The sequence below is a fragment of the Scatophagus argus genome, chromosome 11 (genome assembly GCF_020382885.2).
Source record: "Scatophagus argus isolate fScaArg1 chromosome 11, fScaArg1.pri, whole genome shotgun sequence".
Lineage (NCBI taxonomy): Eukaryota > Metazoa > Chordata > Actinopteri > Scatophagidae > Scatophagus > Scatophagus argus.
Genome location: NC_058503.1, coordinates 7,220,012 through 7,343,214, shown reverse-complemented (window position 1 = coordinate 7,343,214; position 123,203 = coordinate 7,220,012). Strand labels below are relative to the sequence as shown.

Below are 123,203 nucleotides of genomic sequence, written 5' to 3'. Positions count from 1 at the left end.
TCACAACAGAGACAGTCAATGGCTGCTGCGAAAACAGGCTGTCCAAGTATATCTCAAAGAAAGTAGTGAGGTGACGAGATGGTGTGGAAGGGTTAGGGAAAAAAATAGTACAGAGATTTAGGGGAAAAACCTGTTCAAAAGCAGCGTTAGTTAAAAGAGACACATTTCTCCCAAACATTTGCTGGTGTTTTGAGTGCTCTGATGTTGAGAAAAATACCCTTATCGTGTTGGCAGAACAATCCACTTACTGTGTCTAAAAGAAGAGAGAGTTTTGTTCCAAGTCAAGCCAAGTCTTTGTCTGTGTGTGCCAACTATTTAGAAAATATTCCACTTTGTGTCTTTTTTATCCACGAGAGCCACACACAGATATGAGCTTTTGCACAAGCACACACACACACACACACACACACACACACACAGAGCAGTGTGGCTGCAAGGTCACTCCAAGTATTGATAAATCACCCAGCTGTGATTCCCTCCTGACAGCTCAAACTAACATCAAGCTGGATGGGGGAGAACAAAAGACCATCAAGCGGCCCTTTTCCTGACACTTTTATTCAATCACGGCCAGATTGCTTACGACAGCACCAGCAGCTGTTTCGTCTTCATCTTTCCCCATTTGATAAAGCGTGTCAAGTCATATTTCTGTAAGTACTTCACCTCACCCCATACTGTGCAGATCCGCAGCAATTCGGCATATGCACATTCCACATGACGGGATCGTCAAATGGGTCAGGGAGTAATGACACCCCTCTGAAGGTCGCAGCACACTGGCGTGGGGGTGGGTGCAGGTAGGTGGGTGGGAGGGGGGTGACGACAAAGCAACAAGCTGAAGGTCAAAGATAAGAACAGCCGCAGAGATATCTAAGATAGCCAGCAGAAATTAAACAATGAGGGAAAGGCAGTGGGGCTTTGATTGTGTTGTTTAAGAGAGAAGTGGGGGGTGGGGAGGGTATTGGTGCTCTGGATTGTTATTTTGGGATCACCATCCCATTCAGAGCCCTTCTGGTGACCTTGTTCCTCAAGGGATGGAGCTCTGCGATAGGACAGAGAAATATTGCAGATGTCTATTGTTTGTTTGTGATCAGACATCAGCCTGGACAGAAATGAGCTTTCCATTTCGCAACTGCCTTTTAATGTTTGCATTTAGATTGCATTTACAGGCCCTGCTTTCCTGTACAAGTGTCTGATAACAATTACAGGTGTTTGAGTTTATTGTAGAGGGGATGACTGCCATATCTGAATCTAATGATAGCATCCAAGGAAGAAGTGCTCAGAACTGGTTTGCTCTGCTTATTATTTTTTATGCAATTATTTGAGGTCATTAAGTAAATGTAAATGTTGTAGCTACAGTAAAGTACCTACTTTTTAACTAGCGATAACTTGCAGAAAGTTTTCACTTACACAAACATTCTGAAAATAGTGGATAAAAATATTGGTCTTAATAAAAAAACACAGATACAGCATTTATGTCAAACAGAAATAGCTTTACGTGACTGGACAATCTGACATACATCATTAGAACAACAGTCACACCACTAGAACCATGAAAACTGTGTCACTGGAAAGATAGAGCAACACACCTGTTCCAAGTCACACGCCTTATTGCACTTCATCTGAGATATGTCTCAGGATCACCTCTTCAGCATCTTTAATCTGGAAAAAAAAGACAAGATCTTCTAAGTCAGGTGCTATTTTAACCACAGAGAATGAACACTAAATCTGTGCAAAAAGAGACATGTAAATCAGGTGGAATGTAGGAGATGCTTGTTTCAAAAATGGGACAGCTCACTCCACTCAGACTTGGCCTGGCTCCCAGGAATGCAGTTAGCTAGCACACAATCACTGCCTATTCATGGTGGCACAGCTGCTGTGGACATATGTTCCCCACCAAAGGAGGAGGACATCAACCAGGCACACCTTGAACAGGTTAACAGATGAATGGCGTTCAGTCCTTTGACAGTCTGCCCTCGTCTCGTTGGATTTTCCCTTGCTCAACAAATAAGTTCTTCTGCAGTGTGGCCTAAACTTTTTCCCATCCGTGACAAACTGCGGCCATGGCAGCAACAATATTGTTTTGTGTAACGCAAGTCAGTACTACCTTCACTTATGTAAATAAATGTCTAAAATCAGTGACATTGCCCAATCAAAAGGACAATGAACCTCAAGGAACAGTAATAAGGAATATTAATAGTGAAAGCGCATACAAAGACTTTTTTCCTGGCCCTCAGCAAATGACCATATGTGTGAGAAAAGATTACATTTATTCATGGCTGTCTTTCATCAAGAAGCTTAAAACCCAAACTTTGAATGTAACCCCAAATTATATGCATATTGAGCTGACCTCTTTCACCCTTTTTCTTAAAGCCATAGAGGAGGTGCGATATGCAAAAACCTGCAGATCCTTCAGCTCATCATTTAGACGATTTCAGCACTTTTGGTTTTCTAGCCGTGCAAGGGTGATCACGTTGGTCACTAATAGATAAAGAAGAGGCTCCTACATTAGCATGGAGGTCATACATGTAATGTAAAAACTCCCAAACCTTGCTGTCAGTGCAGTCAGAGAAAAAAACAATATGACTTACACTTGAAATTCACTCGACGTGATGTCAAACACTTTGAATTGTCAGGCAGGAAAGCGTGAGATAACTGCAATCCATTCTCACATTATCCATTGTTAACACTCATGCTTTTGTCACCCATCTCTGCAGCTATGACCTATTAGCTTTAGGGAAGTGCTCTTAGGCCATGGAGCCATGTGAAGGTTGTTCACCCATCCAACAGGGCCATTTACAAGAGAGAGACCCCAGAGCCGAGCCGCAGCAGCTCTCTAATGACTCTATCAGCTACACTGATGGGAGCAAATGGCACCCAGAGATTTCAACACATTCCCTGAGCATGCATTACATTTGCTCTCCTTATTTTCTTTATTGTGTTGTAATGGTAATGCGTAAGTATGCATGTAAGGACATTGTAAAACAACACAATTACATCATAGCGATATCAGATTTTTTTCTTTTGTTGAGATATTCAGCAACGCACACAGCAGGTTTACTTTAAAGTTAATACAGTATGATGCCACAGCCACCTTCTGTTGCTAACACATCTTCAAACAATCTTTTAGCTCTTTAACCTAAATACAACCTCGATATAATTATTGTGATTTCCAAGGGAAGCAGCGCTGCTCTTGCACCTCAATCCAACAATTACAGGATACTATGTGTAAGATAAAAACAGAATATGTGTCTTCCCTTTGTGAGAGATGGTGTGAAGTCACAGGAGTATTCATTAAGGCCTTTGTGTCCTGTTTGAAATAGTGCTGTTAAAGGCTTTAGCTGTGGGCATCTCTCTGGAAGAGATATAATGATCCTCCAATTAGAGACAGAATCATGAGACCTGTTTATTAGTCCTAATTCATCTCCTCATTGTGCTGAGCATATCAAATACCATAGAGAAAAAAAAAATCAACAATTTACCCACCATAATTACAAATCTATTAATAGTTTCACAACAATGACAAGCAAAGCTATTCACATAATTTTCTATAGTCAAGAACAATAGTGCACCACTGTCAATGTATCCATTAAAGCCTGCATTTATACCAGCTCGGTGACATCTTGCATTTCAAAGACGACTCTGAGCCTCTTCAAATAAATTACACTTTTTCATTAACCAGAATGGTTTTGGTATTATTAATTCTAAATGGATTTTCAGACACCTCTCTACATTTGTAGCTTATCATACAAAAACAGGCTTTTGTAGCTGTAAAGGTATGTTCCATTAAGAACAAGAAGATGGAATGCAATGCATTGTTGAGGCTTCTGTTTCAGGAGCCTAAAGGTAAAAGAACAGTACAACAAAGTAAAATAACAAATGGGAATCCTGATACCTAACAATGAAATACCCAAGTTAGGATTACATAAAGCTCAAGACACATAAACATGGGCACTGTTGTCCTCCTCAGATAACCCTAATCCTTAACATTGTCATGGTTTCATTAATTCTAAAAGGTGAACCTAAAATTTTTGACAAGTGGTTGAACCTTTTACATACAATCAGGTGATCTACAAACGATCACCTTTTTTTAAGCGAAGTATTCTAGCTTTGCATGAAAGTAATATTCTTGAGTCTTGAAAGGTATGTACTGCATCCTCTATAATGACTTCAATTAAGCACAGGCTCTAAGCTCTATGGTTTATAGCTTAGGGAAGACGCAGTTGTAAATCTTTGCAAAATACTAATTAAATAAATGTTGTGTATGCAGACAATGATTAAACTAACTTAGTGAACTGATTCCCAAGTTTAAACATTTTTTGCCTGCAGTCCATCAGCTGTAAAGGTCTAACAATACAAATTTGTACAAATCCCTCATTACTTTTATTGCCACTATCAAGTGAACAATTTCATATAGTTTCTGTTTACTCAACACTTCCTTAGAAAAACGTATGATAATACTGTAACAGTTGGATGGAATTTTCTTTTCTACCTTCTTTTGCTAGACTATGTCCAAGTACACTATGTAGACAAAAGTATTCAGACACACCTCTCTCTATTTCAGGAGTTGGGCTGGGTCCCTTACCAGTGAAGGGAAATCTTATTGCTTCAGCATACCAAGACATTTTGGACAATGCTGTGCTTCAAACTTTGTGGCAACACTTTGGGGAAGGCTCTTTTCTATTCCAGCATGACTGTGTCCCAGTGCACGAAGCAAAGTTCATAAAGACTTGGTTGGATGAGTTTGCAGTGGAAGACCCTGACTGGTCCACACAGACCCCTGACCTCAACCCCATCCAACACCTTTGGGATCAGCTGGAATGGAGATTGTGAGCCAGGCCTTTTGGTCCAACACCAGTGCCCGACCTCACAAATGAGCTACTGCATGAATGGGAAAATTTCCCACAGAAACACTCAAATCTTGCAGAAAGCCTTGCCAGTAGAGTGGAAGCTATTATAGCTGCAAAGCTGCTTATGTGTTTAGAATGTGATGTCATGTCTTTGTTGGTACAATGGTCAGGTGTCCCAATACTTTTGCATATATAGTGTATGTATCATGATATTGGCTGTAGTAAACAATAGCCTATAGCACAGGCCAGAGGACTAATCATGGTGCTGCTGTTATTTGGTAATAGCCAAAGTGCAAACACTCAACATATTATTATTACTATCATGGTATTATGCATCCATATGCAGTAGTCAACAATTTGGCACAGTAGCTCATAGTCTGGTGGTTTGTGCATAATACAATGATAATCACATACATAGATATAGTCTATGTTACATGTGTGCCCATAACTAAAGCATCACACTAATGTTAGGGAACGGGAGAACTTATTCCATATTGAATCTACTAGTTTTGCTCAAACTTTGGTCAGCATGATAAGATGCAAAAATTATGTGATAAAATGTTGGCCAAAATTCAAATACATACATTTTACTGTCCAAATATTTTAGTGAGTGAGCAGAAAATATATCCCTTCTACTATGTAATACACCCAGCACAAGAGCCCAGCCATAAATCTTAACTCTGTGAAACTTAAAATACAGCCATTTTGTTGAGGCTGTGTCAGATAGGTGTTGATTCACCTTTATGGCTCATGATACTTTATTGGCTATTTCATTGTGAGGTGACACAACTTTACCATCAACTACTTCACAACATCACAGGTACTCTTTTGCTGCGGGGAAAGTACCTGATTTCAGGGTTTAGAAAAGTTTGTCAGAACCAAAGTTATTGAGAGTGACAATTGCCAACACTCTTTGGCAATGTGTTAATATTAATGGTAAAGGGCCATAGTGTTGCTGAACTATGGAAAGACAGTGACATTGTAATGGCACTGATAAAATTCAGTGTTGTACTATCCCATCATGGTAGTTACCATAATGCCATGATGCCATTTCAGAACTCTATTGTGGAGATTAGGATTAGGATTTTGATGCAAAAATTAAGATGATCCTGATTCTTCTGGAAGGCTGGATCCAGCTTGGATTCAAGATTCCTCTAGAAATATGTAGGAGAAATAACACAGTCATTCCAGACAGAGACATCAAACAATTAACCAGTGTAGTCAGCAGTGTTTATGATCCAGCTGAGCCACAATACAGTATGACCCTCCTGAGTCTGTAGTCTGTAGTCTGTAGTTGTAACACATCACACATCTGCACTTTCAGTTTTCTTACAGTTTATAAGAAACAAGGGGAGCGAGCATCATACTGCCTTTCTTTTCCTGCCTTGTCACTCTTATACTTCAACTCTGGTCTAAATAATTGAAGATGAATGATATGCAAACTGATTTACACTTCCCAACATTTTCAAATGTCTGATAGTCATTTAAACGTGGTATTACCTTGACCAACAAATGGAGGCCTGTTCGAAAAAGGCAAATCTAGATTCTGTAATCCTGATCTGGTAGTAACTGGATCATAATGATCCTGTCTGAAAATTCTTTGAAAAATCAGGGCAAAAGCGAGAAGACCAACTTTACCTGGGATAGCATGAAAGGCATTACAAAATCTAGTTAATTCTCATCTAGATTAAAGGTTATTAACTGCTGGGCCCATGCGACTTGTTTTACCATAGATTTTCAACCCTAATTAAATTGTTGTAACATATTGTGCAAAGTGGATTTTATAAATTAAAAAAAACTGTAGCTGTCAACTCAGTTCTAGCTTTGTGAAATAGTCACTCATGACTGGTCAGAAACTAAATATTGAAAGTGTGCTACTGTTGTTGCTGAACTTCATTCATTCAATCATTCATTGAAGGGTGACCATTTTTCCTCATGTCTAACTGTCTGCTAATAATGCACATGTTTGTACGTATGATCTGTTTACACTGATTCACTTAAAATGCTTAAAGAGGAGACTTCACTCCTGCAAAGGGGAAGAAAATACAGCTAACACCACGTGTATGTGCATTGCAGTTTACTGTGTGATATAATGGGTAATTCTAACAACCTAATTTGACAGCCTGCTTTAAATTTGCAGAGTTTATCTGAACAAACTGGCTGCCATGCCTTGTCAGTGTATTCCATCCACTCTCCCTGGCTCAAGAATGTTTGCAAGCAGCCCCGATCCCCCAAAATGGTGTGACAAGTTGAACTCATATCAAGGTAACACGGGATAGAATAAGTTCATAGGTATTACCTTTAAAGAACAACAAACACCAGAATAGCAGAATTGATGCTGCTTTCGTTACAGCTATCAAAGCCCAACCCTAATGTCATATGTGGTTAACATTTCCTTAAGAAGAATCCTATTGGTGGTGCTTCCTTCTGAGCTCCCATCATATTATCAGCCAGAAGGAGGAAAGGTTTTTGGCAAAGTGGAGAAAATTTGAGTCTTAAAAGCTTTAAAGCTGAACCTGGCCCAGCTCTTACCACAGTGCAAAGCAACAATATCTGAACTGGGTTATTCCAAATTTACCTTTGTGATTGAATTGTAAAATCTAGTGTCATAATTTGTCAAACTCATCGATTTCTTACCCAGACTGGGTTTCCTAGATTGTGTTTCTCTTCCACTTGCGTTTTGTAAAAACAGTGCTGTTTACAAGTGCTTTTTTCAGCTAATCTGATTACCAAATTACACAAAAAAATACAAAAATATAATCTTTGTGTGCATTGTAATGCTATACAATATAAGCAGCTTGTGACACAAACTGAACCATGAAGAACGTGATGATAGCTCTTTAACTTTTCCATAAGTTTAGGGAAACAACATCAGATATTGCAGATCACGTCATCTGTATTAATTTTATAAATATTGTTTTAGCAAGAACACACTCAGCCTTTTCATTTGTTCCGTTCTTGTTAGTTTTTCCTGGCATTTCGTGGTTCCTACATTCATCTCCTTTAATACATGGGATGCCTAAAATAACCAGCTATAGGCCTACAGGATTTTACAAAGCAGCTGAACTTTAAAGTAGTCTTGTAGTGGTATTTTATACATTCATAATGTGGTTTGGTAATAAAAGTAAATCATTAATTGGTAAGGTTAATTATTCTCACTCACTCTCACAATGTGCCCACTATAAATGTGTTCGGGTAAATAAGGATAAACAAATGCTGATAAAGAGAAACCGTGTGTTCACCAGACATCTAAATGAGACAGACTGAAGCAGTGCTGTCTGTTGGGACAGGGAAGCTCTACTTTGGACAAATTAATCTCCACTAAAGATGACTTAGATCAACTTTGAAAAACACTAAGATGAAAACCCATAAAATGATTACGAACCGCAGCCAGAATGACAAGTATTATCAACAAAAATTAATCAGGTGCATCTTTTCATGAACTCAATTAATAATGTGCAACAACGGGGTCTTTTTTCCCTGGAATGAAAATTAATTAGCAGGGGAAGGTCACTCGGAGATGCTGACATCACTCATCAGGCCGCTGTGGCAGTTCTAATTATTTGTCTTCCAGGCTTGGCTGATCAAAAATTATTGCCATACCTGAGCAACATTTAGAAAAAAAGCTTTGTTTAAAGCGCTTTTAATTAGACCTGCTATTTGATTAATGCCGTGTAAGCGCTCAGGATCGGCCCTCTTATCAGCATTTCTGACAAGTTTGCTGGGTATTGTTGTGTGAAAGACGTTTTACTGACACTAACCGACTGTTTAGAATCTAATTCGTTCACTTTAGTTGCAATTAAAAAGCTATTTACTGTGAGAACACTTGTTGATATTAATATAGATGTTGTAAACTTTGACAAAGCACTTTGTATTTTACTTAAAATAAATGCGGCATTAAGTGATAATAAGTAAATAAGGTTGTATTATGGGTGTTAGATCTAATAAAGAGTGTAGTTAATAATAACTTGCAATATCACACAGTGTTCCTGTGAATTGTGCAATGGTCACACAAGTTGCTCCCTGCACATTCTTGGAGAGAACAACTGTCGCTCTAAGTTCCCATAATTTATTGTGTTTTTGTCAGCCATAATTAATAACACAAGACAAAGGTCAATTCAAGCCAACATGATTACCCAACCTCTCCCTGATAACATATCTACCTACTATTGGGCACCTTGGTTACACACATTATAGAGAAGACTTGTCACAGAGCAGTATTACAATCAAGGTTTTACCAGGCTCTTGTGTTTTTCCCCAGAGTTATTGTGTTGACTCGTTGCCTGAACTATCTTCAACCCTTACTACATCAATTCACATTACCTGCAAATTAGCAAAGTTCTACTTTCAAGCTCGCACTACATTTGATCCAAATAGACTCTAAATGCCATTTCTGTTCCTATTAACCCACGGATCGGTGTGGCAGATATTTTCATGAGGTTGCTTGGGAAAAAACACGAGGCTAATGGCTTGGTTGTGACAGCGCTATTCATGATGATTTATGATTCTGTGTTTAAGTTGATTACTCCACTGCTGACTCGGAATACTATTTCAATTAGTGCACTGAAGGTCACTCCACGAAATCCCTCCATAATCTATTCCTATTAACACTAATGCGCCGAGTATCCATATCTGTTCACCCTTGTTGATTCAAATCATCCCCACTCCTAACGGCCGGCTTGTTTACCAGTTTACTGGTTCGGACGTATCCTAGATGGTAATTTTCTCTCCTCTGTGTATCATTAATGTCTTCAGTCTTGACACGTGGCTTGGAGGGACATCTCAATAGAGCTTGGGTGTGTTCTTATTGCCTTTATTTTTTTCTAATTTGTTTTACAGATCAAGTGATATTTATGCTGAATGAACGTGATCCTGAAAGCCCTATAGGCAGACGTGTTAATATTGTGAGGTTAGAAAGCAACAACCTCCTATTACTTGTCATCATGAGAACCAAAATAGCCTCGGCGTGATCAAAATTTTAGAGGTCTAAATTAATTTTACATCACTTTCATTCATACTCCCACTCACCCATGCAGAGGAGGAAATTAGCTACCTGTATTTAATCTAATATGTTCCCACTGTAAGCGCTGGTGGACATGATAGACTTAATCAGTTCACAGTGAAGCAAAAAGCTCACCAGACAGTGCTTAGCGATGAACAATACATTAAGTTTCAAAGACAGGGTCTCCGAGTTTACCGCTAAGAATGGAGGCCTACTTTATTTTACAGAATACATTAATCTAACAATACAGTTTTCCTAGCCATCTGATAGTTGTTCTGATTGCACCTGAGGCAAGATATAAATCAGAAATAGACAACATTTGCCAATTAAACTTTATAGTTGTTCGGATTAGCAAGAAAAACATTTCATTGCATTTTAAACAAGTGGACAGAAATCAGTGAAAAAAGGTTTAAACTAACAGCTAACGGCTCTTATCAGCCACAACAGGCCTCTACGCCCCAGGACAGGAAACATCCTTTTCTTGAGAGAAGGGTAAAAGTGCTGACATTGTCACCAGTTGATGGGACTCTATCCAAGGGATAGGTGAAAACACTTGGGCACAGTGACATCAATTTTCAAGATGATTTAACTCCATGCTCCTGTGTTGGAGGAAAGAAACTTCAGACCCCTGATTTACCTCCGATGACAGCAACGCGGCCCCCGAAACAATGTTTCCAAGGCTACTAGCGAATGACGAGTGGTCACGTCTGTTCAGCCGTCCCCATTGGTTTGATTTATGTGACCGGGATCCAATAAAAATGGCAATCAAATCAACCCAGCCACTTTACAGGTAGAGGGCTGTCTGATTGAGTTGTCGAAGGCATGGCTGAGGCTCAGAATGATTATGCTAGGAAACGGAGAGGGGTCCATCTCTCCGCACCCAACAAGGACACCATACATCTCCCCATGCAGCTTTCCTACTCCACTGTGAAATGTATCCAAAATAACTGCACACCTACTGCTTGCCTGCCTCCCCTCTCTGAAGGTTATTTGTCGTCTGAAGGACTCTCCCTGTCAGCGCATGATGAATACCATGTACACAGACAAGAGCAGCGTCAGGTCCAGGATTAGCCGGAAAACTCACTGATCTGTGAATAACCTAAAAAAGAGGAGCTGAAGATTAGCAATGATGCTTTTAGGAATGATCCATCAAACTCAACTACCTCAGTCACTCAAATGAATCATCTCACTTGATTCTTTAACCCAGGAGAAGTACGAGTGACTGCCGCGCTACCTGCAGGTCACAGGGATCATTTTGAGGATGTTTATTAAATAAGTGCTATCAATTTTCTTACTGATCATCTTTTATCTGTCCTGTCCTTGGGGATGAGTCAAGCGCACAATGATGTTAAAGGTTGCGGTATTCAACTTATGGCTTTTCTATTCAACCTCCAGAGTTCCACTGGCAATATTGAATTACAGCCATTACCGATGACTTACAAATTGATGCCTGAAATACACCTCACGTTAAGAGGGCCTGTCACTAAAGTTAACTTACTTCTGTTAACAGAGCTACTGTACAAAGCAGAACCAAAAAAATCAGCAAACAATAATCATGTGAACTATTTGCCTTGGCTCTGAACTAATGACAACTTAGGCAAGCCTGTTTACTGTGCATGAGGAAGCACACATTCAGGAAGTAAATTGGATCAAAGTACAAGCAGCTGCTTAAGTACTTACTCGCTTCGATAAGCAGAGTGAAATCACCATCATTGTTGCATTAGAGTGACTTGCTTCAGTCACCGCCAGGAAAGCAGACAGGAAGAGGAGAGGGGAGCTGATAGTGTACGAGCTCCATGTGTCATGAAGGACCCACTGGCTAACAGCCAGCCTGAGAGAGAACAATTGAACATCGCTGTAGAGTCTTTTTGTGTTGGAAACACAATCACCTTGTTAGAGAACAGAATGCTCTGTACATCAGGTACAAACACATCCTCTTGAATGATAGTCAGGCTGTGGAATTTAAACAAACCCTTCCACACATTTCAAAACATACATTTATAAGAAAGGTTTTGCTTTCTTTTCCCTTTGGATCTACTAGTTACCTCAGCATTATTTCACAGAAGAGTAGGCCATTGCAGAAGTCAACAGAAAACAAATTTAAGATATGGGATAATTTTGTCAGTTATTAGCGATAATTTGTCGGTTTATAAGCAAACAATAGTATAGATTTGAACCTAGTGCCCTTTTATAATCTTTTTTAAGAGTCAACGGAGAGTGTGAAAACAAAAATTCTCTGAACCAAAGGATCTGAAATGACATCATCTTAAGTTTCCACTGAACTCTGAAGACCTTTCCTCTCTAGCAGCGAGGACACAAGGAAAGTTCAAGGATTGAGCAAGTCAGTTGGACTAACATGCCATGGAACAGGAAATAGCCATTCATTGATTTTGTGTGTGTCCAGAAAGATCAATTTTATTCTTCCTTTGTTTTCAGACTACAATGCACTAAAGCCTCTGCAGCAGCAGGATGTGTTTCGTACAAACGTGGTCCAAATGAAGCTATAAATCAAGTGTCGGAGCTGAAACACATAATGTCATCCCCCATAGGCCGCATAGTGTACAGCACTGCACCTCGAGCTCCTCCATTCTCCTTTCATCCTGTCTGTACAAGCAGCTCTACAATGTCAAACAATCTAATTAATATCACTGTCAAAATATTTAAAAAGAGTTTATTAAACTTCTCAGAAATCATAGAAATGACACATATTTATTTCATGGGATTATTTATTTGAAACTCTCCATGAAGAAGTTGGTTAATGGTTAGATAATGTTGCATTGCTTTCACTTCTTTATGACTGTTATCTGGTTCTGCATCGCTCTGTTGTTATGCAGTTTGCTGATTAAGTGTGTGCGTGTGCACGCGCACGTATGCGGATGTGCATAAACTGACACTTCTTTAATTGTATTGCACTTGTGATATCTGGTGCTGGAGTTAACTCGTAAAAGTGAAGTCTCAAGCAGATTCCCAGCGTCTGCCTATTTAAGATTCATAGAAAAGACCATCCACCCCAATCAATATCTACTTGAGATTTAAGTTGCATTATGTGTCCCCTTCACAGGCATGATTTAAAACATCAGCACAAAGTATTCTTAATTTTATTGCCTGCCGTAAATTAAAATTAATGATGCTGACATCCACAATTAACAATGAAAAATGCAGATTCTTATAATTACTTTAGCAGTAATATTGTTTTCAGCCCAGGCTCAAGGTGCTCCTCATATGCTCCTCAACATTCAGTAAAACACAAAAAGACAGCTTCATTACATTTTATTTGCTATAGGAAACAAAAAAAGGGTCTAACAAAAATCCACAGCTCATTTGGGAATATCTCGCCATGCATAATTAAGCAAATTTGATTGGAATTAAGCATGACTTCTTTTGGTTGGGTTTTAATGAATGCAAATCAGGCATCTACATCCCTAAGATTAATTTCAGCCAATTAAAAAACAAAGCTTGTTGGAAAGTGTAAAAGTGTTCAAAGCAGGGCGGCAAAGCAGTTTCTCTCTCTCTCCCTCTCCCATTCCCCCTCTCTCCTCATCTCATCTTCATAACTTGCACTCAGGAGATCCCCCCCCCCAACTTTGATCATTAGCATGAAGTTGCAGGCAAACAGTATGAATTCAAATGTGGCAGAAATGCACTGCCAAGATCCTTATGCCTTTTTCATCTCAAAGTTGCAGCAATAGCTCCTTTACACAAGTATTGTTTGAGTACCTCTGTTGTGACGCTGACAGATTAGTTAAGGTATACATTTGTCAAGAGGTATACAAGAACATAAATCCAAATATACTCCAATATCGATATTATGATGTACTAATTTCTTGCTTGTGATGCAAAGGCAAACTTTAGGCTGTTAAAGATGTCATTGTCTTGGTTTTGACAGGACAAAATATGACAATTATTCTGCATTAGTTTGCCCACAATAATGTTGGCACAACCTGAAATCAACCTTTATCAGTGTTCAAGAGCGTTCAATCCATCTGACTTAAGCACTCAGGAGATCTCATCGTGGTATTTTCCATGTGAAGGCACCATTGCACACCAGACCAGTGACAAATAACGCAGCTCACACCAATAACAAATGTCAGTGTCAGGCAGTGTCTATGGCTTATGTAGGTGTTAGTCTCATTATGACAGCCTTACATTAAACTCCATCTTAAATGTTATGTTTTGCAATGTTTTTTTGTTTTTTTTTTCACCCATCAGTGCAGTGTACAACAGCTCTAAGTAAAACCTGATTATTTGGAGAGTCACACGTAAACGCTAATGATTGAGGGCAGACAGGCACCTTCGGGCTAATGCTAATCTGCCTGCACATTGCTCGGAGAACGGCGTGTACATTGATTTGATCTCTCACATCAAAAGACAAACAGTGGTGCAAGTCAGCACATCCCCAGTCAATGTCATTCCTTGAAGTGATTCCCCCACACGTGCATCTTCATGGGCCCAGGGAGGGAGGGAGGAATAGAGAATTAGGCAATCAGATCTATTGGCATTTCTTTAAAGGAGATTCATGGTGGGAGGACAGAGGAAACGTGAGGAAAAGTGGTTCCCCATTCACTGCTAGCCAGAGCCAGTTCTGAGAGGCTTGCTGTGTTTAGATTGCATTAATCCCTCTGTCTCTACCTGTTACAGAGCTTTCATTAATGTTGTCTTTTAACATCAAGTCTCCTGCAGAGTGGGGAATAAGTGGAGAGTACTCAGAACTCTGCAGAAAGTTCAAAGCGCCATGAGAAACCCTTTATGTGTTCGCTTAATCATTCAAAAACCCATCCTAGTATGCCACTTGCGTAGCTCCTCCATATGACGAGAAGAATTAATATTTGGCCTCTGATGCATTCTTTTTGAAAGAATAAAGGAATGTGAAGGAAAAGCATTATCTATTCAAGGAGCGCAGGGAATACTGACTGTGTCTCAGTTCTGTTGTAGCTGCTGCGTCTCATTTTGTCTGTCGCAGATCACAGGGCTGCAGACTGGTATCTTTCTGAGGGAGGAAGAGAGAGTGGGAAATTGTACTGTTTTATTATAATCTGGTGGGAGAGTTTTGTAGAGGCAAGCATGCCGTTGAGCCTATTTGCATCATGCTAGCAATGAATGGTTATGATAATATTTTGATACTTTGGAATCACTCCCACAAAAGTGGTTTATGTGATGATTTTTAGGTGGTACAAGACTCTGGTAGAACCCGTCATCATATCAGAGAGAGGAGTCCATACTGCTTTTTTGTATTAATTTATTTTTCCCTTAAGCAATAAGGAGCTCCACCTTTAGACTATAACTTACAATCGTCACTTCAGTGTGAAAGACTTGTCAAGATATAAGGCACCATAATTATTATTTCAGTACTATTCCCTATCATTTGTTCTATTCCACTTCTTAGTGTTTTTGTCTGTTAGTCCTCCACTGTGTTAATGTATTAACTCTGATGCCTTAGGCCTTTCATTTCATTCAGTAAGGCCTCATTGCTATAGAGTTGGCCTTATGCTTACTTTATGCACCAAGGACCACATATTCAAGTTCACTAGAGCAGACCTACGCGCCTTTTGAAGCATTTGGACCGCGTTATTATGGAAGTATAGTGTTCATACATTTGTAATCGCAATTGCAACTCAGCCATCAGTGTAAAATTTGCTATTCGAAGTTTCCTGAATGCACCGAGACAGAGAGAGAGAGGAAAAATGTGTGTACCCTTTATTTTCACACATAATAACACAACAGAGATTATTATTCAGTGGGTAAAACCAGTGAAAGGCCATTCAGTGCATTTGTTTCACACTGTCATACTAAAAAACTGATGTAATTTGCACAAATCCTTTAAACATTCTATGCATTTAGCAGTGGCTTTCAAAGGCCTTTTAATTAATTTTCATTAAATTGTATTCAACTATTTAAAAAGAGGGTACTGTGGAAAAAAATCTGTCTGCTAGGTGTAGGGCTAAATTGTGTGGAGTGAAGAGATGTTACTGAGAGACGGAAGCCCAAGGGACAAGCAGGAGGACAATGCTGTCTCTTGGGAGAATTTTATGCTGCTGAAGTGAATTTGAATACATAAAGGAGAACTTGGGTAAAAAGGAAAGGGGGGTACAACATAGCCTGTGTTCTCCTGGTCCCTTGTGTGGGAAAAGAGGCAGATTACTCTCCCTTTTTTTCATTCTGGCCCTATTCTCAATTACTAATTTTGCATTTTAAGGTCTGCAGTTGTGCCATGCGTACATTAGCTCAAGAATAGCATATTTTTTGCCTCCAAGCATCACACTTTTATGTGTCAAATGTTGTTCTTCAGTGGTAGCTAATTTATTTCTAATGAAAGCTTCCATTATGACTTCACAGATCTGCTACGGATACACTACTCTGCACAAGTGTTACACAGATTTAGAAAAAAGTTACATGTTTCTTTTAGTTATTTCATTTTTCTGCCTCTCTGTCAACTTGATATCTTCAAACCGTAACAGATTTGCACAAAATTTGGTGGACAGGTGGTCCTTGTGCCAAGGAGCCAAAGAATAGAATGTCTTGGGTATATGATTGCCTGATACAAGACTGTTTGATGTTAGCTAAAACTAGCAGAGATCTGATCTAAAACCTTAAAAGATTTGTATAGAGTGTCATAAAATTATTTAGCATCACAGCATTGGAAGAGGTTTGCACTGTCAATGCATCTCATAGATCTAATTATGCTCTGATTGTTCATGAAGGGTTAATTTGTAAAAACATATTTTTATTTATTTTCTTGTTTTGGGGGTGCAGTCTAGGGAATATTAGTCAAACTGGCGATATTTTATTCATTTTAAAAATGGCCGTTTGCGATCTCCATATGTATAAAGTGAGCCCAGATGTTTTCTGTGATTACTTCTTCAGTAAAAAGAAAAAAAAAACACATACACAAAAAACCACAAAACAAAACAAAAAAGAACATATTCATATCAGGACATTTTCCTGCTCAGGCAGGCAACGCCCTGCACATTCTTCCCTCTTAGTTTTCCTGTTTGGTCTGCCCTCTTTACTTTGTCCCTTATCTAAGCATCATTCATTCCTCCTCCATGATCCTGCACTTGGCTGAGGTCTGCGTGGCTTGGCACCCTGTCATTCCTCCTCTATCCCACTGAAGACACTGCTCTGCACTGTTCTTTGTCTACAGCTAAAGGCAGAGCAGTTGTGTGTATGTGTGTGTGTTGGGGGGGGGGCTGATATGCAGCAGCCTCACCTGTTTGCAGTACACCTTGTCATAATATCTTTCTGCATTTTGATCTGCTGATTTTTGCAGCTAATAGTAAAACTACATTAACAATACATTGTTAAAATTTTCTAAACAAAATTTGTTTTGCTATTTTTCAAATAATTCAGTGTTTCAGTGTGTCGGTGTATTTAAGTATTTCTCAAAAAGCAGTCAAAGACACCAAGTTGATTCTTTCTGAACCAATATCCAAAAAGATCCCATAGTATTTGTGGAATCTTACATAATTATGTCATACACTGCAGTATATACAGTCAAAGCATGCATGAAGTACGTTTCATTTGATGTGTTGTGTGTTCCTGTAGAGGTCACTGTTGTGTGGTGCCTTGGTGTCAGATTGGGATACTATCAGCAGCCCTAATGCCTTCTTCATGAAGTCTGCAGAGAGTACTGTGACATTGAAAAAGAAAGAGAGTGTGAGAAAAGAATTACAAAGTTAATTTTGTTTGCAAAGCCATAACGTCTAATACAAACAACAGCGTTTAAAAAGGAAAAGTTTGTTGATGCTTAATCTGTACAGTGATGAACAGTAATTATTTTTTGTGCCAGTGTTAATCATGCTGTTCCAGCAGTAAGTTTATTTGGACCAAATAAAGAATCTTATGTACATATGTCTGAAGACGTCTTACAATTGTAGGATTATTTCCTTTCTGGAAGAAACACATTATGTTAATCACAAAATCCCCATATTTGTGTATCTGGGAGATGATTATGAGTGGGCTTTATTACCAAGAACACAAATTAGATAATATGAATGAGTTCATCCCAAGCATTTGTATGTGCCATTTAACTCCAAAATCCTTGTTTATTAAACTCCAATTGCACATATGAATCAACTCTTTGGCATTAATCATGAGGTACAAGGGCCCAGATGGTACAGTCTTAGCCAAGCCTGAATTAATATGAAAGGGTGAATTGCTGCTGCATCAAGATCCTCTCAAGGACCTTTGAAGAATGACATGAATAATCATTGTTGTTAGATGCGTAGTTTATTAAGTCAGCAGAGCATAGTGACCTACTGCAAAATGAGACATTTTATTATAGCACGTGGTGCTGCCCTGCCTAGACTTTTTGATGTATTACTGCTTGGATACTAAAATGAAGAATGAATTCTTGTACTAACTCATAATCTAAAATTTTAGTATTGTATCTTGCACCATAATATCAATATCATATGGTGATTATGATAACTAAACATAAACATGACCAATATGACACATTGATATTTACACATCACAGATTCCTTCCACTGTTAAAGCCTGTTGATGCTGTTGGATTGGTGAGCAACTTCTACTCTGACTGGCTCGCAAAACAGAGGCGTTGTTTGAAGGTCGTCTTTTGGTGTTGACGTTAATGACACAATAATCCAACATGTTATCAGTGCTGACAATGACTTTGACATTGTTTTTTGCCAATGTCATTTTAAAACTGTAATTCAATCAATCTTACAATCTTACAACAATCTTAGCCTGTAGTAGCTGAAGTGTAGTTACAGCTTCATGCTACCTCATGCGAAAGAATCGATCAGTCAGTTCCAGAATACATATTTTGAACTGAAAATGGAAAAGGAAACACTAGTGTTGAATCAGTGTGAATACCCTCATTGGAATCAGTATCAGGAGATAATCAGGAGAGTTGATGGTTCCTTAGTTCATAAAGTAGCACAAGATTGCCTGCGCTAATTCATAGATCTTGATATGTGGTCGTTTAGCAATCAGTGATAATTAAGATAACAGATTAATGTCTGAAAATACAATCAACAAAAGGTCAACCTGACACTATTAATATTTATTTTTAATTGTAATCACTGTTTTTATCTGTAGCCTTGCCATGAATAACTCCATATATCTTACATCAACATCACTTAATAATAGAAGAGGAAATGGGAAGTAGAGAAGAAACAGTAGAGAAGCAAAACTGGCATGTGCACAACTTAATTGCAATTAAATTACACCCAAACATATAAAAACCTTTGTGGAAGTTAATACATGAACATCTATATCCTGTCTCTGTCTTTTGTTCTTGACCAAAACAGTCCTCCTCCACTTCGCCTGAGTCGCACACTTAATGCAATCCAGCTTAACCGATTTCCTGATTCTAAAGGACATTGCATCTCATTTCTTGTCACTTGTCTCCTAAATTCCTAAAGGTACAATTAGCATTTTGTTTGATGAAATGCTGAAAGGTTCATAGATTGATATTTGCAAAAATGTAGCCGAGTGTTTTTTTTCCAAATGCAAATTCTGACATTTATTAACTTTTATTACAGATACTCTGTTTATGGATTGTAAAACTCTGCATAGTTTTAATGTGAATAAAGTAAAATTACAATGTTTAAACACAATCAGTGTGGCAAACCAGCAAGTGTGTAATTTAGTGTGGTGTGGCAATGAAATGTTTTACGGGCCTTGATTTATGTCCTGTGCATGGCATTTCTAATGAGAGAGACCAACATTGCAGTGCGCCTGTGTTCCAGGAAACTACATTTACAGCAGATCTTTTTTCTCAAGAGTGTTTTTCCCCTGTGAAATAATGTCAGCACTTTCCCACCTTCAAAGTCCTTTTGTTTCCAGATCTATTAACAATTCTAATTGTACAGGAACACTTGTTAAGTAAGGCTGGTAAATAAAGCAGGAAACGCATTATTTCCTTTTAGTGCAGATTAAAGGTACAGCTATGCTGGGTTGAAACACATTAATGAGGTTTTAAATAAAAATGCTGGCAGGGAATTTACACCGCTGACTGGTTTAACTGCAGTAAGCAGTTGATTTTCCTTGATGTTAAAGGGGAACATTATTTCACCCACTAATGAAAAATACATCTTTCCACCCTCCTATCTGTTAATTAACATGTTTGTGTTAAGGGATTTTCAAAAAGGGATACAGTTGCTTTCGATCTGATTAAAGTAAGTGATACATAATAGGGAGGTTGTTTTCCTTGGGTCTTTCTGTTAATTGAATAGCTTTGTATGACTTGGAATGTTTTTCCTAGTCACAACAGTTTCCCTGGACCTGGCTGCTCGGGATGCCCCTATCTTAATTACGGATCATACTCCAAATGTGGTTCAATTTCCTCAGCAGGACAGTTTCTGTTAACTGCTATTTTTAAGGCCAATAACAACGTCAAAGCTAGGGATGATTAAAGCAATTAAAGTTTCCCTTTGTTTTCTAAGCACAGCAAGATAGGCCTGCCTGTTTGTACAGCATTTATTAAACATTTACTAAATGGAATTGAATCTGTCATCGATGAAGTTTTCTGAGACAATTACCTTTTAGCATGGCAAACACAGTTTCACTCTGCTAACGTCTCACAGCTTACGGCTGTGATTAGCCATTTGATTTCATCAGACCCAACTAAAATCCTCCAGCAGAGAGAGAGAGAGAGAGAGAGAGAGAGAGAGAGAGAGAGAGAAGGTTTAAATATAATTTTACCATTGGAATTTCTCAATTAGCATACCACATTTTCTCCATTAGATAAACTGCCTTTAGAGAGCTGGCTGGTTTAATCTGTTTAATGTCCGTGTAAACTATAATCTCTTGATTCTAAAAAGAAATCCCTTAAGGACATCGTTCGCATACACTCTTCATAAGACAGTTTTTGAAAGACATGATCAAGTGCAGCTTTTAAAGAGGGATTGAACAGTGGTGGGTTGCTATGCCTATCATGCTTTTCTTCTCCATGGCACATGCATTGTGCAACTTGCAGTTCCACTTGCTTGAGTTTTGCTAATCATTAGTAATTACGTTTTTACAAGCTTGTCCTTGCTTGACTATCACTAGAACATATGCAGCTGCATTTTAGATTGTTCCAATAGTATATAGGTTTATGTGGGTACTCTGTGTTATGGGAGAGCCTCTTGTCTCTGAAGTCGTATGTTACATTAAGTCACTCCCTCTTGAAAGATGGCAGTTGCATTCTCTCTCTCCGAAAGATTATTTGGAAGAGATATCACCGTGTGACATGATACATGAATCAAACCTTGATCTCAGATTGAATCAGAAGAGTATCTGCCTGTGTGTACATGCACATCCCTGCCAAGTATAGCTGCGCTGGGCTGTTAGTCTGAATGGATATAGAAATCAGGATTTGTTGTTAGCCTATTGAACGATGAGCAGAGAGAAATCAGTGTGTTTACATGCATATCATTGCCTTCCATCATACACTGCAGGCTGTATGAATTAGGGCCTGCAAACACAGCCTCATTCTCCTTGCATCACGCCAAGAGTCACTCCATTGATTACCCTTCCCCGCTCCCAGGAAATGGCTCATGCATCTCGTGTACATTATAACAAATGTTCTCTTTGCATTACAATTGAATTGTGATTGTTATGTTCAATCAATGGGGAAAGGTCACGGGATCGCTCCTGCCAGCGCTTTAATGGAGAAGTCGATGAGGATTCATTTTAATCACTGCGGCTGTGGCAGAATGAGCACAACACTGAGAGACTGTCAATGGCCCGGTAATTACCGCTGTTTATACAGGTTTCTGCTTTAGCAATTTAGATATCCACAAATCTCTCTGTTTCTTGCACTACAGTTATATTGGACGCCGCGTGGCATCAAATGAAGCCCTGTGCTGTAGTATGCGGGCCGTGACTACTCTAATTGTGGGACTGTGAGTCTGTCTCTTTGAAAATGAAGTGAGCTTCATCTCCTCCTCTTTTGAGCAGTTATTTACCAGAAAGCTGTTACATACTTTACATACTTTCTGTTAGCTCAGCTGAAACCAAGTCCTGTCCAAAACAGCAGTATGAAGAGAAAGACGACTGTGAATGCACATAAGTCATATAAACAGTGCACGTCCGTCCAGGTTAACCCAACTGGTACAACATTATTTTATTCTGTAATGGCTTTGCTCTTCCCACTATTCTTGCTAAATGTGAATTCCCAGCAGGTTCTCTGATTGGAGAAGCTGTTATGTGTTTGTGGAGTTTTTCAGGGACTACAACGGAAATAAGTCCTGGACTCTGTCGCGTTATCTCCTGTATGCTTGTAGTCATTTACTATAGTTTTAAATTCATTTTCTCACAAACGACTCATCAGACATCAGTCACATTTTGGACTGTGACTGAAAGTTGAAGGTTCTGATTAGAACAATACACAAACTGGAGTGAAACACCAAAAAAGTTAACATGAGGAAATCCTTTAACTGTTATTTATAGATAGAGAGAAGTTGTTGTGGCCATTGTAGAATATTATCACACCCTCCACCATCAGTGTGCTCTCTGACATCTCCCCTTCACCCCAAGTGGCATGTTTGTGTTGGACGGTCTCTAAGAATAGATGAGGTCAAGGCAGTGTAACCTTGGAGAAACAAATATTCATGATCAATAAGTGCTTTATTCCAAGCATCTAAATGATTCTTATGTCTGAAGCTCTCTCTCTCCCCCCACACGGAAAAGCAGTTTGAAGATTTATGCAGACGAGGTAAAAGGACATTTTAAAAGACTACACAGTATCACTGCTTTCAAATGTCATGTAATCATAGGTTAGGGGAGAGTGCTGGGCACAGAGAGAGCTAAGTGATGTTACAGATAATGAATTGCCTCTGAAATATAATACATCGTGAGTATGATTCTTTGTTCCAAGCTCTGTACACCAACTCTGTTCAATTAAAGTTATTTATCTCTCTTGTTTTTTAAGTTCATCAATTATATTGTGATACACTTAATGTCCATAAGAGGATGATGTATGATTGGTCTAATTATTTCTTATTCACCATGCTTTCTAAAGCATATCAATTTTGTTAATACCATGTAATTAAAACACGTCAGTGCGCTACAAGTTGCTGGCTGTATTAATGACTATGAAAATTATTTTAATTAAATAGCCAATTATAGAAAAATCCTAACCATGAGAATTGACATTTAAATGAATTCAATTTAAATTGCTTTTCAACATTGTTTTATCAAAGCTTTATGGGGTGAATAAATTATTACATCAAACAATATACTGTGTCATTGATCATACACAAGTCTTGTCCCATATCCATACATTTTGAAACACTTTCCTGATGCCATGTATCATGCAAGGTGATTACATTTTGACATGCTCATTTGTTTACTGCAATCTCATCCACTTGTACTGTATTTCTGTGTGCTTTTGGGAAAACTCTGTTAACTGTTATGTTTAGTTAAGCAAGTATTTAGTCACCCTGGAAACTTCTTTCACAGTACAAATTTCCAGTTATTTTTGTAAGAAGAATTTGAAACCACCACAGCTTATAGCACATTTTTGTAAACAAAAGTAAACACTTTTCTTAGTAAGCTGTTTCCTTTCAAGGAACAAGTTCTCAGACATGATTTCTACAAGCAGTAATGATTTTACATTTGTGCTGCGTTATATCAACAGTACTGTGGTGCAGTGTACAGCACCAGTATACAGACTTTATTTTTGTGTTAGGCTGTGTTTTCATAACTGGGGTCAGGCACATGCAGCCCACCCAGTCTGTTGAAAGGCCTTTGTATCTCAAACATCATACATATCCTGTGGTGCCTCTTAATACCTATTAGGCTACTCAGGCTCATATATTTTCCTTTTTGTCTGCATAATGTTAATGAAAGTCATTTTTCAGACATTACAAGCACAATGATTTGCAGTTAACCCATGCAAACAAGAGAAATAGTGGGCAAACTGTTGTGACATTCATTGTATATAATGAAATCTTAATATGGTGCATATTTAAGTGAAAGGTTAGCAACATAAAGGGCAAATGGATTGCCTGGCAATGAATTTTAAGCAGCTATTGATTTTACACTACAAGCTACCTCTTTCCCTGAATGATAATTTTAAAAATGGCATACTGCATATCTTAAAGCTGATCTGACACAATAAGACAACAGGAAATACACCGAACATTAAAGCAAATGCAGACGGAGATAACACTCTTCTCGATGTGCATCGCACTCATTCCACCTAAAGAGAACGCGTGGTGTGTGCTCTCCAAAGTTTAACTAAAATTCAAACATCTAACAGCAGCCAGACAGTCTTGTTAAAAACTGTACCAAACTGTGTAAAACTAAGAAAGCCGTGACCTACACTTTCACATGAGTGTCTCAAGACCCACCAGTTATTTGGAAACCACATCTAATCTCATGAGGGATACCAAGCTGGGAAACGGAAGGTAAAAACCCTGCTGATGGAAAACCATTTTTAAACATTGTTTAATTTCTGCAAAGTTCTAAACAAATTCCTGCAAATTGATAAATGCACTTCATAATTTTATGCCTTGAATAACATGTAAAAGTGTTTTTTTACCGCTCCAATCTGACATATCTAAATCCTAAATTTAGTAGGGTACAATATGATATTGAATTGTCTTAGTAAAGGTAATCCGGTTGCATGTTTACTTAATTTGCTGCCTAAACGCTGTGGTAACAAATGCAATATGACTGTGATTTGTGATGTACCACAGTGGTTGAATATATGTGTAGATTCCATCTGACCACTTAATGACCATGGACTTGACCCTGCCCAAAGATAGATGCATTTCCTCCCTCTCTGCCTTTAACCCTTTTTCTTGTACTATTTAAGACCGAGTGAAGTTTGAGAGTTCATGTTCTAGCTGGGTAAAGCTTGGTTCAGTCGTCCTCAGCATCATAACATCGAGCAGCCCTTTAACAAGCTGGTGTTCTGTCTGGAGGTTTGCCCGTATGTGCACGGTGACTAAAGTTGACACTGTGACACTGTGCAAGACACCCAGAAAGCAAACAGTTGCCATTTTTATGGTCAGTGTTTATGGTCAAGTTTTTTTTTTTTTTAAAAAAATGCAATATAAAGGTTTTGGTTTCTTTGAGGTATTGCCACTTTATTGCCAAATGTGAGTTAATTGAAACTTTTAACACTGTTGCCATAGGACAAATTGTTTCACATGTTCGTCAGCTCACCTGTAAGCCTATTACTAATGCACAATAAAGTAATAGTTGTCACGGATATGAAACTTGACATGGAGTGCAAAACAACGTGAGTACAGTCATATTTTAACTGGTAACTGTACTTTTATATATATGCAGTATACACTGTAATCTCCATTGTGTTTTGGAGTAGTTTGTGTTTTAGCATACGAACCCTCCATCTCCTAAAAACAACCATTGCCAGATGTTGCGTCAAGCTGTCTCCTCATACCTAAAGTTATAGCCACTTTGGCTGTGTAAATATAATAATCAGAGAGGTCTAATTAAATGAGACATATTTTCCTTTCTCCCTGATAGATAGGGTGTACCTCGGACAGTGACTCATAACGGGTGTTCAGTTAAAAAATATGACAAATATCACTATCAAAGTTTAAATAAAGCTTTGCAGTTTTAAAGTCTGCATGGCAGAATATTACGTTTTCAAGATGCACTTGTAGGATGTAAAGAAAAACAAAGTGCAAAAGTTTTTTTAAAACATTTTGGTGCTTGTAGTGATCAACTCTCAGTAAGATCACAGTGGGCTTGCATATTGTTGGACAGGGGGTGTAACCTGTATGGCAGTTAAAAGCAGAAACAAGTGAAATATCCGATATTCCTTGTGAATGCATTTTTCTTAACCACAGAGAAAAACGTACACATTTGTACATTTAGAAGGATATTTCTTGTGTGCAATAAACAGTGCAACCTTTTAAACAGACCTGCAACATTTCAGTGGTAGCCCGAGCCCAGTTATCTGTTCTTCAAAGGCTTCCACTGTCCCCTAGCTCCTCCCTCTCTGTACCGTGTGACAACAACAACTCATCCACAGAGCGGAGCTGCACTTTTCAGCTCATTTTCCTCCTGTCATTCCTCCTCCTATCTTTGATCATTGTCCCGCCGCTCAGCCCCCCCAAAAAAACCCTCACTCAGCACGCCTTTTTTTCGGCAGCTCTTTTTACTTCCAAACTTATCCGAGGAGCTAAACTCTCGTGGATTCTTTCATTTAGGGGTGTCTCGGCAGGCTGGGTTATATACTTTGAACTTCGGCTACTCTCTTCCCCTCCTGTAGGTGACCATGGCCGTACCGGCTGCTCTGATCCCACCAACTCCTCTGGTCCCACCGCCTCCGATCTCGACTCCCTCCGCGACGACGTCCCCGCCGTCGACAACTTCATCACCATCTCCATCCCTGGCCCCCCCATCCGGACCCGGACAGAACCTGTTCAGATCAGAGCTCCTCGCCACCAGCAGCCCGGGCATCCCGACCGCGGCTCTTCCACCCAGCAAACCCGTATACTCGACCCCGTCGCCTGTTGAAAACATACCGCAAAACAATGAGTGCAAGATGGTCGAGTTGCGCGGTGCCAAAGTGGCTTCTTTCACCGTGGACGGCTGCGAGCTCATCTGCCTTCCTCAAGCTTTCGACCTGTTCCTGAAGCACCTGGTCGGCGGACTGCACACAGTCTACACCAAGCTGAAGCGGCTGGAGATCACGCCGGTGGTGTGCAATGTGGAGCAGGTCCGCATTCTCAGAGGGCTCGGCGCCATCCAGCCCGGGGTGAACCGCTGTAAACTCATCTCCAGAAAAGACTTCGAGACTCTGTACAACGACTGCACCAATGCGAGGTTAGTGGAGAGCTGTGTGCACCATTTTTTTTTGGTTTAAATGTCTCTGGACAGCCGTGCGCAAAGGCGCAGGAGCAAGTAAGGGGGAGACATTTTTCCTTTTCTAAAAGTGGTTCAAGCGATGTGATGAACTTAGCCGAATTTAGTAAGTGGTTGTGATACACTGTTTAAGTGTGACAGTATGCAACCAGCATACATCCAGACAGGGTGCTCGTAGTTTACTGTTGGACGGAAAGAATCCAGCGCGCAACATCAGTGGAAAAGTTCAGTCAAAGTTTTCAGCACGTGCAGGGCAACGCTGTGCCATGATGGATAGGCTTTCTGCTTCAGAACAAATGAATCGATATTGTAGGCTACACCTCGGCTGAGTTTCAGGATGCTGTTGAATAAACTTGACGTGCAGAGGTACCACTGCAAAAAGAGCCCAGTCGTTTTTGCGAGTCTTGCTCTGTTGTAATTTTAAGGAAACTTTTAGCTCAAAGTTATTTTTAAATGGCGCTGTAATAAATAGGTTATGTCTTGTTATATGCCCTTGCTACAGGGGGAATACAATTTCAATTATTATAACTTTGATTTTCAGAAAGTAAACAAGATAAACCCAAATTATTAATTAGATGTCACGGAATATTTTTTGTATTAATTGTTTTCTTTGGTATTGACAGCCAGCACATTTCTTAAGTAGGTTACAGTACACTCATGGCTCTTGGTGAAAAAGGGTTTATGGAGCCATTTTTTTCACACTGTAAATGCTAGGGACAATTGTCTCTCTCTGCCCCCCCCCCCCCCCCCCCCCCCCATCTCTCTCTCTCTCACACACACATGCACATACCAGAATGTGCCCTAATTAAACATCCTTGATTTTTATCAAATAAGGAAATTAATATATAAAGTAAATGAGGTAAAAAAGCTACACGTGAAAATTAATGCATTAACTCTTATTTCTAAATCAAATTATTATTTTATTTTTGCTAGATAAGTTTTAAAATGGAGTGATTTAAATGGAGATCAATATTTGATTAAAAGCCATTTTTACTGTCCTGTTGCTCCTAGCTTTGATGTATCGCTCAGTCTCACAGGATGGTTCAGCCTGCTCAAATTTACCGTCTTACCTGTCACTATGATTGATTCCATATTGATCTCCTACTCAGAAATGAGCTGGAAATGCAAATATGATGGAAAGGCTCACATCAGAGGGGAATAGCAATAAACACTTTGAGTCACTTATCTCAGTTTAAAAACACACAGCCATTTCTAAAATTTTAGTGTGTGAGATTAAACTTAATTCTGAGTTTTTAGACACGTACTTAATGTTGCAGGAAAAAAAAAAAACCTCAAACACACGCACACAAAGAATTCACTTTGCAAGCAAATAATTTCTGTGTAACATTGAGACCCACATGTATGATGAGACTGAGAACACTGTGATCTTTAAGGCATTGCATTTATCTGCAAGGTGCAGTGTTAGGACTGGTGAGAAAATGTAAAATCAAATAAGCTGCACAACATTTGGAGGAAGACTTTGAGAGGGATATTATTGCAGTGAAACATTTTACTAAAGCTTTTTTTCTCATGTGGATCATCTTTTTCAGTTTTAGTAGCCTACACTTTGCAGTAGTCTGGAGTTTTTTTGTTTTTTTTTCTGTCAATAAACATAGTTCCTCTCTTTATATTTGCTTCGAAACACTCAGCCTCACATGTCTACATACCAATATTTGGAGCTTATAAATACGCTTCAGCTCCACATTTCCACTGCAGTAGCAATCGTCTCAACAGCTCACCTGTGCACTTTGGTGCTTAAGCATCATTTACATAAAGCATCGAGGGAGAAGACCACCCCCCTCCCCACACACACACGCACACACCCACACCCCCACTATAGAGAAAGACATGGCGTGCGGTGATCCTCCTCTCAAGCCTGGCGTGGGGCTTCAGGTGACAAAGTATGTGGTTGAACTCTCCGGGTTGTCAATGGGGGGATGGCCAGCGATGGGGTTAAAGGATAATGCAGTGCCTCGCGTCGCTTTAATGACGCTAAAGTGCTGGGCTATTACGGGCACATGGACAGCACTGTAATTGTCTCTGAAAGCAGCCAGGTACTCCCGGTGCTGGGCTGAAATCAATCACTCAGACCCAGCCTGCCCGCCTGCCTGCCCCATTTGGAGAATTACATCATGGAACAGCGAAGCATCCGCTGGATAAAAGGCTTCTGTTACTTAGAAAGAGTTGATTTTATTTGCAGGGATGTGCGTTTTACGCCGTCTGTCGTTGAATTGCTGCTGACCAAATGATCAGTCTGAGTAAACAGGACACAGGTTGACCTGTGAGGCGAGAACGAGTTCCCCCTCCACAGTCGATGTTCTGTTTTGCACCGACTTACTGTCAGTGAAAAAGTATCGGAGTTCACCGGTTAACCTGATCAGGTTACACAACAACAGCCTGCTGCCTGAGATAGTTTAGCTTTTCATCTCGCCCTATTACCACAATGTCACTACTCCTTTTATACAGTGGCAGAGTGGTAACAATGAAGGGAATAATACTCCTGTACAATGGGTCTTACTATTTCACATGCTGTTTTTTTGCCTCCCACGGCCTATTGTGTTAAAACAACACTACTCTCATTTTGCACACAGTGTGAATGTGAATAGCATCACAGAGCACCGCTGCATCCCGCTGTTTTAGTTTGGATGTGGACACAAACAAAGCTCCAACCAAATTGTTCCCTACTATGCTTACTTTTGCATAACTCCTTTTGAACTTATTAAATGTTGTTCAGAAATGTAGTGTAGTGTTTTTTTTCGCACTATAGTAATGTATTCAAAAATGAGAATTTATAGTGGAAAATTTCTTTTGCATACTTTAGCAGTGAGTGGTTGAACTGTGTGTGCTTTGCCTAATAGGTAGCTCAGTATTTTAGTAATTATTGCTCATCTTTAAAGATACAGGGAATATAGTCATTCTTGACCCCTTCATTTTCTTAAGGACTCTTTGCCAGATTAGCAGTGCTCCGTCTCACTCCCGGACTGATTCAGGTTCAGCAGTCTCCCCTACATTATGACTCTGGCCCTCCAGGAGCCCTCCAGGAGCCCCTTGCTCCAGCTACTTGTTTTCCTTTTCATTTTCCCTCTGGTGGGATGGAAAAGGTTCTTATTGCTTTGTGACACTTGAACTCTCTGAAAGGTTATTATAACACAGGGGGCGGTGCAAAGATATCGTGTATCTCTCATTGGTCTGCTTTGTGGAGGCAGGCTATCCGATGCTGGGACACAGAAATGCAGCAGTTAATTGACAATCATTGTCTACCCTTGAAGGTTAACCACACGCCCCAGACAATGTCCCACCACTGGGAATGGGACGGCTTTTCACTTACATGCCCTTCTTAAATAGATTTTCCCCGACTCGCTTCAGTCAAACAGATCTTACTCTGAAATGCTACGAGTGGCAGGTCACAGTGAAACAACTTTTTCTTCAACAGATACATTTAATTGTTACTGATGTGACAGAGAGTGTTATGAGAGCTATCACCTCTTTTGTTCGTGTTTCCAGAGTGTTTATGCCTAAACACACATATTTGCAAATGACGGTAATTGTTTTGTTTAGCGCTCAGTGAGAGCTGCCACTGAGGGTGCCAGCTTGTCTCTCTCCCTCCTCTCCTCTGCTGAGCTCTCTTATAATATATTTGTTTTCTACAAGGCACGGATGTGTTTACAGGTACTCAGGGGAGATTTCTGGATTCCATTCAAATCATTCCCAGTCAGAGTGGGTGCTAAGATACCCGTCACCCAGCAACCACATCCAAGAGGGAGCTTGGGCGATAATAACTTCAAAAACAGAGTGACAGATGCCTGATTAGAGAGAGAGAGAGAGAGAGGGGGGGGGAGAGACAGGGGGAGAAAAAGTGATATACAAAGCTGTTTAAAATCCAAATCTATTCAAGTAGTTTCTTGAAAGTCAAATTGGCCCTCATATTGTGTGTTGTTTCTTTATTGAAGGGGAAAAAAAGCATTTTAAGATCTCTCTCTCTCTCTCTCTCTCTCTCTCTCTCTCTCTTTACATTTTTAATCCTTCAGTGGGGCTCTGCTAAATTTGATTAGGTACAGTACATGTGCTCAAGTCAACTGTGCAGTCGGCAGATGGTGGCAAGGTGTTTTTCTTTCTTCTTTTTTTCTTTTTTTGCAAACAAATAGTCTCCTTGAAAATCAGAATTGCTTTATTGACTTGACATTCACTCAGCTGGAACAAGTGCAAATTAAAACCTTTTTTTTTTTTTAAAAAAAATTCCACAGACTAGCTCAACTGACAAAAGTAACATTAATTTTCTTCATTTCTTTTAAGAGCACTTTTTTTGCAGCTTACAATGAGGCTGAGCCAAGACTGTGGAAACCACGGATTTCACTTGTTAAAGAGGCTTTGTTTGACACTGTCTAATGTCATTTGTGGATTTAGAGGCTATTTGCATGGCAAAGAGGCCTGTATTGTTAATTTGCCTGTTGGATGCATTAGTTGTCCAAGCTCCTATCTTATTTGCATGCCTTTACTGGATCGGCAACTGCAATTGAATTACCAATTAATTCTTCTACCAAATGAAATGGTTTAGAATTGCACGTTGACATCAGGTCTTTCCATGCTGATCAGTGTATTAAAATGACCTATTTTCACTATGTTCACCAACCATGAAGGGATATTAGCTTTGATTTTTATAGACAACAGTCTTAAGCTGTTTAAAATCTATCTGTCAATATGACTTATCTAGCATATTAAACTAGATTTGTTAACAGTGATTTCACCTGATGATTTTACACTTGAGACTGATTGCCTGACAGGCCAGCAATAGATTTTGGGTCACCCTGATTTCCGCTCTCCTCTCTCCCCAGTCAGAGCTCCCCTTGCTTGTCTTTACACACGGGCTCCTTCACATTACAGCACATTTAGGGAGCATGGCGGAAGTCACAGGCACTCGCACCAGGATGTTAAGTGCTACTGACAGAAGTTAGAGGGAGCAGATGAGATTTCCTGATTGGAGAATGAATGCAGGCCCTTGCCTGGCTCTGTCTAATATGGTCACATAGAGAAATTGATTTTCCTCAGAAATTAATTAATTTTTCATATAGCCCAAAGCTGGAGTTTAAAAAAGAGTGCACACTTGCTGGTTTCCTATTTTCCCCCTTTTTTAAAGAATTATTGCCTAATCATATTAATACTTTTGCCCCAAGGATGAAAAGATAATTGTACAAATGCATTTGGAAATATGTATCACTGAGTATTTATGATTAAATTATGCAAATAAAGCTGCTCCCATCCTTCGTGGGCCCAGATTGTCTAATTAGGATTGATATGGCGAATAGATGTTGGGGAATCTGAATACAAGCATGTCCAAAGAGCAGAAAATTGAAAATGACAAGGCTGGAATCCTTAAAAAGTGTGTAGGTTTTTTTTTTTCTCCCCTCTCTGTCTAATTCAGCGTAACTGTATCAGGAGTTAATTTTCCCCGGCTTCATTTCTCGTCTGAGCTGACAGGAAAAAGAATCCATCAGGGAAGCAATCTCAGATGGGATTCCACAAATTTCCTCCACTTGTTTTTTTCTCCCCCTCTTCATTTTCGTGGAGGCTATCAGGGATGAATCTTCTCCTGAGTAAACATGCAGATGTTATTCCTCTAGTGTCAATGTTTTTGGAGCTTTCTACTCAATACAACAGACTCCTCCTAATAATTGAAGTATATTAAGAAAGGAATGTCATCCAACAAAAAGCCCTTTGTACTTTTGGAATCCCACTGAAGTAATGCACCTCATATTATGATAGCACAATCTTTTTTCTTATTTTACTAAAAGTTTGGAGACTCTATGCAGAGTCACTTTATCTTATATAAAGAATATATTTGTCCAGTATGATAAAGCTGAAATGAGATCATATGTCAGGTTTAATGTCACAACATTTGGAGTTACTATGTGTTTATGGTAGGTGACTGCAGAGTAGATTCATGCAAAGATTCAATTTCTCAGCAGCAAAATAATCAAATACGTCAAATTGATGTTCAAAATGTCTTCATGATAAAGCCCACTCTAGAAGTGTGCCATTTCACAGACTGACGGACAGACACATTGAACACTGACACCAGTTTGAGCCAACAGTTACATGTAATTTAACAACAGCAGTGTTCCTTGCTGGGCTCAGCGGTACATCACAGAGAAGAAATCAGGGGAGGAAATGACATCGGTTTCTACTCTCTCTTCTTCTGTTGTTAGCTTCAGATGAACGACACAGCACAGGAATGGCTCCGGTGCCTCCAACAGTATCTATTAAAGGGCTGATTGTTATCTAATCTTTACCTGGCGCTAGCTGGAAAAGCCCTGAAGCTAATGACACTTGAGACTAGCAGCACATTCTATGGTGGTTCAAAGCATCTGCTCAGTCAATACCTTCTGATGAAAAACTAAGAAGACGGCCCCACAGCTATTTATGCGAAGTATGAATTCACTTAAACACCAGAAACACTTTATGCAGTCAATTTGTTACATTGAATTATAACTAACAATGTGCATGAAATGAGTTCCTGTTGAGCCAACAAGCTAAACATTGCTCTCCTGTGCCTGGTTTTGGAGCTTCAGTTCAGGTTTTAGAGTGTCTGTGAAAAATAATTTTAAAAGAATATAAATGATTTAAATGAAACTATAATGGCCTAAAAAATCAATTATGATGACATCAATGCTGATGTCAAAGTAAGTGATTCAGATAATTTAGTCTTAGGAATGAATAATCTTTTTTCAAGTTTTGTACCACAAATGCTAAATTAACAATTTAGAATGTTCTTTTAATACATTTTATTTATAGGTCATATGTAGATGACTGGTTGTAGCTGTGGCATTGGACACTGATCAGCACACTGTTCCAGATCTATCTTTCAGATGATGGGAAAAAAAAAAAAACACTATAACCTTGCTAAATCTGCTCAATCAAAATTCACTCATTAATCTAAAGGTCATTGCCAGCTGACTTTTTCTTAAATGAGAAAATCACAAAAAAAGAAATTAAATCTCCCACTTAAAAATAAATCTGTACAAGATCGTAACAAGTTCCAGTACTTTTATTCTTCAAAAATTTGGTTTGAAATTTGAAAAAAAAAGAAAAGAACTGTTAATGATGAAAGATACTCTATGCTGCGTATGAATGTTTTATTTTTCCAGTAGCTCTGTTTTCAATAAAAAATCATTTCAGGTGTCAGCAGTTCAAAGTGAGTGGTGGAGTGGAGCAGCTCGTTCACTTTACTGTAAAGCGATAAGGTCTGCAGTTTTGGCTGTTATCCACAGAGATAGCCACACCCAGATCTGCTTCCTGACGACATTGCACACCTGTGGAGGTTATGAGGGAGGTATCAATATCACCAGGTCAACACATTTTCATCTAACACTGACATCTCTCTTTGCCTTCCACCCTCTCTCTCTTTCTCTCTCTCTGCTTCTGTCTCCCTCCCTCTAAGCCTAGTGAGAATATTGGTGGGAGTCTTTATTGGTTGCAGCGCTTGGGTTTCTCTGCTCGTAGACTCAAATGTCACCGTCTCCCTGATGTTTCTTTAAAATCGCCTGTGCTACCACTTGCTGTGGCGCCCGGCTATTATTACCCTCCTCTTAAAGAGTGACAGTCGGGTCCAGGGAGACGTGACACAAACCTATGTGGATGGAGCTCTAGTGCTGTGTCAAGTCAATGTTCCCAGCCAATCACATCGCACGAAACAGACCACTGTACACCTGGTATGCCAAGAGGTTAGCAGAAAAGTCAGGAGTCAGTAGTAGTTTTAAGCTTGAACTTTGTTTGACTCCTTCAGGATCAAAAATCTAAACCTTAATTATTTATGCATTTCTTTCTATTGTGTGTGTGTGTGTTGTGTGTAGGACAAGTCTTAGGTTGAACATTGACAATTAAATTAATCTTGAATAAATCTTTGACTGTAGGAGTCACTTTAACTGTGTTCTCAAGTCGTCAAACTCAGTCCATGCTAATGCCTTGAAAGCAATGGCTACTTGTGTATATGTTCCTCATAATTCCACAGCAGTGCAGAAAATACAGTGAGACATACTCTCTATGGAAATAAACATGGTTATGATAATAAAGCAGCCCTTGGCTGAAATGTCCACATACATTAACCCTCTGTAACTTTCACATGAGGATTGTGTGAGTGTGTTTGCTTGTATGTGCAAGTGTGTGTGAGATGCTCAGTGAGGGAGAGATTGTGTGTGTGTGAGTGAGAGAGAGAGAGAGAGAGAGAGAGAGAGACTCCCTCGCACTACTTCACATATGAATGGTCTTGTGTGAAAAGGAGGATGAATTGAGTCAAGCTGACATAGCATGCCAATAAGCTTTGTCTCATTTCCAATGCCGTATTCATTTGTGCCACAGAGAGATTTATTGCATGATTGACAATTATGAGAGGGTGACCTAGTTCTTTGTGATGGAACAAAAATGGTTTTCATCAGTTGTCTTTGCTGTCTTTTGCATTGTGTGTGTGTGTGTGTGTGTGTATGCGACGCTCCCTGGTAAAGAATAGGGATAGACTCGGCGCAATGAAATACTTTTTTACCCCCTCCAACTATTGAAACTCATGCGTTTTTCTAGTAATGGCTTCATATATTTTGCATAGAATCACATCATCCACTATGTCAGTTCCACAGCAGAAAAAAATGAATTTCCTACCCCATTAAGCAATGTGAGCTGTCCAAATGGATCACGTTAAAGTGACATTTTTACGAATGCTCTTCAATCTCTAACTTTGGTGTGGAAATAAAAAGAAAAGGAAGTAATTTTGCTGTCTCTGGATGTATATATATTTCATCAGCACACACTAGGCAATTTCCTAATACTAGTCACTGCTCTGTATTACTGGCTGTATTATTGTTGTTACTTGATCACCCAAATCACAAATACACTTATCCTTTTACTGTTGTGACTGTCAGTAAAGGGCTTCATTTGAGCCTTACATTAGCAGATTCATTTATTCCTTTATGGTTCATTCTACCTCTCTATTTGCCGTGTGTTTTCTGTGTGTGTGTGTGAGTGCGCGTGTGCGTGTGCACGTGCGTATGTGCGCCCAGTCAAGCTTAGATTACTACGACTGTGAGGAGGAAGTCTCTCCACCTCCTGGGACTCCTGCTTGACTGGCCCCACAAATGATACAAGCCAGGGTTTAGTTGGGAGTTAATATCCTGCAAAATTGTCCTGCACATCCTCGGCAGAATGTGGATGATTAAATGACACAAGCATATCAAAAACATTTTTCTCAGACTAGTGGCTGTTAAGTGTTGCGCCCGTGCAACCTGTCTCCCAAGGTTACCATTAAAAAGAAAGGAATGTTCGGAGGGAAGTGGGTGTCATTGAGCTGTGATTGCGATTGTGTGTGGTTTTGCACGTGTGCACCTGTATGAGCATGTGCATGGATGCTTTAGATGTTTTGTGTAATGCCCTGTTGGAGTGGTAATAATATCTCAATAGGATTTCAGGGTCTCATTGAGAGGTTTGGTGGAAGGTTGAGAGGACATATGCTAATAGTGTCTGAGAAGACTCGTCTCTCTCAGAAACGCATCTCTCGCCAGAGTTTTCCTTGTGCACTGGATGTCAGACTTCCCCCAGTGACAATAAAGGGCTAGAGGCTCCAGAGCAATCCATTTTATCCTTTCTTTTTCAAAGGATGCAATGCTTTGTTTTAACCTCTGCCGGAAAGGAGATGAAAGGCAGTGTAATAAAGCCAAAAGGTCTTTCTGTAGTTATCAAATGGCCTTTCACTCCTGACCTTTAAGATGCCACAGTAGGAACTGGAGACAATGCTAGAAATACAGATCGGATTTCAGAGATCAAACACCTCTTTGTATAGTTTACTTGCATGGAGAAGAAAGAACAACCTTTCATAGGCCATCATTTGAACACAGGAAAAGTAAAACCAAAAACTATTTGGAAAAGAATAAAGTGCCTTGTCAGCGCCTGCACAGATCAAAAACTTAAGAAAGTTAAAGTAATGCAGCAACGGATCCATGTTTTGTTCTGAGGCGTTTCTTTATTTCTTCCTTTATCTGACATGCACTTGCCCCTGCAGTGGGTTTTGTATGAGTCATCTGGGACCTGGTTCTTCAGTGTGTCTGTATGTGTGCTCGTGTGCACAGATGCATTTACTGTACTGTGCAAACTGCTCTTTACGTTATTTGTCATGTAATAGAAACATTTTCACAGAGCTGTTTGCTTTTCCTGTTGTTGCATGTTGTACTGATATTATTTTAACTGATGCTGTCCACCAGAAATCCTCTCGCCAACCCAAGAATGTTACAGTTTTAGATTAAATGAATGTGTGGCTGTAAGATCTCAAGTCCACTGCACTTCTATTAATAGCATTTGGTTAATCTCAAGTGTCTGAACAGTACATCCTGTCCTTTGAAGTCTTAAAGTCTTAATTTGCACGTATAATAATTTTGTTTTATAATTGTCTTCTGCAATGTGATTTGTAGCTGATGACTACAGGTGTGACATGGGAGGTTCAGGTTCGGGTTATTCAAAATGACAAGGTGCTGCATTGTAATGACAGGCCTACCCAACAGTCCATTTTTTCAATCACATCCATAGACAGGCTGACTACAGAGACTGCTAATCATGCTCTTAGACGTAGAATGTTATCATGAGCCATGATGGCACCCAGCATTCCTGCCATTCTCCACATTCTACCGAGCAGCACTTTGCACTCTGAGCGTGGAGTGTCTGTGCCTGTGGACCCTGAAGGGCTCTGTGTAAGAGGCCCAGTCGGGGCCCTACTGGGCCCAGCCTGTTGACAGTTCCTTGGCACTGTTGTCTCAGCAGGAAGACATCAGTTGCAGCAACAGAGAGGCTATGGATGAAGGCCGTCTGGTCAGCACATAGAATGGAGTTGGAGAAGATTAGGCTTCACCCACGGGTCATTGTGTTCCCAGAGCAGGCCCGAGCCCGTCGGCCTCAGTATTGTTAAAGTGAAAGGTCAGGTCCAACGACCAGGCTAAGCCTATTAAACAACCCGCACCACTTCTTCCTGGAAACCTGACTGTGCTTTCTCTTAACTACCGAGCAGGGGAAAAATCAGCTTTGAACAGCTGAGGTCGGCCATATCCTGATGCGAATTGGAGACCACAGCTAATTGAAAAGAATATGACTGTATATGAAAGCATTGAGGTCATGCTTCTTCATAACACTAGGCAGCAATTTCATACTGCATGTATCATATTTTAAAGTGCCTCTAATAGTTTTACAGAGCCCTCAACTTGGTATGCTATAGCATGTGCGCTAGGCTGCCGGAGGTTTGCTCTGACAGATCCTACCAATGTCGAACAAATCCTCACATTTATATCCTCTCAGTACTAAATGCTTATGTACCACATTCATAAGGTCGTCTGCGCCCCAACACACTCCCATAAGTCTCCTTTAGCTGTAGTGATGGCTGATGTCAGGGATGTCTGCTGAATGAAAAGAAACACAGGCAGATAGCGTTTGATCCGTGATGGAGATGAGTCCACATAGGAGTAGAGCTAGTGATTAATAATGGTGCATCTGGGTAAAAAGGATGTCATCCCCTGGACGTCTAATGAAAGCTCTTGAACATATCTGGGAGAGGCGATATGTTGACAGTGGATGATGCAAATGAGGCTAAATGTGAGAGGAAACCTGAAATGAATCACCCCGCTGTCTCGCTGGCGTTTGTGTGTGTGTGTGTGGGTGCGTGCATGCACGCGGCGCGTGTGTATGTGCCCCGACTAGCAGCCAGCCGTTTACACCGTACAAAGCTCGGTGTGACACTCTCCCTCCTTTGTCTCAAACTGCTAACTGTATTTAATTTCACATCTTATCGGGCTGGGCTTTGTCTGTCTGTGAGTCTCTGCACAGTGGAGGCGACCCCCGGAGATAAACTCTGTCAGGCTCTGGGGTGATTTATTAAATTCTGATTTCTGTGAAGGACTTTAATGTCGAGGGGGTGGGAAGAGCGGGAGGGTGGACGGGGGTGTTGGCGGCGGGGAAGGGGGGGAGAAAATATGTCGCAGGTGTCTCTGCCAGCCCCGGGCACTGTTCTCTCTCCATTACCAGCATTGTTAGGTATAGAGAGGCAGGAGAAAAGAGAGAAGTAGGAATCTATGCTGAATTTCCTGTCTTTGTTGTGGCAGTGGGCTTGTTTTTTCCCTCTCTTCCAGGCCAGAACAGCGGTATCAAATCCCACTTGTTTGGACTGGAGATAGCGACTGGAGTGTGGAACGTGGTTTAGTTTCATGGAGAGGGCTCGACCCAGCTCAGTTTAACACTTATATTTTAATGCCTCTCTCTCTTCCCCATGACACCTGAATGTGGCTCTAACCCTCTATCCAAATCTATTAGGTAAATCCTTTGACCTTATCGGGCTCCATATCCCTCCCTCGATATTTGAATAAAGCCTGATGTCAAGACATGTGTGACTTTTTTTTTGTGCGATTCAGCAGATTTTATGGGAAGCTGTTACAGCTTATTTGGAACCACTTCTTCGATTTAAAATATTTTCTTGTTAAGCACACTTCACAGGTCAATTGTGACTGCGTTGCAGCTCAGCATGTTAATTTTAATATCATTTTATTCATCTCAAATGCATCAGCTCCTCCCCCTTGAAACCTACTTTACATTTCTCTTTCATATCACCTTAATCTAAATTGATGTGTTATCATACATGGATCTCAGAGGAGAGGATCAAATAATGACTGTCAGTGGTGCATGGTGAACTGTGTTTTTGAACATAATTTGGTCCTCTACATTATAAAATATGCTTTAAAGCCAAATCACAAGGTGATTTTGCGATGACCCTTTCCTTTGTGAGAATTGTTTTAAAACAGAGAACAGAGCTGTAAAAGTGATGTGTTGCATCCTCGGGTATCTGTGAAACAGTTTGATCAAAAGGTAATATTGGCGAGGGGCACTGCTGAGTCTTGTCTCCTACACGTTGCTTCCCAAAGGGCTCTTTTCTCTGCGACACCTCGATTCTCTAAAGCGATGAGTGGATGATAAAGAGTTGTGGATTCCATATATTTATTTATTGCTCGTTCTGAAAAAGTTAATAGAAGACTGTGAGCTGTGATGCGTGAAGGGCTGCATGGTACAGGACTTCTTGTCTTAGATGCAGAACTATAGAAAACCAGGCTGAATGCATACATCAAACCACACAGACGTGCGTGTGCACAACTACCCACACGCACACACATGCACAGATGCTCTATATCAAATAGTTTACCCCCCTCTCTTTCTTTTTCTTCCCATTTTTCTTTTCAAACCAGGGCATATCCCACTCAGAGTAGCTATTAAATCAAACCTAGAAGATGAGTTTGCAACACCAGAAACTCAGTTCTACTTGTACTTCTATAAAACTAGACATTCAGAGCTCAGCAGACCCTCCCCAACACACACACACACACACTCACTCATAAATAGCTCAACAAGATCAGTTTAAATACACTTTCTGTCTTTGCAGAAAGTAGAGTTTCTTGACCTAGTATGCAAACCCTGGTTAGCAGGTTTGATTGAGCGGAGCCGGGGATCTCAGGGCCGGCTCCTCTGATACCTACGTCTCCCTGTCTCCATTGTTCTCTGCAAGTCAGCATCTTTTGTCTTTGCCACTGATTTGTCTTTTGATCTGTGCGAGTGATTTATCTGCATGGAATCGTTTTTCTCTCTGTTCCCCCTCAGGAAATTTGGAATGAGGCTGGCCTAACCTTGCCAGGGCCAAACAAAGCCCGAGAGCTGATCTCATGTATTTTGATGCTGTTTGTGAAAACGACACACACACATAGCTCAGACTTTGAGAGGGCTAGAAAAAAGACAGACACAGAGAGAGAGAGAGAGACAGAGAGAGAAAGAGAGTAAAAAAAAGCAGCCTGGTGGTGGCTGTTGTTTTGTGTTTTTCTCCAACAGATGTAAGTACCTCTAGCGAAAATTTCCATTTGGAAGTGACATGTTTTTCAAACTGGAAATTATTAAATGGTAGTAAGTGGATTTAAGTGGATACTTCTCATGTGGGCTACTAGACCGCTCCACACAGACACCCTCTGGGAGCGTAAGGCCTGCTCGCTGTGGCTGAGATCACCAGGTAGGGCTAATGGAACGGAGATCCTGATGTCTTCTGACTGCAACAGTTTTCCCTCTGTTTGCCTGGTTAAAAAACGCCAGAGGTTGGGGGGATTGGAGTTGACAACCCTGAGGGGATTGGAGCTGTTTGCCTTGTGTGCTTTTTTTTTTTTCTCACCCGCCCTCATGTGCAGCTGTTATAGCATCCTCCCTCCTCCTACCAGCTGCCAGGGAGAGAGAGACACATACACACAGAAAGACAAGAGAGAGAAAGGGAAAGAGAGCCTTAGTGAGAGGGAAGGGTAGGAAGGAGGCTGGGGGGTGGGGGAGTAAACACAACCACTCAACACCTGCTGCCCGGTGAAGAGAAAAGGTGTGTGCAGGAGAGGGGAGAGAGGGGGGAGACCAAGATAGGTGGTTAGGGAGAAACGACATGAGTACAAAAGCCTGAGAATGTGTTAATGTGGGAGTGAGGATTGTGAAAATACAAAGATTAGTGAAAAGACAGGTGGGGGGATATGCAGGTAGGCTACAGTATCACACTCTAAACCTCTGGTATTCTAAGTGCTCCCTCATGCGCACAGTCTGGTTATCTTTAGCGGCAATCTTGGAAAAATATAAATAGATATCTTTGTTCCGAAGGCAGGAGTCTCGTTGCTCCAGATGTTTACGTGCTTTGATCAACATTGTTTTGGGGTTGAGGCCCAGCATGTTTGCCTGAGATCTCCAAGAGAGGAAACTTTTCCTCAGCAACACTAATTATTTTTCCATCACCACACCGTCACCAGTGAGAACTCTCCGCGTCCACGTTGCCTCCTCAGCAGCAAATAGAGCGCATAAGACTAGGAAAGCATAAAGCTGTTGTGAGAGTTGTTTGAACAACTAATGATTTCAGAGATAGCTTTCTTTCTGCAGCATTTTACGTGTGAATTTAACAAATAAAATGGCGTGATACCATTCAGACATTGCGAGATAAGATCAGCACTCAGGGTTTGTGCATGCGAAGGTATTTGATTCCTGTCCAAAATGTGCATATGCATTTAAAATCAAATGAAGTAAGCAATCTTTTCAATCAGCTATTTTCTCTGTATCAGAAAAGTGCAGAGTTCCACTCCTGTTCCGTTTGGGACCGAATTGTCAATTGGCTGACATTATCTAAACAAGAAATATTAAAACTAATTAAAGAAATGTCTCTGTAAAATCTTGATAAGGCTGAGGTTATTTTTTTTTTCCTTTTTCTCTCCGACTGCTGCACTGTGCTCTGTTAAGAGACTTGCCACAAGCTTGTCTGAGCAGAGGAAGTTATGAAACTCCTAGTGCCATATCATTTGCACAAGGAAGTTTCAGCCTGTTCCTCTGGCTTTGTTGACTGGAGTCCATAAAACAGCTTTATTAAAAATGACACCATTCCACTCTGTATTTGCTCAGTGGCTGCTCATCTAGATTAGGTCACATGTTGCTGTGTAGTGTGGCCAACAATAGCCAGAGTTTATGACAGATAGCAGCTGTCTGGGCTGACTGTGTTGTGATAACATATTGCATACTGTACATCTCTAAATCTGCTGCCTTCCCATCGAGATAATCTGCTTCTGTTTTCAACAGAAAACTGTCTCGACCACAATTCAAAAGCAAGTCAGCGCTGTTCCAATTTCCTGTAACCAACTGCACATGATAGTAAATCATGAAGCTGAAGCGACATGGCAAACGCTTCCCCAACTCAACATAATGTGAGGGTTGATGTAACACTGTTACTTTGTATTGCACAAGTTCGCTACTTTAATGAGGAAATCGTCCTGTGTTTCTTAACCAAAGCACAGTTTCATCTTGATAAAAGGCCCAAATCTGTACAATCCAGGTAACACAAAGCATATCAAATGTCTGCATTGTGTGTTTCTGTGGGCTTACATGAGCACTTGTGTGTGCATGCCCATGGATCTATAACATAACACCACAGAGGGAACACAGAAAGGGAGGGGTAAGCATTCAGAATTATGTTATGGCTGCCTCCTGTTTAGCTTTTCCCAGAGCCCCAGGCGACTGGAAGGCATCAAGGACACCTGGGTGCGACTTTATTAAAGTATGAAATGAGAGGTCAGTGACGCGACGGTCCCACACATGACATCCTGCTGCTGGCCCTTTCTTCCCTGCCTCCTCCCCTCAGTCCAGGGCTCTGATGACTCCGCTATGAAAGTCTGTTTCATTAATCCCCCTGAGGGACCCCTCAACTGCTCTTTCTGTCGCTGATACAAATTTAATTCCTGATAGGTCTGTTAGATGGAAGCCATGTCTATCAAGGCTTTTAATTAATGTGGCACTACTCTCTGTGTATCACAGTGTTTATCTGAAATTCATGACCAGGGCGAGCACGGACGGGATTGTTCAAAGATGGCTTGTTTTCCCTTTTTGGTTGAAATGTGAATTTTAATTAGACACGGTTGTTACTCTGAGGGGTTGTAAAAGGGGGCTCTGTGCTTGTTACAAGGAGGCATGTGTGCATGTTGTGTGTGTGTGTGTGTAAGGTAACTATCAGCTGTATCTATTCACGTACTGTCACACCTTTCAAATCTGTTTATTTTTCTTTATTAATGCTCCAGTATTTTGAAGCAAAACAATGTTGTTAACAGGTTCAGGAAGCTACCTACAAAAGTGCAGTTGACTAAATTCTTTGGGCTTCACTGTAAATCCAGAGCCTGACAATGGGCTGGCTCGACAACTGTTTGTACTGGCAGGCTATTTCCAGCCTAATAGCTGTACAATATCATTGTCAGCCTCTTATCATGGCAGGCACAGCCCTTTTCTGACACGCTGACACCTCAATGGTGTGTGTGTGTGTATGTTTGTGTGTTTTTTCCACACTTGTTTGCATGCATGCATCTATGTCTGCAAATTATTGGAATGTTTGTATATCTTTGTTTGGTTGCTATATATTTATGTCCTCTGTCAAAATCTGTTATTCTAAGAAAACGATTTTTTTTCCTCCCCTTGTTAGCAGACTTGCCCCTCAGAGAACCTGTCACACTGAAAGGACAGAGCATGAAAAGCTCGTCTCCGGCTGTATCTTCAGTCTCTGATAGCATGGACGATGCCTTGAGATGGTTCTGATGGAAGATTATCATTTGCGGCGGCACACTTCTTAGCACCCTTATCCTTGTCCCTGAGTCTAATTCGTGTTGAGGCTAATTTGTATGCTGTCCTTAATGGTTGTGTTTGGGTTAGTTCTGAGTAGCACAAAGCCTTTAATTGTGAGGTTTAACATTTTGCAATTAAAATCTCCCCTCATTGCTCTGAGGAATGAATGAGCCGTCTTTGATGTGCTTTAATCAGCCGAGATGTATTGTAGTTTAAGAAGCATAAAGATGCCAGATACATTTCTGATTTTAAATTGACACACTCTTCCACCTTTGAAGATGATAGATTTTTTTTTTTCTCCCCCGCTGGCTTAAAGCAGCGAAAGCTCAGTCCCTTGAACCCCACTCTCAGATTCTGGGGCACAGATCTCTATCTCCCATTCTAAAGTGGCCAAACAGGATTAGGAAGAGGAGCGCTTCTATTTCACCAGCACCAAGGAAGCGTACACAATGATTCACCAGAGCTTGACTAAAGATCTTAGATGCACGCTGTGACTGTATCAGCTGTTATTTTCTCACCTGTTAGAGGGGCTTTCAGACATCCTCTATAGGACATGCTGATGTGATCAAAAGGGAATTTTTAAAAGCAAACTCTTATTTAAGTGTTTCTATCGCCTCTCTGTGTTTTTCATTGCTAATTTGTGGTGCACCATTTGTAAACGATAGAGAATGTAGATTATGGCGCCACTCTCCAGAGATATTTTTGTTTTGCTGTATTGTTGTCGAACAAAAAACCTCATTAAGATCAGAGGGGAAAAAGAAAAAAATATTCTTATTGAGGGAAAAAGAGGTGACAGTTTGATGAAGGCTGATTGGGAGCATCTGGAGGCTGTTTTCAGAGGACATAGCCCTGAGTGAGCAAACCTGGCATTTAAGTACGGCCCGCTCCTAGAAACTAAAAATCTCCCAGCAAGCAAATTAACGGGAGCAGGGATTTGGTAATAATGGAGATTCTCGGCTTTTGTTTCACCGTGACAGATGGACAGTGTGTGCTCAAATTGAATTTGGCTTTAATTGCATTGTGGCGTTTATAATTTATCTGCTCCACAGATTTTGTTTACAGGTTTATGGGGTCTTGAAATGCATGTTTGCTCTCCTTCCATCTCTCCTGCTTTTCTTCCCTTTTCTCTCCCTCGTTCTGGGTGTGTGCGTGCGTGTCTGTGTGTCTACGTGTCGGCCAGATCCTTTTTCATCCTCCACTACAGCAGGATAAAGGACACTGTAATTCTCTGAGAGTGTGGTGTTCATTACCGTAGCAGTTTGCCCTCCAGGGTGAATGTGTTCAATAAGCGAGATTGTCTTTTTTCCAATATACACTTAAACGGTATAAGATTGCAAATGTAAGCTCCGTAGTGCCCGTCTGCTCCAATGCTCAATGTTCAAATCATTTGGATCACTTGGATAGGTGGACACAATATAATCAAATATCTCTCCTTTTGAATAACTCCTGCACATGCACACAAGGACAGGCATGTTAGTAGACAAGAGGACACACTGACATCCACATGGTCATACGTATGCACAAAAAAGATCGCACTTGAGTTATTTTCTTCTAGGTTCCTGTGTATGTTGAAGTGTTCCTTCTGTATCCAGGTGGGCATGATGGTTGCCACTATCCCTTTCATGCAGATAGAGAGCAGACACTCAAGGAGTACAAAAGCATTTGTATTTCTTCAGAAAAAGATACATGATACGACTAAGCATAGTACATCCAGTCTGATATTCTAAGCTTGACAAGCTACTCTTTGCTATACAGTGATTACTCAAATCTCATTCTGGACATGAATATAGAGCCCGGGCTTTGTCTCATTAATCTGTGAAATGTTTTCGGTTTTTCTTTTTGCCTTTGGACAGACCTCCTGCAGCATCTCACAGTGGTGATAAAGATTATATGCTTGTCTCCTGCTCCATCTAGCTCTCCTCTCCTCTCCTTATCCTAGCCTCTGCCACCCTCTAATTGATGCACCCCTGCCAATTTACACTTCAGCCCTGGCTCTGACCCCTATTAACTACCTGGCCTCAGTCTCACAGGGAAAGCACTGTGTTCAGGGAGAACCCCCCCCTCCCCCTCACCACCCCCCCTCCCTCCCCACCCTCAATCAACTCCTCTTTAAGACTGCTGCTAAACACATTTCCATACTTAGCCAGGCGAGAACTCCTCTTCACACTCTGTACAACTTTTATCTAGATGAGTGAAAAGGATAAGCCGAGCTGTGCTGTTTCCCGAAACACAAGGTGTCCCACAACACAGCAGTTTATCATGAGCAAGCCTCGCGGTCATTTGACAAAGGTTATTTATTTTATTTTATTTTTTCCATCCTGAGATTACTGTCTTAGTAACACAGCGCCAGCCACTTGTCATTGTCTGTTTTTCACGTGTCCTAGATCGGGAGTATTTTGAGGAATGTCCGCTCTGTTCCCTGTACCTGTCCCAGAAGTCAGCCCATGTGGGTTGTAGAGAAAGAAAGAGAAAGTGGTCTGTGTGCTCCAGCAGCATTCAGGCCATGTGTCTCTATCAGCCATGACTTATTTGTGGTGGGCTTAGTCTGGTGTATCTGCGCCAGGTTTCACTTGACCTGATGTTATGTCATCATGAATGTTCTCCCAGGGTCCAGACACTGTGCTGATTAAAGGACAGCAGATAATCACGTGTGTGTGCATGTCTGTGTGTGTGTACATGTGCACTGCTGATCATCTGTGTTTATATTTAAAAGATATGGCCAATTGAAGTGGACATATTTAGAATAGGATTTTCTGGGATGGAGACACTTCAGAGGGGTTTCTCACGTAGTTACATTTTTGCAGCAGACATGGTATGTGTACAGGGTAATGAAGTAGGGAATCATTCTGTGTTCTCGATTAACAGTAATCACAAAGCAATTGAAGCGTGAAAAATGAATTTGTTTCTTCCAATGCAGAACAGCTTCAGAACACACACACAGCAAACTTATTAATTATACATCGCAGTTGAGCTAGCAGAATAATATTTTTAAATGCTGTCATGTTTTGTCTGCTTAATTGTAAGGTATTTCTTTCCATGAAAGTCGAAGAGTGAAGGAAAAGAAAACCCGTTAGATTTAACTTTTATTTTTCCCTCCCAGGCTTCGCTGAGTAGCATTGCGGCTGTTTAGCCACTTTCCTCTGGGCAAATTGTTTTTGTGACCCATGGAATGTTAGAGGAAATGCTTCTTTCTCATTGGCGGTCCCCCGGGTGTGGAGGCCATGGCCCCTGTCATCGGCCCCAGTGCACACACAGACACGCACACACACACACACACACACACACACACACAAACACACATACAGGGATAACTCTTTGCAAGAGGAAAGCAATCCACCACAGAAGAGAGACCTCCAGCCTGGTTTATAGCACCAGTACCCCCCAACCCCCACCCCCAGACTCCCAGACGTGACATCACAACAATCAGAGATCACTTTCAGTGGTATCATCATAAGCTTAACCACACAAACACACACACACACACAGATACCCACATTCTCTCCCGATTCCTGACTGTAGCTTTATTTACTATTTCTCTGTCTTTTTTATAGCTTTCAGTTTGTGTACAGAGTTATTAATTAACCCTTACTTTGCACAAATAAGCAGACACCAGACAGTGATGTTTTTTTTTTCAACCCCCTTAAAGAGACGTTAAAAAGTAATCATGAACGGTCCCAATTCGGAAAGGATTTCCCTAGAATGTGCAGTGAAATATGCTCCTCAGATCAATTAAGTGTTTACAGCCTGTAAGAATCAGCAGCACAATAGAGAAGCTGTCTCTTCTGGACCCCGGAGGCTACCGTAGCAATGTTTCATTAAGTGCACTCACTCCTGTGGCCCCCTATAAACACACATTAATTAAGGCACACAGAAACACAGTCTCTGAGCTTGCACTATGGTAATGATGATATGACCCCAAAAGGCGAGGTGCACCAGGGGTCAGGGAATAAAAGCAGGGAGCGTTTAATGCCAAAGCTTGGCTGATCTGCAGAAACACGGTCTTAACTGGTCCAATTCAAATTAGGCCAAGATTTTCTTAACTGGCTAATTTAGATGTGCATGAATGTAGATTCATTTTCAGCAGCGACTATGGCTGAGGTGTGTTTTCTCCGTCCATAAAGATAATGATTAGGGTCAATGACAATTTTCTCCATGTCAGCAGTCAAGGTCTGATATGATAATTTATGCACACTGACAAAATGATCCAATAATTATAATGTGATAGTCTGTGTTTAATTTTCACATAAAACTGAGAAAATGTATTTAGCACTGTTACGTTGCCAAATATAGAATTAATAACCACATAAACACCAGACAGATCTATCAGACTTTTAATAAACAGAGATGCTGAACATGTGTTCTTTGACATGCTGCTATGTGAGACTGAAGAGTTCCAGAACCAAGAGCTGTACTTCATACCCCATTACAAAACTTACCCTTTAGACATGCTGCAGCTGACCTAAGATCAGTGCTTGCTCATCCCTCATATCATTCTAGTTTCAATAGCATTCACCTCCCATAGACGATTTAGGTAGATTTGACAGTGGCAAATGGGTGTCATCAATATGATCCCAAACATTGACATTTTCTTTGGTGGGCTAAGTGGAAAGTCCCATCCCATCTTCTCAAGATCTGCAGCTAGAGGCCAGGGGGCTGGTATCCATCTTCGTAACAGTGACTATGTTGGAGGAGGAGGTGAAGGAAGAGGAGGCGAAGAGATGGAGGGGAGGGAGGCAGCATGTCAATGAGCCTGCCCAGTGTCACTGAGCACCACACAGAACAGCCATCTGGAGAATCAAAGACTCCTACCATCTGGCTGCCTCACCCACTCTCTACCCCCACAGAATAAGAATCAACCAGATAGTACTTTGCCATAACACTCCTTGGCCTTTCAGAGAAAAAAAAGTCAGGTAAAACTGTTCAAGTTAATAAAAAAAATAAAAAAATAAAAGAATATGCCTATCAACATTCATGAACACAGTAAAAGAAAACAGGCTTTTGATTAGCCTCTTGTTTTTTAAGCAGTGGGATGATAGATTTGACCCTCATGCGTCAACAATCATATGTTAAAATCAGACTTTAAAATGAACATATGCTCACTTTACTGCCAAACCTAATGCTCACTAATTCCATCTTTGTCTCGAAATCAATCTTACATCTGCTTGGAGACCACATTTTTCAGATCTGCAGAGTATATTTGAATTATGCGCAGAAAAGTTTTTGAATAACTGTATTTAAAATTTAAAAGAATAATAGCATATTATTTATTCTCCTATTTTGGTGTTGAAATTTCATATTAAATGCTATTTTTGATATTTAACAAAACGAACACTCCTTGCCATATTTGTAGAATTTAATAGATTACTATCTGTATATGGGTCCATACAGTTCTAAAATTATAACCCCAATCAATCTAAGATGTCCAAGGATCATTTGACTGTAGATGCTTTCCTGTTTTCAGTGATGGTTTTGTCCCTGATTTGCTGCAGATATTAATGCAGTCTGAGTCTTTAGTGAAACCAGAATTTCCGCTTAAGGAGCCAGAAACTGTAACACAATAAAAACTTAAAGCTTCAAGGAGTTCTTTAACATTGAACCAGTCCTGCTGAGTGGACCTTCAAAGTCTTGATTTAAATTATGTATACCCTGTAAGTATGTATTTGGCAAGAAAAAGTGGGGAGAGGCGGAAGGATGAATGCTGAAAAGTCATCAGCCATATTCCAAAATGCCATTTTCATGTAGCTGAGGTACCATTGTTTACAGGGCTTTGATGGAGAGGTGCCCTGATCGCCACTAGCTGTTTCTCTCCCTCTCTCTTTTTCTTCCCCCTCTTAGTTTGAGAGAAATCTCCTGACGCTGTAAAATGGGCAATGATGACATATGTGGATGCAGGCCTGTTCATATCTTTGTAGGGCCTTTAGGGAAATAAATATCTGAGAACATTCAGTGAAATGAAGCTCACTCAATAAATCACCATGACACAATAAACACTTCTGGCACATGAGCACCCCCCCTACCCACCATCCCCTGGTGCCCAGCCCCCTCATACACATACACACAAACCCACACCCGCACACACACACACTCTCCTCTCAGACACCACCTACCTCTCCCCTCCTCTTCTTGTGCTACCAAATGGTGCCTCCCCACAGGCCAGTAAATCAAATCCCAGCACAAATACAGTGGGAATTTATTTGGAATGGGCTTTTGTTCTCTTTAACGCCTGATTGTTAGGCCGACTAGGTCGCATGATAAATTCTGAGCAGGTTGTTCCTGTGCAGAAGCTGTGTATTTGGTGCCTTCTGTACCTAATGTGAACAATGTAGCCTTTAAACTCAGCTCCTTAGCCAATTTACATCCAGTGTAACTTTTTTTTTTTTTTTTTTTTGCTGGAGTTATATTATTAATATGATTTAGCAATTTCTAGAAAACATATTTGCTTTCTAGAAATGGAAAATCTAGAAATTGTAAGAAAATTTTCTATACTTAGCTGAAGTGGAAAAGTGGGTAAAAGTAAGGTAAAATGCGACAAAGTGCGGAGGCAGACCTGGTGAATTAATCATGATGTACATGAAGCACGTGACTTACACATCCACTTCTAGTCCACCAAGAGACGAAAAATTGGTGTTGATAAAAACATCAAGTCTGTGTGGAGTGACGAGGAGAGAAAACGTAAAGAACAGAATAGGCATATTTCCATCAGGTTCACTGGCGTCACGTTGTGGTGCCCTCTTCTTCTTCTGTTATGGTAGTGGACTGGACATCATCGCCATGGCTGTGGATTTCGTGTTCTCAGCTCTTAATTTTCACATAATAATGGACAAAAATGCACGTTAATTTGCTTTGTCTCTCTGCGATTTTGTAAATTTTTTTTAATTGACAAGCTAGAGAAAAGCTATTGGTACTAAGTAAAAGGACAATGCAGTACATTGCTATTTACATTTTTAAAATTGAATTAGTAAATGGAAATAGAAATGACTGTTTGGGTCTTGGCTGTGTTAATGTGTTCTGACACATCCTGAGTGACACTTTGGGAGGGATGGAAGGCTCAGCTTTTCCCCTGGCTCATAGACGCCCAGTCAGTCTCCTATGGCAGCCGCTGTTTATGTGGAGGTAATGTAAGCAGTAATATAACAGACTGTAATTGGTTTATCAGTGTTTGCTATGGTAACCCACATGGAAACAGACCCTTGAACAATTATATTTTTAAACTGCCGGCCAGGATATATTTTGCTTTATCTATGGGCACTGTGGATATGATTGCTCACTGTTATAAATGGCACATAGTTAGTACACAGAGAGAAAGACATTGTTTACACTAGGCCTCATGCGGTGAATCTGTCCAGTGTAAGGTAATCTGCAGTAATAAGCCCCATTTGTTTTGTTTAGCTTTTAAGCTGAGGGAGAGAGGAAGGGAGAGGGGAGGGCGAAAAAAAAAAAATCTCATTTCAAATCCTACCCACCTTCTTATCTCTATTTGTTCAGTTGTTTTTAATGCCACATACTGAAAGAATTTCAATGGCTGTTTTGCCATGAAGTCATTTGTTATCCTTCAGCGGGCTTTCGTCTCCCTATTGTGTGACAGCCCCAGAGTGCTCGAATCCTCCAGATGGAGCAGGTCAGACACACAAAGACGCTCGCACACACAGAGAGAGGCACACACTCACAGGCAGGTTCACACACTTTCCTTTCAGTGGCTGACATAGATCTGCTTGCCTTGTGACATATAAGGAAATGATAATGTCATTTTTGGCAATTTGTCTTTCCTCTACTTTTCTGTTAGTTAGAAATGTGGCTGTTAAGAGCTGTCTGGCAATTGCACAGCTCATGTCATGTTTACAAACAGTCCAAATGAATATGTTTCACCACAGTGTTCTCATTTTACGCACATTCTCAGTTAGTCTGTAATTCACTTACAGATTTTCTCTCCAAAAAATTTGTGGATGCCTCACAGAACAGATGCACGTGTTTTTGTCATACTCGGCAATTACGCTCATCTCAGGAGTTATGCCCAAAAAAAGCAAAACACAACGTGGAACTCTTTATTCTAGAGATGAAACGCATTATGGTTTCTCTCCTTCACTTAAAAACAGTTAGCAAGTTTTACGCTTTGAAAAATAGCTTCCTTTCATCATTGTACTGACTTTTTCTCCTGTTTGTTCTCCTTCTCTCTCTCTTTTTCCATGTGGTGTCCTGCCCTGTTCCTGTTTGGACCCTCTGATGCACAGGTTAGTAGTCTTTATACTATCAAAATGTAAAAGCACACCTACATGCATCTATACTTAATCCTCTGATATAAGTAACTATTATTCATCAGTTTCTTTTAAATATACTGTTTAAAGATCTTTTTATATCATCTGCCAACTCAGTTCTTAAAGTGACTACTTATTCTATATTGTTTACTTTTTTCACAACACGCTGCCTAAATAAGTGCCGTAATAAAGAAAAAGGCTCTCATTTTTGGAATAAAATACTTAGATTATGTTCTCCGAGCAGATGGCTTGCAAGTGCGCAGTTTCAGTTCCTCTGCGTTAGAGACAATATAAAGCAGAATTCCAGGAAAATTTACAGTAACATTTTAACTTGAAAACAACAGTTGTAATCCAGTGATCGTTCACTTTCACTTGCAAGCGATGGTAATAAAGCTAAGAGCAGGTTCCATAACAAGTGGAACGTAATAACCGTAACAGCCATCCTTAAATGATTTGATTGACTCACGCTAGACCTCATCGCTCTATTTTAAATCTAATGGAGTCTGGGTATAATTTGACCAAGCCTTGATTGACAGCCCCTTTCTCTATCTCAACAGTAACCCCTGACGATGTACATTAGAGTCGGATTAAGCCAAGGTGCTAACGCATATTAAAAAATTAAGCCAAGCCAGTGGACTGGCAAAGCTCCTTTTTTTTTCTCCCCCACTTTTTTCTCCTCCGTTCCATGCAGCTCCTTTCTGAGGGTCTAACGTTGAAATTTCAGAGGCATCAAGTAGTGATAGGGACTTCTTAATACAGTCGCAAGTTGCCCTTGTGAAAGAAATCAAATGACACAGTGCAGCAGGCCAGAGAGGAAAAGACTGATAGGACATTATACTGCTCACACAGAGCCTTGCAGTGGAGAGGCAAGGATACAACATCAAATATAACAATGTAGCCTTCATAACTGGGTGCTTAATTTGTCAAAATGCCTCACTTTTGTCGAGGGCATATTTTACAGTGCCTCAAGCCCTTGGCATATTTAAGAGGACTGTGGTAGTTTTTCCTGCGGCAGGATAGCAGCCTTATTGTACTGCTTTGGCTGCTGTAAATAGTAGTAAATCTTTAGTGTTGCATTTATTCTAGCATGACACCAAAGCCTCCCACTCAGAGTGACTGAATGTAACTTATTTGATTCTGCTTCCTTTCATTTGGGGATTTTGTGAAGAGTTTAGTTTGAAGACAATGAACTAACAAAAGATTGTTTTAACAGCTGCACGTCTTTGATTACACGCTTCTTTGAAGTATCACTTTAACTTAGCCTTTGAACTTGGATAGAGATCAGAAATGAATCGAGCTTCTTTTTGATGTAAGAGGAGGGGATTTTATTGTTGAAATGTTCATAAACTGCTTCCAACCGTTTAGAGAACAAGTTCGGTGTTGATTTTTAAATTGAAGCAGGAGAAAGGGAGGGAGGCACGAGAGTCTGAAGAGAGGAACGGTGGGAGGGTGCTGGTTTCGTGTTCACGTGCACCCAATGACGAGGGAAGGAAAACAGCGGCTTTTATTCCCCTTAGTAGATGAGAAGGGAGTTCTGGGGCTTCAAGTTACTCCAAAGTCTCAAGCTCCATGTTTGCTTGTGTGGCTCATTAGGACAATATGCCATCCATATGTTTCACTAAATGATCATTATGTTAGTTTTCCCATTTGTAAGAGGCCTGCATATGCGCCGAATTGGAGGAGTTAAACCTTCCTGTAGCAGTTACACTTAATCTGCTTGTTGCTTTTGACAGCAGTAATAGTGTGCATTTGAGGTACTTTGTTGTTTTGGACAAAACTCAAATTCTATTAAAGGATTAAGTAATTGAACACTAATCTAAAGGACTTGAGGTTTCTGTTCTTTGGTAATGCCTTTAATCTTGGCACAGTTTTAGAAAAGGCAGTGAAGTACAGAGTCACTGAGGGAAAAGCAGATTAGTTCAATTTCATGTATTTTAGGGGAGAACTACACTAGCTTAGATGGATTACTGATGAATCAGGGAATTGAAATGTAATGACGCAAAAACGTATGCCTTTGCATAAACAGGCAGCTGTGTCAGCTTTGTCTTCCTTTTCCAAAAAACTGAATAACGTCACATGTACTGCATTTAAAACAGGAGCCAAGATGATGTATGATTTTGTTCAGAAATGAAGTGTGCTGAACATGGATCATGAAATCCATAAAAACTACAAATTTCACATAATACCAGATTTAGAAATATAATATCAAATCAGCTGTAGGCTATTGTATTGTTTTATTTTTTTTCATCATTTCCACATTAATCATGCTCCAGATCCACTCCTATTGTTCAGTTTTACTGTTACCAGTAACAATAAAGAAACAAAAGTTGAGGACATTTCTTGCCCTACATCTGTCATTGTCATTGAGAGACTGGCCATAATACTTTATTTATATTCTGCTCTGGAGATGTGTGGCTTCTGTTGTAAATGTTCATTGATTCAAGGGCAGACAAATATACCCCCAACACCCTACATGACCCACATAACGCAATATGTGCAGTTCTCCACCCATTAAAGTAACACGATAGACACAAATAAACTGTATTGTACATTTCGTTGCCCTTTGCAGCTAACTCAAATTACGTTCTGAATGTCGTCCACTCAATCTCCTCTCGTCTTTTGTGCTTTCTTTGATATAAATAGACAGACATTCAGGGGTCTGAAGAGTGGAAGTTAGAAGAATAAAAAAGGAAGAGGAAATTTAGATATTTTTAAATGATGTCCTACATTTTGTCAGCTAAAATCAGGATATTGCCTGAGCGGGGAGAAGCCATGTTCTTCAGTTGTCAAAAGGCAGTAAGTAATGATTAAAATAGCAGTGTGAAACGCGGGGAGATTAAAGTGATGCTAATGATAAGTGAGAGAAGAAAAGGGCAAGCTATATTTTAATTCCTGGGAGAATGGTTAATGACTTCTATTGCCTGAGATTAAACTAAACCTGTCTCATCAGCTTTTTCTGCTCGCTGAGGAAAAAAAAAGCCCCCTGCACTTTAATTTATTAAACTCTTTTAAGGAAGCACATTGATCTACATAGGTTAAACTTTCAAAATTTGGGCAAAAAGACGCCCCATAAAGCTGTCATGCAGGGCAAAGCTGTTGAGTTGCTCAAGGCACACTATAAAGAATTCATTATCTCCAAACTGCCACATTTAATCAGAAAATATCAATTATTTAAAAGGGGAGGTTTGCTCCTGTTTAGGGCATCAGGTTTTACTGACACACTGGATTATACTGACACGTTGAATATATTTTTCTGCAGTGATGCTGTGAACTTTTTCATTTTCAGCACCCTTTTTTTCCCCTACCTTTGGCTGAGTAAATGTGCATTTGGCCGGTGTAAACGAGTCCATGTAATCACATCAACAGTGTAATATCATCCAAGAAGTAAAATGTTTATCTCTTCTTCTCAGCTTGTTGGAGGGACTGAGACTTGTGTTGTGAAAATTTTTCGCATGGCATTAACAAAGAAGCACTGGTGACCTCTGTAATGAAATGTATGGTACTGTTGACATGGCATTACAGCGATTCAACGCTGTTCATTAATCTTTGTTTTGCTAGAACCCTTCTGGCATGTCCTTCGCCAAGGTGCGGAGCAATGCCAGAAATTGTAAGGCTCACCACATATTTCTGATGGCAATTAGCATGCATTCCGATCCACTGAGCCCCTCGCATAACAGCCCAATCCTTACAGCGTCCAGAGTCTTTATCAGCACCCGGGTGATAGGAGTCATTGAACATTCTGCTGACAGCAGATTATTTTTGTTTTTATACAGATGTCAGGCTTGAGTAGGTGGTGTTTTCCACTCTTTTCTGTGGGACTATACGGGCCCCTCTGAAGAGGACAGAGATTTTACCATTTCTCACTCTTAGTCTCTGTATTTGCCTCTCCCTTTATCTTTCCTTATCTTAATCTCAGTCATTGCAGGTCTGGAAATAGGTCTGATATTTAAAGCACTGGTGAAGAGTAACTGTCATCCATTAGAGGACAAATAACAACACTCCACCAGCGCTGAATCCTGCTTGTCTCCAGTCTCAGTGGATCTGTCAGCAGGAAGCAGGCATGCAATTAATAAGCCTTTTACCTCTAATATCACAGTTCTGCCAAGTGGGGGAAAAAATGAAGAGACATTCATACACATTTAAGAGAAAATTTCCACAAATCTCCATGAGGAGATAGTGCCAGCTGATGGCCCACGTCTAGCTGTAGTAGCCGTGATTCTGATCGATATCATCAATGGCTACTGCTGGAGTGCAGAATTTGATCCAGCAGTCTCATGCTAATGTTCACACCTGTGTCAGACACAATGTAATCTCTTCTCTTGAATCAGTGACGCTTTTTTGCGGTGTCATTGCTTTTACGAACGTAGATGTTAACCCTCAGAAAAGCTTTGAATATGCAGATGGCTGAGTTAACACTTAGATCAACATTGTACAAACTCGACGAAGGCCAGTGTTCTCAGCAGTCTCAAGATATTCTCTGAAGAGCATATTCATGCTTGTACAGTTTTCATAGCACTGTGCATAACCTCTAGCTTTTCTTTTGACTAATTCAAATTTTTCTTTGCAATGTTAATGATTTAAATCTCTAGATTTGCCTGCAGTCAGAAGAAAATGTCTCTGTATTATTTTGTTGACATATTCAGGATGAAATGATTATCCCCCCCCTCACCACCACCACTACCACCACCACCACCACCACCACACACACACACACACACACACACACACACACACACACTCCTTGTTGCGTAAAGTAATATCTCTGCGTTTCTGGGGACACGTTACAATAATGCATTAAGAAATCACATTAATAATGCACATATTTTGTCACATATTTATAACTATCCCCTAGACATCAACATGTCACAGTTGTTGTTAGATCCCCTTTGGTTTCAATTAAAATCTCACTGAGGCAATAAAAATAGCCAATTAAATTGGAGCAGGCTCTTCAGAGGTACGATTGGTCTGATTAGATTAACCTTGAACATCAATTAGGGTTAAAAATAAGCTTAAATGTATTTTAATAACTGCCCACCATATTTGATGCTAAACTATACTGCTTTTGTATCACTTATTTCCTCTGTATTTATTCTTTATAAGTGTCATTATTTTCACTTGATTAGACAGCATGATCAGTTATTTTCTCTCGTGTTTATTTGTTTCTTAATTATTTGGACCAGAGTATTTTTTTTACGGCACTCTCACTGTGAAACACTGAGACCTCATTATCTAATTACAGGAGTGTGTTTCCAAGTTATAACAGACAATAGAGATGTAATGATGTATAACAGGCGTCGTTCCATATATCAATCAGCACGCAAGTGTCAAACGCAGGGTCCCAATCCAGCTTTTTACAGCTGCACGACTTTCTCTCTCCCTCTCTGTTACTCTTCTCTTTCACTCTTTGTGAGACTCATACACACTCGCTTCTTGTCAATATCTGGAGTATGTCAAGCTTTTCTCACCACCACCACTACTGTTCTCATCCCACCTGGTGACTATGAGCTGAGCATCCACATGCTAAAAATTCGCCTGGCGCTAATGTCACACCCCCCTGCCATTTCCAGCACCCAGTTCCCAAAGCCCAGGCTGGTGTGAAGGGAGGGAGCTGAGGAGACATCTTTGTAATTCTTTTAATAACATGTGTAAATGGGCAAGGGGCCTATCGGTCTTTATCAGGCCTGGCGAGCGAAGTAGAGCAGCTGATACCACCTAGGGGCTGGGAAATGCCTGATTCATCTAACAGCCCGTGAAGCTGATTAATTTCACTCTTCATTAAGACTGTGTTGTGATGTCTTCTCTGGACTTCAGCATATCTCTCTATCACCGCCCAGTCTCCTGGTCATCTTTTTGCTTCTTTTTCCCTCACTCTTGCTCCCTCTCCCTCCCTCTTTCCTGGGCAGCGTTAGCAGCAGCGGCCACCCTCCTCCTCCTCTTTTTGCGCCCTTGGCAAATGAAAGGTCAAAGACGCTGCAGTGATTAATGAGCAGTAGACTCTGGGATCTTTCTGTCAACCCCCCGCCAGTCCCCCTCCCCTCCTGCCCTCGCCGCTCCTTGCATTATTTCATCTGCTAATCTCGCACAACACTACTTAGTTAGTATGTCACGGAGAAAACAGTGTTGTGTGTCTCTGCCGAGCTGCGTAGACACCGACTCCGATGAACTTTTTTGTGAGGCATAAAAGCGAGGGAAGGGACCATCATAGAGGAAGAGGAAGGAGAGGCGGAGGCAAAGCTCACAGAATGTTTTTGGGCCGAAGAAAAGGTGCTGTAGTGTAAATGGTTGGCTCTTCACTCAGCTTTTCATCTCAAGATGTTGCTACCAAGTCTAATGATTTAAGTAGTGTGCTCTCAGCACAAAAAACTCCACTTCAGAAGCTTGGCGGTTTTTTGGTGTAATTGAATGTGAACGTCACCGCTCTTTTCACAGGATAGATGACACTTCATGGGCTCAGACCAACTGTTTATTTGAAAAAGAAATGAAATATTTACTCTCCATTGCAGTACAGATTAGCAGCAGTAATTGACTGCGACAGAGGTCTATGCACAAGTATGTGCGTGTTTTATAGCGAAAGAGAGAGAGAAAGAGGGTGAGAGAGAGGGAAAGAGTTAGAGGGCCCCTTGTGTTTGAATGCAGATCTTCAGCACACAATAGGCCTGTTAGTGAGGGTGAGTTTCTGCCTGTCACTTTCTCTCCACATGTTGCTTTTTCTTTCAGAGATAAGTGGGCCTAATGCTGAACAAATAGTGGAAATCAGAAGCCACTGAGAATCATTTGCCTCTCCTTTTCCCATGGCTCCCAAATAGACACCCAGACTCACAGACGGAGGGAGTGACGATGCGAGAGGGAGAGCGAGATGGAAAGGGGGTGGTGGGAGGGGGTCAGGAGAAGAAAGAAAAACTCAATGAGCAAAACAATTTTGTCACCACAAGCAGATCCAATTGAAAAGTCTCCTGGATGGGGAAGAGCTGGAGTTGTCAGATCAGGCCATGGCAATGAAAAGATCCAAGCGGACTAAATTGGCATCAGGTGTGGGCTTCCCCTGGCCGGTGATAGGCTCCCACATTGTGCTGGCTAGACATTTGGCCATTTTCAAATATAATGGGAGAAATGAATGCAAATGAGTGAGTGGACTGAAATGTATTTAAATGCAGATTGAATGGGGGGCTCTGCGTAGCGCCTGATAACAAGTTGCTTTAGGAGAAGGGCCACATTGTGTTGGATCATCCCTCCAGCCCCCACCGCTGCGATCCCCACACCAGCAGTCCTGTTCTCTCTCCCTCTGTCACACTTGTGTCTCATAAGGGGCCATTGTTCACTGGGTAAACTCTCTCAAAAGTATTTACATTACTCATTTATTTGAATTTCAAATATTTTGGGTTCTTTCTTTCTCGCATATATAGCCGACACACATGCAGCCTGACGCCTTGGGCGATCCAATAAAATAGTAATTGCAAAAGGACAGGGGGCTGTGGCAGAAAAAGAAAAGAAAATGAAGAGAACGCCGGAAAAGGAGGGGTTCAATCATTAATGATAATGTTGCTTATGTCCATAGCCTCATTAGAGGCAGTATAGCAGCCAGTAGCATGTGTTTCACAAACAAGTTCTCCCTGCCCACTGCCGGTCGACCGCTAGCCCACGGCGATCCATCTTCTCAAACGTCTCCTTCCCATATTTAAGGAGCTCTCGTTACAGCCTTTCCCAGACCTGTGAATTTATGGTGCACTCCAAGCGGTTAGCATAATCGCTGGGAATGCAGTCATTTCAGCGGGAATGTGGGAATTAGGGCAGGAGAGAAAAGGAAAGCTGTTGGTGTGTTAATTGAATTTCATAAGAATCCATTGCAGCAGCTTTGCCTCATTCACAGGGCAGTAAGGACAATGTAGGGCTCTGAATCAAATTTTCTCTCACTATTTATTTGTTTTTAATACTCAGTATTAGACAGCAGCTAAAGGCAGAGCTTATTTTTTTTTAAACAAACTCTTCATTTTTCTAGTCTCTCATCTCAAAAAAATAGAACAAGAGCACAAGAGGGTGCGTTCTCCTCGAAAAACAACAATTTTTCCCCCTCATCTACATTTAAAATACAATTTACATGCAATTAAATTTGATTAATTAGAGACACTAACCTCTGCCCGTCCTGTGTGCACATAATGTATCATGCATTTCAATGTCAACCAAATTATGTTTACTTCAGCTTTGGGTTTGTCAGGAGCCATCATTATGTTTCCACAAAGGCATAATTTGAGGCATTAAAAAAAAGTGATTTTCAAATATTTGACATATTGAACCCTTCAACAAAATGACAGTCTTGGCTTGAGGGAGTTTACTTGGATAAACAAGTTGTCCAGAACCTGGTGTTCACAGTGGACTATATTAGTAAGTTTAAACTAATACAAGATATTTTTCAGCATGCCAGTTATTTAAAGTTGGCCCTGTTATCAGAGGGGGCAGCTGGGGCAGCGACTGCAGAGATGTTTCAGTGTCCAGAAGTTTCCATGTGGTGATTAATAGGAGGGGTAATGTAGTGGGGAAATGAGTAAACACTCCCTTGCTCCTGGCTTTGTGCTTCAACGGCTTGATGACAAGGGCAGAGCAAGGTGAGAATTAAACAGACCCGCTGAAGAAGAGAAACAGAGAAAAAAAAAAGGGCAGTAACGGACTGGAGGGAGGAGTGAAGCATGACAGACCTGGGCAGTGAGTGGGAGTGAGGAAAGGGCGGCTGGGAAGAAAGAAGGCCGCCCTGACAAAAGTGGAAGTGGAAGTTTCTCCTGAAGAAGAATAATTAAAAGCGCTCAAGGGAGGGCAGTTTTAATTTCACATGTAAGGGGCTAAAGATTTCATTTAAAGGCGCGGCGAGCGGAGAGGAGGTTAATAAGATGAACAAAGCAGGGAATGTGAGAACATACAGTGTGAGGAAGCACATTGGACTTTCACCTGACACGTTTTTAATTATTGAACCTCTGATATTTCTCTGTTGAAGAGAGGGGGTAAAAAGAGAAGATTAACTGATTAATGGTCATGGTAACCAATTACTCACTCAGGGGGAAATAGATGTAACTTCACTGCAGTAACACTTCTGTTCCGTGCTAAACGTCACAGAGTGTAGCATCACTTCCAACACCAAAGCTAAAAGCATACTCCGGCTGGTGCCGGCGGTCTCAGTAGCTCCCTACAGGGAACACAACCAGAGCATTGCATAATAACTCTTCCTAAAAAAGTGAACTTGCTTCTACAGTCAAATATGTGCTCTTGATCACTGAAATCTCACTCCATTAGTGCTATCTGAAGTTGATGTATCCCAATTATCATAATAAGATCAGCTTGGTCCCGTACTCCATGGGACTCCAAACTCTCTTACTGCCACAGAATGATCAAAAGGACTTTGTGAACTAGACCCAGAGTCCCAGCTGTGGGCTGATTTGTTCTGTAGTGGCAAAAAAAGAACTTTAATTGAATATGATGTATTTCTTTTTCTTGTTCTTTTGGGCACAGTCTGCAACAAGAGAACAACAGAGTTAGTTTGTCTTATCTTGGCTTCATATCGACCCAAGAATACCTTCTTTTTTTTTTTTTTTATTTCTTACTTAGATCTGTTTAAGATGATTATACAGTTCAACATTTGCCAAACTGCACCCCAGTCATAGACTTCTTCTCTGTAATGCCAACAGCATGCTCCTCAGGTCTTGATGTGTCCACTGCACACCTCCTTGTGTTTGTAACGTCATTAGTATTGTCAGTGCAGCGCATGGGAATGGCTGTTGTGCCGCAGTCCCAAAATCCTCTTCCCTTCCCGCTGCACCGCTGCACCGCTGCACCGCACTTGCACTGTGTGACACTTATGTATTATATGTTTATCAGTCTCTAATGAAACACTGACAAGTTCTCTGCACAAGGGATGCTGTGTTCCATTAATAGCCCTTCAGGAACCTTGGGCACTCACAAAAAGGCTGGTCCTATTGTAGATGACAGCAAAGGGGCCCTCAGCCCTGGCCCCCCGGAGAGGGAAGATATCAGCAACGTCTGCACTCTCTCCTTCAGTCTCTCTGTCATTCCTCCCCCTCTGTCTGTCTCTCTGTCCCTGTATGCATCTGTCTCCCTAGGAAGTAAAAGGTGTCTTATTCTATTTCTTCAGTCACACGTTACTTGACCACTGTGTTATTGCACAGTGCTTGACAATGAGAACTGTGTCAGTTAATTTGTCAGGGAGAGTTTGTGATTGATTTATTCATTGAGGGCTCGGTAAATGTTTGTACTGTGATGAAACCCACAAGCCATAATTATGTGTGTGTGTAAAAATGTTTGTTTGGAACATTTATTAAGCACAAAAGTTGTCAAACTACAAAAGCTCTGAGAAGTGAGTGAGAGAAAGTTTTTTCTTTTTCCCCCAAAAAAGTTTGGCACTGGAAAAAAAAAAAAAAGTTTTGTTGGATCAATTTTCTAAGGTTTTTTTTTATCTGTGAAAAAAGTTGTTTTTATTTCCCTTTTTTTGCCAAAAACATTTTATTATTACAAACAAGTGTTTGTTATAATACTAATTTCGGCCACATAAGACTGAAGTGCAACACTGACACATGTTCAAAATAGGACTAAAAGCATTCATGTTTTCTTTATGTTTTCTTCCAGGTAGGTTTTAGTTTCTCTGTGCTGTCTGAACACAAGGTATATATTGTGCACTGTGTGCTGTTGCCCTTAATGTTAGCTATACTGACATTAGCCATTGGCCCTCTGAATAGCGAGTAAAAAACATTTTGTTTGTGGCTAACCAACAAACTGTCTCAAACTGTAGCAACAACACCCGTGTCCAAGTTGTGGTCAGCACCAGTTTCCTCTGGAAACATCTGTTGTAATTTTTTGTATTTACAGCACATTTCTGTGTTGTGTTGTGTTGTGTTGTGTTGTGTGTATTTTTTATTTTTGTTTCTTAAATGCTTGGCATATGTTTGCAAAATGATGATGATGTTTTTGTAATTTGCTTGTGCTTTGTGTATTTGTGTGTGTGTGTGTGTGTGTGCGCTGAGCTCTCTCAGTCGATAGGGGAGTTTTGTACATCTGCTCATAGAATAAGCACTTAAGAGATATTCTGATTTTGGAAGTTGTAATGAATATAATCATTATTTATATCTGTGATAAAGAATTTGATGCTGTTGATTTGATGTTGCAATTATGGTGCAACACTCATGACAGCAATGTCACAATGTCATATGCTTAAAGTGCATAAAGAAATTAAAACTTTCCTAGCAAAAAATCGTAAATGCTTTTGAATCTATTTAGGATAAAAAAATAAATAAATAAACTTGCACATGGAAAACAAAACCTGGCAAAATGATTGATGACAAGTGAATCATTAGCGTGTATTGTTATTTTATATTAATCACACTCTTCTTGTGCCTCCCCCTCAAAACTCTCCTGTCCATGTGAAAACACAGTCACACCGACCCCCCCCCCCCTAAAATATATATATATATTTAAAAGAAAATATAAATAATTATTATTATCTATGTTTTATTTTTCAGTGGAACTTTTTTCAGCACAAAATATTTTTATACAAAAGTTCCAATGCCAGTGTTTCCTTTTTCAATTCAGATTTTGTTTCCACTGGCAACTTTTGTTCATCACCAAAATTCACTATCACTGTTCCATAGAAAAATGTCACCAGATTTACGCAGACTTTAATAATCGTGGATCTTATCAGTCTCCCTGTTTTTGTCCGGCAACATTTTAAAGGACTGAGGTGAAATTCCTGTATGAAACCTGATTCAGTTATTGTGATGTGGAATTGTTATCTGGTGGTGCACTGAGTAGTTAGTGTGCAGCAAATGCCCCATATTTTCACCTTCATTTCAGCTTTTAACTCAAAGAAACTTTCACTATTCGTGGCCTGACTGTGTACTTCTCAGCTTGTTTTTTTTCCCTTAAAGTGAGAAACACTTTTTGCCTTGGCTTTGCTTTTGAAAGCTGCATCTCCCACATGAGAACCGTGATCTCTCTATTAGAATGTGACAAAACATTTGTTCTCACTAGAAATAATGGTCTGTAACATCCTCTAATGTGATTCACAGTTTATTTGCAAGTCCATCTTCGTGTTGAACAAAGGGGTTACAGGCGCGTCACACATATGGATAATTTTAAGCAGATGCATCTGGCGTGGCTACCATGCCATGATTAGTTTCCAAAGCATTTGTGAGTGTGTAAACCATTGCCGACATGGATGAAATATAGCCTAGGTTCACTGGGAGTGCAGGGAGAAGAAATGTACCCCATCTGTAATACACTGTGTAGACTAATATCAGCTCCTTTTCTCTGATATTGCAGTGAGATATCGATCTGGTAAAATTGTCCCATATTGGAGCTGTCTGTTGTGATATTCATCATGCTGTCACCTCTCCCCAACACCTACGCGTTATTAGAAACCCGGGTTTGAAGAGGTTGAAGGGTTTTAGTCTCCGAGATGTAGCAAACAATTCATCATGAGAGAGAGAGAGAGAGAGAGAGAGAGAGAGAGAGAAAAGAATTCAGGTGAGGTGATGCTTGGGTAAAGATTTATGTCTAGTCAGGCTGTACATTAAGAATTATATCATCAAGCGAGAGGACACCAGCAGCTTCACTGCTATCTGCTGAGCAGGCCTATTTGCTCGCCTGCCAGGCTTAAATGGAGTTTTTTTTTTTTTTCATTCTCTTATCAAGCTTTTAAGAGAATTGTGAAGTCTGAAGGAATGTAGTATCTCAACCAGTTATTTGTGTAACGCACGGCAGCCTGTCGAAAGCAGTTGTCATGTATGTGGGGATTTCAGTGAGCCTGACATTATGTTTTGTGCTCAGTGCCAGTCACTCATCAGGAATAAAGCCTGTAACTGGTACGTGCCACCTTCAATTTGGCCCACTTCAGGGTGGGACTCAAGTTTGTGTTCCTGTTATTTCCTCTCTTTGCTCGCAGTCGGAGATTCTTCCGGGAGGATCACAGAGATGTACACAGACGGAATCCAATTCTTCCGTGTCTTGCAGAGGAGTCAGACTTTGATTCGTCTTTAACTCAGTACAAATGCACGTCTGGGAATGTGCAGGCTGGGGGTTTCCTCTGAAGTTCTCTCTCTCTCTCTCTCTCTCCCTCTCTCTGGGAAGTGTGTGGTGTGCGTGTGTGTATGTGTGTGTGTGTGTGCGTGTGTGTGCACGCTAGGCTCTGCTCTGTTAGCCACGATGTTATTGTTGTAAACAGCATTTAAAGCACAGCTGGCCAAATTGATCAGGGCTTGCGTTGGAGTGAACTTGAGCAGCCAAGAGTGCGGCTGCATAAACAGGGCTGCTTGTATCTAAATATGCAAACACTCACAGCAGTCGACACTCGGGGGAACAGACACTGTTACTTCTTATGGGGAAACAGTAAGAAACAGCGAGAAACAGGCTCGAGCCCTAACCTTTCCGTGTATACAGAGAAAGAGGGGGAAGACAGGAACATTTTTCCTGATTATGTAAACATTTCTTTTCCTCCCTAGATCATTTGTGAACTCCTCCATGTATTTACTTTTCATTAATTGTTGAAAAAAAAAAAATCTGGAAAAAAAGTGAATAAACAGTAGATAATTTTTGTTTAATGTTTCACACAGGATTCCAATCCTCAGTGCAATTAATGCTAATCACCATGGTCTTCCTGTTTAGCTTGAACTTGGAGTGTGTTTGTGTGTCGTTGCTGTCTCTCTTGTCTACATCTTGTGCTAAGTCCCCCCCCCACACACACACACTGCTTTTTCTCCCTCCTCCATCTCTGCTGTTAGTCACTGTGTCTCCTCGTGTTATGATTACATCACCCTTTCTGTCTGTTGTGTCCATTTAGACCTGAAATTAATCACATCCGACAATCTGGTGGTGCTATTCCCAAAGTTCAAAAGCTTTAGCGGTGAGAGAGTGATAGAGAGCTGGAGGGAGAGACAGAGCGAGATGGAGCGCATCAAGCATGTTGGAGGTACTTACCATTTGTAGAGTACAGTATATTAATTGCTTATCGGTTTTTGATTTCAGAGTCATTTAGAGTCAATCGAACGCATAATTTTCACAGCTATTGTTCTTTGGGGTTTGTTAATTGTCACCCCACTGGCAGAATTAAAAGCAAATTAAAAGCCTTAACTATTGACTCTATCTGAAGTCACTCTCCACAACAATTTCACAAAACAATGGGGAGGATTAATGAAAATGCAGCTTGATTTCTGTTCTCCAAAGCTTTTGCTATGGGGAACCAATTAACTACCCTTCAGGATGACTTTCACTTCTAACTGCCGGTCTGTTCCACTGCCAGAAACTGGGATTAATTCTCAATTAATCCCTCCACAAGAACAACTCTGCCTTTGTCTGCTGGGGAGGACATGAGCATACAACACCGAGGTTACCCCAGGCCTGTTTGGTGGAGGAACTCCACCCCTCCTAAGATTGATACACCCTGTAGACTAGCTCTTCTCAAGCTGAAAATAAGAGCCATTAAAAGGGAATGGTTGACAATGATTTTTGTTTTAGGATTTTGAGCTTTATTAGCCATGCATATTAATGAGTCAATTAATTCCATTCGTCCTCGCGAGTGGTCTGTTTGTTTTTGCCTGACCTTTTTATCTTAGATGTGTTTACGCTTGGCTTGGTTTAAGCACTTACTCCATACTGTGTTTCCCATAGCCTCACGTCCAAAAAGGGAGTTTTTATGTGTTTAGCGCTAAGATTCTCCCCCTCTCTTTTGTTTTCTCTCTGCAACTCTCTCGTTCTCTCATCCCTCCACCCTCCCCCTCTGTCTCTCTCTCTCGCTCTTTCTCCCTCTGTCAGAATGCCTGCTGGATGTATTCCTCTCTAAATGTGACAGGAAATATGCTATTATAGCATGCAGAATATTTGCCTGATGGGATTTGCAATAAAATTACTACATTTCCTTTCCATTAGGATCTCTAAAACCCCTCTCTCTAATTTATGATTACCCTGGCAAAAAGACATGTTATATACATAAAGACTAAAGTAGCCCCCAGTCCACATTTCGCCTGTCCTGCTTTCAAAGTTAGTTGAGAGGACAGGAGAAATAATTGAAAAGTGCAGCTGGACTGTGTACAATCTTGTAAGGGATGCCTAGAAAATGAGATTAATCAGTGCACAGACATTGTGGGGAAAAGTTTGCAGTGAATGCCTGACAGTCGTGCTCTTTCTCTCATTTCAAATGTTGGCAGGCTAGCAGGCAGCTCCAAGGGAAATGCACTCCTTTCATACTTGAGTAATTGATGAATTGTATGCAATATGCAAATGAGAATCCATAAATCTTATGAATGACAGCTTAATTTATGTGAGCCTTAATGAATGCAGGATTAGATTTTAATTAAATATCCTCAAAGGCACCCTGACTGGGTAAGTTTTTAAAGCCTTGTTTTGAAGACTTGTTTCATATGCATCGCGGTTCATGAAAAAGAGAGATCAGTGAGAGTGGTTAGATGAAATTTCCTCGCAGTTTGAAGATAAGACCTGTTCTGTTTTGCTAACCAAAGGCACTTGCAATTAATAAATATTGGAGCAAAATCATATCTACCAATCTCATTTAGGCTTTCCTGGAACTGCTCATTCTCATACATTTGATTAACTGCATTTACTTTAAGCGCTATCTGATTTCTAACATTTGGTACAGTATCTTTTTAATTAAGAGAATCATCCATTAGGCATGGAAAAGTCAACCAATTAGGCGTTCCTCATCAGTTCCCGCGATGTAGGAACTCTGCTTACTCATTATCACAGTCTGTTGATGTGATACTAAACAATCTTGGACTCTGTAGTTATGGGACATACAATTATGAAATCAGCTTTTAACATTAATGATGCAGGGGAATAATCAGCAATTTATCGTGTTTTAGATCTGTTTTAGATTCTATTTCACAGCTGAGAGGCTTCAAACAGCTCTAATAGAACGCGATTACAAGAGTAAGCTCTTTGTAGCTACTGCGACAGCGGTTTTCTCCTGAATCCTGTCTGTCGTTTCGTGACACCGGCCTAGGGACAGCAGAAGGAGTGCGACTGGCTCTGGTGTCCTCTGCACCATCAGACTCTGCAACGCTTTCACCCAGCGTGGTTCTAATCAGGCCTGAGCCTGGACGAAAACACTAGGAAGGCACCCACTCTCTCTCAACTACTACTGATCTCAACCCTGCACATTAGTCCACACAGGGATCAGAGCACAGACAGCACTTTAAAAGGGGTTTTAGTGGGATTGATGCTAACTCTCTCCCGCCTTTGATTTCACACCATTTGATCTGTGATATATTGTTCTGTAACAAAGGTTCATAGTTTGCTGGCGGATGCAGCTGTTCCTACCCCTAATAAATAAAAGTGTGTGTTTTTTTTTCTCCTTGCACTCACAAACTCGCTGTAATCCACCTATCTAGATCAGATAAGCGTGATGTGGCTACCTGTGCGAGGCTGTGTTTGACAGGTGCAAGGGGAAGCTGATTGAGATAATCCAAGAATAGGTTCAATGCAAATACAGATACAAGATGAGGGTGAGGATAGATGGATGCATGAAAAAGATGGATGAGTGAATACATTCCCATGTATCACACTGTGACTCTGAGATTATGATCATCACAGCCAATAGACTGCCAAGGTCAGCAGGAAGTATAAATCATCTTTTTTCCTTTTTGTTGAAGGCAGCATGCTCCTGTTATTTTCAGTGGTGTTGTTTTGTCACATTATTATGGTTATTATGATGTTATGGCTATTAGTTTCATTATAAATACATGTATCAATACATTTTAAAACATTTTTAAATTGTTTGGTCTTTAACATGTAAGAGAATATAAAAATGACCTGTTGTTTTTTTTATTTTAATTTCCTAAAGCCAAAGCTGATAACCACAAATTGCTGTTTCACCCCATCGTGATTAAACCCAAAAGATACTCTGTATTCATTAATAAACAGAGAAAAACAGCAAATTTGCACATTTAGGATGCCAAAACCAGAGACTAGACATTTTTGCCTCAGAAATGACTCAGATGATTAATCAATTATCAAATAGGTGCTGTTTGGTTCTAAATAATGTTTAATGTTGGAAGTTGTTTAAAAAAAGATGCCTTCTTCAAAAGGAAACACGTGGATAATTAATAAAACACTCTTTGGTTCCTCATCAGTTAGTTTGCATGGGCAGAGATGTTATCCGTGCTTCTGCGTTTGCTGATGTTACCGCAGAGAGCTGAAGGCAGAAGGTGGGAACTTCGAAGTCAGTTGATAATTAATTTGACATATTTGTTACCACCACAAATCCAAGGTGCAGAGTATGTTTTTGTCATTTTTGACAGTAACCTGAATTTAATTTTTTACACATTTTTCCATCAGTCATCCTTTCATTGGCCCAATGCAGCTTTTTCTTTAAAGTGGAGAGAGCAAACAGTCGAGCTTGTTTCTAATTTCTAGAATTAAAGTCGAATATTTCCTCTTTTTCGACTAAACCAACCCTGTTGTCTTATCTGTGGGGATTTTAAATTGGTAGTAATACACCATGGCCGTGTTATCCTTGTGTTTCAACAAACATAGTTAACCTCTCAAGGCAGTTGCGTGCATATTGTTAAATAGTTTGATTGAACTGAATAAAAAAAAAAAACTATAAACTCAGCATATTCAGGCCCCCTGTTGGTCTGAGGCCTCTGAATTTCTGCCTGACCTGGCACTTAAGAGGTAAGGAGCTGCTTTGTTTTATCAATAAGACCTTGTTTTCATGGCTGGTCACCACCCCAGCAAACCAATCAATGGGGCATGGTCTGCTATCGCTGTGAGAGAAATGAAAAATAAACCCCAGATAATCCTTCAGTTAAAAGGTTACTCAGGGCGATAAAAGCTATTTTGTTAATTTATTTACTCTCTGCACTGGAGAGATAAAGAAAAGGAACAATTAGGGAATTCTAGGTGAGAGATTTTAAAAGGGCAATGACATTGGGTTAATATTTTATAAGGCCTGATTGGCAGAGACCTGCAGAGGCCTTTTGTTTACACAAGCCCCAGACGGAATGATTCACTCGCTTGTTTTGGCCGACTGGGCGGAAATGGAATAAATATCTTCATCCTTACCTTTTAGAAACGTCAAACAAAAGACTGAGATAAAAGGTTAATGGCTCAATCATAACCACCAGGAAACAATATTATGCTCTTTCTCTGCAAACTGGACTCACTATTGACTTAATCAGGTTGAATTCCTAAAGATATCCGAAGATGGGAGGAGCAGATGATTTTGTGTGTAACTAAATCCACTAAGGGAGTGTGCTCACTTGGGCTAAACATTACATTTGTGGTTTCAATTGATTTATAACAGATCATAATCACTGCATTAACGGCGTTCTGGGTAATAAGATCTCAGTCACTGCTTCCGTCGACAGAAACGAGTCTGATAGTGAGATGTCAGAATTTTGCCATGAGATCAAAAACCGTCCTGATATCTCATGCGATATTATACCTCTTATTATACCTATCACCTCGTGTTGGCTTCCTGTAAACGGGGTGAGAACGTGAATTTAATTATTTTGCTTTTATTGCATTGTAGCGCTGAAATTGGACTCGTGTGGAGTGTATTGTTGGGCCCCGTGTAATCTGATTGCCTGTGCAGTGTAGTGTGTTGGATAGTATCAGGTTCCAGCCGACTCTGCTGGGTCAACACACAGTCGGGCCATTAAAGGAAGTCTGGTTCAGGGAAAGTTCACCACTATTTTCTTTTCACCATGGCAGCGAAACAAAAAAGAGAGAATAGATGTGTAACATATTTGTGGCCCCAGCCTAAAGTTGGCGGGGCCTATTTTGTTTCCTTAATTGAAGCCAGAGATATGAGGGTCCTGAATATCTTAAGTATAAATACAAATAAAGCAGGGGATAAAATTATTTCATGATTGACCTAAAATACAGAAATAATATTGTCCAAATAAGTCCAACTTTAAACCCCAGAGATTCTTATTTTCTCAAACATTTTTAGGTAGAGAATGGAAAATGAAAAGAAGGCGAGAAAGATTAGAAAAGACAATAGCAGCTAAGACATGAGGAGTACCAAAATTCCAATCAGAAATCCAGTTGTGCTTTCTTTTTTGTGCAATAATGGCCTAGTTTGGAGCACTTTCTGTGCCAGGCTATTTAGGGAATCAGCATCTGCTGCTTGATAAATAGCCTGGCTCTTTTGTTTGAGGCCAGGTTGAGTTCCTCTCTGGACCCAGCTTATTAGCCTGGATGGCTCTGACCACAGCATATCTGCACTGGTGTTAGCATGCATGCCTCAGCTGCGGCATTTCAAGGAACTGAATGACATATGGTTGAGAGATATTGCAACAAAACTAAATGAGCCACATGGCTGTGAAAACATGGATTGAGAGAGGAAACAAGTCACGGTACACCCTGTGTGATAAAGTACATGCCATTTCTGTAAATTTAGAGCCCTGCTCGGTCATAAGAAAAGGAAACGGTAACCTTCATTTCTGAGAGGCTTTCCTGTTGCTTGGAGGTTCCTCAGTTCAAAGCTCCTGTTCAGTTGGCGTATTGCTTTCATGGCTGGCCAGTGTTATTTGTGCAGAGAGAGTAGCTGAAATGCAATCCCTTTAAACACACCGACAGATTCCCTTGCAGCCTATTTAAACATTACCTTTACTTTGCTGGGTCTTTGTACCTGGGTTCACATCTTTTGACATGATCTAAGGTTGATGTGACATTTTTTGTCCATCTGAGGGCCTCTTTGCTTTTAGTATTGTTGGTAAAAAAGCCTTTTACCCATCACATACTCTCTGTTGAGGTCTTTCATAAATAATTCAGCCAGAGTACAAGTGAAAGTGATGACAGCAAAACTGTGTGCGATCTCTCCCTCTCATAAGATCAAAGAGGTGCTTCTATAGAAATAGGAATTACATTTCCAGACGTTCCTAGGTTGAGCCGGCACTCATTTCTCTTTCTGTCCTACCCCTCTCTCTTTCTCTCTTTCTCTTTCTCCTTCTTCATCCCTTTGTCTCTCTTTCTTCCTCAGCCTCTCGCCTACGTCTTTCTATCACTTTTGTGTTTTCCCTCCAATGGGACACTGTTGGGTCTGCTTTTAGTCCTAAAACCTCCAGAGCCGGTATATGAGAGAGTCAGCACATTCAGACAGACAGAGTGAGTGCACTCTATTAGCAGGACTGAGGTAAATAAACCTCACAAGGCACGGCTGAATAAATTCAGCTACTAAGGCTGTGTGGTATCTGAGCTAAAACACTGCATCACTCGGTAGATACTGCCTTTGGGAAATGTAGTGAAATGTACTGTAACACAAACAGCCTCATATACTGTACTGGTTGATAAAGTCCAGACTGAGCCTTAAAAAATCATAACAGCTCATCAGTTGGTTACATTAATTTAATGTGAAACATTCGCTCATAATAAACACCTCATATACTCTTTTTAAAACCCAATAAGTCAATAATCATGTTGGAAATGATTTGACAATGATTCAAATCATGACAAAGTAATCTAAAATACAGTGTCGTGCCAGCAAAATGTAATTTTATAAGCATGTTGGCACACCCCTTCAGATATTATTAACAGAATAAAAATAAACATGAACGAAGTCTCCTAAACACGTCATTGGTTTGATTTCCGATTGATTTTCCTGCCTTTTTTTTTGTTTTGGTAAAACACACTCCTGTTTGTCCTCCTACAGTTTCACCATGCAATGGAAACCCTATGGTGTTTAAAAGATATATTAAACTTAGTTCATATTAGAGAGAACTTAGTATCCTGGCAAAGCTTGAAAATGTATGTGAAATAATGTATGAAGCCAATATGTCACCTGTGTCAAGTCACCATAATTCATCTTCAGCTGAGACATCTAGCTCCTTGTTCATACAGAATATACCTCTATAGGATCTCAGACCCCTCATTATATCCTCATTGCATTTTTTTTTCACCCTGTAGGCTTTTCTTTGTTACTATAAGCCAGCAAAGTAGGTATTGATTGAAACTCCAAGCTGTATTAATAAGTGAATGAGTAAGATGTGTGGAAAGTCATGGGTGTATCTGCTTTGAAGGCCTTTTCTCCTCCACAGTAAGGTGGCACAGTCATTTATCACGGCTGGATCTGTGCCCCTCGTTTGGTGTAATAAAACTCCCCCATCAGAACCGTCCAACAGGTCTGAATCACTCTGTCACACCACCTTCCAGCTAAGGCACGCATTAAATCAAGCAAGCAGAACATTTCCTAAGGCAGCCATTGCCTTTTAATTTCCTGAAGAACCTTAAAATATCATTCATTACCAGAACTACACATATTTGGTTTTTAAAAGTCTCATAAATCAATAGTGGCCTGACTGCAATAATTATAACAAGTTAACATGTAATTTCCAGGCCGAGGGCCGCGCACTGGATTTTAGCATATGCAAACGAGGCAATTCAAATAGTGTGGGGATATTAATACGGAGGAACAGGTAACGAGGTACGGGTTATGAATTATGCATCAAAAAGTGGTTGATCTTCAATAAAGGAAATGAATTCACCGTGTAATCTAATTAGTTATGGAAGTCTATTATGTTGAGCTGCAGAAAGCAACTGTCCTTGAAAAGAAATTTATTTACAGTACATGTTAGCTATTTGGAATGGAATTGCGTTCTGGAGTGCTTCAAATGTTAACACCCCCACTGCCACACCGCCCACACCACCCACACCACCCCCTCCTCCCTCTGCCAGTCTCCTTCTCGTCTCTCATCCGTGTTCTCCTCCTTCTCTCTGCACGCCGTTTTAGCTCCAGACCCGGTCGGCCTCCAAAGAGGACTCAAAGTGTGACATCACCGGAGAACCCCCACATCATGCCCCACTCAGTCCCTGGCCTCATGTCCCCTGGCATGATCCCACCCACAGGTATGGTTTAGCCTTAGTCTGTGTCGCTCTGTCATTGTTGCTAAGGCTCTGATTCACTCTGTCTGGGTCTTTTCTAACTCTCTTTTTCCTCCTGTCACACACACACACACACACACACACAGACACACAGACACACACACACACACACAGCCTCCCCACTAGTGGCCTCCCCGCAGCTTGTCCTCGAAATGGCAGCCAGTCCAAAGTGACACATGCACCCAACCACCAGACACCAGCCGCTCACTCGTTTACCAAAAACAGATCCTCTGCTCAACCCCCGGAAACCAAGAGGGGGAGAATAAATTGGAGTGGAGATCTTTTCTCTCAGATTATTCCAGTAGATGTTGCATTTTGCCTTGAGTGCATTCTAATTAGTGCGATTAAATCCACTCCACTGGTATATGTACATAGGCAGTGGTGATGCTAAAGCAAGCTTATCGCCACAAGAATCAACAACAACCGTTTGTGCCCTAACTTACCCCAGGGCCAAGTCTTATTGCAACTAATGCTTTTGTTCTATTTGTGGCTGGCTTCATTGTGACTACTTTGATGTTGGTGGCTGTAAGTGCTCTGATTTGCATATTTTGCTCTTCTTCTTGATATGTCTTTAATGGTACTGTGCCATCGAGCGGAGCTCTTTGAATGCTCGTTCAGTGTACAGTACACATTTGACCAACTGTTTTCCATGCTAAACTTCGGTGCATGGCAGTTTTAACAGACTTGTAATTATCCTGCCTCACACATTTTTCCCTTTCTGTAAAAACAGTCTGGAAGTGTCATTTTTTTTTTTTTTCCTCGTTCTCCAAGAGGCAGCACAGCAGCGTCAGTGAGGTGTTTGAAATTCAATATTTAACACAGATTGGGCCATCCTTGTGATTCAGTACAATGGAAGCTCACAAGCTGGCGCTTTGAACTGAGGTCATTGGCTATCTGCGCTGTAGTATGGAAGGCAAACTTAAAGGCCGAAGTGAACACAGAGAAGGACAATGATGAGAAAGAGCCGTGTTATTTAGTGGAACATAAAGCAACAGAAAAGCCTTTTGATATCATCCCCTTTAAGCCCAGAGGGACTCTGTGATCTTGACATTTAGTCAGGGTATTCAGGGGGCAAAGATAAAGTAATTGAGGTTTTTGGTCTTCTCATAACTGCCTTAAGCTTCCTAACTGAGGCAAGACAGAACTTTCTCATCAATTTCTGTGTTATGATTAAACCTCTTTATGTTTCGATTATAGTATTAAGCATTAAACGTCAAGGAATTTACAGATTCTGACAGATTAATAATTAAGTATAATTGACCACACATAAGTTAGCATCTAAGGAGGCGACTAATTGATCTGCCTTGTCATCTCCAAATAAACTGACTGATGATTAAAAAAAACGACATTGAGAAACTGTCTCAAACAGTTACACTTTCACGTCATGTCATATTAGTTCATTTTTCAGATGAGTTAACGCCTGCACACACACATATACACACACACACACACAGAGGCAGAATGTGGGCAGGCGACTTTTCCCAAGGCTCCACCAATCCTCCAAGAAAAAGCCGCCGCACCATTTTGGGCTGCAGAGAGACAGCGAAACAGAAATGTTTTGTTCACACACTTGCATGTTACATGTCTCTTTGGGTTACTTTGCTAATGCTGGTGGTCTCTTTAACATTCAGGACTGGCTGACTGTAGCTCATATTTGGCAAAAGGGCTCACCTGGTGCTCCACACTGAGTGTTTTTTAATTACTTAATCTCATAGTGTTCGAGGGCAGCCTGACATGACAGAAGTGATTCTTACCTCAGTTTGTTCAGTTTCAGGTATTTTGTTATCTGTCTTCATGCAAACTGTAGTGATGTGGAGTATGACAATATAAATATGTCATCTGTAAATAAAACACCATACACTAATGAAAAAAAAAAATTCATATAGTTTTTATGCAAACTTTCTGCCAGTCTGTGCTGACACCATTTTTGCATTCCAAAGTAAAAGCAGGCAGTCTTTCTTTGAACTTTGGTTTGTGGTTTGTTTTTTTTTTTGTTTTTTTATAATCAGCCACAAGTAACATTTATTCATTATTTTATTGTGTGACAGTTTTCTGCATATTATCAAGCACACACATACTCATACACATTTCTGCTTGTGGCAACTTTCACTTCCCTAAAGCAGTAGGCTTGCTCAGTTGGCAGTTATCTGGCTACTGAGCGCCAGCCAACTCATATATTTTCCATTTTCATTCACATCTTATGAACCCTTACTAAAGTAGATGTAGAGTCTGTAGAAGTCGTTGATAGCTTGAGCTAAGATTGAGATCCACAAATGCCATTTTGATTAACAAATAAAAACGGTTTTTACAAATGCCAGTTTGAAATTTGTAAATGTTCGATTAATATTCACAAATGCTTTTCAGCTACTTGTTAATTAATTTAATGTTAACTGATGTGTAGATATATTTTTTATTTGTGTAAGTTGTGATTTGAAAATTTAAAAAATTTAAAAAATCCACATTACAGATATGAATTTTAAAGATGTATATTTACAAATTACACTTTTACACACAGATTATTTGCTCTGTTCACACAAGTAACACTACAACAATTTTTTTTTCTTTAAATATTAGACATGACTCATCATATTAGATTCAAATCTATGACCATATTCACCACAGTAGAAAGACGTCTTTTCACAGTCTAACAGGACCAGAGAGGCCTATGTGAAACACATTGTTAACATATGTATCTTTGCCCTTGACAGCAGTTCCATTTAGAAAAGGACATCTTAATATGCTTAGGATTCCATTTAAGGAAATACCCTCATATGTGTGTTGAAGCACATGTGTGTATGTGTGAGTGTCTGAATGAGTGCATGCTTTCGTTCATGCCCCCCCATGGGGGAGGGCTTGTGCTGGAGCCTTTCCAGTTGCTGATGCATTACAGGCAGATTGGCCCCCAAATCGGATTATTTGCTGTGGACTGACACCACACTGAGATGACATCTCCTTTAAAGTGGAGAGGGCCTCCACTCACACTCTGGCCACCACTTAAGCAGCAGCTTCAATATAATTCATTTATGTCCTGGATATGGCTTCAACCTTTGAATAACGTAAGAGTACTGCATTTACCATTAGAGAAATGAATGTCACCTACATCTAACCGGGGTGCATCCTGTACTTTACCCATAAAAACAATATTTTCTAATGCTGTCTGGATCTGCCTTACTGTACAGGCATGTGAGTGGATCCCAGTGCCTCAGAGTGCTGGTGCTGTAGGTGGAGACATATTGTAATATTTATGTTCTTTTGATGCACAATTAGCACGTCAGCTTCTAGAGTGGATCATCTAATCTGGTGCCACTTCAAGCTGCTTTAAAATAGATCCAGTATGCACCAGGTAATTTAGTGTCAGTTCTTTGTGCCTCTACCCCTCCCCTTTCAGTCCACTGCTTGTCATAAGGTTAGTGCGCTGTGTAATTGATACTAAATTTGTCATGATGTGGATAGCACAGTTCAAGTGGTGCAGTGTACCTAAGAGTCGCGTTGTTCCCAACCCCAGTTTGTCACTGCTGTACTGCCACCAGTCCATGCATAAAATTAGGCGGCCATGCTCATTGACATGGAGTGTCTCTTCCCTACTTATCCTGCTTGTCCGATAAATAAAGTGTGTTTTCATTGTTGCCCATGGTGCAGTGCCTAACAGGGGGCAGAACAGAAACACAACAGATAAGCTCTAGTTATTCTCTCTCTTTTTTTTTTTGTAATCGCAGCTAGAGAAAGTTGTAAAAGTCAGTCTTTTGTGTGCTGATGTGAAGTTAATCTGATTTTAATTTAATTATACGAGTTAGTTGCGGAAGGCATAGGCATTGGGGTGTTTGTTGTAAGAATGTTCTGACATTGGCGCAGGTATGGGGCAGCTAGCATGTTAATTAATGATGAAGATCCTGACAATATGCAGAGGCATGACAGCGTTAAGCCAGTCGGCTGCTGCTTCCTTTGCATATTAATAGATCCTTCATTATTATTTAATATGACAGCTGCTCCAAGGGCTACCATCAGACCTTGTCTCTGTTATTTGCTGTTTTGTGCTCCCCATGTGACAGTGCCATGCTATTCTCTATTCGTCGAAATGTTCCCTTTTCTGTTCGCTGACTGGTGTGGCTCTCTATATGCGGCCGTGATGTGCTGTTTGTTTGCTGCTCAGGAGGATTCTGACTTACCCAAGTGTCTATATGAGAAAAGTGTCTGAATCTAAAGGTGACTTTGAAAGAATATATGAGGCTGGATTGTTTTGTTTGCATAGTAATGAATGCAGATTAGCACTGAGTGGGATTGGGCTTGTTGACGTTTAGACTTCTAGTGGCTTAATAGACTTGTTGCTGGGCGCCAACATCTTCCTGGCTTCCTTATTACATCCACTCTATTGAGGTGTTTGTTATGTGGATATGACAATTGATCTGGTGAAATGAAACAATTATCAGAAGGAAGATTTCGATTTATGGAGTGTGTCACTTAGTCAAAGACAGGGTGGAGGTTGGAGCAGGATGATGAGTGAAAAATGGAAAAGTGATCATTCCATCTGTTTCACAATGGTACAAATCAATAGCTTAGCCTTTATTTACTCTATTAACTGTATATCTGACCAAAACATGTCATTTCTTCTTCAAGCATTAGTTTCCTCTTTTGCTTTGTTGTTCTTACAGTGTAGTTTAGGAAAATAAAAAAAGAAATAGTGAGGACACACAGGCTGCAGTGCAATAAAGCACAGTGTTCTCACAGCCAAAGTTAGAGTGCATCAGAAAGCACCACTGCGGCACTCCTTTGAGCGGCACCTGATTTGTGGGGGGAATTTATCACACAAACAGCCCAGAGGTGATTTCAATATTTACTCGGCAGTCTGTTCTGCATACGTCTCATTTGGAAAACAGTTGACTCTTGCCCATTATACACAAATGAAGGCTGACCTTCAGACTGGGCAGAGGCCACATTCATTATGTGGAGAAGTATCACCTTCTTATGAGGCAATGGCGTCTTTTTTTTTTTTTCCCCCTGCTCTGCCTATGCATATTGAACAGCAGCCAGGGCCCATTGCAAACGAGAGGGCCCTGGCTGACATGATGTATACTGTACGTCAATATGGTCCTGATGTATTTTAAGATGCAAACAAGGCTTTAAATTATATGCACCTCCATGTCAGTGGCTCAGAGTGACTCTCGCCATCTGCCTATCAGCTGGGGGATGAGAGGAGTGGATGCCCAGGCCAGTATGTTCTTGCGTGTATGTTTGTCAGTGTGTTTGTGTCTTTGTGTGCGCATGCTCGCATGTATCTATTAGAGCCACATGTTCGATTTCTACCTCTCCTTGTACTCGCGTCTCCCCTCAGATGCATGGCTAATAGCTGCTCTTGAGTCCCATCACGGAGACGTGACAGCTTAGTGATGATAAACGCAGACGTTGCCTTGTTCTGCGTCAAACGTTAGGTAAACCTGCATATCCACTATATGCAGCCTCTGTAAAAGGGCAGGTGATGTACTGTATTGTGGATATGAGTGATTCCACTAATAGGTATCTTTTTTTCTCTCCTTGCATCTTTGATTTTGTTTCTGGGGTTGGCAAGAGTCGGGGGACTCTCCTGAGACACACCAGGCCTAGAGGAGCTTTACCACTATCTGTCCCTGCTGTTTGAGACCAGCCTCATGAATAAAGATTTCAGTCACGTTCAACACACCAGAACCCTGGAAATACCACAATGACAAACCGATGGTTTATGATCTCTGCAGTGTGCTCAGCATACGCATGTGTATAATCTCAGACTTACTATATCAATCATATCAAGTCGGTTTAGATCGAGGTGGACTACCACGTCAGATATTCCTATTTCGGTCCATAGTCAGGCATGGCAGTGAAAATGTGAATGATCATTTCAGATTTGATGTCAATAGTCATTTGCCCTGCTCATGAAAACAGCAACCCCGGGCCTGAGGAGAATCTGTGTCACATTCTGGAAGATATTTGGCAAGTTGTCAGAATTTTTCAAGCAATATGCATACAAAGGAATGTATCGTAATTATATTGTTAGAAACAGTACAGTCATTTGTGGAGCCTTACAGATTGCAGAGGTAACACTGTCAGGATGCAAAATTTAACTTTTTATATTTCTGTATTTCTTTTCTGTAAACTGTTCATGTTCATGTTTTACTCACAGAAAAAAAACATTATCTTTATGTCTTATAAACAATACAACACAAAACAACAAACATCACACTAAGTTATAATCTATCCTCATTTTTTAATACATTTTTTGGTGCCCATATGCCTAATAGGGTCTTTGGGCCCGTTGCCTCATTAATTTCCTACCTGCAAGGCCCTGAATAGATTGGGTTTCTTTTTGAGAATATAATTGAGGTGATAGTGAATTGCATGGATTCCTTCACATTTTTTTTTTATTGAGCATATTCTTTATTTAATTTTCACACATGGCACTTCAAGTACTTAATACACTCAAAGACATTCACAAGTATTAAAGAGTAAGAAGAACTTTAATCCTTCGTACATTATTTATAGTTCTCCATTTTGCTTGATTATTGGCCTTGATTTTCAGAAGAGCCCTGTTATTATGAGGCACTACAGCATATACAGTAGCCATGAAGAATCTGAATACCAATGTTAAGCATTATTCAGGGCGATGTGATCTGCTGAATACATTAGAGTATCATTGAAATACCCTCAATGAGAAGAGTTGTAAGACGCAGTTCTCTCTCTGTATTTGTTCACATTCTATCTCCATTTTTATCTTTCCCTGAACTCTCTGATGTCACACTGTATCACCATGCCTCTGTTACAGTACACACACACACACACACACACATACTTTGTGTCTTATGAGTTATACACACAAAATGCTTGCATCATGCACTATTATCTTGACTGCATCTGTTCCCATCAAGGTACAGATACATCAATACAGCAGCGAGGAATACCAGAGTCTGTGAAACATTCATAAAAATCATATGCTGCCACACACACAGGGATTCATCCCATCAGCATGATAACCTGCTGTGAAGATATCCCCCGTCAGAAGATGAAAAACCAAGCTGTGATCTCGTAGCTCCCCATAGTCCATAAAATTATTCATTGTTTTATTATTTTCAGAAGTCTTTTTTTCTTGTTTTTGTTTTTTTTTTTTTTCATTCGCCAGAGCAGGTTTCTGAAAGGTTTTGCAGGTGCGGTGGCTCAGCCCCAGCAGACATGTAACGGGTCTGTAAGCGCTCTGTCTCCTCTGCCTCCTCTCCCCAGGCCTGACAGCGGCGGCGGCGGCGGCTGCCAACGCAGCCATCGCAGAGGCCATGAAGGTCAAGAAGATCAAGCTGGAGGCGATGAGCAGCTACCACAGCAACGCCAACCACCATGGGGCCGACGGAGAGAATGGAGACCTCAGCTCCAGCGTCGGTGAGGATGCCCTTCACACACACCGTCACGACACACAAACTTGTTCACACTCACACAAAAGAAAGAATTTTATGTGCCTTTGCACAGACTCGGATGTCTTGCAAGGCTGCAAATCATGTATGTGATATTTGGAAATGGAAAATATCTGTACACTTAGTCTGCATCAAGATCCACTTCTGCATAAACATCTATTCAAATTTAAGTGTACTGATATGATGTATCGAACTTGAAGAGGTGAACAAACTTCTTCTAGGAGTCTTAGTCTGATTTTTCAAGAATTTTAAATGGGGACAATCGGGGTGGCTTACACTGATTTGTCAGGGGGGAAATACAGTTTCTTCAGTTGTTAGAGTGGCCTATGGTCAGACTATGTCACTGAATCGCAACCAAATCCTAATCACTTGTTCTTTCACCAGTTTTAACTGAAATCACTTTTTGCCTTCCTAAAGAAAGCCAAATAAATACAAAGAAAGAAATCAAAAAACACCTCTTGTCCAGAGGTAATAAGTAATCTTTCACACATACAGCTTGTCTGAAACCAAAGACTTCCATGACTGTTTCCACTACACTTCTGTTGTCTTAATAAAAGGTTAAAGACTGGCTTTTGTTCAGTGTGTCTACGCTCTAAATATTCACCTTGGTGAGGTAAGTTTTATTTGCTCTTGAAGTTTTAAACTTTTGTGTTGAAAGAAAAAAAAACATTCTTAATAGCTAAATGAAAATGTGAACAGTTTCCCAAAGCTAACAGCATTTAACAAGGTCTAATTGAATTGCTGTGAGAGCATTTGTTTTTCACTATGTGCCATTTCAATTAATTATTAGCCCTAAAATGCTGAAGGATTTTAGTAATATCACACAGAGCCACTTAGTGCATTTAAGAGAATGATAATATATGTTAGTGCGGATTCATGGGTCCATTCCAAAGTCTAAACCAAATGTAATCCCTGTAGCTTTGCTTGCTAAATGGAGGTTTTGATTCATTTAATGCAATAAATGGCTTGACTCCTGAATACATTTCATCAGTAATACTTGACACCGTGGAGCTTATGGTGTGTGATGAAAACAGGATGTGTTTCTAAGCAGATTTAACAATGCAAAATGCATAAAGTGTGAGGTCATCACTCCAAGAGAATGGAGTATGTAGAAAAAAAAAAAAAGAATACGAGCCTACGAGGTCATGGAAATAAAGATAAATGTGAGTACCAACAGCAAGGCTATGGCAGTGGAGCTAATAAGAAACTGTTTTATCTTTTTACAATTTAAATTGTAACCTTGAGCCCACAGCCAGCCACACGGGCTCCCAGTAGAATCATAATTCTGGCAAGGGGGAGCAGCTCTAGGTGTGGGTGCATGGGCCACAGCATTAGCTCTCTGAGTGAAATATATGGCAGTGACGCCTCTCGGCCCCATCCACAATCAATTGGATTCTTTTCCTTTAATATTTACTCGCAGCGATGAGATGCTCGTCTGCATGGTGATGAACAGTCTGCCACTGGCGTTTGAAGGTGACCTGTCAGTGAGTATGGACAAATCTCTCGCTCGCAGAAATGTACAAAATAAATCATTAGGGGCAGGCAGTCAGACAGGGGCCTCTGTCTCTCCCTCACTCTCCTCGGATTTAAATCAGCTCAGATTTATGATTTGAATTAATGCTTCGTTTGGTCAAAGGAATGGTCGCAGAGACAAATGATGTTTGGTACTGAAACCATCCTAATATTGATTACTGGGTGTCGCAGCAATCTCTTGTTTATATCAAGCACTCTCCTGTGACAGGGTGGCCAGCAGGAGTCATCCTGATAATACGTTGGAGAAATATGGCCTGCTCGGCACCGCGGGGCCATGAAACACAGCTAGCAGCATGCCGTCTTCTTCATCTAGCCCAGGGCTTCCACTCACATGTTTATTTTTAATGAAAGGGTTGTGTAATTTCACCAAAAATATGAACTGACTGAGAAGACAGCGTGATTACAGCATTATTTAACATTCCAAAAGTGTCTCAATCTGGCCTGCTTTCACAAACTATTTTGGAGTGTGAATGCCTAATATGTCCAGCTCTCAAGCCTGTTATCCAATAGCAAACCAAGTGTATAAATCACTTGACTGATATAGCATGGTGTGGGCAGAAGGGGAACTGTATTTGGCCGTAGCTTTGTTGGGCCTGGACTGATTGTTGTTCCCAGTGCTGACGAGGGCATGACTTCATGCTGTTTTTAAGAGACTCAGACCACAGCTGCTCTGAGAAAATGGACTGGAGTTTTATAATCATCCAGCTTAAACTAAGACTCAACAAACGGATGTGTTTACTTACACAAATGATGTTACCGACCATGATAGGAATTGATATGATAATGAGTGTGCTTCTGATAATACCACTAAGGACACAGATCCATTTAATCACAAAGAGCTACTACATAAACCCATTGAAAAAATCCTCCTCGGGCTAAAATACAGGTGCCTTATCTCAGTGTTTGTCTGAAGCAGATCTTTGTGAAGCGCTTAAAGCAAAGCAAAGCGGAGCCAGCCAGTGAAGGACACTCTGTTCTGTTTGTAGAGTTGGATTGCCTGTCGCTGTCTTTGTGTTGATGTAAATTGAACAGGCTAATATTTCTCCCTCACATTAAATATTCATCACAATTAGACCTTCCTGTTTGCATCAATGTTATTAATTATAAGGAGGAAAAAAACAGCCAGTTCAACTCACAGCCAAACATCCTGAGTGAGAGAAAGAAAAAGATATGTTTGTAGGAGTGTATGAGGGAGAGACAGATAAAAAGAGATGGAGAAACATGGTTATGGAGAGATATAAACATGTAAAGAAGATATAGGGTGAGAGTTGTGTGTGGGTGTGTTTCTTTGATTTTTCCTCACGCTCTTTAGTTGGGCAGAGGGAGCCCTCTCAAAGCACAATGTGGATTGTTCCTGCGCCTCTCAGGAAATGCCACAATTACAGATCACAGACCAAGCAAAACACGTGTGGCACTGGGCCTTGAGGGGGATAAACAGCCCGCCATTCCCTCCCAGTGCATTGACCCCAGCCACAACCTTCATTACTGGGAGAGAAAATATTGTCAGCTGCCCGCTAACAAACACCTGCCAATTTCAAGAGAAGGAATTGCTTTTTTTTCAGCCACGGAAGGAAAATAAAGTGTTTCTTAGGCCTACAGAAAAGGAGTGGGGAGAAAAGATAAGGCAACATGCACCCTAGTCCTCTCTCTTGCTTGTCTCTCGCTCTCTCCCTTTCTCTTTTCTTTTTAACAGTGCCTCACCTACTTCCCTGTCTCTCGCCCTCTGTCTCTCTTTGGCCACTGGGTGCTGCCCTGCCACTCATCTGACTCCTCACCACACAACTCTAATGGAGCCGAAATCCTCTTTGTAATTAGATATGGGAATTCCACTGTCATCAGCCAGATGATGCCACGACAATGCCGACCAAATAACTCGCAGACAGACAGAGCAGCAGCGAAAGGAGGAGCCACGACAGTCACCGCTAACTGTCACATTCGACTGTATGTTTTGAATCAGTCCCGAACCCGTAACACCACAACTAAGCTGTGTAAGCATTTGCCTTCTATGGCGACTACTTCAAACCCTGAAAGCCCTTTGTCTCACATCTGTGGCTTCAATCCAGGCTGCCTGCGCCCGACAGGGAGTGTAGAGCCACATGCTAGGCTGAAGCTGGACGAATGGTGACAGATACCTGGAGTGTTGCCTGACTGAGAGTTGAGAGAAGAGGTTCTGGGTGAGATGATGAGGAGACATCATTCTCTCTTCCCAGGGTCACCAGGCTAATTTCTGCAAGCCCCACCCTCACGTTTGTATGTTTGCGTGTGTGTGTGTGTGTTAGCGTGTTAGCATGTGCGTGTGTGCGCCTGCTCGTGTGAGAGAGAAAGAGAGGGGGCCTTGGCCCCTGAGAGCGCTCTGTGAGGAGACCACAGCTGTACACTCCCAGCAGCTAATTGGTCCTTATCTAGCTGTCCCATTCATCTTCATTTTTTACCAATTACTGAGCATTATCTGTGTTCTCAGTTGGGTATGGGACTTAATCCTTTTTGGTTAAGCTGGTGCTACAGCTTGCAAATTTCAAATGGAGATGGGGAGGGGGGATGTGTGTGCGCGCGCGCGTGTGTGTGTGTGTGTGTGTGTGTGTGTGTGTGCGTGTATGTGTGGTGGGGGGGCAAAAGTCATAGCAAAAACAAACTCTGAAACTTCCCATCATCCCTCAGGCAATCAATAAACAATGACATCACATGAAGGAGAGAGGAAAAAATGGAAGAGATCAATTATTGGCGTTATAATTCAAGTCCTTGTTTGCAAACGCTGCAGCCTCATTGATTAGGCTGCTCTTGTTGCACTCACCATTATTGACTTGTTAAAACCATATTTTCTCATCATCAGTGGTTTTACGTTTGCGGTCACACAGATAGGGGCCGTCATTAATTATTCAAGATGTATTCATTTTAAAGCACAGCGAGTCCAAATCATTCTGTTTACTCTACAAACAATACATGTAAAGTACATTGCTCATCCAGAAGGTACATCAAGACGCCACAATCTGGGGCAGTTAGCCTTAATTTTCTAAGATCAATGCATAACTAGGCGCCTCTCTATATGGGGTCCGTGCTTGGCCATGCTGCAGAGCTGAGTGGAGTCAGCCTGGAGACCATGCACTAATTACTGGAGTGTTTACTGCTCTGCTGGATAGCATTTGTACCATTTTGAATCATATCAGTGAGTCAATGTGCTCTGTGCTAGACAGATAAATAAGACATTAAGATGACAGTGTGTGTGAATGCAATTATAGTGGAAAAAATGATAGTTATCAATTATGAAATAAACATAAGTCTATGTATACTGTGTATACTTGCAGAACATGCAAGCACGCGTGTCAGCAGACCAGCAGACAGTCATGGCACACAAAAGCAGGACACATATAGAGACACTGCTCCTGCACTTTGATAGGGATCTGTTTGGTCACACTCTCTGCGCCAGCTGTCAGCCCAGCTCCACTGCTGCGATTTAATTAGTCTGTTTATGTCCTTTCTAATAATAAAGCTCTCTGGGTGGAAGGACACATCCAACTAGCTAGCCGCGTGCTCCAACCTGCTAGCTGCACTAGTGCTGGTGGCCCAGCGCAGCTAAATGTGGGCCATGATGGAGGATGGTGGCTACTTCCTGCTCCTCTAGACGGAACAATGGCCCTCAGGCTCAGATCTAGTATCACCCCCTACTCAATCCTAACCTTAACCATTAGGGGATAAAGCACATACTGACCTGATATGAGTGTCTAGGGGCAACTTCATCCATCTTCCTCTCCAGCTCTCTTGTGGGAGCCTTTGTCAGTCGAAGCTCTTGAGAGAGACTAGATTGTAGCCATGGGCTGAACAGAATTCATTTCATGAACATATAACACCTCTTTGGCTGCGACAGATTGCTGCGTTGCCTGATTTGCGCAAATACAGTGCGGTTTGTTTTGCTATTCATTCTTTCATTCTGACTTCAAAGCCGCGCTAAACAAAATAGGGTCCATTTAAGCTACGAGTGTTGGCGAAGAGGGGAGTAGTAGGTGCAGCTGAATCAGACACACTGAGCTAGACAAGAGAGTGGCACACAGACAGCCTTCCAGCCTGAGTAAAGAGCTTGATGGGTCTCTGTCTCTCTCTTGGGCTTTGGCCCTCACCATCTCTCTATTAGTCTGCCAGGCTCATGGGAGCCAGGTGACAGATAAGTGAAGAACGGCACACACATTTTAATAGACATTTCAAAAGATAAACCTGATAATCATTTCTCTTTTTAATGAAGTCTAATGTCCTCGTTCTAATTCCAGTTGCGTCTGCTGTTAAGCATCAGCGTAATACTTGAATATGCATGATTGGGAAATTGTGAAGCACACTGATGTAGCTACAAAATACACAAACGCAGACAACTGCAGAAATAGATTACAATAACAGGGGGAATTGATTAAACATTATTTCCGTAATGATCCATATCAAGTTCTATCATCTTTGAGTGGCAGCAGAGTTTAAGCCTTCCAGAGAGGAATAGACGCGAAGAGAGACAACACGCTACTCAGACCTCGTGTCATGGAAATATTTGTTTGATTGTCTCTTGTGGTTAGTTCACAATAGCAGGAGCAGAGCTATAAAAAACAACTGACCAGTCGAGTTGTCATCCCTCATCAGCATTAGGCCTCATTCTTCATTAATTGGATGGATTAATTTGGAGCGCTTTGATGCGGGGTTGATGCATGCGTTTGGCTGTCCCCTCCTCACTATTCTCTGTCAGGTTGAATTTAGCCAGGGAAGGGGCTGACCTTTGAAAGTGAAGAGATCAACACAATTTGAAAAGACAATGTCACTTGGTGTAAATGTGATACGTGTAATAAATGACATTCAACCTTTCAGTGATGATGAGCTTTCGCAGGTTGGAATAATGTGAAATATGCACGGCATGTAATTGCATAGAATGTGGAGCAGTTTGCACATACGCAGCTAAGATGGTGCAGCGTTAGAGCCCGGATATCATGTGCTGTCATTTCACCATGATTATGTCTAAGAGGAAACATTAGCATAGAGTAATAATATTGCAGTGTACACACAGTAACAGTAATGACAATACAGTGCTGACAACAACAAAACAACAATCTCTTTTACCGTGATTACCCGGTAAAAATGTTCCAGTGAGCGACTGTGCCACAATCAGGGGGAGAATCAAAGAGCATTTGTGTGATCGAAATAGTTGGTTCTGTTCCACGAAAGCACTCTGTCGGTTGCCTGAACCGAAAGGTTTTTCTTCTCAATTATGATATGGGAACCCTCATCCAAATAGAGCTATCAGCCACACTGAGCCCAGACATCTTCACCATCACACAGCTTCTCCTATGGGACCAAGATAAGGAGGGAGAGAGTGAGCAAGTTCAAACAATGTTAAGGAAGTTCACAATCTCAGCATGTCCTTCACAGTGTGAACAAACAGAGCAAATGTATTTCTTGATAAATTGTGTTTAGAATCCCTGAAAAAAATAGCCTCAACATTATGTTATATTCTTGTTATAGCCCTGTGCTTTAATATAATTCAAGCCAAGCTAATGACATGTTTTGGGCTGCTGTGATAAAATTCACATGTTACAGTCAGTTCACCTTAAACTCATTAGCACTGTTGTAAACTATACACTACATTACTGATTTTCTCTCATGAGGTGATTGTAATGGAGGAAGTGAGAGCACAGGAGAGAGTGATGCTAATTTTGTAATTAAAACAGATGATCTGGTGACCACATGCAAACTGATCCCCCCCTCCCATCTCTTCAACCGAAGTAATATGATGGCAGAGTGGGCTGTGATTGATAACGCTCGTCAATAGATTTCATTTCAGGAGCCTTAGTCAAATGACAACTGGTTGTCATTGACTGAAAGCAATCTTTTTAAAAGGGGAGCCTTTGCTAAGTATCAGATGAAAATGATTCCTCTGTCTGCTTGGGTGTCACTGTCTGTAGGAGCTTTATTGATTGGGCTTGAATATATTGCACCCGCAGTAGTAACAGCTGCTAGTAATATCTCTCCTCTCCTTCTGCTCTCCTCTTCTGCTCACAGCACTTTCTGTGCCGCGGCTTATTGTCAGCGATCAGATGTTGGTGCTCTTGTGCCGATGTTGCATATTCATCAAGAGTGATGTGTGACAAATGTAAAGTGAGCCCGGTTCCGACCCAAATTAGAGAAGTGAACAGCGTCTACTAATGTGTCCTGAAGGCCCGGCTGTTCCGGCCACCCCCGGCCATGTGCGTGATTGCGTTAACTAAAGCCACCATTGTCTCCCCCCACTCTATACGCTCTGTGTTATCAAGCACAAGGATGTTGGCATTGGTTGGTAAAGGTCATTTACTGTAATGAGATTTGCCACATGCAAGCATATGGCTTGATTATTGCCCTGTTCGTTAACATTTTCAGCTAAGAGACAAATAGACAGCTAAAACAGGGGCTTGTGCGGGTGGGGCGATGGCGAAACGTGTTTGGCATTTTCTCTTTCAAGATAGGAAGAACTTTTTTTTTTTCACAACAGATCTGCCACAGAGATGATTGATCTTTCAATTTTCATAAGGAATGCGTGCCATTAGAGCCAAGGATTTAAATTATCCTATAAAAGTTGCCTGCCTTAGATTTTGTACACTTAAAGGACAAACACCTCTGTCTGTCTCCTTGATAATTCCTACCACATGTTACACTCCAGCGGTTTGGGTAGGAAAGCAATTATGTTACCTCATCAAACCAGAAATGTTTTCTTATCATGGTTTCTCTTACATTATATTTCATTAGGCATCTTGGCAGGAAATCTTTGCCCACCTGAATCATATGAAAGTGTATCTCTTTATCCTGGCATGCTAAACACATTGTGTTTGTTGATGTGAATTAGATTGAAATGTGGCCAATCATTGTGGCTCTGGGAACGTAAAAAGATATGGTTTGCATCTGTTTTAAGTCTGGCCTGCTCCGTGTGGGTACGTACCTATACACAATTATCTATACGGGATCATTCTATGAGTGTGGACCTATATGTTTTCATGTTTACCTCTCCTTTTTACCGCAAGATGCACTCTTTTTATGTGTCCGTTTGCATGTTTGGTTGTGTGTTTGTGTGCGCGTACGTCAGGTATTTAACAAAGACAAGATGTTTGCTTTATTATCAACATTAACTGCGTAAACACAAAAGGCTTCAAAGTTTCATTCAATGACACTGAGGGGCTGTGGGTGGCTACATCAAAGCTCGATACCTTCCTCTCTCCCCCCATTTTAATGAGAAACAGGACTCACCAGCCTTGACTGAACCTGCCATCTGTGTATGTCTGTTTTTTTCTTGTTTGCTTGTGTGTGTGTGTGTGTGTGTGTGTGTGTGTGTGTGAATATGGGAGCAGTTGTGTTTCTGTGCATATGTAAGCATGTGCTGGAGTTGTGTGGAGTGGCACCACGATGCCAGGCAACATATTTATTGAGGCTGTGTCGTATGTTTGATCTAATGGCTGTAAAGCTCCCCTCTATCTCGTATGGCAGGGCTTCTGATTTTTTGAGGAGATTAACAGTTATGGTAAAGATGAATAGCTGATTAGCGCTATGGAGAGACCTCTAAATGTCTTGCAGCACGACAGACACTTTGTCATGAGCCATTCATTTCCTTTAGGGACTGGTGTGCAAACCCTCGATACGACCACAACAAAGACTCTCCATGTGTGTGCGCCGCCGTCTCACCTTTGTTGGAGAAATACATACACGACATGGGGGCATTTTACAAGCGCAATTAGGAGGAAAACTGAGATTGTTTTGCAGCGGCAGGCTGCATATGCATTGTACAGTGAGTCAGTTCATTTAGCCGCCTGACTGGAATGGTCCTGTTCAGTTTGACAGATCAGAAGAGGAAAAAATATCTCAACGCCATGAAAACCAAAGGCTTAGCGCTGAGCAAATCAGCCCTTTGTCTTGTTCAATTCAAATCAAAGGATAACCAGGAATGTTTGTTTGACAACAGCATTTACAATGCATTGTTCTGAAGCCCAGAGCCTCCCAAACAAAGACAGATAGGCTTTAAACAAGTCATTTAATTAGCACCGGATCCCCAGCTTTGGCTGCGCCAACCAATTATACATTCCTGAGGCATGTGCAGGTCCTATTTCACGGGAGCGAGAGGCAGATCCTCTCCAGCCCTGTCTCCTACAGTACATCTCTCCCCTTCCATTTAAGAGAAGGTAAATAGCCCAGACAGACAGCTTCATTAGCCAGCGTCTGAAGAGCGCGGGGCCGATTGTCGCTTAAATAGTACGCTTTTACTGCAGGCCCAGCCGGCGACCTCCGATCAATTACAGCTGACATTATTGTTTGTCGGGAGCTTTTTTCCTGGACAGAGGGAGTAAAAAACGAGATCAGGCCTGAGCTTTGGCTGGAAATGTAATCTTCCCCCTCTCTTTGGTTCTTTCGCTCCACAAACAATAAATCATTCAGTTGAAGAGATAATAAAGTGCCAAGTAGGAGCTAGTTTAATTTTTGTCAGGGGAAATCTGTCCACAACAGAGTTAAGGGTAAGGGGCTGGCTGCTACCTCTGTACCATTTTCAACGACAATGGCTCAGTTCCTTTTTTCTTATTTTCCTCTGTAGGGTTAGACGGCCAGAAAAGCTGAAGTCCTGTTTAGATGAAGATTAACTGCTGCACAAATCACTGCAGGTTATCATTTCTGTCATCAAAATAAATTACTGCTCTCTTTTTAATCATTTTAAAACATTCAACGTTCAATCTTGTGTCGGTGAGATTTTTTTTAAAGTAGCGGACCTACCGTCAGCTATGCCGTTTTGTTCTGATGTAACAGCTTTTTAATCATGTTGTTACCAAGGGCTGTTTTAATTCCATCAATTCATCCTCTGCGATTCAGATCTTTGCTTATCCATGCGTGAACTCCCAAGCACTGCACGACATAATAGCTGAGCTGTTTATATTGGTATTAAGTGATTTGTAGTTTTAATGATGGTAAATAGGAGTTCACCTTTGCAGGTCCCTCAGGCTTACTTCAGGTAAATTACTCCAAATGCATTGTTTATGCCCTTCAGGAAAGAGGGGGGGCTTGTGGGAATTCACCTCTCATCAATTCTAAACTTTTGTATCAGAGATAAACACAAACTGACAAATATGTTTCGAGCGGTTTGCCCACTGGAATATCTGCACAATATCTAGGTGATTAATGAGTCTGACTAATGCTTTTTGATTTAGTTTCTGGAAAAGAAAACACAAAATCCCTGTTTATTATTATCACCAAGTTGCAAATTGTTTAGGACTGTGAACTGCATTACTTACGATCCTTTTATTTAGCTTTTATTTAGCAAGAATACGTCAAGCAAATGGGAAATAATTGCATGTGAATGAAGCGAAAAACACTTAACTGTCTTGCAAAAACGCCAAATTCCTTTGAATAAACCAATATCCTCCTCACCTGGCTCCTTTCAGCATCAAATAAAGGGATTTGCTGGAGCCTTGTTGGTCTGTGGCACATTCCCCTACAGTGGCCTGAATGGGCTTTTATGGGAGAAACACCACTTTGGAATGGGGTGACATGAAAGGGGCTGGTGTGCACCGAAAGCGAGACTAATACCCCTTAGGACCAACAGAGTTCCAGTGTTTCCCCACGAGGGTGTCTGTCAGGTGGAGACACATCACAAATTTCATACAGCACTAAGTACAAGATATAACACTGATACAGGTAGACAGGATCCTTCATTGTTTATTGATCTGGTAAAAATTTGCCTGCTTATGTCTTCATGCTTGTAGCTGTATTTGATTGGATGGGTGTAATGTATCCAAATCAAAGGCAGAATAAGTCTCTTCATTGTGGCCCTTGAGTGGCCTTGAAAGGCTGATAGGTAGCCTAAACCTCTCCATGTTGTCCTACAGTAAGTACCCCCACAATCAGGCCCTCTGTGGTGTTTTTTAATTGAGCTTAGCCTGCTGAGTGGTAATTGATTCAGTCTGAGCTACAGCAGAGGCGCTGATACAAGGTGCTGCTTGGCTTCCGCCTTTCTTTAATCTCCCCTGCTTTATATTGTTTGGGAATAGTCGCCACTGAGAAACTGCATGCCATCTTTCTTATGGAAATCGATGCTTCTTTTGGAAGAAGGGGAATGACACAGAGGAGTACTTCTCATGTCCTTTCATTTTCAACCAGTGTCCTTCTCTTTAGAGACGTCGCCATGCAGATCTCCTTGCCCTTTGGCTACTGATGTTTTGTCAGAAAAGATGAGTGGAGTTGTTTTGTGGATCCGCTTTCTGTAGTGCAGTATCTTTTTTCCCCTCTTTCTTTCACATAGCTTCTTTTTTTTTTTTTTTACCTTGAACTGAGCTGCCAAGAAAAAGAGTAAAAAAGGAGTGAAAAATCAACAGAGAGGCTCAATCAGATCCAATAGTGGCTATGAGGTTTTCTTTAAAGCATTTGAGGAAAAGCATGTGAGTGGCGGAGGAATGAGACCAAACTGTTCCCAGTCACTTTTGATCCTGCCAGTTCAAAGTCCCCATAGAGCAGAGGGGGAGGGAGGGGTTGCCGGTGGTTAGGGAGGGAGTACAGACACCTAGCTTTGACCTTCTGTCTGCGCTCTTGTCCTTTGAAAGTTGGCTTGTTTTCATTAAGCCATTCAGAAGCACAGTGCAGGGCCAAGTCTGACTAACTACTAACCCCCTATGGTATCTTTATTAAACATTCTTTACATTTTAGGACTACTAATGGTTCAATTTTCCCAATTAGGCGTCCATTGCTAGACAGAAATTGAATAATTTAAAACATTTGTAAGATATCTCTGATGTTGTAATGGAATAATTTCTGTGCATATAAAAGAGAAAGAAATGAAAATCCCATTATTGTGCGAGCTGAAAGTGACTTACTCTTTTTTGGTTTCGCTCTCTTCTTCTTCTTCTCTCTCTGGTGTGGAATATAGGCTGCTATAATTAGCCTAAAGTCATTGCCATACTGTGGTCTGACGGTACTTGTTTGTCATTAGCACATTTAACTAGTCATTTGGGTAATGGCTTTCAAGATTGCCTTTGTTTTTACAGTTATTTTTATATGTAAATATTGAGATAATTTCCATAATGTGCCCTTTTTATTCATCACAGAATAATTGATGCATCTTTATTGCTGTATAAACTTTGGTCTTTGAATGACTGTGTATATAGTTATCACCCCCGTTTTCTTTATTATTATTGCAGTAGTATCTATTATTAACGTGTGTTGTAAAACATTTACGTGTATTATGTTAACATGGAAACATACCAGAGAAGCGATTAATTTGAATTATTCCATTTTTTCAGTCTGAAGCCTTAGTGTTATTGAACAGCAGTTTTAAAGGGTATTTCAGTGGTGGGAATTGCTGATTGCTGAATTAACAACAGCAGGTTTTGAGTTTCCAGCCGGACCCGCAGAAGTTTCCCTTGTGAATATCTTACTCATAATATGCATCATTGAGTAACCAACGACCTCTTCATGTGTCTCAGGCCTGGAACTCCCCTTCATGATGATGCCACACCCCCTGATCCCAGTCAGCCTGCCCCCAGCCTCTGTCACCATGGCGATGAGCCAGATGAACCACCTCAGCACCATCGCAAACATGGCTGCCGCAGCACAGGGCCAGAGTCTGCCCTCCAGAATGGTCACTTCTGTTATAAAGGTAACTTTTAAAACAGAAAGCATAAATGTCAAGGTGGCTTGAACATAGCTTGCTGCATACCTGTGATGTAACGTTTCAGTCTACACTTGATGTTTATTTTGGGTGTGTGTGTTTCTGTTGCTGCTGGGGTTGCAGGAACGTGTGCCGGACAGTCCCTCCCCTGCTCCCTCCTTAGAAGACCACAGGAGGCCAGGCAGTCACCCATCATCGCACCGCAGCAGCAGTGTGTCCAGCTCCCCAGCCCACACAGAAAGCTCCTCAGACAGGATACGTACGTCTCTTTATAAGCTCACAGCATTGTTAGTCACACACATAAATGATAAAGATAAAAAGCCAAGTGAACTGTGCCTGCTGTTGTTGTTTTGTCTTAAAGTGGAGTAGAAATACATGTTCTTAGTAATGTCTCTCCTGCTTCATCATCCTGTCTCCAGCGGCACACCACAATGGCCTGTCCATGAACCATACCCTGCTAGGCCTGTCCCCCAATGTCCCCCCTGGGCCTAAAGAGGGAGACCTGGCCCACGACATGAGTCATGAAGCAGTCGCACACAAGAGGATTCACACTGACAAAGGTGAGTCAGATTTCGTTGAAAAGAAAAAAATATGACAAGGAGGTGCATTTTCAGAAAAATTAACTCTTTCTTAAACTGTAAAGCTTGTATTTCCTTCTAGTTTGTTAAAATGATTTAATAACAGGTTCAGTCCTCAGAGCCAATAATGTAAACTATTGTAATACTGGAAGTAAGTCTGATAACAGAGACAAAGACTTTAAGGAGAGGACTGTAAGTCTGCAGAAAAGTCTGAGCAAAGGGAGAGACAAAAATCAAATATGCAGTAAAAAAAGAGGTAACTTGTATAAGTATGAGTGTATGTGTAAAAATGTTCAGATGAAAGGTCGCATACATTGGAGCAAATTTCTTTGTCCCTCCACAGAAACACAGTAACACTTTGCTGTTAACACTTTGTCGATCGATATACAAACTGCGTAGGTTTTAACAATCTTTTTCAAAAAGTAGCATTTTTTTGAAAGGTTCACTTTCATCTAATTTTCACTTAGCTTTTATATTCCCACTTAGACTAAACAGGTACAGACATAATATATTCTGTTAACAGAGAGGGAAAAAATGAAAATGATAAATGAAATGAATTAAAATAAAATATCTAAAGAACTCTTCTGAGTTCAGATTAATAATTTTTTTAAAAAAAGCATTCTGACTATGAATATCAGTACTAGAGATAGTTTCTTCTTCTTATAACCAAATTTTCACCCAAATTTTTTTAATGTTCCAAATAAAAACTGATATTGATGCCTGAGCATGGGAAACCGTGAGCCCTTTTCATACAGCAATAGACTTGCTTACATGTGATATTTCTCATCATTCCCATTTACACTGCAACAAATATTCAGAATGCTGAATATAAATCACTTCACAGAGTAAATGTTTTTATTATTAATTGCTGCCATGGTGTCAATATAATTTTTGCAGTACTTGTAAAAAAAAAAAAAAAAAAAAAAAAAGATAAAAGATAGAAATCTACTAAGTAAGGCAAATTAAATACAAAATGAAGCAAATAATAGATTTTAGTATTCTCTGTTGGTTTTGAGCAGAGCAGGGGTGGGCGCTGCTCTGCTCTGCTGTGCTCTGCTGTGCTGTGCTGTGCTGTGCTGTGCTGTGCTGTGCTGTGCTGTGCTGTGCTGGGTGATACAGGGTGGGGTGAGGCTGATAATGATATTAAAACCACTATGGAAATCATTGGGCTGTATGTTCCCTGTTGGCTAGGCTGACGTGAAGATCAGTGTTAGACCTTCACTCACAGGGTGTGAAACAGTGAATAGTAATAATTAGCAGGATCATGAGATGAATTTATGGGTCACAAACTGTCTCACTATGTGTGTGTGTGTGTGTGTGTGAGAGAGAGAGAGAGAGAGGGAGAGAGAGAGAGACAGAAAGAGACTTAGACAAACAAAGCAACACAAACAGAGAAACGAAGATTAAGCAGCTATCCACGTACTAAATTAAATGAATGTTTCCTCGGTAGCAGAAATCTTACTTCTTAGCTGAAGTGCCTCCTCCATACTCAGATAATCAACACAAATGGACTGTAATTTCTTTGCAATATTAGAGGAGAAAGCAAATGACCCAGCAATCCACACCAATTCTGGCTAGTTGACCCACACACATCTAGCCGCAAACACATGCTGTATTATCTTTGAGATTGTCAATTCCTAATATGTCACTGGACTTGATTAGGATTCTGAGCTCTCCAGCGTGTGCACCAGAGGTCTCGGGCTGTGGAAAACATTTTTATAAAATAACCCATTAATGCAGAGGAGTGCAACTAAATTAGTTACCAATTTGCTGAGCATGAATTAATGAAGAGAGCTTCTCCCGGCTCCCACAGTTGTAATTTTCATAATAACCCCAGACCTTTATTTGGCAGGTTGTTTAGTTTTTTCGTTTGAAGGTTTTCATTAGTCTAATGAGGACTGTGCAAGGGCGAGCAGTCAGCACAATTTACATGAGGAAGCTATCATAATAAATGAGGCAATTTGAATAACATGCACAGGTTTATGCAGCGAGATAAGAGAGATTGTAGGAGCCAGATTCAGAGGTAACCAATACATTAGAACCAACTAATAACCAAAGTAATTCCAATAAAAGCTTTAAGTGAAGGGAATAAAATTAATGATAGATATATTGAACTGTAATGATATGATACATGATGCATTAGATTAATAAAATAAATGTGTTCCATTGTTAAAAGAGGCGAGAGGCCTCACCATCCGAAGCTTTGTTTACGGTGAGCGTTTTAATTAGGCTTGTTCATCGCATCAGTTTGTTTAGATAAATGAGATAACATTCCAATGGTTTAATGATATCTCTCCACTTGTTTGATCTTTATGATCCTGGCAGAGCATTAAATTAATCTCTTGCAATGCACTCTTAGAAGAGAGTGCAGTGGGCACAGAGGAAGGATGCGGTGCTCCGGCTCATATGGAGGCTATCTAAACAGCCAGACACCTCAGAGACAGCCACTATAATGTCACATCACTCATATCCTATGAACACGTCTCATCTTTTTCATGTCGTCTCTGCTGATGAAGGACAAAGGCTGTTTGTTGTTGTCTAAAAAAGACCATTTCCAAAGTTGTGTCACCCAGTGCAGAGCAACCAGATGGTTACTCTGTTTTTTGGGGGGTTTGGGTGGGGGGGAGGGGGTGGGGGACTGTTGATTGAACTTGATTATTTTTTGTCCAAATTTTGCCCAAGAAAAAGTGTGGAGATTAGATGATGTGTGAGAAGAAAGACTAGTAGAAAGCTAAGTGTTATCTCACATGTGACTAATTGAATTGCTTCAAACAGAAAGTCTGTGGCGATAGCTTCCGACAAGCCTCTGTCTCGTGAAACAGCAGGTAGCTGACAAACAAGGGGAAATTTGAAAGGTACGGAAGCCTTTGGCTGTAAACTCACTTTGGACATCAAACACTTGACATCATTTTATTTCCTTGGGGAAAAGGTGTTTGAAACACAAGCCATATGTATGTACATCCAAGTATAAGAGTTTTCTGTAAATACCATGTGGCAGTTTAAGCATTTTGCCAACAACAAATTTCACCACTTTACCTCAGCCCTCCCACTGCAGTTAAACATGCCACATCTCTTTTAGGCTGAGCTGAAATGCCTGACAGGAGAGTCGGAGGCTACCACAGTATGTAAACTAATTCTGTAAACCATATTTTAAAAGTGAGTAAATCACTGGTAATGTGATATTGGCACTTCCCTGATGTTGTATATCCTTGTTGACACAAACAGGAGATGCACTCATAATGTCCTCCCAGGCACAAATGGATGCTTGGGGTGTATTATGTCACCTAGAGGTGCCTCCTTTCATAACTGCTATCAAATGGACAATCACTGACGCGTTGAGGTCCAGTGTGAGCACAATGGCCAAAGCTGATTTGCCACGCCTTTTTTTTTAACTTTTTTTTTTTTTTTGTCAGGGTGCTACCTAAATGTCCAGTTGATGTGCTCGGGGCTGCTGCTCTTTCTGCAGTCCAAGTTTACTTGTCTGAATGATAAAGTGGAGCAAGTACCAGTGTCACAGTCTATTACATCCAGCTGCTTTGGGCAAGGACCTGTGGACGCTGATGGGCTCATGTAGAGAGGGGGATGTAGTTTGAAAAAAAAGATGAAAAAGACAAAAAAGTGATTTCTAGCCTTTGTAGTCTTTGTTCTGTTCCTTCTTTGCATAAGCATTTGCAACGATAAAAAGGAAGTTCGGGGACTTTGGGTCAGGCAGAAGTTTTGGCCTCAGTTTTGTGCGCTCTCTGCGGTGTAAATATTTCACTGACATTGATGGTATCTCTGTACAGTATCATTAAAAGTTGGATATGTTCAGTGTAAGCTCCTTCTCTTCATCTTTCTGACTTTAATGCATTGTGTTTTGTTCAGTCCTCCCGATGTCCTTGGCGTTGCAAGCTTCAAACACATGCTGACTACCTGACTTTCTCTAAGTCAGGAGGCAAGATCATTAGCCATCACAACCCTGAAATGTGACTTGGCAGACAATAATGCTTTATGATCAAACAACTTGTCAGTGCGTCCTGTTGAAATGAAAGAGTGCAAAAAAATAATTCAATAGAGGATCAATCAAATTTCCCCAGCCCATGTGAGAGAGATTGCTGATGGTGCAGAGAGGGGCTATTCCTCGAGGACATGGGAGTTCATTTGGATATTTGTTCTCCCCCTCATGAATGTTCCATTGCGTGACACCATCTCCTGCTAATCACATTTCACTGAAAAAGGGGGATGCTTTTAGGGACGTTGAAAAGAGAGAGGTTCTTTTTAATCTTTGAAATGCCTCAAAAGTGACAGAATGCTTTCTCCTGCCAAGACGTGAGCCTCGGATGGGGAGATAAATATGCTGTGGTCAGCTAAGTGTATCTAGTGAGCAGAGAGGCAAATTTAATAATGCATTATCATTCACTGGCGAAGGTGAAATCTCCCTGTCCATCAGAAGGCTGAGGCCTGTTTCATGTTACCCTTCACTGCAAATGAACAAGTGCTTTACTCAGCCATACCAGAGATGCACAGTAGGCACCAGTGCTCTAGTATATACGCTGCTCTGGACTGTCAGGAAAACAGGTCTGTAATCAAAGCAATCATCTCTCGGTCTTGACTGAAGACATTAATGATCACAGTCCTCAGTCCTGATAAAACTGTTCTGAACAATAACCTTCTCTTTTTTTTTTTTTTTTTTTTTTTGTTCTTCCTGTCTGAGAGCACAAGGTGCGTTTTACATATCTGAGCATCTGCTATTATGCAGATCATGGGAACATATTTACACGAATGCCCTTGGACAACAGCGTTAAACAATTATGAAGATTATGTACAATGCAGAAAATTTGTGATTCAAAACAATTCATATCTTAGCAGTGGCAACTGTTGCAGACAGATAAGGTTGACCCTGAATATGTATTTCTGTACTTTTGGAGGCATTCTGTGGGGTTGTTTGTATAATTTAGTGTTTACATGTAAACAGTAATTAAGTGATGCTACCGACATTCCAGGGCCAGGCTCTGCCAAGGTAAACACCAGCCCTAGTAGTTTGCCACAGTCCATCATGTTTACAGACTTGCAGAGCCGAGTGCTGTTTGTGTGCTCTTCCTTGGCAAAGCCCATAAAACACAACCAATTGGATGCCTAGCGTTGAACACAGTCACTCTCATCGTCTGGCAGTCTACTCGCTGACTTGAGGACATTGTGAGTCAAACCTTTAAATTTTCACTCTGCGATAATTACGCCGCTATACTTGAGCTTTTATATCCTTTCACTGAGAAAGTAAATCATTCCTAATAAAGAGAGGAAGAATAGTGGGCGGAGGGAAAAGTGCTTGAGGACTAATTCTCTTCACTCCCTCCCTCTCTCTCTGCTCTCTATTCTGCTTTTTGAAAGCCTTTCTCTGAGTATTCCAGTCACCTTGACTTTGCAGCTGCAGCCTTATAGTCTGTTGCTTATCCTGCCTAACCCCAGCCTGTCAATTAGGTGTTTAAAAATTAATCTCTTTAACTGGAAATACCATGCCAGCTTTCTTCCGTCTGTAAATGAAGTGTTATTAATTCACACAGCGCAAAGCCAGTGTTATGAATAATGTTATCAAAACAGATTTCCACACGTTTAACACGTCCCTCCTATTAAAACCCCTTAAGTATTTTTATAACTGTGAAACCAGGACTACTAATGGATTTGCATCCATTTTTGAGCTTCTACACCAGGCAGCCATAGAGCAAGTGCTCCTAAGCCAGGCCTTTTAAAGTTTACATTTCCCATTTCCTCTTTTGTTCTTTCATCTTCATTTAAAAGCAGCTCAGTATATCCAGTCTGGATTAATGCCAGCCGTCGTCGTCGACGCTTGTTCAGCAGCAGCAGAACGGCGTCGCCTCTCCCTGTAGGATAGCAGTGCCAGGCAATGACACCAATGTGTCTCCTTGCACCCCTCCCAAACCCAGCAAAGCTCTGCTCTAGCAGCAGGCTATCTGGCCAACCACACCAAGCTAATACTTGTTCCATTAAAACCTGGTGATTATGGGGGATTTCCTCTCTGTTTGTTTGTTTGAATGCTTAATTATCAATATGTAATTGGCATGTGTATTGTGATGTCGGGTGCATATGCGGTGGCATATTTTACTGGAATGCACATTGCTATCGGGTAGAAACAGGACTCCCCTGTCACTGTCTAAACTAAGCTGCATGAGAAGTTGTTCTAATGAATTAATAAATGCTAAACAAAGGAGAACTAAACAAAGAGTGAGAAATAAATGGCTTGATGATTAGTGGGTCAGAGAGATTAGTGGGGTATACAGTACAAATGACCCCCCTCTGAAATGACAATGATTCAGGCAAAATACCCAATCAATAGTTTAGGCCAATTTAATCTCTGGGATTCTTGTGTCAATAAGTGGACTCGGTCAACGGAGGTCAATATGCAAAGACAATCTAAACACCTTCAAAGTGCCTCACTATAATGTCTTTCTTCCGTTATTATCTTCTTGGCAGTTTGGGCTCCTAGTCAATTGGTGAATTAAGGAAATCCATTCACGACTGCCTGGCTGTTATTTTCTTTTCTGAGCCACAAGTTTATTTTGCCGCTCCAATTCAAGCCTTACCCTCCTGGTCTGACTAAAAACGAAGGTGGTGGATCTAGCCCTGCGATCTCTGACTTATAATCACCTTGGCCTGTTCTGTGTCGACCATTCTAACCGCTAAAGTCTTTCTACACAATGCCATTTTGCCTCGGCTGCTGTTCGCTTTAAGAGCTCATTTGAAGGTGTGCGCTGGCAGAAACAAAAGTCCTGTATGCTTTTATGCAGTCATCACAGTCAGCCAAGCCTGTAATCCTCTGAGGTCCGATAATGACATAGCCCCTGCATTTATTACATGGAGGAGAGGAGAGAGGGAAAACGCTGACTTTGAACAAATGAACACTCTGACCTTTATGCAATAAATATGACATGGGCCGCATAAAAAGACAAGATATCTTCCTCCTGAATGGAAGTCAACACAGATTCTGCTCCCTTGCCTCTTGCTCTCTCTGTTTCCATTTCTCCTTCCCTCTCTCTCCTGCTGGTTTTTTTTTCCCCTCTCCCTCCTTTTTCCAGCTAACAGTTAAACAAATGATGAAATCGATTTTAATTGTTTGCGCCATCATATTGTAATCTATGCTCCAGAAGCACCGTTTGTAGTTCATAATTTTCACTGCTGTGGTGGTATTATACATAATGTGCATTGCAGAATATCATGGGCAGTCATCTGTCAGTATTCTAGTCTTCATGCAGGTGTTTCCTCAGCGATTAAAAGAAGTCTCCTTTCACCATGCCAGGAAAAGACAGTTTGAACAGAGAGAATCAACCTTTTCACTCTCTCTTTTGTAATCTTTGTGTGATCCCAATTGAGCATCACGATTGTCTTCTTTTGTCACCTCGGACCGCCTCTCTGACAGTAAAGGATTTATGGTTATTTCCTCCACGCAGCCTGTCCATCTGTGGCTCTATCTTCATATGGCCTTGAGAATACGATTCAATTTATTAAGGCAAAGCAATGGACTCATTACTTTAAAAAGGTGGCAAGAGAGAGAGTGAGAGAGAGGCAGAAGTGACACACTGAATTGGTTATTAATGGAAAGGCACAGCCATAGGGCAGTTGAAATTTAATGATATCCTACAAGAAAATATGAGGGTGTCACTCTCCAAAAAGTCATGCTAAATGTCAACATTTTAAGGTCCCGGCGCTAATTTTATGCCTGTGCACAGTAATGTTTTGGAGAGCATTTAGGAAACACGGCCCAGTGGCCAGCCTGATTATCCCGCTCACCTTCTCTCCTCTCTCCAAATGGGTTTGTGCAGCAAGCGATTTCATCTCTAAGTGAAGGGAACATTAGGGAGGGGAGAAAGAGAGAGCGATAGAGGAAAACACGCGGTTTGATTTTCATGCTGTGATAAGAGAGTGGGAGCCAAATGTTACCTGTTAATCTAGCCCAAACCGACCGGGGCTCTTGACTTTGTCCCCCAGCAGGGATGGGGCAAACACTCATTTTCCTCTCTCCGTGATGAAAAGGAAATTAGCTTAAATGTGATGAGGGCACATTAGTGTGTGTGCCGTTTGTGTGCTTAATGAGTGTGTATGTGTTTGAGGGGTTTTGTTTGCATGCATCTGCGTGCACTTGTGTTGTCTCTTTTTTTCTCAGTGTATACAGTGCATTATGCACATGTGCACAACACATGCAAGTGATAGTCATTCTAAAGGAATTTGTCTTGTGTGGACCATCGTATGAATTCTCACAGTATATCCTGCAGGTTCTAATTTACCTGCAGAAAAGTGTGCCTGCAAGTCGGTCTAACCCTCATCCAGTATTTGTATCTGTCTGACGATATACTTGTGTGTAATTCTTCTGTCCAGATGTTGTGAATAAATTGTTCTGAATTTTTATCACACCGAAATCGTTTCATGTGAGCCACGTACGGCAACAGCAACACGATGTTGCGGACTTATTAGCTAACTCAAAGGCGTTTCTCAACTCAGTTACACAGTTATGAATAGTATATTTACTGAAGTACTGTACTTTGTTGAGACTCTGTTTTCTGCTACTTTCTATGCTACATACTGCCATATTGTGCTTTTTAATCCACCACATTTATCTGACAGCTTTAGTCACTTGTTACTTTTTAGATTCAAATTAACAGCACAAAATATGATCAGTAATTAAATTCTGATGTTTTTATATCAGTAATGATTTATTGGCTCCCAAAAAATTCACAAGCTACCCAGCAGTATGTAAAGTAATATATTAAATATATATTTAAATAAATGAAAGCAGGCTACTTCTTTACCTGCAGCATGACTGATGAACTTTTATTGTGTAAGTATATTTTGATGACAATACTTTGTAATTTTATTTTGGCTATTTAAATACTGTAGTATTACTACTTGCAAAAACATGCATATGAATTGCTTGTACCGAGACTTCAAAATTTAAAAAGAAAAACATAATGTGCTCCAGTTCTCCCTCCCCTCTTTCACCTCCCACCCCTCCTCTTTATGTCTTTACTTTTTCCATGTTCCTCTCACCCTTCGATCTCTTCTTGCCCTGCCCCTGTGCTCTCTCCTATGTGTGTGTGTGTGTGTGTTAAAAGAATGAAAATGCAATAAAAGATAAATTTGATGTTGTTTTCTTCGTGTATTCTAATGCTCCAAAAGGCTTCATTTTAATTTTGCGTCTTGTCACCTTTTTCACTCCCAGGGTTTGCAGTTTTCCTTTGTTAACAGACCAGATTCAAAAGTGTCTAGAGATTACATTTTCAGAACAAGAAAATAAAATAATATCCATTGTTCTTTCTTTCTTTAAATAAGCCTGTGACATGCTGTATCTGTGGAGCTGCATGTATTTTGCCTGAAAGATCCTCCAGAGTGCAGACATCATTCAGGAAGATAAGCTTAGGTTTTTTTTTTAAGTGCTTAAATTTCACGAAACTACTTTTTTTTTTGCCCAGCCCACTGCATGTAGACCAGAAGACAGATATTTCCCTTGACAAGATTTTCCAAATCCGGCACTTTAAGTGCAGGTGGAATAATGCTGTGTTAGCTGCTAATGGCTGTCCGAGAGGTCATAACTACTCCATTTGAAGGAGCCTGGTTTCTCCGCAGCCCCGGCAGGTCAAATCAAATGTAATTGTGCAGTGAAAAGCAGTGGCTGGCTTTGTGTTGGCTGTGCTGACAACCTCCAGGTTTAGCATTCACTTCTCCTGCTGGGAGGAACACAGGTTCGCAAGGACAAAGGCTTCACCTGTCAATATATCACACTGACTGGCCAGCCAAATGTACCTCTGCTCTCCCTCTCTCTGCCTCCCTCTCTCCCCTATCCCTCTTCCTCTCTGTCAGTCTTTCATTCTCTGCACACCCATTCTATTCCAGCCTCCTCTTTCTCAGACTCTGCCTCACCTATCTATCCATCCATCCATCTTCTGTCTTCAACCATCTATCTCTCATTCTTGGCATCCTTCTCATCCTCTCTCTCTCTCTCTCTCTCTCTCGCTCTCTCTCACTCACTCTCTGTGTCTTTCTCTGTATCTTTCTCTCCTCCTCGTTCACACTGCTTTCGTGTGAGGACTCAGCTGAAATGTCCTGAGGGACCCAGTTTCAAACACAGGAACCAGAAACATATGGCACATTTTCAACTCCCAAGGTCAATTACAGCTATTTATCCAGAGATTGCAGCTAAATTTCCCAAGGTTTCTTCTAGATTTACCACAGATTGCAATGTGTGTCTGTCACATTTTTAAATCAGGCCAGTTTCCTCTGCTCCTTTCCGCTCCCTGTGACTTTCCATCAAATATTTCAAAGGCTTTCAAGTGGGTTTTAGACATGTTTTATCTCTGGTTATCATGTGCCCCATCTTTTTTTTTTTTTTTTTTTTTTTTTGCCTCAGCTTTGCTAGGTCCAAGTGCCGCTTGCAACACAAATCTAATAACATGTAAATTGGAGATAAGCCCAGATCCCTCCAAGTGATATTTTTTACATTCATAGTTTGTCAAGTCAATTCCTGGGCCCCTGTTTTAGCTGCACAACACATGAGGAGTGAGAAAATTAACTGGATAGGTGATTCATCATTGCTAGCACACTGTCAAGGACTCCCTCTGCAGCTATTGAGAGCAGGGTGGAGGAGGAGGACGGAGTGGGGGGGTGGGTTGTTTTAAATTATGGCATTTCATTCAGAATGCATTGTATTTACAGCGTCCCATTTTTATTTGTGGCTCCTATTATCCGCCGAAACAGTTGTGCATGAAATGTTATTTGTGACAGGGGTGACCTGCGAGTGTTTTTCCACACAGTATTTCATAGCCGAGGTGCAGGGTGGGGGGTGGGTGGGGGGGACTTAACTGTACCTTTACCGTACGGTAAGCACAAGAGGCTGTCACAGCTGCTGTTGGCAGCCTTGCTAGTGGAGAAATATCACCTGGAAACAGAGTACTCCATTCCACCGGCCCCCATCACTCCAACGCCTGTCGCTGTAATTAAGTTGAAGTCAATGATTCTGGAGCGATGGTGAGAAATAAACATGCAAACACATGCCAACATTTGCAGCCAGGAACAGAGAGGGGGGGGGGATTAACATTAGAAGCAAAGAAACCACAGATCTAGATCATGTTCTGCTGGAATTTACATGAGTTTCATTAAGCTAGTTTTGATTATATTGATTAAATTAGTCACTTATTAGCTCCCCATTTCTTTCTTTGAAAGTGCCTGTATTTATGCACAGCTCCTGGTGGAAATGTTATCTGACAAGAGGTGCTGTACGGTAGTTGGAGTCTGTCGAACAAAACACGCTGTTTGCTTTTCCCAGAGCATGACAGGTTGTTTCCCCTGCAACAAAGCCATCAAATATTCTGTGTGATCCAACATTGTGTTGGAGGGGAGGCCTGCTGAGTGGGAAGCCGGAGTTTGTTAAAGCAATGATTTATGATTAATGCCAACACTAAATAAGGGACAAAGTGCCTACAGTACAAATCAATTACAAAGCTACAACAACAGACCTTTCCCCGAGGTCTACTAACGTCTCTAGTTGTTATGGTGATTTTATTGGAGGTGCGTGATGCAAGCATATAATGCATGCAATACATCTATATCAACCTGAGCTGAAGCCAACTGTAATGCTTTTGATCTTTGATTAGTTATTTTATTGAGATAAAATGGGACTTTCATGTTGTGCCACTGTAAAAGGAGAGTGCATTTTATATCTCCACCCAGACGCCCACCTCAAAATGCAGACAGGACTGCACCAAACAAAACAAATTACCACAGGAGTGGCTTCTTAAAAGTAGGCAATTCATTATTTTTATGAAGTCAAATTATAAACAAATTTTAATCCATTAGGCAACCATCCATTCTAATTAATCAACAGGAGTGAACTCCATCTGAAAAAGGAGAAAGGTTGTTTACTCTCTCCACGGACCAGCGGTGCATATTTCACCATCTTCCCCTTTCTGAAAAAAAAACCCCCTTCTTCAAATTACAAACCTAAACTGTGAATCCTAACACTCGACTTTTGGCGAGGAGATGTTTCCAGGGCATTTGCAGATGCTTGAAATAATCTCCAATGTTTTTGCTCAATCTGCTCTGAGGATGGGTGAAATAAATACTTTAAACTAATTAATGTAAGACCAGCTGTTCCCAGCACTTGGCTGGCGTTGGTGAATATTGATGGGAGGGAGAGGCAGGGCTGTTCAGCTCCACTCGCTGTTTGTACAAGATTCAGCCTGCCACATAAACAGATATGAATTCTGGATGAGAGCAGAGAGGTGCTGTGCACGACGCAGCCAGGGTTCCACGTTGCAAATAAAACTTTTTCTCCCCCTTTCATTAATTTAACAATTAAACAGCTGATAGTGCAGACTTCCTGTGGAGAGCTTTTTAGACTGGTTGTGTTTAATAAACTCCCTCACTGCAAGATGGTAGCATTTACAAATTGTTGGCTTCATAAAAGCTCACTGGACAAAAACATGTGTCACATCTGATGGGGCAACAAACGGCAGCTTCTGACACACTGTTTTAGTTTGACCAGGCTGTATCTGGGTCTGTCGGTTTGCCTCCTGATTTCCCTTCCTCCCCTGCTCTTCTGCTCCTCCCTCCTCCTCTGAGGCCTGGTGGAGAGGCTGGACAGCAGATGGCAGGGCCCTACCCCTCTGCCGGTGATGAATGGAGGATGATGTCATCTTCGGTTTGACAGCATCCCATGCGTGCACGCACAAAGGAAGCCCGAGCCTCTGGGGTCGAGCTCCGGGGTCTGCTCCTGATTTTGGAGTCCGCATGACATCTCTTAACTGGGGGAAGCTGGATTTATGTCCTGGTTGATATTGTTTAACCCCACTCTCAGGCTATGAGAAGAAGCAATACAAAGGAATCTCCAATGGGCCAGTCAGTCCACTAAATTTCTGCAAGGAGTGGAATGCTGGGATTGGCTACCTGAGATAAATACAGACCTGGCCATTTTTGCTGGTCAATATAAGTCAGGGTCAATATGTGTCAGCACCAAAAACTGCTCTCACATTCTACCACTTAGCGTGTTTTGCAAGTTTCACACATAATATTCTACTTCTGATCAGTCAATTTTTGATATTAATTTTCTTTGCAGAGGACAACTCTATGTGCACCCCAACAGCAAGAGAAAGCTACGAGAGGTTGTCATTGGCTGGACAGGCTCTGCCTCCTGGTTTCCCTTCACCATTTCTCTTTCCAGATGGCTTGTCGTCTATAGAGACTCTCCTCACCAACATACAGGTATTGTTCACTGATGGAGGTGTGTCCTCATAACAAGATAGTTAACAGATTTGAGACTGTTTCCTTACAAACACACCCAAGCTCTCTATCTCAAACATGTTCTTATGGTTTATACAGTAATGGATTTTTGCACTATATTCAAGTGAAGTGATATCACCTGAAGGTGCCAATTCATTCGTTGTGAAGTACTGTACCAGCTATATATATATATAGATATTTAATAGTTATATAAATTATTTAAAGAATAGTAACTTTAAAAATATATTGTTGATTTACTTCACATTACTTCGGATCATCATTGTTTTAAAAATGACAGCTTTGGACGTTTGTTCAAACAGTGTAAAACATGTGTATGATCAGCAGGAAGTAGGGTGACTTTCTCACATTAACAAAGAGCGTTGAGGTCAGTTTGCATAATTAGGCAGAGTCAGAGGCATTTTGAAATTCAGTGACATCTGTTTCATCATCAGTGATTGAGGAATAAGCAGTAAAAACTCTATAGAGAAGCTATTTGCACCTTTGCCCCAGACTAAACGGGTGTTTTTGTAGCAAAGTGAATTCTTCCTTAAAGATATCCAAAAAGCTTCATTTACATCTCATATTTTTTAATACCCTTTTTTTTTCTTCCTAGATCTCTGTAAGCTTAATGACTGAGCCTGGCGTTTATTAAATCACACTGACGAACTTATGATGACTCTCATTATTATTCAGAAGTGTGGACATCATTGACACCTTCACCAATCCAATAGACTTAACATGGATGTTAGGACTACAGATGCACTCATCTGTAAATCTGCATACCTTTACAATACCAATCTACTCTGAGTGCCATTTAGGCTTCAGCTCAAACACCCTCAGTCAGAAAGATGAATGTATTTGCCTTCTGTCTGAGTGTAATGATGTGTGCACAATGCTGCCCTTCTCATTGCACTTGTACTGTTGGCATCAGAGTCCTGCCTCTCCTTTGGCTCTGTGTGGTAATTAGAAAGCCACAAGTAAACCCGTCTCAAGCTCCCAACACTCCACTAAGTCATCTTTGATAATGATCTTCACGTTGAATATTTATATACAAATCAACAAAATGAAACCAAGCAGAAAATTAAGATAAAGCAACTTAGGATAAATTGGGGTCAGAAGAATCAACAATTAGTAAGATATAGTCCAGCGCATTTGATATAATTGCACGTGGATGGGGAGGAGAATGTGAGGAAAATGGCTGCGGTCCTGTACAGCTTTCACGTGAAAACGCTGTGTCTTTCAATTCAGGACTGTCAGGAGTATATTTGGACTGGCAGTAATGTAATTGATACATGATGAGATACTTGTCATTCATATTATTCACTCCTGCTGTGCTGTGTGAGGAGCTTGAAAATGTGCTGCAGAGTCTACTTATACCAATCTAGTTACAATTGTCAGCTGTGTAGTAAAAGGGGACTATGTAAAGGAAGTATAGAAAGAAACCTCCCTTAAAAAACTTTTACTACCTCCATATTAGGCAGTTTTGACCAGTATGTGAGCTTCCATCCTCCGTCAGCTCAGGTGGCACTGTAGTGTAATGTCAGTCTATGCTTGTATTTCATAGCTTTGGCCAAAAGGGGTCAGCCATGCCAAGCACTCTTACATCACCATTCATTATTAAAAAAAAAAAAAAAAAGATTAATAAAAAAATAGATCCTCATTCATGTTTCTAGATCTTGTGGGAGTTGCAGAGCAGCTAAAACATGATGACATCTTCACAGATAAAAGGACCCGCAAAGGTGTTAAAACGCCTGAAAGGAATCGTGTAGCAGCAGTCAGCTTTTGGCCCTGTGTTCTGCTTCACCGCTGTGTGGAAGCACAAAGACCTGCTGTGACATACTTTCAGTGTGGTTTGCTGTCACTTCATGTTGAAGCTCTTAAACAGTCCACATCATTCTCTCTTACCCCACTCTCCTGCTTTGTCTGTATGTGTGTGTGCGTGTGTGTGCAGGGCCTGCTCAAAGTGGCGATTGACAACGCGCGGGCTCAGGAGAAGCAGGTGCAGCTGGAGAAGACGGAGCTGAAGATGGAGCTGTTCAGAGAGAGGGAGCTCAGGGAGACTCTGGAGAAGCAGCTTGCCATGGAGCAGAAGAACAGAGGTACTACCTGACGACTACCTGGCGCCGAATCCTGCCTGTCAGCCGTGTGTGCGCACGTGTGTGTGTGTGAGTGTATGTGTATGCGTGCAGCAGTTCAGACTTCGCATGCCTCATGATAACTTCTGAATGTGCATACACACTTCTGCATGTGTGTTTAATGTTTCGCACTGAGTCACTGACAGTAGCGGTTGTTTCTTTGGTTGCGCAGACATTTATGTGCTTAGCAGCCGTTTTCCTGCTCTTAGTCAGTTAACATAATTGGTAATACACATTAACTTAGAGAAATTCACTCTGAATCTCATGTTAAATGCATCAGCTTCATCTGCTAACTGTGTCGTTTATGTTTAATGAGAGAAATTCATGAAAAATATCCCAATAAATTTTTCAATTTGCTTTAATTCCCTCTAGCAGTTTGTTAAGTCAGTCAGTATTTTCTTTTACTAAAGAAGATCTTAATATATTATAAAATATTTAGGCTTAATTGATTTCCCGTTTTCTATTACAGTATGCTAGATTATAAAAATGAGGTTATTATCTCAATAACCAGATTTCAGTCTAAAATAAACCTCCACTGATTTGCCCTGTAGCTCACTTATCATCACTGTGGTCTTTCTTCATCTCAGCAATCATTCAGAAGCGTTTGAAGAAGGAGAAGAAGGCCAAGAGGAAACTTCAAGAAGCTCTGGAGTACGAATCCAAGAGGAGAGAACAGGTTGAGCAGACTCTGAAACAGCCGTCGCCCTCTGACAGCATGCGCTCACTCAACGGTCAGACTCTCCACAGTGAGACACTCTCACCGTGCATTTCACTTCCAGCACTTTCAGACAGTCAGTGTGGTTTCCAGTGGGACAGAAGTAAAGTCCAAAATGTCAGATTTGATTTATTTTAGGACAGGAGATAAAAATTACCTGAAGCAAGCAGTGACATTGGTTATTCCATTAGAACACTTATAAAGTAACTGACATCTTTACTGGTATCATATCATGAGTGTTTTAGCAGCAAAGCAAGTTTTCCTATATGTGTACATGCTTGCTTTCTATTTTCATTATGGCTAATGAGGTTTTGTGCACCAAGCTTTAAGGCTGCAGCTAATTATTATTTTTGACAAAATGATAATAAAAATGGTTATTGCAGTTTTTTATAAAGTATCCTGTTGTCCAACCAAGAGTTCAAAACCCAAAAATGTTCAGTTAAAAATGATTAAAAGCAGAGTAAAGAACCCAAAGAGGCAACTGGAGAGTGATTTAAACGTCTGAAAGTGAGAATCAGGATTGAGAATCAAAATGTCTCAGTGTTGTTAATAATTACAGGACATGAGAATTGTGACATGTGTACAGTAACTTTCCACATATATTCAGAAACGTAAATACAGTTACTGTTCATTACTTTTACACTTGACAGGAGCGACTCGTTTGCAGACTTTGGCGATTGCATACGAAACATGATGGGCCCATAAAATGTGATTTACTGTCAGAGTTTAAACCAGCCACTGTGTCAGAAAATGTCAGTTTAATATGTCAGTGAGTAATACAGATTGTTTTTTCATACATAAAGTCTGTCAAATCAAATGTGCATCCGTAGTGATTGTTTCCTCTCCAGTTTGCTGGTGGAGTGTGCTATCAGCAGCAGCAGACAGTACAGATTTATTAGACCAGTTACAAAACACGACAGTTAATATTTAGTGTGATTTCACCTTCGACTCGTACCACCAACATGTCTTTATTTTAGTAAAACAGTTTCAGTGCAGGGTCACACTTTTAATTATGCCAAAGAGTTAAATCAAGGATTTGAGTATCTCTTTGTCCACCACTTTTAATAATCACACAAAGAAGTACTATTCATCCAATACACACTTTCACTTACATTGGGAGGGAGGTGGGGGTGATATGGCTTGAAGGCTTAGCCTCTTGTTTTGAATGAACGATGCTGTGAAACTGGCATAGTGATAGGTGGATGTCAGGGATGTTTAACGGCGGTGATCCCTCTCTTCTCGCAGACTCTCTGACCCCTGAGATGGAGAGTGACCGCAGCAGTGGAAGAACAGATGCTGAAAGGACAATACAAGGTACAGGGGCTCAGATGAGACAATAAATCTCTCTCTTTCTCTGGCTCTCATTCTTGCTCTCCTTCTCTCTCTCTCTCTCTCTCTCTCTCTCTCTGCCCACCCCACCTCCTACCCCCACCACCAACCCTGCTTCCTCTGTCGCTCTCCCTCACACACTCACACACACACACAGACACACACCCTGCTTCAGTTTATGAACATTAGTGTTTCTGTGCCTGCTGTTCAGGCATACAGCTCACCATCTGGGCCACAGCACTAGGTCAAGATCATTGGTTTTCTGCAGAAATAATATTGTTCTTTTACTTGACTTTTAGCAGCTGCGATGCTTTTAGACAACAGATCTTTGTTGGAACAAAACTTCGTACAATACAGTAAATAAAATAGTGAAACTACTAAACTCAAGCATCGCAGAGACAGAATGAAAGAAGTGGTTTGTTTACAGCTCAGGAAGCATTAATGAGTCATAAAACCACAAAAAGCAGTGGAATTCCCCCTTTGATAGCAATAAACAGGGCAAATCAATCCATTTTATGAATAAGCCCTGTACATTTTTAATGGTTTGTTTGTTTGTTAGCCTTGGGGGTGCAGTATGTGTTTGGGGAAGGGCGCTCTAGTGATAACCTCTGTAGACTGTCTGCTATCTGTGTTTACCCAGATACAAGACACCTTGCAGAGGTTGAATATCCTCATTATTACTCCAACGTCTTCCTTTAATACGCCCCAGCTGCGTCTGCTTAGAACCGCCCTTATCAGTGGGAGAGGTCCCAATTTATCCGGGAAAATGCTCCGTGTAATTTGCTGTGAAAAGTGGAAAATATTCATCTTTGTATGCAAGAATAAGTTGGGAGCCTTTTAACTCTTTAATGTTTGATTAGTCTACTTGAACTGATATTTTGTGAAAGGGCAAAAAGAAAGAAAATGTACTAAGAGAAATGATGACTCCTTAATTAAATGTCATTCAGTCACTGCGGGGATCTGAAACAGTTTGATGTCCAAAAAAAGGAAATCCATATGTCATCATTTAAATACAAAGATAACTTCCAGATACAGTGCAATTATAGCCCCCTATTTCATACCAAATTAGTATATTTAGCCACTTGAATTTCTTTTCACTTATATGAAGAGCGGGCCCTTTTGTAGCAAGTGAAATGTGTGAAAACTTTGCACTTTACAGCGACTGATTTAACGTATAGCTTAAGTCAAAATGGAACAGAGTTTCTTCTCTTTTTCAGTGTTGTGTTTTAATCTAATCCCTGTGTGTGAAAACAGTGTGATGCAGCCATGGAGCAATTTCTGCGGTCTCTCAATCTCTCTGATCGTTGCCTTGAAGAGTGGAGTGAAGGAGGAAACTGAATAATAGGCTGCATTTTGTGTTTTTGTTCAATTAGAGAAGCATTTGTCTGCCACCCATGTCTCCCCTGCTCTACTCTGCAAGCCTCGCTGTATAATTAACCTCAAATGGCAAAAAATGATGTTGATAAATTACACGAGCAGAAGGGGAAAAAACAAGCCTATCACTCGCATGAAAGCCGAGAGAAATGTGTGGGTATATTCTCAACTCCAAACTAAGGGAGGCGAATGGAGAGGGAGAGAGGGGGAAAAAAATAATGAGGGCGTAATTTTAGAGAACTAATTATTTCTATTTGTCTTTTGTCACACTTCTCTAATTCTGCGATATTAACACAGTCTGTGTTTATTAATTGCTTTTACAGTGTTTTGAATCGGGTCCAAGAGGGAACGTGGCTCTTTTCACAGTCAGGCAAGCTACTGGGACTGTACCTTGCCAGTACTGCCTGGCAACTGTGCACATGTGAATATCTTCCCCCAGTATCTTCTCTGGTTCCCTGCCGCTTCCCACTCGATGTGTTCGGCAAGTTTACACGACCCTGTGCGCAGAGATAAAGTTCTTTGTTGCAAGATTAAACATCAAAACAGTTAAAGTGAAATTAAAATTAAATGAATGAATGTCACTGAAGCAAAAAAGACTGTAATTAATGGATCCCTTAATTGTCTTCATAAAATATTTGCATGGGCATAATTTGCATAATTTACATGTATTAATTAATCTTTCAAAGGAATTTTATGCTGAGAGAAGCCAAAAAATCCCTTTGTTTTATTTAGCATCTAATGAAATATTTATTCTCTTTAATGAACTTTTCATCTTGATTTGAATATAAAAACACTAAAGTTTTAACATATTTTAATGAGTCCTTCATAGAACGATGTGTCAAGACGTCACCAATTTTCCGAGTCACGCATGTAAACCGGATGTTTCAACATTTGAGGTTAATATTTGAATCGGTGAGATTTGCTTAGCAGACCTTCTCACCTGATCTCCATCTTCAATTTGGATCCAGTCTTTTAGAAGTAAAATCCTCCTCCTCCTCCTCCTCCTCCTGACATATTGAAATAATAATAAAACCATCAGATGGACTTCATCAACGCCCCTTTAAGCTGTGCGGCTGGGCAGGCAGGTAGACAGGCTGTGATGTTTCATGTGCTCTCGTTATGAAAGGCGCGCATGTGCGTATCGAGTTGTGTATCCCGGCCCGCACTCTCAGCACCGTCGGGCCAATCCTCGGCTGGCTGTTCTCCGTGGCGCCGCGTTCATGCTGTAATGACTTTTACACAGAACTCGGTGGTTGTTGCTTGAATAGAGGCAGCCAGAGTGCAATGCCTTTGAGACCTACGGCAGTGCTGGGTAATTAGCCTGTGTGTTTGTACGCCACCCAGCCCCCACACCCCTCCACCCCCCCCTTAGCACACACTTACTGTAAACACACACACACACACACACAAAACAAGCCTTTGTTGTCTCCACTCTCCTTGCACAGCAACGCATAAAACACAGGCTAAAATGGAGAACGGTAATTGATAGACTATTGATAATGGAATGAGTGCAGATGTTAAATTCAGCTAAAATCTCAGTGTTAAAATAAGAAAAATAAGTTTTTAATGTCAGAATTTTACCTGATGCTTAAAGTGTGTGATTCCCAGCGGGACTGAATGTGCTTTCAGACATTGTAAGCAGGCGTATTCTCCATGTCTCTGTGCACTTGGAGTCAAACGTTGTCTCTGATGTCCTGCGCGGCTTGTGTCATGTCCAACAACTCGCGCCGCTAAATGTCTTTGTGTGCATTTCTCTTTAACACTGAATTATTTATGCGTGCTGCCATAGAGAGGTGTGCTTTCTTAAAGGCATTACTGTAGCATTCTCCGGCAGAGGAATTGTGAAGGTAATAAACGTCAAACATGCTCTTGAGCTGTGCCTAACAGATGCTTTTACTAGCTCAGCGCCGGAGCAGCACTGCTCGCTCAGGCGAACACTCAGACAAGAGTGTTTCGCTGGAAATGGACAAAGCTCGTTAGGTTGGAGGTGTCTGGAGATAACGCAGCAGAGAAATGTCTGCCGTTTTCAATAAACACTATTTCCATGCAGGAAATGTCACTTAGAGAGCGCTCCACATCACGAGTGCAGTATTATGTTCAAACAAGCGTATCAGTAGAGATGTCTTAAACACATGTGGCATACAGTTCTGATGCCTGGAGTGTGCTTATCATAGCTGCGTTTACAGTGTGTGCTTCCTTGGTAATAAAATATGCATGTAACAGTGTAATTATATTTGCACATCCTGACTGATGTACTGTGTATGATCTTAAAACATAAAATTATTTTTGTTAGTCCCTTTTTAGTCCCCTGACATTAATAAAACATATAAATATTTGTTTGTGAGTAGTAAAGTAAATGACTGCACATGATAATTTAATCACGTTTGTCATGGTTGCTAACTTCATCTTATCCTGAAATCGCTTTGTGAATCCATAGTAACACTGCCGAAACTGAAAGACTAGAGGGCAACATTTTGAAGTTATGTTTCATCAACAATCACATCCTGAAGAGTGCATTTGCGTCAGCAGGATGTTAGCTGTTGGCTAATTCTTGGCTCCTGTGTGTCCTCTGTTGCAGATGGAAGACTGTTCCTGAAAACCACAGTGATGTACTGATAAGGCCGTGAGGAGCTGGAGGAAATAAAAAAAAAAAAAAAAAAAACAATCAGAAAAAAAGAAAAAAAAAAGAACGAAAGAAAAGAAAACCCATGAAGATTCTCAAGAGCTCTTATCCAGGCTGATTTAGTAGGGGAAAGAAGTCAAGCTGCTTGTAGGAGTTCAGGAAAATTCTGTGTTCACCCAAATGCTGGAGGAGGTTGTGTCTGAATGTAGAATAAGAAGTCTTTTTCTCACAGATGCCAACATTAAATAGTTTGACAGGGCAGGTTTTGACATAGCGGGTCGGCCAGCGTGAAGGATAAACACATATATTGAGCACAGTAAAAATGTACCCATGGTACACTGTTGGTAATAACTCATAAATTCTCAGCACTGAAGATTTTTATACTGTATTTCAGCCAGCGAGAAAGCTTCGAAATCGAAATCCGACTGAAGTTTTGTTTTGTATTTCAAATTGAATTTTGAGACGCTAAAAATGACACGTGGAGATGAACCTTGTGAGGAGAAAAAAAAACAAATGTGAATCGATCCATGTGTTCATCAAAAGAGAAGACTGATGTTTGATTTTCATGTTTTCTAAATTAGATGACAATACAATCAAGTTTCCTTTTTACCATTGTTGTATATACAAGATCTGATGATAATGATAGGAAAACTCACTCTATCGAACCCGAGTGGATTGATAAGGTATGTGTATATAACGTTAAGAGGTATTGTGTATGCAGTAGAGTTATTAGGCAAACAATACCACCATTTATATAAACCTACAGTTTTGTTTTGTTCTATTTCTGAGCCATCATTCTTTCCTATAGCTGCCATTTTGGTGAGAAAGCATGCAGGCATGTAAATGTTTGTCCTGGAATTATGATATTTAATAAATCCTATATTGTGCTGAACAAATACTAGGGTTGACTCACTCAAGCCCTGATGATTTTGAAAACATAATTATCAAACATTTCACTTTCAAAATGAAGACTTTTGCTGTCAATAGTACTGTAATCTTTGTAACAGAGGTAATATTTCTTGGAATTTACTGTACATTTTTGTCATGAGGCACACTCAAAATCAGCACCTCTCGATGCTTTTTTTTCTTTTCCTTAAAAAAAGACAAAAACAAAACAAACAAAAAAAGATCCAAACTAATTATGATCACGTGTCAACTTGAGAAACAATCAGTCATGACACAGCTTTCCAAGAACTGAATGCCATTTAACTACATTGCTCAAATCCCCGTTGAAATCACACAAACACACTTTTTCTTTTCGTAGAGTGTTTCATGATATCCTGATGAGAAAAAGAAAACTCATAATAAGTTATAATTTTCCTGTTCCTCTCCCTAAAGACTTTTGAATTTCGGTGCTGAAACACCTGTGTATATTCTCTAGACATAAGCTGATGTCAGTCCTTTAACTGCAAACCAGTTTAGACCTTATGTGTTACAATCAGGAGGAGGAGGAGGAGGAGGAGGAGGAGGAGTGTCCCATGTTCACGATGTGTTTGTTCTTTTTGTTCTCAATGGAGTGTCTAGGTCTGTTGTCACTGATAACTTATATAGCTTCTCGAATCATCTCTTCATTGTACTTCAAGTTCAAATAAAGTTAACATGTTGATGATAAACTATGTGAGTTAACTGTGTCGCCTGAGGTCTTAAACACGCTTCCTCTGTCGCACTTCCGTTGACGAGTCACAGGCAGATTTCACTTTGTGTCAGCTCGATACAGAAAAGGCCGCCAACATGTAAACGTGGAGATCATCACCACTGAAGCGGCCAAACATAACACTTTGAGGTGATCTGATATAAATGTGTGTGGGGGCAGCTCTTCTGTTTTCTTGTTTTTTTTGGCATATTGGTTTTTGGAGACCTAAGCCCTCAAAGTCATTTCTATGTATAATGAATGACCTAAAAATACATTACAGGTATTCTGTGTTGTAGAAAAAGAAATGAGCATATTGTTCTTCACTTTGTATAGCAGTAAAAAAAAAATGTATGAGTAATCAAACGATGATAGTATCTTGTGTGTGTTTTCCTTTCTTTTCACTGAGTGTGTGGAAACGAGCGTGTGCGTAACCTTTGCATGTGTGTGTTTTAAAACGACAACAACAACAAAAAACTGCGTAGGCTAATCCTGGATCAGCTTTGGATGTGATCAAGCTCACTGTAAATAATTTCAAGTGTACTTTCAAGTGTATGACACTAATTCACAATATATCACCATAAAATAAACAATCCTCCTTTAACCAGATGTACACGCTGCAGGGTCATGCATCATAATATCCGCTTTATGTAACACTTAAGCTTTGAGGGGCTTGTTAAGAAATGATGAAGCTGTGCTGTTAATGTTGCATTTGTCAAATTATTCTGTTTTGTAAATGTTGACATTGTCGCTGTTTCTTTGTGCATGCTTTTAATGATGATTCGTCCTCGAGTGTCATTATTTGTTTTGCTCTCGAGACACAACAGTTATTCCCAAGGATCATTTCAGAACGACTGTAACAGGTACAGCTCTTAAAACCCATAAAAAAAATGTGAAATCGACATTGAGAGACAAATTTCTCTAGTAAGCAATTCTGAGTGAAATGTGTTGACGCAGCATGCTCGGCCCATTCCTGTTTTTGCATGCTTTTTAAAGCATGGCCGTAACACAGCCACAGAGATGAATAATTGACTGATTGCTGCATAATTCAATGCTGCATTGTAAAAATTCAAGGCCTGAAATATTTCAAGCTTTTCTTCTTCCTTTTTTTTGTTGTATTAAAAATGAGGTTAAAGTTTCAATCAACCTTGAAAGAACAATATGACACACAATGGGCAATCAATCATGAAGCCGTACTTCAAACTCTCCCCAAACTCTGGAGTGTAAGAAACTCTGACATCATGTCCTCTTTATCCATTTAACGACTCAATCCTTCCTTGTTTTTGCTGCAGTGAAAGATTCCCCCCCGCTCACCTCACCAATGAGCTCGTGAGATGTGGGCTGTTCACAGCTATTACTCAGATATTCTGTTTATTTCTCTGTCTGATGCCTTTTTCTGCGCTGGCATCTGAGAGAAGAGGCCCTGCAGCTACATGTTTCATATCACTGCACATTTTGTAATAAATTCAATTCAGTACAAATATGACCAAGAGGCACGAAGACTTTAAATACCAAATGTGCATTATAGCTGTGTTGTTACATTTCACTTCACTTGTGGAAAGCACAACACCAATTGCATATTCAGAGCACTGGAAGCCGTGTCAGTTGTGTGCTTTATCTACTTGGCTTGACGCAGAGATGTGCTCATGAAGACATCATCCAGACCTGATTATTCCACATGATCCTTCCTCTTATTTCACTGTTTGCTTAATGTCACATTGCAACAATTTGTTGTCGTTTTGTGCTTGCTTGACCAGCTGAAGAAATGTGTTCATCCGTTTTTTTTTGTTGCATTTTTTTAAGGCTCAAAAAGTTTCCAGAAAGAAGCACGTAGTCGAATTTATACTTTATACAACTGCATTGTTAACCCCGACTGAGCTAATTCCTTGCTCATCACCACGACCAGAAGATGGTCATTTAGCGAAAGCAGCAGCAGAGTCTGAGTCTGGGGAGACATTATGAAGGTGCAGACTGATCGTCTGAAAGATAGGACTAATGTCACCTAATCAGATAGACCATTATGTATTAGCGAAACTACAAAACAATTTTATCTGACAAGGGCCAGGCCACATTACCTAAATTAACATTTTGCAAGCGTGAACATGGAAGACCACAGAGGCGAGGGGAGGGCTAGGACTGCGGCCTGCGCTTAGACATTCGGCAGTAATTATTAATTTATGATTGTCTCTGGTCTTAATGAAAATGAAAGCCAGGAAAGAGAACAGGGAGGGATAATGTGGCGTGAAATTGAGTTTCATTTGTACAGGGTCCACCTTTTAACTCTGCGCTTCTTAGGCGGAAATGGAGCCGAGCGCTCCCCCAACCCCCCTTGAGAATGCATTTCAGTGTTTCTCTTTTTTATCATGCTTTCCCTCCTTTCAGTCAAAGCATGTTCATATCCTCTCATCCTTTTGTGATATTTGGGGGCCAACACGCCCTTTAACATCTCCATTACTCTCATAAGGCCTTTTCAAAATGACACAAGGCTCTTTGATGTCTGATAACTATGTCAACAAGTTTTTTGAATGGAAATGTCTCCTCACAGTGCTTCTTTAATGTCAACAAGGCAGCTCAAAAAGGTCTCGGGCCAGGCTGGCATGAGATGGAGAGAAGGAGGAGAGAAAGATAGATTGATTTACACAAGATTGTATGAGGTATAATGCCTTGTTGTACAAGACCGATTTTTTTGTGCCGCCGGATGCTGGCAACGTTGATGTCTGCGGACTGTGATGTGCCAATTTAAGGCTTATCTTTGTGCTATATTGAAGTGATAATGGTTTAACAGCAGGAAAGATGGAGGTGATAATGGTCTTTGCCAAAACATATGCAGAGATGATGGGCATTAGATAATTTATATATTGCTTGGAAATTTAGCAATCGCACAAAATGTTTTAATTCTGACTACTGGTAACTGGCCCACTCATAACAAATATTTTCAGTTTGCGGGTAAATCAATGTCCAGCTTGATCCACTTTTAACAACTGCCAGAAACTCTGAGAACTTTAAGAGAAGACATAATACATACAATACATCCCTTAGGTGCATTTATTTTTGATTTTTTTTCTGTTGTTACACCTGAAATAACCAATTTTTTGGCCACTTGGGGGCGGCAAAAACAAACTGTAAGAAACAGCAGTGACAGCATGACGACCTCAATGAGCTGACTAGGCAAACCTGTTAGTACGCAGTTGAAGTGAAATTTCTGGCCACCTGACAAATGCAAGTCTTAAATTCGCTCTCTTTATCTCCGTTGTTGGTCTTCACCAACACATGGATGAAATGCAGTAGCTCCTAGATGATATATCTTCAGAAGCTAGTTGCTGACTGTGGTTTGGTGTTGGGTAGGACTGTTGGTTTTTTCAGATTTTTTGGTGAAAAGTTGCAATGCAAAGTTGCAAGCCAAAAAATGAGCTGAAAGATGCTACAAAGCCCAGTACAAGTGGTGAAAATAGCTGAGTTAAAGTCACTTGTTTAACATATTGGTTGCAGTAGCTATAAGTTCCCACCTCACATAAAAAGATAGATGTATAAAATTACCACACAATTATGTCCCTCATCACAGAAAATGGTGATGAAATAAAAAGTTGTTACAGTATCAGCAACTTACATTGCGCTCACAATAGTCCTGTTACTTACTTTAGTATCTGAAACAGTTGCTTTATGTCATTATACATCAATGCAATATCAGACTCTGAAGATGCTTTACATCTGAAGTGGCCTCTGTAAGCTTTCACAAAATTACACATCATTTCTAAACCACCAGGGTTGGTTGTATTAAGTCAATTACATTTTTTACAATTGTGAGCGAGGGATAGTTAATTTAGTCTGACCCAAGAACCCCCCCCCCCAACTCCCCCAGATAGCAGATGGATGAGATGGGTGACCACAGGCGTGAGGGAGTGTGTGTCTGAGTGTGTGTGAGCCCACTGGATTAGTCTTCATTTGGTGCCTCTGTCATAAGGGAGGGGAAGACTGAACACTGTGTGGAAGAGCAAAGAAAACACACAGGGTCAGTCGAACAAACACAACACAAGTATGCGCTATTAACCTCCCCCCCGAGCTCATCAACTTTATTTTGCAATCTTCCCTCAGAACCATTAGAATACCCTGAAGAAATGACTTTCCAATTAAAGGGGATCTAGAAGAAGAGGGGTTTTTTTTATCTCCGGTTCCTGGAGTTCTTTATTCCAATAATTTAAATTGGAATTGATTTTTCAATTTACCCACTGACTGCTACGGACACAGAGCATAGGGCCAAATAGAAGTACGTTCTCTGAATATTTGTCATGACAGCGCGCTACATGTAAATTTGCACAGCCACTCCTAAATAGTAATATATTTCCTCCTGTGAGAACAATCAGGCAGGACAAGCCTTGTGTGATTATAGCTTCAGGTGTTTATCTCTCACTTTATGTGGTCCTTTGTGGAAAAGCCATTCTGATGTAGCTCTAATAGGTCCATGCTAATTAGCCCAGGAACCATTTTAATAATTTTTGAAGGCAAACATGTATTGTCACTTTTAAGTTCAGAGCTGTAATCTTAGCACTTTAACAAACAGGCTGCTTGTAGATTTGGTGTTTATAGGATTCTTTGCATTCAAAACCATCAAACTTTACCATTACACAGCATATGCTCTTAGAGCAGGAGGAAACAGTAGTCTGTCCAAGGCAAAGAGGCCTCCCGTGTTTAAGTTTGACAGACTGTACCTGTGAACTCCAGCTGCGTTCTAATGAGCATTTATTTTGTCACTACTGCAGTGAGTGCTTTGCAGAGCCTGTTTCAAAGTAAACCAGATTCTACTCGAGCTGTTTTACAGATGCGTCTAGATATCCGAGGCCGTTCTTCTGTGGACGAATGGTTCTGTCTTTTGCTCCTGACAGCTGCGCGGGCTTGTTGTTCGCTCTCTCCTGAGTTGTTTTAATAAAGTTGTGCTGCAGGAGTAGTGAGAGAAGATTAATGGACGCACAGGAAGTGTGGCAGTTGTGAGAGGATGCAGGACAGAGCGGGCCAGCAGCCAT

General features: G+C 40.7%; 1 protein-coding gene across 2 annotated transcripts; it reads left to right on the top strand.

Moving 5' to 3' along the window:
• Positions 1–25,819: 25,819 nt before the first annotated feature.
• dachd (dachshund d) lies at positions 25,820–118,560 on the top strand. Of its 2 annotated transcripts, none has more exons than XM_046403528.1 (11): positions 25,820–26,601; positions 73,798–73,913; positions 81,192–81,344; positions 94,357–94,529; positions 94,665–94,800; positions 94,961–95,101; positions 108,216–108,361; positions 110,331–110,478; positions 111,102–111,245; positions 112,475–112,543; positions 116,511–118,560. In XM_046403528.1, the coding sequence occupies exons 1-11, from the start codon at positions 26,051–26,053 to the stop codon at positions 116,546–116,548; spliced, it is 1,815 nt and encodes a 604-aa protein (XP_046259484.1). In that variant the 5' UTR covers positions 25,820–26,050; the 3' UTR covers positions 116,549–118,560. The 2 variants fall into 2 exon arrangements, with proteins under 2 accessions (XP_046259484.1, XP_046259483.1); XM_046403527.1 differs by having other exon boundaries at positions 25,821–26,601; positions 94,656–94,800.
• Positions 118,561–123,203: the final 4,643 nt, after the last annotated feature.

Bases quoted from the DNA above. Each gene is read 5' to 3' on its own strand.
- dachd (XM_046403527.1), top strand. From the start codon at position 26,051: ATGGCCGTACCGGCTGCTCTGATCCCACCAACTCCTCTGGTCCCACCG. The intron at 26,602-73,797 runs GTTAGTGGAGAG...ACGCCGTTTTAG, and splicing joins AACGACTGCACCAATGCGAG to CTCCAGACCCGGTCGGCCTC. The intron at 94,530-94,655 runs GTAACTTTTAAA...CTGTTGCTGCTG, and splicing joins TGGTCACTTCTGTTATAAAG to GGGTTGCAGGAACGTGTGCC.